The following is a 144,179-nucleotide window of genomic DNA, read 5'->3' on the forward strand; positions in this document are numbered from 1 at the left end:
GTACCCCTTTCCCCCACACTCTTGCAATATGTGTCATTGTCAACATTTAAAAATTTTATCAACTTGGATGAAAAAATGACATCTTGTTGTTTTACTTTGTGATTTCTTTGATTACTCGTGATGACAAATGTCTTTTTTTCATAGACTTATTGACTGATCCCATGGAATTTACATTTTAATTGGGGAGAAAGAAAATAAGCAAGCAAATGGAATAATGAGGTAATTGCAGAGAGGAATAAGTGTTATGAAGAAAATAAAACAGGGTGATGGGTATAGACTTATGGAAGTAAGAGGACAACTTTAGATGGTCAGGAAGGACTTCTCTGAGGAGGTGACATTTGAGCTGACACCTGACGAATGAGAAGGAAACAGCTGTAGGAAGATGCTAAGGCCTTGTGTATAGGAAAAAGGTTAGCCTCGTGTGTTTAAGAGATAGAAAGAAGGTCAGGGGGATAGAGAAGAGTGAGACAAGGGACAAGGACCAACAAGATGAGGAGAGAAGGCAAGCAGGAGCTAGATGATGCTGTCAGGTCAGAATAAGGAATGGATTTCCACTCTAAGCAGAATATAAGAGCACTGGAGAGTTATATTTTAAATATCCTGATTTATATTTGGAAAAATGCAGACTGCCATGTGAAGGGAAGGTTATGGCAGGGGTGTGGGCAGTGGAAGCAGGGAGACCAGTGAAGATGCTCTAGATAAAAGATGTAGGCTTGAGTTGCAAGATAACATGGAAATGGAGAGAAGTGGACAGATGACTTCTGATGAGGTCAGCAGCCTTGGTGATAGATGGGAGGGAAAAAATGAGGAACAGAGATAATCAAAGATAATTGTGGGAAGGATGGTGTTCCATTTCCCTAAATGGAGTTGCCCAAGAAAGGGGCAAGTTTTGAGGGAAATCCAGAGCTGTCAGTGTAAGCTTCATAATCTCTGCAGAGCAGGAACAGATGGGCAAGGTGTCATTGGCTCTGGGGACTTTGCTTCTCTGCTCCTAAGAAAGACAAAGCAGTTGGAGGAACCTGAGCCTGATTTGGGCTCTCAGCTCTAGAGATGGCCTGTCCCTTTTGCAGATTTCACTGGGGCCTCCTGACTGTGTACAGAAGACTCCAAGAGACTCTGTGTAGCCAACCAAGAAAATTAGAAACCAGACTTTCAACTGTCATTTAATCAGGAAGCAAAAATAAATTCTTAATTAGCCTCTGCTGACTGCATAATAATTACAGTTCCATTTAAATGGCTTCCTCCTAAACACAGGGTGATGGGCTGGCTGGGATGGGGAGAAGAGGATAGAAAGAAAAAACTATCTTGTGCTATGTCCTGCATAGGGCATTTCCCTACCATAGCCTAATTTTTATCCCTCCAACAACCTCTTGATCTTGGTACTTGTTCCAGTTTGCTAAAGCCACTGGAATGCAAAATACCAGAAGTGGATTGGCTTTTATAACAGGGATTTATTAGGTTACAAGTTTACAGTTCTAAGGCCATAAACGTGTCCAAACTAAGGCATCAACAACAAGATACCTTCACTGAGGAAAGGCTGATGGCATCTGGAAAACTTCTGTTAGCTGGGAAGGCACATGGCCAGCATTTGCTGGTCCTTTGCTCCCAGGTTGCTTTGCTTTCAGCTTCTGATTCCAGTGGCTTTCTCTTTAAGCATCTGTGGGTTCTCACTTAGCTTCTCTGGAGCAAACTCTGGGCTTCATCTCTGGGCTTCATCTCTTCTCTTAGCAACTCCAAGTGTCTGGTTTCAACGGCTGTCTCCAAAATGTCTCTGGGTGTTTTCTCTCTAAGTATGTCTCTTAGCTTTTCCCAGGGCAAATGCTGGATTACATATCTTAGCTTCTCTCCAAACTGTCTCCCTCAGCTTCTCCAAATGTCTGAATCTGTGTAGGCTCCTGAGCTCTCTTAAGGACTCCAGTAAACTAATGGAGACCCACCTTGAATGGGTGGAGTCCCATCTCCATGGAAATAATCTAATCAAAAGGTCTCACTCACAGTTGGGTGGGTCACATCTCCATGGAAACAACCTATCAGAAGATCCCATCCATAATAAGTCTGCCCCCACAAGATTGCATTAAAGAACATACAGTTTTTCCTGGGGTACATAACAGTTTCAAACCAGCACAGTACTGTTATCCTCATTTCACAGATGAAGAGACTGAGTCTCAGAGAGGTGAAGTGACTTGTTCAAGGTCTCATAGCTTTGTAGACAGCAGGAGCAGGGTGAGAATCCTGCTCTTTTAACCCCAGAACTTTCTGCTTTATTTTGCCCTGCTTGTCATGTACGTGCCATAATATATTCATTTTATTTAAATAAACTTAAATTGAAATCCAAATTCCCATCCTATGCTATAGACCAGAAAATCAGAGTCAATAATTACAGGAGCAGCCAACCCCCTGGTTTAAGTTAAAGGTCAGGAATTCTTGGGCCTTGCCAAAGCCTCCAAGAGGTCCCCTCGTCACTGGGCATCAGTGCCTATTGGTCACCATGGAGACGTTCCCAGCCTTAGCTCCAATGTCCCCTTTAGGCTGTGGAACTGGTGGCTCTGCAATTTCTATGCTACTCTTGGGACCAGAGGAGCTCTGCCAAGGTGGAAAACCTCTCCCACTCCTCTCTTGCCAACCTCAATCAAATTCTCCCTTCTCTTCAATAAAGACTCATTATCATCAAGCAGCTTTTGTTTTCTGCCCTGCCTCAGCTGTCCCTGGAAGTCAGAGAGCACCAAGTCTGCCAACTCATCTGAGATGGGGAAAGAGGAAGAAACACAGGAAGCAGAAAGCTTCCTCAAATTAATATCTCCATCAATTACTTCTTTTCACCTACCTCCAATTGGGCCTGTCTCAGGTTCTGGGTGCAGCGTGTTGAAACACATCAGAGCAGCCCACACTGAGAGCAAGCTGGGGTGGGGGTGGGGGATTTGTTTTTATTTTTTATTTCTTAATGTTTTATTATGGAAACTTCAAACACAGAAGCAGAGAAATAGTGTAATAAGCCCTCAAGAATCTATCACTCTGGTTTCAAAAAGTCCCAGCCAATGTAGACCCAGCATTGTGGGATGGAGAACATCTTCTTGACCAAAAGGGGGATGTGAAAGGAAATGAAATAAGCTTCAGTGGCAGAGAGATTCCAAAAGGAGCCGAGAGGTCACTCTGGTGGGCACTCTTACACACAATTTAGACAACCCTTTTTTAGGTTCTAATGATGGTGGTGGATACCTGAAACTATCAAACTGCAACCCAGAACCCATGAATCTTGAAGACAATTGTATAAAAATGTGGCTTATGAGGGGGGACAGTGGGATTGGGGGGGCCATAGGGATCACACTCCCGTTTGTCTAGTTTGTGGATGGATGAGTGGAAAGGTGGGGGAAGGAAACACACAAACAAACAAACAGACAAGAGCACCCAGTGTTCTTTTTTACTTTAGTTGCTCTTTTCCACTTAAATTATTATTCTTGTTATTTTTGTGTGTGTGCTAATGAAGGTGTCAGGGATTGATTTAGGTGATGAATGTACAACTATGTAATGGTACTGTGAACAATCAAATGTACGATTTGTTTTGTATGACTGCGTGGTATGTGAATATATCTCAGTAAAATGAATTTAAAAAAAAAAAGTCCCAGCCAATCTTGTTTTATCTATTCCTCTACCCCCTCTCCTCCTCCATATTATTTTGAAGCCAATTCACACATCATATATTTTCATCCATAAATATTTCAGTTTGTATCACTAAGAAAAAAGGACAGATAGATGTTTAAAGAAAGAAAAAAACTTCCCACCTGAAAAAAAATAAACTTTGCTTATTTGAAAACGGAAGACTGTGAACCCTCAGCCCAAGATGAGGGATTCCAAGCTGAGCCTGACCCTGCTGCAGGCCAATCAGGTTCCTCCATCTCACATTTCCCTTTCCTCACCAGCAAAATGCAAATGAGAGTGCCCACTTTACAGATGAGAAAACTGAGATCCCGAGAGGGGGCAGGGTTTGCCCAAGGTCACGAGACTTTGTAGTATTACTTAGGCTAGCTGGAAACAAGACTTAGGCAGGCTAATAATTTGAATCCCTTAAAATCAATATTCTCTAAATACTTGGCCAGAATTCATTTAGAGAGAAGTCTGCATCCTGCACTGGGAAAGGTGGAAAAGGGGGGCTCTAGCAGCAGCCTCAGCCCGTTCTCTACTCCAGCAATTCAGTTCTGGTCTCAATTTGCACAACCCACCAGCAAAACCAAAAACCTGCAGTTAACCATCCTGTTCTCCTTCAAAGGCAATTTAGCAACCATCTATTGTTATTCAAGATTGCCTTGGGGGTTCTTGCCCTTTACCCCAAAGCAGATTATTCAGTGACTTCTCCCAACCCCATAGGGTTCTCTCCCTTATAGGAGTTGGGATGAGCCAACCAAGCCATCTAAATTGCAAGAACCCTACTCAACTGTCTTGGCCAAAAGGAAATTTATTGGTTGATGTAAGTCCAACAGATATTACCTCATGATTCATTGGATTGGGAGGATATCTGTGGCTCTCTCACTCCTACCCTTGCTCTCCCAGGCTCTGCCCTTGTCATGGCAAGATGGTGGCCTAGTTCCAGGCTTGCATTCTCTCCTTTTAGCAACCCACCAGAAGGGAGAAATTCTCTTTCTTGACCCTCATTGGCTTATTTTGGGTCATGTGCCTATGCCTGAGCCAATCACCATGGCCAGGGGGTGGGACACTGGCTGGATTAGATCTGGGTCAACTGGGGGCAAGTTAGTCTCACCCAAACCCCATGGAATGAGACTAGGGGAGTTTTGATTCCTCAGAGGAGAATCAGTAGGCTGTTACCAAACAAGAGGTATTGGATGCTGAGCAGGCAAATAACAAGATTCCCATTCTCTCTCTGGTTATATTCACAGGGATATTTATGTATCTCAGAGATTTGTGCCCCAGGCAACTGCCAGCTGCTCTGCCACTTGTTGCAGCCCTGTTACGTCAGAGCTGTAATTAGAACCCAGGACCCCCGGCTCTTAGCCCAGTGCTCTTCATAGCCTTTCCCTCCCTCTTTCTGCAGGTGAGGTCAAAGGGCAGATGGCCCTGTGCTTACCTGTGCAGGCAACTCCCAGCCTCTTAGCCAGAGAATCCAGAATTGGGGAGCTTTTCTACGGGACCTGCCATCTGGTTCTCCTATGACCTTGAGCAGATCAGTTTATATTTTAGGACATGTGTAAAATGGAGCTAAGGGCAGTGTTTGCCTCTCAGGCTGTGAAAGCTTGTGAATTGTAAGTGATTGTGTAAATGGAAAGAGTAACAATACTTTTACTACTGCTACCTGCTTCTTCCTCTGTAGGAAATGTTCTTTCTGGGTCCCTCCCTTCTCTTCCTTTCCCCCAGGGGAGCAGGAACTCATTCAGGGCTTTGATGGAGATGAGTTTTGATGGCTTGGAAGCTTGCAGAGCCGCCCACTCTTCCTCCTCCCACCACGCTGAGCTGACAATTTCACATGACATCAATTCCTCTGACAGCCGTGTAAACAGATGGTGGTCCCTGCTGCCCAGGGTGCTGGGAGCGATACCATGGTAACTTGCTAAACTGTGACAGGTGCCAGGACAGTGGGAAATCCAGGACCTTCAGACACACACGGCACATAGCTCAGGCAACAGGCTCCGGGCTTTGGGTTCATCTCAGACACAGTTGGACCAAGGCTGGCTGGTGTGGCAGCAAGGACATGGGCTTGGATACAAATCCTGTCCATTTCTACCTGTGTGACCATAGCTGGATTGATCCCTCTCTCTGGGCCCATGGGGGTAATCAACCCCACCCCAGAGTAGCCAGGGTTATGGACCTCAAAGAGCCTAGCTCAGAGATGGGTATGTTGCCGGTGGTAAACACATGTTTGTTGAATGAATAAACGAATAGATGGAGGGGACTTGGGAGACCAACTCCTGCAAGCTTGTTGGAAATTGAGCCCCTTACAGATCCTGGTTGGAAGAATGCAGAGTGTGCAATGGGGATTTGAGAGTGCAAGAGGCTGAGATGGCAGGTTCCAAAAGCCACCCCAGCTCCTTCTCTGAATAATTGGGACCTAATGCTTTGCAAGTCTTGGGAGCCTCCATCCCTAAGTCCCTCCTGGGAAGACAGGATAAATTAGCATTCCCAGTGGGGAAACTGGTAAGTGTGCCAGGGAAGCTCTGGGCTCATTGAATTGCAGCTTTCCATAACCCTGCCTACTTGCCTCAATTTCCCAAATTGTCCTCTTATCCCTGCAGGGCTTGGATCTCTGCTTTGAACCATGATCTCTACCAGGCCCAGAGAGGTTCAGTGACTTGACTAAGGCCACACAGCCAGCCATACAAACCACCATAGCATGGGCAGCCTCCTTCTTTCTGCAGCCAGGTCCCCTCTCTTGAAGGGTCCTCCTTGGCCTCCCACAAGTCCTGCAAACCCTGCTGTTTCAGGCTGCTGCCCTAGACCACTTCCCCTCCACACTTTCCTCATTGTCTTCCTCTTGCTGTCTGGCATGCCTTGTGGCTGCATTTGCCCCCTGCACTGAAAGGGAGTACTGCAAAGGAATGAAGCAGAGCTCAAGCTCACTAGCTGTGATCTTGGGCAAGCAACCTTTGGAGGACAGGACAGTGCTTTCATATGTTAAATGGGAAAGCTGATTTGGATGAATTAAATTAGATAATATCTGTAAAGTGCTAGGAAGAGAACCCAGCATGTGGCAAACATTCAATAAATAATAATGATTTTATTATTTTAAAGAAATGGCATCCTACCCCCCCCCCCCACACCCACACACCTGCTTTCCGCAAGTGGGACTGACTTCAAGTAAGATATGGAGTGTGAGAAGCACAGGCTAGGAGGGTAGTGGAACATAGATCAAGCTGTGTGACCTTGGACAAACCACTTAACACCTCTGAGCATCTATAAACTGGGGCTAATAATCCCCATCTTGCAGAGTGAAGATTAATTAAATGGGATACCTAGAGCAGAGTGTGGCAGAGGAGGCCCTCCGTATGTGATACCGTGATGCTGATTATGGTACATCTTCTAGGAGCAAAGGTTATTTAGATATCACTGAATGCCATTAGCATCCGAGGCAGGGATTCCTGATAGCGCATTCCTGGAGGGTGGCTGTTTGGCCTCTGCTTGCAGCTGGACGTCTCTGTTAGAAGCTGATCTTCCATGGAGTTCACGTTTACCTCGTTGTGGGTCTGATTAGGCCCTTGGGGCTATCAGGAACAGATTTACATCTGCTCTCTCGGGGTGGGGCAGCCTGCTCATCTGAACCAACAGGAGCCCAAATGAAGGCTGCAGCCCAAGCAGCTGCCCCCAGGCATCCTCTCCCCCTGCTCCTGAAGAGCTTGCTGACCTTGTTGGCCAGGCTAGACAGTTTCAGAGCTGGCAGGCAGGCATGAGAGATTGTCCTTGGGCAGACTAAGTGGGCCATCTGTCCTGGCTTGAGTCCCAAGCTGGACCCACAGTAAAGGATCAGAACGTGGCTGAGCCTGATATGGAGACTAGAGCGTGGTTTGAATCCAGTTCCCCTCCTTACGGCTGGGTGGGAGAGGCATGATGACAATTCCTGTCTCACTGTGTTCTTCTAATGCCTAGCATGGTTCTCAGAATCTGCTAATAATCCTTTCTTCCTAATCCGTAATCAGTGAATGGGTCATTCTGCTCCAGAGAGAAGCTTTGAACAAGCCAGGCTTTTAAACATTCATTACTCCTTCAGCTTCAAGGTTTTTGTTTTTTTTTTTTTAATTATTTTATGCTTCTTTTAAAATTCATCAGCTTGGGGCAAGCTGGATGCCTTAATAACAGCACTTAGAAAATGTTGATAAAGCTCGGCCAATAACAGATCTTCTCTGGCAGGAAGGTGGCATCAGAACAGTTTCTGGTGACTTCCAATCAGTTTCTACTTTTGGTCTTTGAAAGAGATCAGACACCTCCAGACCCTCTCCCACGGCTGTGGGAGCCACCCTGACATTATTTGGTTTCAACCTTCCCTATGAGAACCAGGGAAAATGAGAGGAGAGCAAGGAAAGACACTGAAGAAAGAGGGGAGCAAACCATATATACACCCTGCTTGTGTTCCAGGTTTCAGGATAAACTTAGGGCTTAGATTGTTTACTTTTCACACTTTTGTCCTCATTTTCATCATGCATTATTATAATCACAGACATTGGAGAAACACCCAAGGGAACAGGTAGCTGAAAGAGGACAGGACTCTCCAAGCCTTCCCTTTCATTCTGGTCCAGAATTGGAAGAGAGTTGAGATTGTTCAACCAAGCTTGCTGCCCAGGAGAAGAATCACCACCGCAGGTGCCCCCTGGGAGGACTGGAGTCCACCAGGAACCCCTGAAAACTTCCTTGGTGGTGGAGTTCCTTGCCATGCAAATGGGCTCAGGATATAGGAAAGGCTGCCAAAGCAAAAGGGAAGAGATATGAGCTCTGGTCCTGCTAAGCTGCTAAGTGGCTACCTGACTTTGGACAAGGTGCTTCCACTCTCTGGGCCTCAGTTTCCCCTTGGGTCAAATCAAGAAGTTGGGCTACTGATAGTAATAATCCAGAAGCTATCATTATTTGGGTGCATTTTATGCACCAGATTCTGAGTTAAATGACCTCATTTACAGCTTCCAATAACTCTGATTCTCTTTGGAGAATCAAGGTGTCAGTAAAGATCATATTAAATCTTACGTTTTCTGGGTATATGAACATTATTCTAGCCACACTTTTACAAGCTTGCAAACCATCAGACTCTTGATAAAGGAAAAAGATTTTTCAGTTAGATACTGTATCAGGATTAGCTTTTGCAGCACAACACCCAAGGGTTTACTTTGTTGCATAAAAGTAACCAGGAAGCCAGCAGTTCAGAGCTGATGCAGTGGCTCCAGGGACGCATCAAGGACTCAGGGTCCTTTTTTCTTTATGCTCTGATGCACAGAACTTCCAATGTCAAGGCCACCACATGGTCCAAGAAGACTCCTGGAGTTCCAACCATGAGAGCCCCACTTGAGGCAGAAGGAAGAGGAAGGACAGAAAGGTGCATGCTTCTGGTTGAGTCAGCTCCTTTTAAGTAGCCTCCCCGGAGTTCTCACAATTTCACCTCCATTTGCACATCACTGGCCAGAACTCAGCCATATGGCCACCCTTAGTTGCAAGGTAATGTAGTTTTTTAGCTGGGCACTCTGCCACCCTGAATGAAAATCTAGGTTCTGCTCCCAAGGTAAAGGAGGTAGGGGTTGCCATCTCCAGTTTTCAGCCAGGTGATTGAGGCTCACAGGAGTGAAGTAACTTGTTCAATGTCACACAGCCAGTACGTGGCAGAAGTAGAGCCACTGGACCAGGTCCTGCCTGAATCCAATGACCACAATTTTTTAAAAATTCAGTTTTACTGAGATATATTCCCATACCATACAATCATCCATGGCATACAATTAACCATTCATAGTACCATCATACAGGTGCACATTCATCACCCCAATCTATTTTTGAACATTTGCCTTACACTAGAAAGAATCAGAATAAGAATAAAAAATAAAAATAAAAAAGAAAACCCAAATAACACCTCCCCAACCCATTCTATTTTTCATTTAGTTTTTGTCCCCATTTTTCTACTCATCCATCCATACACTGGATAAAGGGAGTGCAATCCACAAGGTTGTCACAATCACACTGTCACCCCTTGTAAACTACATTGTTATACAATTGTCTTCAACAGTCAAGGCTACTGGGTTGGAGTTTGGTAGTTTCAGGTATTTACTTCTAGCTATTCCAATACATTAAAACCTAAAAAGTGTTATCCATATAGTGCGTAAGAATGTCCACCAGAGTGACATCTCGACTCCATTTGAAATCTCTCAGCCACTGAAGCTTTATTTCGTTTTATTTTGCATTCCCCTTTTGGTCAAGAAGATGTTCTCAATCCCACGATGCCGGGGCCAGGTTCATCCCCAGGAGTCATATCATGCATTGCCAGGGAGATTTACACCCCTGGGAGTCAGGTCCCACGTAGTGGGGGAGGACAACAAGATCACCTGCCAAGGTGGCATAGTTAGAGAAAGAGAGAGCCACATATGAGCAACAAAGAGGCACTCAGGGCAATGCCCACATTTTTAAGCACCACTTTATACTGAGAGTCATCTTAGATCTAACAGGCTTAGCATTTTGCCTGCCACCAGAGAAAGAGTCACCTCAATCAGTGTTTTCCAAACTGCTGCCTTCAAGAAATTTTTCTCGTGTGTGCTTATATCTGACCAATAATTTACTTAAGATTTTTATTTAGATAAAATCACTTCTTTTATTTTTTGTTGAAGGAAATTCACTATTTTTACCTAAACAATTGCATTAAAAATGGAAAGCAAAACAGTGACATAAATAAAAAGCCTAGAATGGCTTGCCAGAAACCAAAGGTAATCATGAAAATAAATGCAATGAAAATAAAATGTTGTTATTCTCCTTTAGATAGGTGTCATTACCTGATAAAGGTGCTGACCTCAAAGCTTGCTCTAGCTCTGTTAATAAAAGTTACAAAGAGTTAGAAAAATGTTAAGGAGTCACAAGCACCAAGCTGAAGATTGCTCCTTGATGAAATGCAAGAGAATTATAAATATAATGGAAAAGAGTATCACTTTCTTATTATGCAATTCAATGTCATAGAAGACTCCTCCATGCATGCCTAAAATCATCTCATATACCATTCTTTGGGAAACATTTATTTAGATTGAACTCTGTATTGGTGAGCTATTGCCCCATTCCAAGCAACTACATAATCTCAGAGGCATACAATATACACATTCATTCCCACAGACCTGCGGGGCAGCTGGTGCTTGGCTGATCTAGGCTGGAGCTGCTTAGAACAGGGATCAGCCAACTTTTTCCATAAAAGGCCTGAAAGTAAGTATTTCAGGCTCTGTGAACCATATGATCTCTGTTGCAAACTCCTCCTCTCTTTTGTTGCACTGCAGATGTAGCCATTGACAATATGCAAATGATGGAGTGTGGCTGTGTTTCAATAAAACTTTATTGATGGACATTGAAATTTGAATTTCAGATAATTTTCACGTGCTGCAAAATGGTATTCTTCTCTTGATTTTTTTTATCAACCAATTAAAAATGTAAAAAACATTATTAGGGTAGTATATAGGAAAAAACACACCTAATGAAAACTTTGGACTATACTTAACAGTAATATAATATTCCTCCATCAGTTGTAACAAAGGTACCAGACCAATGCTAAGTGTCAATAATGGGAGTAGGGGGTGGTAGAGAGGGAATGACATTTTTCTCTTTGGAACAATGAAAATGTTCTAAAACTGACTGTGGTGATGAAAACACAACTGTGTGATTATACTGGGAGCCATTGATTGTACATGTTGGATGGATTGTATGGTGTATGAATAAAACTGATTTAAAAAAAATTCTTAGTTCCCAGGCCATACCAAAACAGGCGGGACTGAATTTAACCTGAGGGCCATAGCTCCTGGTCTAGAACAAAACTTTCACTGCCTTTGCCAGGTCCCATCCTCATGGATATAAAAGCTGTGCTGTCACCCAGGGTCCCACACTTGACAGGGTCCCACACTTGGTAAAATGTCCTGCTGTAGCTGTCTTGAAATTGTTAATACTTTTTGAATAAGGGGCCTCACATTTTCATTGTGCAGTGGACCCTGAAAATCATGTAGCTGGCCCTGGCCTCTGGTGTGTAGAGAGCTGGAGAATTGCCTCCCAATAGCAATCTCAATGTTGCATGCAAGGTGCAAGGAGGCAAGTGGAAACATCTGGTCTTTTAAGATCCAGTTGAGACAGGCTCACCATCCCTTCTGCCCACATTCTACTGTCTGAAGCAAGTCAGATGGCCAAGTCCAAAGCCAAGGAATTGGGAAATCTACCCCGTCCTTTTCATGCAAGTCACTCCAAAGGCACGTGACAATGGATTTGGATACAGGGTGAGGTTAAGGATAGGGACCAATTATGCAACCTCTCACAAACAGAGTGTGTTAATCATTATGGTTGTTTGAACATCTCCAGAATCAAAGAATGCATTATCTTCTGGGACAGCCCTTGGAGCTCTTGTCTGTAAGCTCTGTTCCATCAGACCAGGGAGAGGCAAGGGCAAAAGGCTTGTGTATGCCCTGAGGTTGGTTTCAGGGGGCACAGATATTCGAGTGGACTTAGAGCCTCCTCTAAGGGAGCAAGGAAAAAGCACATGCTTGATTTCATTTATGCATATGCAAAGGGAATCAAAATAGGTGGCATTTCAAATACGTGAGCCAGCCGGCCAATCTCCCACCAGACTCAGCTGCTCCCTTTCCTGGAAGAAACCTGTTGGGGATTTCAGTACCTTGGATAGCACCTTTCCGCTGCAAAACTGGAGAAGAAAAATGTCAGGCTCATATTCTACTTCTAATTCTTTCTAGGTTTTAAACATATTTGAGTAAACAGAGTGAGTCCACGAATGTATATTTGACTAAATCACTCTCCTGCTTAAAATCATTTCCTACCCCCCTTCCCCCAAGCCAATCCTCGGCTTCACATCATGACTCTAAGACCTGAGCGCAGACTGCCTCTAAGACTATTTCCTGACATAGCCTGCCAGTCACCCATCAGCATGACCATCTCACCCTTTCCTGGACACACTTCCCCCTGTCACAGACCTGTAGGTCACAAATGAAATAACCCAACTCAAATACTTTTAACAAAAAAGAGGAAAATGATTAGCTCATGTGACTGAAATTCCAATGGTGGAGGTGGCTTCAGGTATAAATAATATGCTTTCCTCTACATTAGCTCCATTCTCAGGCAGACCATCCCCTGATGGTGACCACTAGCAGCTCCAGGGAAATGAGAGAGCCTCTTTCCCCAGGGTTCTAGCAAATGTCTCAGAGCAGACCCTCATTGGCCAATTTGGGTCATGTCCATTATTAAATCAATGACTGTGGGGCATAGAGTGTGGTGATTGGCCAGACCTGGATCATACCCTCACCTCTTCATCTAGGAAAGTGGGGTTAGTTCCACTTAAACCACAGGGACCAGAGGAAAATTAAGGTGCAGTTAACAAAAGAAGGGGCAACAGAGGCTGGGAAGTTGAGACAACAGATGTCTCCACCTTCTGGTTCCTCTGTCTGAAATGCCCTCCTCTTCTTTTCTGCCTGGCCAACTCTCACTCATCCTCCTTGCTGCATCTCTGGTGTCACCCCCTCTTTCAGACCCCTCACTCCATCCCAGAGTCAGTCACCCTTTCTCTTTGCATCCTCCTAATTATTCTGCACACTGTGGTGCCAGGTGTCCCTTGCAGCCACCTGCTTCTGGAATATGTTTATGAACTTGGCTAAAATCTTCATTTTCAGAGCCTGGGCCCGTTCTTCACCCGCCCTGATTTCTGCATGCCCCTTACTTTCCTCCCCTATGGCTGTCAACTCCTGCATCCATGTGTGTCATGTGAGGTTGACATCTTGTCTGCTGCTGTACACATGTTGGCTTCCTAACCACCTCCCACCAAAAAGCCATTGCACTTTTGATGTGAGTTCAATAGCTTTTCTGAAGACCAGAGGGTAACAGGCAACACAGCTCGCAGCACAGCCTTCTACCACTGGGCTGGTGCCCTCCACTTCCAAGAATACATTTGCCCCTAGAGTGGCTCCACACTGGGCCCAGCCTTGGGGGAGTGGACATCAGTCCTTGCTCCCTTCTTTGACTCCTCCTGTTGCCTTGTAAGGCGCAGACCTGCCAGGTCAGTATGCATTCAACTGTTGCCCTTCCCTTCTTGCACCCCACCCCAAAGCTCTAATTCTGGTGGATAATTTGCATTATTGCAATTCCAGTGGTCTGTGAAATCTTTCCTCTCAGCAGGTTCTGAGCTCCTTGAAGGCAGGACTGTGGCCTGGTCATCTTCCTGTCTCCACTGCCTCAGACAGGGCATGGCGTGGTGTAGGTGCTCAGTGGATGCTGCAATCAAAACCTCATTGCAACAAAAGGCTGCATTGAAAGAGAAATCAGCAAGAATTTCTTTGGCTCTGTGAGAAGTACAGAAAGTGTGGGTGAGTAATGATTTCAGCAGAAATGCCACAGGACTCATGGGTTCTCTATTATTTATGGGGCTAAGGAGATATGTTCCCAGAGCTGTGCAATATATTCTGAGGATGTCATGACCAAATGCGAGTGGCTTTGTTCCTTAGAATCTCTGCACTCCTACTTGGAGATACTAGGGAGGGGGGTGCTTTTAGCTTCTTTTTGCACAATGGAGGACTGTCTGCTTGGGAGCCTAGTTCTACTGCTGCCTGGTTTTTCCTTCTCATGTGCTGGCAAGGGCAGCCCAATGAGAATAAGACATCTTCTGGAGACAGAGGGGCCCAGGTCCCTGTCTTGCTTTGTTACTCTATGACTCCCCCTCTCTAGGTTGCTCTTTCCTCCTCTGTTAAATGGATATGGCATTACTTCTCTGACAGGGGACCTGAGGGAATTTAGGGAAGGAGTGACATATTGGGCTCACATAGTAGGTGTGCCGCTTTGGATGTATTATGTCCCCCAAAAACACATGTGCTTTGAAGCAATCTTGTGGGGGCAGAGGTATAAGTGTTGATTAGTTGGAACTTTTGGACTGGGTTGTTTCCATGGAGATGTGACACACCCAACTATGGGTAATACCTTTGATTGGATTATTTCCATGGAGGTGTAGCCCCACCCATTTAGGGTGGGTCTTAATTGATTTACTGGAGTACTTTAAAAAGAACCACACAGGCCCAGACACTTACTGCAGCCTAGAGAGACATTTTGGAGATGGCTTTGAAGACAAGAGCAACATTTTGAAGAATGCACAGGAGCTGAGAGAGGAGTTAGAACACAACCTAGGATCAGCAGATGCCAGCCATGTACCTTTCCAGCTCATAGGGGTTTTCTAGATGCCATTGGCCTTCCTCCAGTGAAGGTGCACTTGTGTTCATGCCTTAATTTGGATGTTTTCATGGCCTGAAGACTGCAACTTTGTAACCAAATAAACCCCCTTTATAAAAGCCAATCCATTTCTGGTATTTTGCATAATGGCAGCATTAGCAAACCGGAACAGTAGGTGTTTGCTTGAAGGGTGTCCCCATGCTCTGTCCTGGTGAAGCAAGGTGTGGCCTGACCTTGTGTGACCTTGGGTTCTTGTGTTGCTCATTGGGTGCAGGCTTTCTGGATGGGAATTTAAAAAAAGATTTACAAAGGATTTGCTTTCCACTTGAACCACTAGATAGAGGTTGTAGCATTCTCTGCAAAGGATTTCTTCTTGTTTATGTCAGGAAGAGTCTAAGGGTTTTCAGGAAAGAGTATTAGTGTTTTTCTCAAGAGAAGAGGGTGTGCTTGGTCCCAGGGGTAGAGAATATGTTGGTCTCAGACGGAGGGTGTGCTGTTTCTGAACGACATGTGTAGGTTCTGCAGTCAGACAGTCCTGAACTTCCATCTTGTGCTTAAAGAGCCCAAGAGTGGCTGGGGATGGAACAGCCTCTGGAGCTTCATCCCCATGGTGCTGACCCTGATTTCCACTGTGCTCTCCAATTTGGATGATTCCTATGATGTTCATATGATGATCATAGAGCCATCCCAGGGCCTGGTAGTCCATAGATGCTTCATAAATACTTGTTAAATGACTTATGTGATGAGGAAGTAGCCTTGGACTTGGGGTGAGATGGACCTCAATTCAAATTTTATGCATGTGTGGCTAAATGTCTCATTCCTCCTGAACATCAATTTCTTCACTTGTGAAAATCGGCATAATAACACCTATTTAAGATCTTGAAGATCGAAGCAATAATCCCAGTTGTGGAAGCACTTAGCATATACTTAGCTCTCACCCCATGCTGGTTTCTCCTTCTGAGTGCCCAGCTGCCTTCTCCAAAATTTCAGAAGTCTCCCTTTTACTCTTTATTCTTCCTTAAATAAATAATTTTCTCCTTAAGTACTGCCTTCTAGATAAAGAAAAGTCTCTTATTTAATTCGATTGTTTTCCTCTTTGTTTAATTACTACCATTAAAATGTTAATGCTTTCTTGTATTTTTTTTTCATGGCAAATGTGATATGTTAGCTCCATTTTGGGTTACCGTATTTGTCAAGTTTCCATTGCTGAGAGTATCAGAAACTGTATTCAAATTGGCTTGAGGAAAAGGGGAAATTTATTGCCGTATGTAACCAAATATTCTAGGGATTTCCGTCAGCCAATGACAAGGCCGGATCTGGGCAATCAGAAGGCATCATCAGGATTGAGAGTGTGTTTCTTGGCTCTGGTCTCTCTCTGTGTCACCCCAACTCTTGGGCAGAGCAGCCTTCTGCTCCCATCCTCCCCTCTCAACAGAGCTCTCCCTTCTCATTCTAAAGTCTCCATATTTGGGTCCAAATCCTGCAGCCGAGGGACTGTGACATGCAGGCCAGCTGGGTCCTGTGGTTGCATCTGGAGCTGGGAGAGTGGGGGGTTCAGTCCCATCCAAACCTCATGGACTGAGAGAAAGCAAAGCATGGTTTCCAGAAGGAAATCAAGGTGGGATTCTGCTATCGGAGGCCGAGGAAATGGAAGTAGGGCCTATTGCTATTTTATTATTTATCATCATGATTATTATTTATTATCTATCTTGCAGGTGAAAAAACCAACCTGTGTCTGCCACTGTTCTATTAGAAGTTAACTCAACTGCCACGGATACATTTATGTCCCCAGGAATCCAGGACCTGGGTATCCAATAGTCAATGTCTAAAGTCCTTTGGGAACCAGGTTGCTTGTGTCGACTTCTGGATTTGTTCAGGGCTAACTTCGGGGACCTAACGTTAGAGGCAGAGGAGGTGCTCGAGTGCAAATGGATGGAGGATTACCAAAGAAAGACAAGGCACAGCCCCTGTCATGGCCTTGTCAAGGAGGCCCGTGACAATCTTGTGCAAGTCAAGGCCTCATCCTGGGTCTTTGTCCTCTCATCTGTGAAAGGGAAGCAAATAACTTCATCCTCCTAGAGGTGTACGGACTATTCAACAAGGTGACAGGCACTTAGTAGGTGTTCAGCGAATGCAGAATTGACTCTAACAGCCTGAGCATCTCAGGTCTGTAAAATTGGACTAACAATAACCCAGGCTGGGCATGTAGGAGGCTGGCAGTGAGCATTTGGAGGCTGAGATGGAAGAGGACATTGTCAACTGTAAATATCTAACACATGTCCAGCATTTTCATCAGTGGGATCTCACTGTTATTCTATCAGTTTGCCAGTGCTGCTGTAACAAATTACCACCAACTTGATGGCCTAAAGCAATAGAAATTTATTCTCCCTGAGTTCTGGAGGCTAAAAGTCCAAACTCAAGGTGTTAGCAGGGCCATGCTTCCTCCAAAGGCTCTTGGGGAGAATCCTATCTTGCTTCTCCCAGCCCCTGGTGGTCCCACATGTTCTTTAGCTTGTGGCTGCTTCTCTCCAATCTCTGCCTCCGTCTTCCCAGGCCCCCTCCCCTGTGTCGCTGTGTCTCAAATTTCCCTCTCTTTTCTCATATAAAGACACCAGGAATTGGTTTTAGGGTCCACCCTAAATCCAGCATGAGCTCATCTTGAGACCCTTAATTACATTTGCAAGGATTCCAATTCCAAATAAGGTCCCATTTCCAGGTTAGGACTCAGACATATCTTTTGGGGGGATATGCTATTCAACCCCTGCAGTCACTAAGTCCCCTCCTTTTCAGATAAGGAAACTGAAGCTCAAAGGGGCAAATTACTTCTCCAAAACCACATAGCTAAGGGGCACAGCCGGGCTTTGAGCCCACGTCCTTGACATTGTTCCAGATGCTTCCCCAGGAATTGGGAAGGTGCTTCTGTATATAAACCCCAACCCTCACAGCTTGGCTGAGAGATCACCTCTCAGGAGGTGGGCTCCCCAGACTGGGTTAGGGCCCTCCTCTGTTCTCCTCGAGTCTCTAGGCCCTCCGATACAGTTTCTGCTACCTTTAATTGTCTATTTACTCATCCATCTCCGCCCCACTGGACAAAGCCTGATGGGCCTCGGAGACCCTGGGCCCTGGTATGCTGCTGGGAGCTGAGATGGTACTCAGTAAATAAAGAAACAACAGCATGGTAAAAAGGGGAGTTTCCAGGATCTCCTCTCTTCTCCCTGCTGGACCTTGAGCAGGGTACTGACCCCCCTGGCCTCAGTTTTTCCATCCGTATAATGGGAATAATTCTCAGCTGTGTTGTCATCAGGATTAGAAGCAGTGCATTGTTATTTAAGGACTTAGTTCATTTTCCTCTTCTTACCATCTTTTGAGGCAGACATCTGCATTTCATGGATAAGTGGCTGAGACTGGGAGAGATGAACTGGTTTGCCCAAAGTCACCCAGCTGCCATCCACAGTGTGTACTCAGTATGTGGCATCTGTAATAATTAATAATAAGAATAAAAATGAACACTCTTGGAATAACTGGAAGGGAATGCTGCTGTCACTGTGGGCTCATTTGCCCCCATAAAATACCAAGCTTGGCTGGGCTACACCCCGAGAGCAGGTTACTGAGCTGTGACTGGTTGGAGAGGAGAGCCTGGCTCTTGGCCCCAGGACAGTTGCTGAGGTCTGGGGCAGTTTCTGGAAGGGGGCAGGGTGGTGACTTGGGGCAGGACAGAGGTCATACCCAGCCCTCCCTGAGAAGTGACTGGGCTGGTAATGCTGGATGCTCTGATCTGGAGAAATTGCTGTGTTCCTTTCTCACATCCTAAGTTTTCATCACACCCTCTTCTTGGTAGCTTGAGGAAGGGCTGCAGTAACCCGATCTGTTCCCCCCAGGAGCAGCCCCTAACGCTGCTGGGACATTTACATTGTGCACTCACGTCAAGGAGGGGCTGATGGAGGCGCAGCATGAGTTGGTGGGAGGAGAATGGGCGTGGGTGTCCGGTGGCCTTGGGTTCAAATCCCAGCTTGACCTCCACTGGCTGTGTGACCTTGGCCAAGTCACTTTCCCTCTCTGAAGATGGGAACAGCCACCTCTATCTTGAGGGGATGGAGTAAATGAGGTGTCGGTAGAAGTCCCTGGCACCCAGGAGGTGGTCCGAAATGCCTTCTCCTGCCTTCCCTCCCTCCCTTCCTCTGACATTTACTGAGAGCCTGCTAGGAGCCAGAGGTAGCGGAGGGATCCTAGGTTCTTTGGAAGCCCAAAAGAGCAGGGGGTGTTTGGAGTTGGATATAAGGGTCTAATGTTGATTCTATCATTATCTCCCATCTTTGAGGCTCAGGTTTCTCTGTCTGGGGACAATAATAATTCCCTCTGTGGGGAAACACACTAGCCTGGCCCCTTCCCAGACTGCAGGCCCCTGAGGTGAGTGACCTGTGAGAAACACACATCACCCCATGTGCTACCTCTTCCACCAGGTGCCTCGTGGGTGAGGATCCTTTAGAGCTCAAGGAAAGGAGGAAGTCTGGGTGTGCGGGTGCTTTGACGATCTCCCTGCTCAGGGTTGGCTGAAAGCATGCACTCAGCTGGCGTGCCAGGGAGAACACTGCAGATTCTAGAAACTTGTTTTCTACCCTCAGAGCTGGGTGACCAGGTCAGGGACCTCTCAGGGAACAGCCTGCAGATATTTAGATTAGAGAGAAGGACCTGTGGGAATGTGTGCATGGAGTGGGCAGCCACAGTGAGGGACCAGTAGACTGTCGTGCTGCTTGGTCTGAACTGGGAGTGGTGCTAGAGAGGAAGAAGAGAGGTGAACAGAGCTTCCTACAAGGATAGAGAGGAAGGCCAATTTAGGGGGTAGACCTGGACACGAGATCTAATAAGAAAATGATTTTCCCAGAGAGGTGGTGAGCACCCTGTCTCTGAAGGCATGCAAGTAGATACCGATGACCGTTGGACAGAGAGATGAAAGGGCTGGGGCACTGGGACCCTCAAGGACGCTTCCTGATTCTTTGTATCTGTGTCAGGGGTGGGGGTAGCCAGATGCCCCGACTTTTCCTCTGTTGGGGGCGACCTTGCCCTTGCAGAAACTGGACCCCAGGGTGAGAAGCTTTGCTCCGGTTTGGAGGCCCTGTCAAGATGGGGCACGGCAACCTTTGGCAAACTCCCATTATGCTTCTCTTCCTGATCTCATTTGGCAGCCATTGACTCTCCTGCAGCTTAGCATCTGGTTCTGACAGATCGTGGAAGTTCATGCTCCTAGAACTGCAAGGGACCATAGAACAGATGGGTAGCTCTTTACCTAAGAGGCAAAGGGTTGGGGAAGTCACGGAGGATTGTGAGAAAGTGCCTGGGGCAGGGGTGGGGGGTGGCCACCTCAGAAGGTTGGGATCCTGTGAGAAGCAGTCCAGATAGGGCCAGGCAAAGCTAAGACTGTGGGGAATCCAGGCTGATTTCTTCAGAAAGGTGGCTTTCAGCACAATCTTGAAGGATGGGGAAGATTGTGGAATAGAGCAGAGACATTTTGGTGGCTCCTAAATTTAAGATCAATGCTAGGGCTGGATTTGCCAGGACTCTCCCAGTTGCATTTGCTAGAATCTACATCTCCTCCTTCAAACTGGCTTAAGCCTAAATGGAATTTTGTTTGTTTCTTTACATAACTGAACCCAACCCTTTGCCTCTTAGGTAAAGAGCTACCCATCTGTTCTATGGTTCTTTGCAGTTCCAGGAGCATGAACTTCTGCGTATCTGTCAGAACCAGATGCTAAGCTGCAGGATTAGCTTCAGATATTGGTGGAACCAGCTTCCCAAACAGTGCCATCAGGAGTCTTGTCTCTTTGCATTACTCAATCTTGCTTTCCCAATGTGTCGTCTCAGAGGGGTTCTCCCAAAGATGTTCCCAGCAGCTCTTTCTTCCCCAACAGCTCCAGAATAAGTTCCAAGAAAGGTCTCATTGCTCTGGCTTGGACCATGCCCAGCCTTGATCCAGGAGGATGGAGTGCTCTGATTGGTTACAACTGGGCCATGGGTCAACCCTTGGATTAAAAAGGGGCAGAAGTATCTCAGTAAGGAAAGTTGGGGTGCAGTTACAAGAAGAGGGAGGGTGGATTTAGGGCAAGCAAAAGCAGATATTCATAGGCAGGGCCCTGGCCCTCCCCTGGGGCTCCCCACTGCTGGCTGCTGCATCTCTCTCTGACTTTCAAATGTTGGTTTCCCTGCCATTGTGCTCTGGGCACCTGCACAGATGCCCCTTCTCTTGTTGGAGCACCTGGTGGTGGCTGCTGTGGTAGGCAGAACATTGCCCTCAACCAAGAAGTTTACATTCTAATCCCAGAACCTGTGACTATGTCACCTGATATGGCAAAAGGGACTTTGTTGATGCAATTAAGTTGAGCATCTCAAGATGTGGAACTTCTCCTTAAAAGTGAAAGAGGGAGGGACATAAAGCAGAACCAGACAAGGAGATGTGATGTTGGAAGATTGGTATGATGCAATTGCTTACAGGGAGCCACGAGCCAAGGAATGTGGGCAGCCTCGAGAAGCAGGAAAAAGCAAGGAAGCAAATTTTCCCCTGAGCCTCCAGGAGAAAGGCAGCCTTGCCAACACCTTGATTTTAGCCTAGTGAGACTCATTTTGGACTTCTGACCTCCAGAACTGTAAGAGAATAAATTTGCATTGTTTTGAGCCATGAAGTCTATGGTAATTTGTTACAGCAGCCAGAGGAAGCTAATACACCACCTGATACCTGATATCTCACATTCTGGACCTCCTGTTCCACACTGGCCACCCTCCCATCACCCAAAGGTAGAGCCATCTCCCAGGGACTTACCCCTGAAGGACTGTTAGGATGCAGGTCTTACTCCTCCAACCAGCCCCTTCCCAGCAGGCAGGCAAACCCTGAGGTCTGACACTGCCTGCAACTGACTCTAAACTTTCCTCTTCCATCTGGACCACTCCTGCACATCTTGGTAGGCTTCATGTCCCCTGGGAAGTCTTCCATTTAGCCCATCAACACTTTATATGCCCCCTTTCTGGTACACTCCCAATCAGCCCAAATCACACAGGGTTGTAACTGAATGTCTCTTTGCTCTCTCCATTAGGCTGTGAACTCATGAAGGACATGGACGATGTCTGATTCATTTCTGTATCACTGTTTCCCAATACAGAATAGAGGTTAAGTAATATTTGTTGAATGAATGAATGACAGTGGATGACAGGCATGTTGGGAGAAATCTCCTAAAGATGAGCGTTGGACCTCACTCCTCACTGCAGGCTGTGCACCCCAAATCATTTTCTCTCCCTCCTGCCTCCCCGACTAGTTAAGTGTGGTCATGAACTGAGTTCTGAGTTGTGGTCCATGAAATGTAGGCAAAAGTGATGGATTCCATTTGGGAGTCAACGCTTTTCAAGGAGCAGGTGTGCCCCTCCTTGTCGTCTTCCCTTTCTCAAGCTGGAAGGAGCTGAAAACCAAGCCTGGGGGAGGCAGCGACAAGTGGTGGAAACCTGGACCCGGAATCACCATCAAGAAGGAAGGTTTACTGACTTGTAATCCAGGTTCAGGACTGTCACACAAAGAAGAAACAAAATCCTTGTGTGTTGGTTCCTTATTTATTTTGGATCCATTTATTTCCACAGCTTGCATTGCTCCAATACAGAAATTGGTACCTTGAAGTGAGGGTGTTGCCATGACAACAAACCTAAAATATATGGCGTGGTCCTAGGGATTGAGCAGTAGGTGGAGGGGACTCAGAGATCACTGAAGGAGAGTTGGGGACTCGTGTTAGGCACTTGCAACACATCCAGAGAAATGTTGGACTCAGACAACTTGGAAGGAAGACAAAGGGCCATGGAACTGGTAAAGAGTGTGCATTTTGTTGCCTAGAGCAAGGTATTACAAGACATGAGTTTAGGCAAGAATTGTCCCATTTGCAAGCAGAAATGAGAGGAAATAAAGAGGATTTGGAAATTTGAGGACTCTCTGGTTTGGTTGGATTTTTGTTACTTGTATTATTAAAGAGTGAGCAAGAAATAAAATTCTATTGTGTTTTGAGTTTTCAATATCTTTGAGTCTGTATTTACAGCATCTAGAATTACCTTAACAGATATGGCATCAGGAGGTACCACCTCTGGATGTAACTGGGACTGCTGACATATACTTTGGCTGTCTTTCTTGTGTCCATGCTGAGCCACCTTCTTCCTGGATGGTCATCCCAGATCTGAGGCACAGGTCTTCCAGCAGAAGGCTGGAGATAGAGGACTGCAGGGTTTCCAATAAGCCAGTCTGCAAGATCCAGAAAGAGACAGAAAGGGCTCTGTTTACCCCCAAATTAAAGGTCCTGGACTTCTGCCACTGAAAACAAGAACCAAATCATGGGTCAGCAAAAGCAGAAGCAAAAACAACCACTTGGTAATAATACCTTGCATTTGTTCAATTCTACGACGTACAACATTCTCCCCCATCTGTTATCTCCCTAGATGCTTCCGCCAAGCCTATAGGGAAGGTGTTATTCACATTTTTTCAGATTAAGGAAATGATTAGTGGCTTGTCCAGGGTCATGCTGCTAAGCAGTGAGCAAGCCAACAAAACTTGTTGGTTAATGCTTTGCAAGTGTTGGACCTGAGATGTGGAGGGATCTGTTTTTCACTGAGGCGTTGTGTGAGTGTGTTTGTGTGTAAGAGTGTGTTTTTGAATGTGAGTGTGTTTGCACATGAATGTGTGTGTCTGAATGTACGTATGTGTGTTCAAGAGTGTGTTTGAGTGTGCATGAGTGTGTGAATGTGCACGAGAGTGTGTGTATGGGTCAGTGCGTGTTTGAGGGTGTACATATGCGAGTGTTTGTGTGTGAGTGTGCATGAGTATTTGTGAATGTGTGTGGTGGCAGGTGATAACTGAGTCTTGCAACTCTGTGAGCCTCAGTGACCCCATGTATCAGGCTTCTTTGTAGGTCAATCACTGCTGGACAGAGGGATCTTCGAGGGCAGGTATGTTGGCTCTGAAAAAAAATCCTTACTGATGATTCAGTTGAGGCCCAGAGAAGCCAAGGGCTTACTCAAGGTGGCACAGCAAGTGGCTGACAAGCAGAGATGAAAACCCAGGACTTCTTTTGTCTGCAGAAGGGCCTCTCTCTCCCACTCACAGGCTACCCTGTCTTCCTGAGCCCAGCTTCCTCAGCAGGCTGTCACCCACTCTGAAGGAGCACTCTTGATTTTTCCTCCCCCACCCCCCCTTGCCATGCTCCACCTTGCAGGGCTGGGCCCATGAACCAGAGCGGAGGGGATTATGTGCACGGGGGTCCCAGCCCCAGCTTGCTGTAACGGTATGTGGAGTGAGCCTTTGCTCCCTGCTCCTTCCCTGGGGGGTCTTGTCCCTCCTGCATTGTGTGGGAGCTTTGTCCTGGGGATGTCCATCAGGTGCTTTGTCCTCTTCAGGCCCAGCCAGAAGATGGGGATGTCTCACTCCAGGAATTTGAATCATAGGGAGAGAAGGACATAGGCTATGCCTGGCAGTGTTGGCGACCTGGTAGAGAGTAGAACAGTCCTCTCCATCTGGGTCCCTCTTGAAGGAGCTGCCCTGGCATCTGCTGAGCTCAATCCTCATTTTTGTGAGCCACCTGAGATCCTTTCAATAACATATGTCAGTCTCTGGGGCTTTGCATTCTGACTGATGCAAACAGAAAGCCAAGTGGGTATGTTAGCAGAGCTCCCTTTTGCTGAGAAAAGATGTTAGTGGACCTCTGTTCCAGGCTCACCGTCTTGTAACAAGAAGGAATTCCAGGGTGAGGCAAGTAGTTATAAGGAAGTGAGAAAAGTTCATTGAGAAAAGTGAAAGTACATGCTTTAAGCGGTGAGCACCAGGTGTGCTCAAGAGAGAGATGCACCACACGTGGTTGGGTACAAGGGCTTTTTATTAAATCAAACAAGGTGGGGTTTGAGAGGTTGGTACACTTGGCACATTGTGATTGGTGAGTTACCATTTAAATTAAGTACTGTATTAGGTAATTATTCAAATTAAGAAGGCTATTGTTATTGATCTCTATATATTCTCCTGATTGGTTAATAAACATACAACCCAAGGTTTGTAAGTCAGCTATTGCAATAGGCTGAATAAACATTCAAATCAAGGATTGTTAATGGGTTGTTGTGATTGGTCCACGCCCTGTGGTTGCACAATGTATCTTACTTTGTTCAACCTCCTCGGGTTTCAGAAGCCTGATTGTTCTTACCAGATGACACCCACCCCCTCCGCCCTGTCCCGGCACCAAGACCAAAGGGACTCAGAGCTTGCAAGATGTTTTTCCTACGTCTAACCTGCCTCAGATAATGGGAAAGAAAGTGTTTCCCAATGTCTCCCTCTAAGCAATGCAGTGCACACTAATTGAGCACCAACTGTGTGCCAGTTCCTGTGCTAGGCGCTGGGGCTACAGGGAGATACTAGTCTGTGAGCCGGGGAAGGAGATGACAGAGGCACAAGGGCTGGTGCCCAGCAGCCAGGAATCAGGAAACATGTGGCCTTGGATATAATGAACTCCCTACTGCTAATTCAATTGGCACCCAGAAGGGTTCGCTCCTGCTTCCTCTCATTTCCCCTAAAAAACCAAATTGTTTATAAAAATGTTTTTCATCAATTGTAACAAATGAACCATACTAATGCAAGGTGTTAATAATAGGGTGGTGTATGGGAATTCTGTACTTTACGTATTTTTGTGCATGCTATTTCTGTAAACCTACAACTTCTCTAATAAAAAAAAATTTTTAATCAAATTGTTAATGATGCCTTGAATAGAAACCAAATCAGAGCTTTTCATAACCTTTTTATGGGGTTGACATTTTCAACATCCTCCCCTCCCCTTAAGCTGAAGTCAGGTTAATGTGACCTTGTTGGGAAATCAAACAGTGGGGCTGAGAGAATTGGTTAAAGATGAATTAGCCAATACCCAACCTGTGCTTGGCATTTTACCGTTTCCGGAGAACTCCACAGGCATCACAACCTTGCCTGTGAGAAGACAGTGGCTCAGAGAGGGGAAGGAACTTGCCTAAATTCGCACAGCCAGGAAGGAAGTGCTAGAGGTGGGGTTTGAAACTCCAACTACCCGAACCCACGACTCCGGTTTTCTTATGTTAAACACTGCCGCTGAGTAGCCAGAACTCGGCGAGTTTCCTGATGGGGAAGGGAGAGCCTCACTCCTGCAGACAGAGGGATTTAGGGGAGGGCGGTTACTTCCAAGTGCCGGCTGGAAGGGCATTCGTGGTCCTCCACTGCCCCCTGGTGGACTGCCCATGCCTGGCCTCCCGAGCGTTGGAACATATCCCTGGGAGTTTTCTGGCTCCTCACTGGCAACTGTAGGTGGCTTGGAGCAGCCCCTGCTCTGGACAGTTGAACGTTTAGGCCTTCTAGAACAGACAAAAGATATTTGCTTATTTGTATGGAAAAAAGCGTCCATTCATTAATTCGATCGTTATGCCTCCAAAAGCACAAGTACTCCTCAAGCTCAGAGTCCTGGTTACCCAGAGCCTCCAGGTAGAGTCAGATCCATCGACGGACGCCCTCTTTGCAGGGCGACGTGGCTACCCTGCAGCCGGGCCAGGGCATGGGAGCCCTGGGTGGGGAGTGGGGGGAGGGGCAGGGAACGGCTTCCTGAGGAAAGTAACAGGCGGGGCGATTCTCGCAGAAGAGCTGGGATCGGACGGGTAAAGAGGGAGAAACAATCTGCTGTGAAGCTGAAATATCCAAGGCTCTGGCGCCCTCACTCACACGGCGCATTCAATGTTGCATTCATCAACTTGTATTCTTTTCCTTCAGGAGATCAACCCCAAACTGTGTAAGCTCCAGGGGGCTCCACCAAGCCTGGCTCTGTCCCTGGATGAAGGACAAGGATGCGAGAGAACTTGGAGCAGGCAGAGCCGGACAGGGAGGGTGTGTGTGCTCGGGTAGGCTGGGGGAGCAGCGGAGGGTAAAATTATAGAGGCAAAGAGTGGCAGGTTGTCCTTTGTGTGCTTTGCCCTGAGGGCGATGGGGCATCACGAAAAGGCTTTGAGCAGGGGCGTAGCTAGGCCATCTTTAAGTCGGGGATTCCTATGGAACAAGGGCTTTCCCAGTAGTTCCTTCAGATTAGGGCAAAACGGACTCCTGCTGGTTCCGGTGCTTTAGAAGACCCTGCCCTGGCGCTGCCCCTCGACCGCTTCCCGTGGGGCGGGGAGTCCCCAGCTAGACCACTCCCTATGGGGCGGGGCGTCCTGCAGCCATCCCCCCATGGGGCGGGGCGTCCTCTAGCTAGACCACCCCCTATGGGGCGGGGCGTCCACTAGGTCACGAATTTGTGCCAATCAGGAGCTGACTCCTGGCCCCTTTTAGAACACACCCTGGGGATTAGGACACTAGTACCCCTTGGCTAAATGCTCTTAAAGCCTGATTTCAGGCTCTACGGAGACCTTTGTCCCAAGTCCAGCCTCCAGGCGGCGGACTGTGCTGCCATTGTGCACATGGCTAGGCCCAAGGATGGCTGTTCGCGGGCCGTGGAGAGGGAATCATGGGTGACATGGGGAAATGGAGAGCCCTGAGGCAGCTGTAGGGGCCTCTCTGGCCTCCGTTACTTGACCATCACTCTTTCCACGATTTTTTATGAGAGCCCACATTGTATGCCCATGGGTGCTGGGTTCACCTCATCAACCTGAGCTCATCCCAGGGCCAGGCCCGGCTGCGTTGCTTGCACCAGATGTGCTCGGCAGACCAGGGGGTGGCTTTGCAGAAAGTGCCTGGAATGGGGACCGATGTGGAATCTAGAGGCCAGGGAATCACACTGAAGCTAGACCGGGCCATGCAGGGCCAACCTGAACCAGATATGGGAGGCAGAGCTCCAGGGCCTACTGAGCCTGGTGAAGAAACACGAGGGGGCTGAAAGAGTAAGGGAGAGATCTGGGAGCCCATGGCTCTTGTTTCCTGGGTCTTGGTGGTATAGAGCAGGAAAGGTTTCGGAGACTGGGGCTGGGGCAAAAACCCAAGGGGAGAGGCCACTCTCAGGGCTGGGAGAGCCCCACCTGGGGAGGTCTGTCCTTCCTCTGGTGATCTGGTCTCTGGGACACATGCCAGGCCTCCTGTTCCTGGAGAATGGGGTTCCCACCCCATCTATAGCCCCCGGGAGGTGGCAGGAGGCTCCCAAAGGCGGGGAGGAAGCACTTATCTGACCCAGCCTGGTAATTAGATCCTTCAATTGCAATTACTTTTGCAATTAGCTCAGCTGGTCATGAGAACTGGAGGTGGTAATTTCTGTCCTTCACGGAGGCTTCCTCTGAATCGAGTTTTATTCCTCTGTCCAGTTTGGAGGGTGGTGCTCTGGGGATTGCTGGGTTTTCTTGCAGGAGCAGTAGAAGCCCCAGCTCTGGACTTGGGTCCCACAGAAACATTTGGGTTCTGCTGGAGCCTCTGAGGTGGGGCATTTTGAGTACCGCATGGGGGTGCTTTGTGTTTTGTGGGCTTCATGGGAAAATGCAGGCCTCCCTCAGGATTTGAGGGGCCTGGGAGGACCATATCCCATCTAACCACTTAAAAATTGAAAGTCAAGCGAACTGTGGCAGGCATCCTCTAAGATGGGCTTCAGTAAGCCACTTCTCCTGGCATTCAGGCTTTTGTACAAGCCCGTCCCTTCCAATGGTTAACCTAGTGACTTGCTTCTAATCAGTAGAGCACAGCAAACGTGATAGGGTGTCACTTCCATGATTAAGTTACAAAAGATTGTAACTTTGGTTTTGCTAGCAGACTCTATTGCCTCTTGGGTTGCACTTAAAAAAAAATTTCCTCTTTAAAAAAAAAAAAGGTGGTCAACAATTCAAAGGCTGCAAAACTAGTACCTTTCTGAATACAAACGGATAAACAGGAAAATAGTAAGTTTTTATCCTGCCCTTGATCTCTACTTCCTTAGCCTTCTAACCATCAGTTCCCATCATTTATGTTTCCTACAGGAACTATTCCACATACACATAAACATGTACATTATAATACTCCCTTCATTTTCCCCCACGAATGGCAGCTTGCTTTGTTTGCTTCACAATATGCACTGGAGATGGTTCCTTCTTGGTGCATAAAGATGAGTCCTGTTCTCTGTAATGTTTGCAGAGTCTTCCATTGAATGAGCCAGTGGTATGCTGGTAAACTAGCTCTCCCGGAAAAATAAAAAGCTCTGATTTGTAGCATTTGCCAGTTTTTTAAGGTAATGTTGCTTTTTTCTCCTTCTCCTCCTTATTCTTCTTTTCCTTTTCCTTCTTTTTATACAAACAAACACTCCCATTTCCCTTCTCCCCATCTCCCCAGTAACCTCTAATCTGCTTTCAGTCTCTACAAATTTGATATTTCTTGTCATCTCTGTATGTGGTATCATACAATTTTTTTCCTTGTGTGCCTTGCCAATTTCACTGAGTATAATGTTTTCAAGTTTCTACCATGTTGAAGCATGTCTCATAACTTCATTCTTTCTTATGGCTGAATAATATTCTATTGTGTGCTAGTACCACATTTGGTTTATCCTTCATTTGTTGATGAACATTTGGGTTGATTCCTCCAATCGGCTATTGTGAATAATGCTGCTGTAAACACTGGTGTACAAGTATCTGTTTGAGATCTTGTTTTCACTTTCTTTGGCTTTAAACCCGGAAGTGGAATTGCCAGGTCATATGGTAACACTGTAGTTAAGTTTTTGAGGAATTGTGTGCTGGTTTGAAGCTGTTATATATCCCAGAAAAAGCCACATTCTTTCAATTCATTCCTGTGGGTGTAAACCTATTGTGGGGGTACATTTTCATTAGATTATTTCAATAGAGATGTGACCCACCCCATTCAAAGTGGGTCTTAATCTTCTTGCTGGAGTCCTTTATGAGAGGATAAAAGATAGAGGAAAAAAAACCCCAGAGGAGCTGAGAGAGGAAGCCACAGAAGCCAGAAGCTGAAAGCAACGAAACCTGGGAAAGAAGGAGCAGAAGATGCTGGCTGCGTGCCTTTCCATACGACAGAGGTGTCCCAGATGCCAGAAGCCTATCTTCAGAGTCCAGGTATTGTCCTGTGTCTGCCTTGAGTTGGACATTTTCATGACCTAAGAAAAATAATTTGCAAATTAATAAACCTCCATTGTAAAAGGCAACCCATTTCCGGTATATTACCTTCTGGTAGAATTAGCAAACAGAAACAAACCACTATAATGCTTTTCACAGTGGCTGCACCATTTTACATGCCTACCAACAATGCACTAGATTGCCAACGAATGCCAATTTCTCTGTGTCTTCTCCTATACTTGTTTTCCATTTTCAAAGAGTAGCCATCCTTTTGGGTGTGAAGTGGTATCTCCTTGTTTTGATTTGCATTTCCCTAATGACTTATGATGTTGAGCAGCATTTCATGTGTTACTGGCTACGTGTGTATCTTCTTTGAGGAAATGTCTATTCAAGTCCTTTGCCCATTTTAAAATTGGGTTGTTTGGTTTTTTGTTGTTGCATTGTAAAAGATCTTTATAGATTCTGGATTTTAAACCCTTATTCGATATATGGTTTGAAACTATTTTCTCCCATTCTGTAGATTATTATTTTGGTGTGCTAAGGCTATTTACCAGAAATGGGTTGGCTTCTAACAATGGGGATTTATTAAGTTACAAGTTACAATTTCTAAGGCTCTGAAAATGTCCAAATTAAGGCATCACCAAGAGAATAGCTTCTTGGAGAAAAGGCTGCTGGCATCCAGGTTTCCTCTGTCACATGGGAAGGCACATGGTGACATCTGCTGAACCTTCTTTGCTGGGCTTAGCTTCTGGTTTCTGTGGCTTTCTCTAAAATGTCTCTGGGTTTCTGTCTCTAAGTGTTTCTGAGCTCTCTCAGTTTCATCTGTTTTTTCTCCTCTCATAGAAGATCCTGCAGGGGGATTAAGACCCACCTTGAATGGGCTGGGTCACATCTCCATGAAAACAACCTAATCAAAAGGTCCCACTCAACAATAGGTCTCCCCCCCCCCCCCCAGATTGGATTGAAAAACATAAGCTTTTCTGGGGGTATGGAATAGATTCAAACCAGTCAACTTTTAACTTTCTTGAGAATTTCCTTTGGTGCATAAAAGTTTTTAATTTTGATGAAATTAAATTTATCATTGCTTTTGTTGCTTGTGCTTTCAGTGCCATATTTAAGAAGCCATTGCTGAATTCTAGGTCATGAAGTTTTTCCCGTACTATTTTCTGAGAGTTTTATAGTTTTAACTCTTATGTTAGGTCCTTAATCCACTTTGAGTTGATTTTTTTATATGGTATGAAATAGGGGTCTAACTTCATTCTTTTGCATATGGATATCCAATTTTCCCAACACCATTAGTTGGAGAGACTATTTTCCCAACTGCATGTACTTAGCACCATTGTTGAAAGTCAGTTGACCATAGATGTATGGGTCTATTTCTGCACTTTCAATTCTCTTACATTGATCTATTTGTGTAGCCCTATAACAATACTATGCTGTCTTGATTACTATTGCTTTGTAGTACAATTTGAAATTGAGATGTGTGAGTCTTCCAACTCAGCTATTTTTCAAGATTGTTTTGGCTAATAGGGGCAATTCCTTATGGATTTGAGAATCAGTTTTTTCATTTCTGTAAAAAAAAATGGCTACCGGAAGTTTGCTAGAGATTGCATTGAGTTTGTTTATTGCTTTGGGTAATACTGACACATATTAACAATAGTAACTCTTCCAATTCATGAACATGGGATGGGTGGGATGTCTTGCTGCTATTCTTTAAACAGGGTTTTGTAGTTTTCAACTTACAAGTCTTTGTATCCTTGGTTAAATTTATTCCTAGGATTATTTTTTTTATTTTATAAATGGAATTGTTTTCTTCTCCCATTTCAGATTGTCCATTGCTAGTGTATAGGAACACAATTGATTTTGTGTTTATCTTGTACCCTGCCACTTTACCAAACTCATTTACTAGCTCTAATAGTTTTCTTGTGGATTCTTTTGGATTTTCTAAATATAAGATCATGTCTTCTGCAAACAGAGATAGTTTTACTTCTTCCTTTCCAATTTAGATACCTTTTATTTCTTTTTCTTGTCTAATCGCTCTGATGAGAACTAGTAAAATACTGAACAGGAGTGATGAAAGTAGATATTCTTAATTCATTCATTTAGGGGGAAAGCTTTCAGGCTGTATATTGATGTTAGCTGTGAATTTTCATAAATGGCCTTTATCATGTTGAGAAAGTTCCGTTCTGTGCTGGTTTGGATCTGTTATCTACCCCAGAAAAGTCTATGTCCTTTTAATCTAATCTTGTGGGGACATACCTATTGTGGGTGGGAACTTTTGATAGGTTGTTTTCATGGAGATGTGACTCTGCGTATTCAAGATGGGTCTTAATCCCCTTGCTGGAGTCCTCTGTGAGAGTATAAAAGGCAGAGACATTTTGGAAAAAGTAGAGAGAAGCTAAGAAATTAAACACCCCAGGAGAAGCAAGAAGAACCCACAGAAACTGAGAGAACCATTTTAAGACCAGAATCCAGGAGAAGAAGGGCCAGCAGACATTTCCATGTGCCTTCTCATGTGACAGAGGAACCCTGGATGCCAACAGTCTTTCCTCAGAGAAAGTATCTTCCTCTTGATGCCTTAATTTGAACATTTTAATGGCCTTAGAACTGTGTACTGGTTTGTACATATTATGTCCCCCAGAAAAAGCCATGTTCGTTGATGCAATCTTGTGGGGGCAGACATATTAGTGGGGATTAAGTTGGAACGTTTGGATTAGGTTGTTTCCATGGAAATGTGCCCTGCCCAACTATGGGTGATAACTCTGGATAGTTTCCATGGAGGTGTGGCCCCACCCATTCAGGATGGGTCTTGATTGATTTACTAGAATACTTTAAAAAGAGCCACACAGGCCCAGATGTTTGCTACAGCCAAGAGGGACACTGAAGACTGCACAGAAGCTGAGAGAGTAGCTGCAGTTTATAGAGCCATTTTGAAGACAGCCATTGAAAGCAGACTCTTGCTCCAGAGAAGCTAAGAGAGGACACCCCAAGAGCAACTGAGAGTGACATTCTGAAGAGGAGCTGTGGCCTAGAGAGGAACATCCTGGGAGAAAGCCATTTTGAAACCAGAACTTTGGAGCGGATGCCAGCCATGTGCCCTCCCAGCTAACAGAGGTTTTCCAGACACCACTGGCCATCCTCCAGTGAAGGTACCCGATTGTTGATGACTTACCTTGGACACTTCATGGCCTTAAGACTGTAACTGTGTAACCAAATAAACCCCCTTTAGAAAAGCCAATCCATTTCTGGGGTTTTGCTTTCTGGCAGCATTAACAAACTAGAACAAACTGTAAATTTGTAATTGAATAAATCCCCATTGAAAAAGCCATACATTTCTGGTATATTGCATTCTGGCAGGCTTAGCAAACTGAAACACTTTCTATTACTACTTTTCTGAGTGATTTTAATCAAAATCACTCAGTGTTGGCTTTTTGTTAAATGCCTTTTTTTAAATCTATTGAGATAATTGTGGTTTTTCCCCTTCATTCTATTTATGTAATTTATTTCACTAATTAATTTTTGTATGTTGACCCACCCTTGCATTCCTGGGATAAATCCCACTTGGTCATGGTGTATAATCATTTTGATATGCTGTCAGATTCAGTTTGCTGGTATTTTGTTATGGATTTTTGCATCTGTTTTCAAACAGGAAGTTGGTCTGTAATTAATTTTCTTTTCTTGTGATACCTTTACCAGGTTTTGGTATCAGAGTAATACTGGACTCAGAATGAGTTAGGTAGACATCCCTCCTCTTGCGTTCTTTGGGAAAGTTTGAGAAAGACTAGCGTTAATTCTTCTTTAAATGTGGTAGAATTCACCAGTGAAAACATTTGGTCCCAGACTTCCTTTGGTGGAAGTTTTGTTGATTATTTATTCAATCTCTCTACCTGCTTTTTGTTTGTTGAGATTTTCTGTTTTTTTTTCTTGAGCCAATTTGGTAAATTGTGCATTTCTAGGGATTTTTCCTTCTAGATTATGTACTTTGTTGGCATATAATTGTTCATAATATTCTCTTATAATCCTTTTTATTTCTATAAGGTCAGTAGTGATATCACCATTTTCCTTTCTGATTTTAGTTATTTGCACCTTTTCTCTTTTTGTCATTCTTGCTTACAATTAATCATTTTATTGATATATTCAAAAAACTTTTTGTTTTGTTTATTCTCTCAGTTTTTTTTTCTCATCTCCATTTCATTTATCTCTGCCCTGATCATAATTATTTCCTTTCTTTTGCTTGGGTGTACTTTGCTCTTCTTTTTCTAGTTCCTCAAGACATAATGTTAAGTTATTAATTTGAGATCTTTCTTCTTTTTAAATTTATATGTTCATAGCCATAAATTTTCCTCTGAACCCTGCCTTTGCTGCTTTTTATTCATCTCTAAGTGTTTTCTGATTTTCCTTGTAATTTCTTCTTTAACCCATTGGTTGTTTAAGAGGGTAGTTTAATTTCCACATATTGTAAATTTTCCAGTTTTCCTCCTGTTACAGATTTCTAGCTTCATTCCATTGTGGCCAGAGAAGTTACTTTGTATGATTTCAATATTTTTAAATTTATTGAGGCTTCTTTTATACTCTAACATATGACCTATCCTAGGGAATGATCGATGTGCACGTGAAAAGAATGTGTATTCTGCTGTTGTTGGGTGAAGTATTTTATATATGGTTGTTAGATCTAGTTGGTTTATAGTGTTGTTCAGGTCATCTATTTCCTTACTGATCTTCTGTTTAGATGTTATATCCAGTATTGAAACATGTTATATCCAGTATTGAAATCTCCAACTATTATTGTAGAACTGTATTTCCCCCTTCATTTCTGTCAATATTTTCTTCATATATTTTGGTGCCCCATTGTTAGGTGCATATATGCTTATAATTGTTAAATCTTCTTGTTGAATTGAGCCTTTTATTGATATATAATGTCCTTCTTGGCCTCTTGTAACATTTTTTTTTTTTTTTTTTTACTTCAAGTCTATTTCATCTAATACTAATATAGCCACCCCAGCTCTCTTTCGGTTTCTAGTTGCATGAAGTATTTTTTTCTGTCCTTTCACTCTCAACCAGAATGCTGCCCAGAGGGCCAAAACTCAGGCCATCTTCCATGTCGGTCCCTCAAGATCCCCCAGACCAATCTTGACCCTCAACAGCAACTTTCAGAGAAGGTTTCCTATGCCAGCTCTGGCCCAAGCTGGCCACTCTTAGAATCCAGGCAGTGTTGAGGAACAGGGGCTGGTCACTGGTTCATGCTTTCACTTACAAAATCTGAACTCTCAGCAGCCTCTCCCTTCCTCTGAGCCTCCTGAAGTTGTTCTAGATGTCCATTCTCGTTCCAAGGTAACCAATTTAGCTAAGTCCAATCTCTTTTTCCAGATCATTCATTTTTCTCGTGGAGTGGGTGATTTGTAAAACTCTTGACTTCACCACTTTGTGCCTGCACTCTCTTTGCTTGTACATTTTGGTGAAGCAACCTGCCATGTGGGAGAGCCCCACATGGCAATGAACTGAGGGAGGCCTTTCTCCAAGGGCCAGTGAGGAAATTAGGTCATCAGTCCAACAGCCTGTGAGGAAAAGAATGCTGCTAAAAGCCATGAATGAGCACCCCGCACTCCCCTACAAACCCTCTGCCAAACCCCCACACCCCTCACACCCTCCCCACCCTCACCTCCCTGCACCCACCATACCCGCCACACGAAGGCCAGATGAGCCCAATGCTTTCTGCACAGAGTTTATTTTTAAACCAAAGTTGCTTTGATCAAAGGTGCCTTTTAGCAGGAGATTCAAAATCACATGTTTCTGCCCTAGGGGTGAAGGAGGCTGGAGAATGTATCTACATTGGGCAGGAGTGCTTGACAATAGAGGAAGCTAGTAAAAAGCAGAGAGGGTGTGCACTAGATTGACAGCTGCCTGCCATGGCAATAAATATATGAACTAACAAGTGTAGCAGAAGTAAATTCAACCATTTCGACTGAGCAATGCACAAAAAGGAAACATTTACTTTTTTCTTAAAACCCATATCAACTTTGTTTTTAGAGACTACTGGTTTAGAGGAAGAAGGATGGATCTGATCTTACTAAATAAAAGACTTTCAATCCCTTCCAATTTTTTAGAAGTCACATTCTATTTAAATTTTGGGTAAATATTGAAGCAACCCCAAATAAAGCACTTGGCAGTTGTTGCAGTTTACAACCTGTAGCACAGGATTTCTTCCCCTTTGTCACTGGTTTGTCACCCTCCACTCCTCTAGCTTTTGTCTCTGTGCTACAAAAAGGAGGAGAAAGGGAGGAGGAGGTGGAGGGGGAGAGGAGGAAAAGGAGAGAAAGAAGAAGTTGCTTCTAGAATATTAAAAGAAAAGTACAAAATTAAAACTATTAAATGTTTGTATTTGAACATTTTCTACAAGCAGCAATATTATGCCAGCTGGCGAACTGCAATTGAAACAGAGGCATTTAAGGCAAGATCTGGAAACATTTTAATATGATGATAAAATGTGAAGTAAGTCCTCCTTTCATCAAACACCAAACTACAGGATTTTTTAACTGGAAAAGTTTTACTATCTTTAATTGGTGAAATGTAAAATAGTCATTGATTTTAAAATAAAGAAAATATTTATAAAATAAATATGTAAAATATGTAAAATATCGTAAAGTATTTATTAGGTACCTGTATTAGTCAGGGTTCTCCAGAGAAACAGAACTGACAGGATATATATTGAGATGTATTTTAGGAATTGGCTTACACGACCATAGGGATTGGCAAGTCCAAATTCCATAGAGCAGGCTGCAAGTTGGGAATTCCCCAGGAGATGCTGGCTGGCTGAAGTAGAGATAGAAATTCTTCTTTCTGATGGATGAAATCATCAGTGCTCCATTTAAGGCCTTCAACAGATTGGATGAGACTTCTCTCATTGCTAAAGGCAACCTCCTGTGTTGATTGTAGATGCAATCAGCCATAGATGCAATCAACTGACTGATAACTTGAATCCACAAAATACCCTCACAGTAAAAATCAAGCTAGTGCTTGCTTGACCAAACAACCGGACACCATACCCTGGCCAAGTGGACATGTGAACTTAACCATCACAGTATCTAAAAGGAGCTGAGCACATTGTCTCATTCAATACTGACTTGATCCTTATGAATACATACTAATAGTCACCCCTATTTTACAGATGAGGAAATGAGATAGAAATGAATATGTAACAGGCTCCAAGGTCTCCTTTAGTAAATTACAGAACCAGAACTCAGATCTCAGGGGTTTGAGGTGGAGAGAGGAGTGAAAGTCTCCTTAGTAAAAGCTTTGAGGCTGACAGTTTGCACATTTCCACTCTCCTCTTATTGGCTATGTAAACAATCATATGCAGGGCATATCAGTTTCAAAGGAGGGCAGGTACCTTAATCTTCACCCCACAGCCATAAAAATGATTTTGGTCTGATTCAGAATTTCTTTTGGTTGAGGCACGTAATGCTCTGTTATACTTAGGTTGCCGCCCATGGTTACAACAAATTGATATGTCTAGATTACCAAGATCAAAATTAAGATCTTTAAAAAAAATAATTTGTGAACACGTAGACATGGAGATATGGAATCCCTGTTGAGAGCTCTTCTTTCTCCCTGGGGGTTACCATGGTTACCGACTGTGAAGACAGCTCAAACCTAGCTCATAAGAGAGCTCATTGTTTAGCTCCTCCATATTTCTTAGTGCCAGGTCCTCACAGCCTACAGCCATGACACCAAACTGGTTAGAGGCTGTTGTCACCAGGGCGATAGAAGGTTGACTCCTACTAGCACATTTCCCCATAAAGTTTGGTGGGCTGCGTGGAAGGGGAGACGTGTCTCTTGTTTGGCAGCTGATGAATGTCAAGACTCTGGCCCATCCTGTTGCTCTCGAAGCCTGGGTAAGGGACCACAGAGAGAGGGCTTCATGTCTTGGTGACATAAGAACTCAGGAGAGGGTATGAATCATATTCACCTTCCCCCACCAGATCCTAGGGGACAAAGTTGGGCTGGGCAGGTGGACCTGGGTCTCTGTAGCTTAGAACATCTCATCTCGGAGATATGGAAGGTGGGGCTGGCTGGCTTCCCCAAGTGTATTAGCTAAGGTTCTCCAGGGAAACAGAACCAACAGGAGATATCTGTAAATATGAGATTTTATAAATGTCGCATGCAACTGTGGGATGCACGAGTACGAATTCCATAGGGCAGGCAGTGAACTGGCAACTCCGATGAAGGTGTTCAATGAACTCCTCAGGAAATGCTTCGCTGGCTAGCCGAAGAAGAAGTGAAGGTCCTCTATCTTTCTTGCTTAAAAGTCTTCAGCTGATTGGATGAAATCCAGCTGATTGAATTCTTTCATTGCAGAAGACATGCCCTTCATTGATGTAATCAGTCACAGCTGCAGTCAGTTGACTGATGATTTAATAAACCAGCCTTCTGGTTTATTAACCAGCCACAAATGTCCTTGCAGTAACAGTTAGTCCAGTGTTTGCTTGACCAGACACCTGGACACCATCACCTGCCCAAGTGGACACATGAACCTAACCATCACACCAAGGACATGCCTCACCATGCATTATTATCATTTCCATTTTACATTTGGTGAAACGGATGAACAGAATGTGCCTTCCCCTTTTGTCCTGAGGGATCCCTGATCTCAGAAGTTGTGGCACTGAGAATATCCCATATTAAAAACAATTTTTATAATATCATATGAGTTGAGCTGAACTATGGTTGACAAGTTACACTTTACAGACATTGAAAATACTGTAGTGTGTTGATATTTAACTAAGAATTTACCCATTTATAAATTTGCATTTTTCTTTTTGTTATTTTGGAGGTTCTCAATGTTTTTTTTTTCAGGTCCCAAATATCTCTGTCGGTCTCTGTTTATAGTGTCTAATGGATGAAATGGCCCTGCCAGCAAGGGGCATCCCTGCCCACGGGCCTTGGTTAGAAACCCAAGACTTTGTCAAAGCATAATTTCCAAAAAAATTAAAAACATGACTCATACAAGTGTACAGTCAATACATGACAAAGATTAATTTAACTCATTAATGAGGGAATAAGAAGGGTGGCTGTAGTGGTTTGGAGCTAGGTACCCCAGAAAAATATGTTCTTAACCTTAATTCATTCCTGTGGGTATGAAAGTTTATAAAAAAGACCTTTTTGATGAAGTTATTTCAGATAAGGTGTGGCCCAGAATGGGTGTTAATCCTATTACTGAAGGCCTTATTGGGTCACAGAGGGAGAAAAAGAGAAAAAGAGAGGCAGCAGCCAGAAGCAGAAAGTCAGCGGAACCCAGAAGAGAAGGAAGAGGCCAGGAGAGGCCGCCATATGCATCACCATGTGACAAAGAAGCCCATGACCAAGGATCACCGGCAGCCAGCCCCAGAATGCTGGTCTTTGGGAAGAAAGCATAGCTTTGATGATGCCTTGATTTGGACTTCTCCTAGCCTCAAAACCATAAGTCAATAAATTTCCATTGTTTAAGCTAACCCATTGCATGGTATTTGCTTTAACAATGAGGAAACCAAAACAGTGGTAGAATTGGTTCAGAGAAGTATCTGAAGGAAAAGGAAAAAAATGTTGGAATAAGATTGCTAAATTAGAGTAAAAAACTGGTCCGAGTCCTATGGATTTATCTTTTCTACTGGACAGAATCACTTGCATTTTTACTGGGCCAAAAAAAAAAAAAAAAAAAAAATCATTTGCAATTTATCAATCTTCTACAAGTTAAAATGTAACTTTGCAGTCTGGGCCTTAATCGATAGTAAATAGTAAGTCAAACAAAGACTCTGGAGAATCAGATAATCCCTGGGTGTGCCTGCCAGATATGCCCCACTATGACCCTAAAAGGGCATGCCCTCATTTTTGAACTTTATTTCGAAGTTTTGGATAAATTTTCTGAACAATGGAAAGAAGGAGAAAGGGTTTTCTGGAGTAAGTCCTTGCTGGGGTCAGAGCTGGACCTAGACATGCGGGTGCCACAGGCCAAATAATTTGACTCCCCTTCTGATCTATGTCTTTTCATCTCTGTTCAACAATTATTTAGCAGGGTCAGGGGGTACCTAATATTCTGTTACAAAGTCTCTTTCATGGTCATGGAGAAGTCAGTGTTCTGAAAATATTCAGCAAAACATTCCTTCCCACACACACGCTTTTTTGTGTGTGTGGTTCTTGTCCCTTTAGTTTTTCTTTGGAGGATTAGCGAAATGAAATAATTTATTGGGAGTTGTAGTGAAGAGTTTTAATTTTAGATAATGAATTATTTTTTATAGGTAAATAGCACAATGGCATGAATTATGGTGTTTCTGAATTTCAGCAGGTAACACTGTAAACTCCAGGTTTGCTCTGACTGCACATGTGTGTTGCAAAATGTCCAGACTAAGAAAATCCACAGAGAGAGAAAGTTGGTTAGTTGTTGCCAGGGCCTGGAGCGAGGGGAGAATGGGAGGTGATTGCTCGTGGTTACAGGTTTATTTGGGGAGGGGGGGGTTGGTGATGAAAATTTTCTGGAATTAGATAGTGGTGATGGTTACAGAATCTTATGACTATACTAAAAACCACTGAATTGTACACCTTTAGAGAGTGAATTTTATGGTATGTAAATTATATCTCAATAAAATAATAATAATAATAATAATAATAATAATCCAGAGACCAGCAAGGGCTGTTTTTTAAAATTCCCATAAGAGGGCGCCATCTACTTTGTTGCAAGTGTAGGGCTCAATGAACATTTTGCCAGTTGTGGAAGAAAAATGGCCCTGGAAACCTGATTAACATATTTTTGGTTCAATTCCATGCTTTATCAGGGTGTCCTACTCTGCCTGGCTGATCCAAATCATACCTCAGCTTGGGCTGGGCCTATGCTTAATGATATGTTTCAGCGGAGACTTAGGCTTCAAGAGCTGAGAGGAACCTCCCCACTCCAGTGTCATAAGTAATATGAGTTTAAACTGTTTCATACCACTGGAAATACCTGCTTAGACTGACCCAGTGCTTTAGCATTTTATGCTGCATGAGCCCTGGATCTTCCCATTGGAAACTTCTATCATGCTGTTTCTGTCATGGTGAGGCAGCTGTTTTCTGGAGGACAGAACCGTGAAGAAACTCCACCTCAAATAATTGTTGTCACCAACGTTCATTAAGGGCTTACCATGTGTCCATCAGGTGCTTTGCTCATCATCTCTTGTAGTTCTCCACAACCTACAAGGTAGGTTTATCAATCCTGTGTAAACAAAATGTCATCTATGGCCTCCCAAGCCCTTGAGAGCTGGACAAGGTTAGTGTGATCCCCCCCGTCTGCTGACTTTTTGGAAGTCCACAGCCTTCCTCATGATTCTGGCAACTCCCCAAAGAGCTCAGCTTCTTACTTTTTCATAGTTTCTTCTGCCTCTGGGCCCCTGCCTCCTCTAAGGTTCCTTTCTCTTGTGTTCTACATGGATCCAGATGTGAAACTCTACCTTCCTCCCAGATGACTCCAAAAAGCCACTCATACCAAGCATACGTGAGTGTAGGGGACTCTCCTGGAGATATTTTTGTAGATGGAGAGATGGGTTTCCATTACATCAATATACATGACTATAGAGTGAACATTAGAAATTCCCTGTTCCTCAAAGTGTCATTTTGAGCTGTGCATGCTGTCCCACTCTTGATGGATTTTCTCTCTTTCTTCTTTGCCCAACCCTCCTCCTCACTACCTACCACCCCAGACTGTACCTCAGGAACTCCAAATTCTCCCATTCTTATGTAGATAACTGCATTTCCGGATTCATCCAGGTGCTCAACAGAATAAAGGGGCCTCCAGTTAAAAATAAAGGGTCCTCTTAAAAAGGTAGTTTTGGTTATATATAGCATAAAGAATGTCCCCAATGCCACTGTTGCATGGATGAGAAAAATCAGGTTCAGAGGGGACTGTGTCTGTCTTCTCTGGCTCAGCCCTTAGATTAGACACATGCTGGGTCCCCAGGAGAGGGGCCTAGAGAAAGCATGAGCAGCGTTTTAAATTTCTACAAGATACTAGGCGTCTAGAGCAGCCCTCACCTGCCATTCATAGCCTGGACTGGGGGCAGTTTGGAATTTCCTCAGCTTTGGAGAAAGGGCAGCCTGCAAGGCCTTGGCACTTGGAAGGCTCAGAACTGAAAAGACAAGAAAGTACAGTCATTTGGAGTAGAGTGTGTACTTCTGGCTGGAATCAGCATCCAGCATGAAGGGATAATATGGCCTAGATCAGGCAGAGCTGTGAATGCCAAACCAAGGAGCTTGGATTATATGCACGGGGTATGGGAGCCACAAATGGTTTAAGCAGAAGAGTGGCAGGTTTTATTGCATTTTAGGAATAAAAATGGTTGACATTTACAGAGCATCTACTATTGTCTGAGTTCTACTATTGCATTGTTCTAAGTACTTGATAGGCATGATCCTATTTAATCCTTCCAACAACTCTATGAGTTACTGTTATTATTCCCCATTGTATGGATGAGGAAACTGATGTGCAAGGTGGTTAAGTGACTTGTTCACAACCAGAATTGAGACTCAGTCAGACACCACAAACCACTTACTGCGGGATGCTTCTGAGAGCAGTAAGATGGTCATCAATTAACCAAGGATGTAAGGACTGGGTGCATGGAAAACTAAAACCATTGCTGAAAGAAATTAAAGAAGGCCTAAATAAATGGAAAGATATCCCATGTTCATAGATTGGTAGACTTAATATCATTTAGATGTCAATGCTACCCAAAGTGATTTACAGATTTAATGCAATCCTGATAGAAATTCCAGCTGTCTTCTTTGCAGAAATAGAAAAGCCAATCACCAAATCCATACGGAAGGGCAAGGGACCCTCAATAGACAAAAATATCCTGAAAAAGAACAAAATTGGAGGATGTACACTCCCTGACTTCAAAACTTATTACAAAGCTTATATCAAAAGTGTGGTACTGACACAAGAACAGACATATAGGGCAATGGAATAGAATTGAGAACTCAAAATAAACCTATACATCTATGGCAATTGATTTTTGACAAGGGTGAAAAGTCTACTCAATGGGGAAAGAATAGTCTCTTCAACAAATGGTGCTGATAAAATTCGATATCCACATGCAAAAGAATGAAGTTGGATCCCTACTTCACACCATATACAAAAATCAATTCAAAATGGATCAACAACCTAAATACAAGCACTAAAACCGTAAAACTCTTAGAAGAAAGCATAGGGGAATAACTTTAGGATATTGTATTGCACAATGGATTCTTAAGACTTTACATCAAAAGCGTGAGAAATGGAAAAACAAATAGATAAAATGGACTTTGTTAAAATTAAAACTCGTGCATTGAAGGACATTATCAAGAAAGTGAAAACAGAATAGGAGAAAAATAGTTGGAAACCATATATTTGATAACATCCAGAATATATGAAGAACTTTTACAACTCAATAACAAAAGACAACCCAATTAAAAATGGGCAAAGGACTTGAATAGAAATTTCTTCAAAGAAAATACACAAATGGCCAATAAGCACATGAAAAAAATGCTCAACATAATGTGCCATTAGGGAAATGCAAATCAAAACCACAATGAGATGCCACTTTACACCCACTAAAATGGTTATCATTAAAAGTGGAAATAAGTGTCAGTGAAAATATGAAGAACTAGAACTTTTGTACATTGTTGCTGGGAACGTAAAATGGTACAGCTGCTGTGGAAAACGGTTTTGCAGTTCCTCAGAAAGTTAGGTATGGAGTTACCATATAACCCAGCTATCCCATTTCTCAGGATAGTACCCAAAAGAATTGAAAGCAGGGACTTGAACAGATATTTATATATCAAGGTTCATATGTGCATTATTCACAAAAACTGAAAGATGGAGGCAACCCAAGCGTCCATCAAGAGATGAACGGATAAACAAAATCTGATATAAACACACAATGGAATATTCTTCAGTCATAAAAAGAAATGAAGTTCTGACACATGCTGCAGCAAGGATGAACCTTGAAGATATCATGTTGAGTGAAACAAACCTAACATGAAAGGACAGATATTGTATGATTTCACTTATATAAAATAACTAGGATATGCAAATTCATAGGGACACAAAGTAGAGTGTAGGTTACCAAGGGAAGTGGGAGGGGAAATAGGTAGTTAAAACTTAATGGGTGCAGAGTTTCTGCTTGGGGTGTTGGAAAAGTTTTATTAATGGATGGTGGTGATGAAAGCTCAAATGGTGAATGTAATGAACACCTCTGAATTATGTAACTAAAAGAGGTTAAAATGGGAAATTTTATGTTGTATGTATATTACCACAATAAAAATTAGAAAAACAAAACACCTTTCGCTGGTGTCCTTGGGATTTCTTGAGCATAATCATGAATTTTCTCTTGACCTTGTTTCTCGTTTGCACCTCACCCACCTACTCTCTACTGTGGGCTCCCTCCATTGGCAAATTTTTCTCCCACTTCACAAAAGCATCTCTGAGCCTGAGATCTTCAGAAATAATCCATCCCATTATCAGTAACCAAGTACCTTCTAAAAGCTGCCTCTACCACGTGAGCAGGTCAAAGGTTTGGTTCTTCTCATCAGCCCTTCTTTCGTTTCTAAGGTGGAGTTTTAAGATGAAATCCAGCTTTCTGAGAACTTCTTTTTTCCTTAAACACAATTTTCAACTTGGCCTTCACCCCAGCATTTTATCCTGACTCTTTCTAAATCAAGACATCGTATGATGAAGTCTGGCGAGTGTTTCCTCCCCAGGAAGTTAAAAAATAAAACCAGGAGGCAGCATCTGCTTTCATAGCTTTATTGGAACATGAAGGTAACACAGAACATTAATTGGATGCCCCACCCCCCGCATATGCTCCTCCTCTGGGCAGCAGGTACCTCACTTCTGCAGCCAGCAGAGGCCCCAGGAGCTCTCTAGAAGGGTGGGGTCCACTCAGAGGCAGACCTGAAGGAGACCCTGTCATGGCAGCTGCTGTGTGGGCCTTGGGTGGGAGCTCTGACCAGCAGAGACTGGGATGAGCCAGGCCAGTCTGCAAAGTCTTATGCCTCCAATGACCCAACCATGACTTGGAGACCCACCTGCCTCAGACTCCTGGAAGATGTCCAATTGAGAGAATTCTGGGGCTTCCATCACCAGAATCCAGCCAAGGGGGCTAAGCATCTCTAGGATCATCAGGGTAAATGATGCCTCTGGGTTTATCAGCAGACAAGCTGCTTAAAGTATCCATGCTCTCCACCCTCTGGACTCTTTGTTTTCTTTTCTCATTCATCCAACAAACATCTATTAAGCTCCTACTATGTACCAAGTATTAGTCTAGGGAGCAGACATACAATGGTCCACAGAAACAGGCAGGACCCATAACCTCATGAATGGGAGAGAGACTGTAAAGAAAGCCCACAAGTGACCATAGCATTACAGCCATGATAGTGGCTTCCAAGGAAAGTTCCCAGGGTGTGTGGTGGCAGGGGTGGGTCAGGGAGGACTTCCTCAAGGGAGTGACATTTTAGCTGAGATCTTATGGAGATAGCTAGCTATGAAGAAAGGAAGAGCAGTTCAAGCCCTTGAAAAAGCAGGGTTTGGCAGCTGGAGTGAGCAAAACAAACAAAAATGGAAAAGCCAGTAGACCTGGAGGGGAAAGGAGGGGAGTATGGTGCAGAAGGAGCTGAGGGGCAGGCAGGGGCTGAGCACACAGGGCTCACAATGGTTTTATCCATATGTGTGATGTGGTCAGTTCTGCATTTTGGAAAACTCACTCTGGCTGTTGGGTGGAGAGTGAACTGGGAGGTGGGGCAAGTGGGGAATGTGGAAACGGGTCGAGAGGCTGTTTCAATTGTCCTGTTGGAGATGGTAGCAGTTGGGCCAAGGTGATGATGGTGCAGATGGAGCAAAGTAAACAGCTGGCAGATGTATGCGGAAGCTAGGACATGAGAGGTTTGACTCCGAAGCATGAGAAAAACGGAGGTGCAAAGGATGCTCCCCAGGCCAGGAGCAGAGAGACGGTCTTGAGTGTAATTATGGACACACAACATTGGAGGTGCCTTTGCAAATACCCAGGTGGAGCTGTCATGTAGGCAGTGGGAGGTCTAGAGCTCCCAGAAGGAGCCTGGGCTGCAGTTATAAATCTGTGAGTAATGTCCTTATGCTTCATAACTGAAGTCATGTATATGGATGAGGTCCCAGAGGGAGAGAGGATGGATCTAGAAGAGAAGGTGGCTCAGGGCCAAGCCTTCAGGAACAGCCACATCTAATGGCCAACAGAGTACAGGTGAGGTGCAAAGGGAACTGCTAAGGCGTGTTTAGATGGAGAGAAAGAAAACCAGGAGAGGATCTTGGAAGCCAAAGGGAGAGTGGGTCTCCAGAAGGGGCAGCAGCCAGCAAGAAAAGGTGACGCTGAGAAGCCCTAGTGGCAGCGATGTCCTTTGGCAACCTCAGCTCTCTGGGGGCTGGGTCTTTTCAACAATCCTGTATACAGGAAAGAGAAGCTTGCCCCCTTGGACAGTGGACGAAAGAGCTGCTCAGGGGGATCAGGTCATCTGCCCAAGGTCATGAAGCCAGGGGAGAGCGCTGCTGGGACAATGCCCCCATTCACACCCCTTGCATTCTCCAACCTCTACCCCGCCCTCCTTGCCATCCCACTCACAGACACACTTTCCCGAGCACGTCCGTGCCGTACCACTCCTTGTTGATGAAAAGCACCAGAGGGATTCAGTACCATAGCATGATGGGATCCCCAGCCTCCAGGAGACCAAGCCTTGCTAGGAGAAAGGTAAGTATCTTGACCTCCGTCTCAAGAGGCCATGTAGTGTAGTATCAAGACCACGGGCTTAAGGTCCAGCTTTTCACCCATCTTCCCATTCATTCATATCTGTTCATTCATTCATTCATTCCACAAATATTGTTTGAGTGCCAAGCACACTTTCTAGCTGAGCTGCTTTGAGCAGGCTCTGAACTTCTCTGAGCCTCAGTTTCCATCTCTGTAAAGATGGGTCAGTGACCCTTGACACACATGCTTATGAGGATTACATGGAGGTGTAAGTTGTCTGGCACATAGTAGGTGTTCATTAAAGGCTAATTCCCTTCCCTTCTCTTCCTTTCCATTGCTTTCCCTTCCCTTCCCTTCTCTTCCTTCCCCTTCCTTTCCTTTCCCTTCTCTTCCCTTCCTTTCCCTTCCTTCCCCTTCCCTTCCTTTTCCTTCTCTTCCCTGCCCTCCATCTGCAGAACTCATGAAGGAGTGAGAAACTAAGGCCTTATAGCAACACCTTCTGTCTTTCTCAGAGGACATGCACGCTCCTCCATGCACACATCCATGCACACACGTGCACATGTCCCCAGATTACCCGCTGTCTCTACTCATGATTCCTAGGGCCAGCACCAACGTGAGCTTGGAACCCATTGGACCCAGCACATCTGGGCTGAGAACAGTCCTGAAAGCCATCTGGGAATCCTAAGCACAGAACAGGCCCAGAACTGAGGACCCCAGCCTCCCCTGTATGGTCTGGGAGTCCCCAGACTCAAGCTGGGGTGTGTCCTCAGTGACTTTGAAGCTGGGTTCTTAGTGGCTCCAGGAGTCAAATCCTTGGTGACCAGAATTTTGGTATCTTCAGTGTCCTGGGGCTGCACCCTCCATGCTCTGGGCCCAGTCTAAGGCGCCTCAGAGATCAGCGTCCTCACTGATTCCTGGGTCGGTGGTGTCAGTGGACCCTCTGATGGCAGCTCCCCTGACTGCTCCTCCAAGGGGGGTCCCATGTGTCTCTGAAGGAACTTAAGCCCCCACAGGCTCTTGCAGCAGCTTAGGAGGTTGCTGGAACACACAGAACAGGGCAGTGCTGGCTTCCTGGGGAGACACAAACACAGGTTAGGGCTGAGGTGGCCACTGAGCAAGAACAGTGGGGCCAGGGTCTAACTCTCACCTTTGCTTCTTCTAAGTCAGATTGTGAAGGCGGTTGGGGGGAGGTGGAGGAGGACCTCTCTCTGCCTTACAGAGAAGTCCACGTGCAACGGGACTTATTCCCTCAACCCCCATGGTGGAGCACCCAGGAGACTTGTTTTCCAATCTCAATTCTGCTTCTAACATGCTATGTGCCCTTGGTCAAGTCACTTAACCTCTCTGAAACTCAAATGGAGGAAAAAAAAATTCACCTTCCTAATCCTTGAAAGGATGAACCATTAGGCAATATGTATAAAAGTATCCCACACATTGTCTGGCACATAGTAAGAGCCCAATTAATGTTTGCTATTTCTGAATCCTAAGGAAGTGATTTCTGAGTATCTACAGTGTGCCTCGTAGGAGATGGGGGGAAGTTGTGAAGATTTATTCTGCCTTGCATTAGCCATCAGTTATGAATCTATCTGTCTCCCCATTAGAATGTGTCCTCCTCGAGGTAAGGTGTTTGCTATTCAGCCCCTGCAAGTATGGCCACCACCCAGTAGGAACTCAGTTAGTGTTTGTTGGTTCCATCTGATGGAAAGAAGGATAGGTCAGTGAAGGTGAGTTTGCTAAACCCTTTGGTAGGACAGTTTTTTTTAAACATTTTTTGAAAATTCAGTTTTATTGAGATCTATTCACATACCATACAATCATCCACAGTGTATAATCAATTGTTCACAGTACCATCATATAGTTGTGCATTCATCACCACAATCAATTTTTGAACAGTCATTACTCCAAAAATAAAATAAAATAAAATAAAAATAAGAATAAAAATACAAGTAAAAAAGAACACCCCAAACATCCCATCTCCCCTTATTATTCATTTAATTTTTGGATAGGACAGTTTTTAACAAAGTATTCAGCATATAATTCAGAAGGGAAAGACTCAATTTGGAGCCCCTGCGTATCCAACCCCTCTCTGCCACCTGCTGATCTCCTTTTTTAACAGAGAGTGCAGGGGGTAGGCTCAGAGCTTTTAGCAGGCAATAGCATTGAGCTAGACTTTGAAGACATTGTCTGTTCTATTGTCTCTGTTAATGAGTACCTTCTGTTTCCCCCAAGTAATATTGGTTTTCCCTATATGGTGATGATATAGTTTCTTATAAAATAAATTGATTGCAGTGAAAACAGTGACTGGGTTTAAGAGAGTTAAGGCCACATGGTGGGACATGAAGGGGATTTGCAGTTTGGGAAATGCCTTAGACTACAAATCACTGGCACAGCTCGCCTTTGGTTCAAACTCAGGAAGAGCCAAGCATTGCATGGTGTCCCAAGAAGTTTGGTCTGGGAGATCTGTAGCTCAAGGGCAGCCCAAAATCTGGGTTCACCTCTGTTCAGGGCCACAAAGTTCCCTGCCAGGCTCTGGGGATCATCTGTTAAGGGAGGTCTGGCCACCAAGGGAACCAAACTCCATGCTCTTTCTCCCGTTCTCTCTGAGACTCCCCCCAGGGTCTCTCAAATGGTAGCGATGGAAGCTGTGGGTTTGGAGGCCTGACTTTATAAGGCTTGGTGAGCACAGACATAGCCAGCACCTAATTTTCTTTCAGTGAGTGGGTGTGTTCCAGCTTCACTGGTCCAAGACACCCTATAGGTTTGGCCGGCTCCAGTCTCCCCAGGGAACACCTGACCTTCACCTGGACCTCAAGGTCATACCCTTGGGCACTTCAGAGGCACTGGGTGTCCTTTTCCTTGTTAGCACTACACATATTTGGTCAAGCAGGGAGGTAGCTGCTTTTTGATTAACATTCCAGACGGAGCCCACTGCTCTGATAAAGTGACTTTTGCTGACATTATCAAAGAAAAGGTAGCTCTAGACTAGGAAATAATGATCTCCCTTCTCAAAGGGGCCTTAAAAGCCCTTAAATAATATTACTATGGAAATATTACATGTTCATAGGAAAAAACTCAGAACAGATTACCGAAAAGAAGACAAGAAGCATCTCATGTGAGCCAATACAGTCCATGAAAATTAAGCCTGCACTTTTTGTTGGAATGGTAGGCATGCAACATACTTTTTCACTGGGGCTGCTGAGATAGTAAGATGTAAGCTTTGTGCTGCTGGTGGCCACAAGGGGAGAATCTGACTGTGCACGTGGAAAGCAAGAGTTGAAAGCTGGAGAAAGACAAATGTCTGATGACACTATTTGTTCATTTGGATCAGGCCATGCGTGAAGCTACTCTTGGGCTTTTCAGCAACATGAGCCAATCAACTACCCGCACCAACCCCAGCCTATTTTAATGAGATTTCTGCTACTTGCAGGCAACAGTGTCCTGACTAATAGATGGCTAAATAAATGTTATCTGAATCTGATTCTCGTCTTTTCCACACTGAGGGTGTTATAATACGTTCTACCACCAGAGGTCAGGTGCCAGTTTCAGTGATACTGTCTGCTGGAGAAAGAAGCCTTACTTGGGGCCCTCTCTGACCCTCAGTTTTCTTATCTGTGAAATAAGTTAATAATAGTAGCCTCTTATCTACATACAATGGAATACTATTCAGCTATAAAAAAGAATGAAGTTCTGATACATACTATAACATGGATCAACCTTGAAAACATTATGCTGAGTGAAATAAGCCAGGCATAAGGACAACTATTATATGATTTTGCTTAGATGAAATAATTAGAATAAGCAAATTCATAGAGACAGAAAGTAGATTAGAAGTTACTATGGTCCAGGGTGGTGGGGAATGGGGAGTTACTGCTTAAAGGATTAAAGGGCACAGAGTTTCTGTTTAGGTGATGAAAAAGTTTTGATAATGGGTGGTGGTAAAGGTAGCACAACATCATTAATGGAATTAATTCCACTGAATTGTACACTTAAAAATGGCAAAGATGGCAAATTATTTGTTATACATATGTTACCACAATAAAAAAAAAGTATTTAAAGAATTAGGCGCCAATGGGGGGGGGTTCTAAATTGACTACTGCTTCCCATGTACTAGGGATTATAATATAGAGGAATCCTATAGCAAATCCTATTGCAAAACAAAGAATGCTTTTGGAAAGCTAAAATAATAACAATTATAGCAATCTCACAGGGCTGTCGTAAGCACTGAGATGCTGAATCTCGGAGCCCCTTTCCACCATGCTCCCCTGCTTCCAGCACTCAGTATCGGCAGGATCACCCCACATGCCTTGGCACATGCTGTTCCCATTACATGGAATTCCTTTATCTCCCCTTTTCTGGTCAACTTCAGCTCCTGTTGCAAGACTGCTCAGGCATCACCTCCTGTGGGAAGCTGTCTCTGAGGCCTCCCAGGGTTCTTGATTTTCTCCTCCAGCTTCTCCAGCCCCCTCTGCTGAGGCACTTATATCCCTGGGTTACCCATCACTTTACCTGTCTCCCAGATTAAATCAGGGGGGCCTGAAAGGCCGGTCGTTCACCTTTTGTCTTCGATCTTCAACCCCATTGTCCAAGTTTACAGTAGGCATTCAATCATGCGCTCTTAACCAATGAATGAAACGCCCAATGGAGCTCAGCTTGAATGACGATCCTCCAAAGCGGCTTCTGACTTCCTGAATTCACAGAACTTCAGAAGCAGTTGAGCTGGCTGTCTCCAGCAGCCCTGACTCCTATATGCTGTCCCTCGTGCTGGCTTTATTTCTCTTTCTACCTTCTCACCGATCCTACCCTGTAAGGGTATCATGGACACGAACCCCAGGAGGGATTCATCTCAGCAATCACCTTCTGAGCATCAGCCACATGAGCCACATCTCATACTTTATTGGAGAGAAAGTATGAGATTGGAAAGCAGGAGTCCTGCATTCAGTTTGAGCCTTCCTCCTTCCCCTGCTGTTGGGTCTCTGGCAATTCTAGCTCCCTTCCCAAGCCCCTCTCCTTATCTGTAAATTGAAGCCATGAGATGAGATGGGAGAAATGAAATGTTTTGAAAGTTCTCCTCTTCGTCATCCTTTGTTTCTGGAGATGGGCAGGATCTCTAGGTGCTTCTCCCAAGAGGTTCACCAAGAGCTGATGGTTGAAGCACTGTGTGCTAAGGGTCTGGAGCTCTTCTCCATTCTCAGATCCTTATCCTGTAGCCAACAATGTGGGAAGGACCCCCAGACCCAGGAGGTCAGTTTCCCCTGCGTTCTGGGAACTGTGTCACAAAGAACTTTCCTTTATGAGAAAATGGAAATGGAGCTGATTAGAAAGTGGAAGTGACCCCAGAGCCAGCTACAGCCCACCAGATGCCTTTTCCAAGGCCTTAAGCTTTGGATGCCATTGGGGGTGACCCTCTTCTCCAGACTGGGCCCAAGTTTTCATTAAAACAGCCTTGGGAGGGAAATTTTAGGACCCCAGGTTACCCAGAGACCAATCGGAGTGTTATCTTCCTGCCCTTTTATTTTCCACCATAAACCAATATTACCCGATAAATAAAAGTCACCAAAATTCAGGCCTCTGCTCATGAAAGGAAGTATTTTTTCATGGCCCTCTCGTCATTCTCTGGAAGTGAACACAGAAAGTTTGTCTGCCTGAGGGTCAGATATGATTGGCAGGGATGACACCCAATTTCAAGTCTATAGGGGTGGGCAGCTCGCTCTTTGTCCTTCAGTAGCAAATGTTAAGAGCAAGCTGGTAAGAACCTGGGCAGATTTCCTGCAGGAGCTTTGCAGATGCTCTGGGTTCATTTATGTGCCAGATAAGGTGACACGTATCCAAGGAAGCCACCTCTAGAATTCCCTGGGACTTACTTGAGATCCACAGGTAGCAGTCACAAACCATTAACTCCTTTTGTATTTTTTCCTATGACAAGGGAAATGTATAGTGAGGGTTGGCCTTAGGCCCCTAAAGGGGATTTCATTAGCGATCTCCCAGGGTGCACATCTTTAAACACTGGAACCAACCTAGGAGCTTGTCAAAGGAGGGGTTGGTTTTCACTGGTGCTCCCCGTGGTGAAGCACGGACCAGGCATCCATGAATTGCACTAGTGAATGAATAAATGACTGGCTAGCATCTACTGAGCACTCATATGCTTGCACCCCTTTTCCTACTTAACCCTCACAATGGATCCATAAGGTAAGTACAGGTGACCCCGTTTCACAGACCAGGAAATCAAGGCTGCAGGAGGGTGAGTGATGCTCCAGGTCACTCATGTACTCGAATCCACAGCTGTAGGACTCCAAAGCTTATTCCTTCCCACCACACCAAGCTGCTTCCTGTAGAGCAACTAAATGCATTGGATGGAACATTCTGGAGCAATCACCGCATATCAGATACCATGGGGGAGGCCACCAGCCTCAAAAAACTTATAGATGATGACACACACAGGTCCATCGCTGCCATGGAAAATCCCAAACTGCACGTGTATGTGTGTGCATGTGAGTCTCTGTGTGAGCCAGTGTGAGTGGTTGGGCACACGTGTACACAATAGAGTGTGTGCAGGTGAGGGTTCATGGTTGTGTGAGTGCATTCATGTGTAAGGCCATGAGTGTGAGCATGCATGCAAGCAAAAGTGTGTGTGCAGGGGTGCCTGAGTGTGCACACACATGTGCATCGTGTGTGTGTGTGATGTGAGTGTGATTATGTGGCATAGAAGCCGTCTCTGGCTTTAGGCATCAGGGTGACTCAGGGAGCAGGGAGCCTCTGAGTGGGGCCTGCAGCAATGAGGGGAAATGGGACAGGGGTGCTTGGGAAAGTGGGGAACGTGCTCCAGGCCAAGGGAACAGCCTGAGCTGTGGTCTGTGCTCTGAGGACAGGGAATGATCTAGTTCAGCTGGAGAAAGAGGAGCATGAGGAGGCACTGGGAGAGGAGAGGAGAGAAGGATTCAGTAGCCAGAATATGATGGTGTTGATTGAGGAGTTTGTATATGATCCGGCAGGCACTGGAAAGCTAGTGAAAGCTCTGGAGCAGGAAAGTGTCAGGAACTGACTGAACAGTGGCCTCCGCCTGTGATCTGAGCTGGCCTTTCTCCGAGACTTTACGATGGCATGGGTCAGTGAGATTGTACCTACCCCTTGGGCGAGTGTCCAAGGGGAGGATGGGGGAGGGATATTCACCCACCACAGGGAGAACCGGGGCTGCAGGTGAGTGGGTCTGGGCAATTTCCATGGGAGTCCTCTTTCAGGCCCTCAGGTGCAACATGTGGTTAACTCACATTGGACACTTCATGTATGCTTGCCCTGTGACCCTCCCAGCAGTCCTGCCAGAAGGGTAAACTGACCTGACCAAGGTCACACAGCTGGTGGGTAAGGACCAGGGCTCTGCGCCGAGTCTGCTGGGTCCAAAGCCCAATCAAATGAGAGCCAAAGCATCTCACGTTCCATCAGTTCAGTTCATCCTCACACCAACCCCAGGCAGGGAGGGAGGGAATACCATTATTCTTCCTATTTTATGGAGCAGCAAACTAAGGCCCAGAGAGGTTAGGTAACTTGCCCGAGGTCATACAGCCAGTAGGTAGCACTGGATATATGTTGCAGCACCTTGGGCACATTGCGTGATGGAGAAGTCAAGGTATGGGGAGCCCTACTTCCCTCTCAACCCATCCCCGGCCTCCACACCATTCACTTCCTGCTGCTGAAGTAGGATTGAAGAACAATAAAATGCTGAGAGTGTTTGTTTAATTTTCACAACATATATAGAGATCCATAGTCTTGTCTCTAACAGATGAGGAAACTGAGGCCAAAAGAATGTCTTGTGCAAGGATCCCCCCGCAAATAAGTGGTGGAGCCTGATGAGAATCTTCATCTGTCCATCTGCAAAGCTGGGGAGCCCCCTGCCCTGCCCTCCTCATACAACGGGCAGAGCAGCACTTAGAGGGTCCCGGAGGCATCAGTGCCTCTCTCATCTCCTGAATCCCAGCCTTGCATTCAGCCTGCCCGGCTGCTCGAACCCACCAATTATGGCCATTTGGGACTGGCTGGCTTGACCAATCTTCTCCTTGAAACTGTGGCAAGCTTTTTAAGATGGAAAGAAATGGCCAAACCTCTGGCAGGTGCTTACAAAAAAAGGACCTGCAGTGCACGAGGCTGTTCTCAAAGTCATTTCCCATTGCTCATCACATCCCATTCCTGAGAGGCAGGCAAAGTGTCACACTCATTTCATAGATGGGGAAACTGAGCTTGGAGAGGCCTGCCATTTGCCCCAAGGTCACCCAGCAGTGAACGGCAGAGCTGGGAATCAACTGAGACCTGTAGGATGCTACATGCTGGGCATAAGCTCTCTGCTTCACCAAGCAGGTTTTTTCAGTTTGAGGCTCTTATTTCCTCTCCAGTTTCTGAAAGGCTCAGGCCTTGGAGGAGGGGTGGGGTCCCCCTCTGAGATGGTTCCTCCTTGGCTTCTGTGATCGTTTGCAGCTGTATGTGCCCCCAGAAAAGCAGGCTCTTAAAGCTATACCTGTGGGTGTAGACCTATTGTGAGTGGGACCTTTTGATGAGGTTATTTCATGTATGCCCTGAGTGGGTCTAATCCTTTTACTGGAATCCTTCATAAGACAAGAAAAATAGAGAGACACAGACAGAAACTGTCAGAAAAAAAGATAAAGAAGCTAAAAGCCATGGAGAAGCAGAGAGTAAAACAAGCCAGAGAATGAGACTAGGCCTCCCTATAGTTGTGCCTAAGAGCCTCCTCCCAAATGCCTCTTTGTTGCTCAGCTGTGGCCCTCTCTCTCTAGCTAAGCCAACTTGGCAGGTGAAATCACTGCCCTCCCCACTACGTGGGATCAGACACCCAGGGGAGTGAATCTCCCTGGCAACGTGGAATATGACTCCCGGGGAGGAATCTAGACCCGGCATCGTGGGATGGAGAACATCTTCTTGACCAAAAGGGGGATGTGAAAGGAAATGAAATAAGCTTCAGTGGCTGAGAGATTCCAAAAGGAGCCACGAGGTCACTCTGGTGGGCACTCTTACGCACAATTTAGACAACCCTTTTTAGGTTCTAGTGAATTGGAGTAGCTGGTGGTGGATACCTGAAACTATCAAACTACAACCCAGAACCCATGAATCTCGAAGACAATTGTATAAGAATGTAGCTTAGGAGGGGTGACAATGTGATTGGGAAAGCCATATGGACCACACTCCCCTTTGTCTAGTTTATGGATGGATGAGTAGAAAAATAGGGGAAGGAAACAAACAAACAAACAAAGGCACCCAGTATTCTTTTTTACTTTAATTGCTCTTCTTCACTTTAATTACTATTCTTGTTATTTTTGTGTGTGTGGTAATGAAGGTGTCAGGGATTGATTTTGGTGATGAATGCACAACTATGTAATGGTACTGTGAACAATTGAATGTACGCTTTGTTTTGTATGACTGCGTGGTATGTAAATATATCTCAAGAAAATGAATTAAAAAAAAAAAAAAAGCCAGAGAAGCTTCAAGAGAAGGACACACAGAAGCAAAGAGAAACAGAAGCTAAAAGAGAGAAACACAGAAGCTCAGAGAGGAAGCCACAGAAGCCAGAAGCTGGAAGCAACGAAACCCGGGAGAGAAGGGAGAAACCAGCAGATGCACCTTCCCATGTGATGGAGGAGCTGAGGATGCCAGCAGCCTGTCTTCAGAGTCCAGGTATCGCCTGTTGATGCCTTGATTTGGACATTTTCACAGCCTCAGAATAGTAAACTCATAAGTTAATAAATCTCCATTGTAAAAGGCAACCCACTTCTGGTATATTGCACTTCATCAGCTTTAGCAAACAGAAACAGCCCCCGTCAAACACTTCTCTCCCTTCTTTTCCAAGCCCTCTGCCCATCCTTTAAATGCCAGCAACCCCTTCTCTTTACAGTGAACACCCTCTCCTCTAGCCAGCCACCCAGTCACTTCCAGCACCCACCGCTGACAGGGCTTCAAGGATGTGACACCCTCAGAGGTGACCTGAAGCAAGGACGCTCATATGGCCCGTCTAGAAAGCAGAAGGCAAAGTGTAACAAAAGGCTTAAAATATCCCTCCTCTTTGGCCAGTAATTCTGTTTCCGGAAATTCAATTTCCAAGGAAATAATGTTAAAGAAACAAAATGTTCTATGCATGAAGATGTTCATCACGAGATTGCTTATGGTGGTTTAAAAAAAAGGGAGGGGGGAGAACAATGGCAGGGTACAAAAATAGGAAAACATTTCAGTCAATTGTGGGGCTCCTCCAGGCCCCCCAACTCCCACACTAGCAAACTGCCATGAGCCTGCATGTATGAGGTCTCAGTAAGTGTCAGACACTATTCTAGGGGCTTCATATTCATTCTCTGCTTTAATCCTTACAACAGCCTCAAAAGGCTTCAAAAAGTGGATACTGGTAATATCCCCATTTTACAGATGAAGCAACTAAGAAAGGCAAAGAGAGGTTAAGTAACATGCCCAAGGTTGACTAGCTAGTAGATGGCAGAGCAGGGAATTGAACCCAGGCAGTCTGACTCAATCCAGCAGGCTCAACCAAGGTCAGAGAAGTAGTGGTTACTAGTTATTATTACTGGGGTAGTCACTGAATGTGGGTTACTGTGCCAGGTGGCATGTGGGAGCTTCTCAGGTGGAGTGGGATGCTATTTTGAGATATTGAGGGTTTGCCATTGCTCCCCCCCTTGCTCAGAAGCCTCACCATCGCTGTCCTCTGCCTCTCAGGCTGCAGCTGCAGGGGAGGCCATAGACCATTTTTTAAGCCCCTAACAAAAGCGGTGGTTAGAGACTCAACATGCATTTGGTTTTCAAGAGCCTGTAAGAGAAGTTTCCCACCACCTAGGAGGAGGTGGGAAACACTTGGGGCCTGGGACAGGAAGCTGAGAGTAGATGTTAGCATGGGCCTGGCCCCTGCCCCTTCCTTTGGGGTTAAAACCCTGATTGGAGGTGAGGTGGGGTGACTGCAAGAGGAGTTTGTGGGGGCTGAAAGCGCAGGGGCTTGTGCCCTACTTCCTGTTGGGAACCCCAGGAAGCCTGCAGGAGAAATGGCAGTGAAGAGGCCTCCTGTAGCTCCTGTACCCTAATTTCTCTGTCCCCATAGGGTATGCAGGTGATCCCTAAAATCCCCATGGATCTAGAGGGAGCCCCAGAAATGGATGCATCTGCTGGATATGTCCCATGGGGGCCAGGGGACCGCAGCAGAGGTTGAGGCCCACTGAGGATGTGGCTATATCTCAGCAGTGCCAGGGAGATCCCAGGAGCAGGCCAAGTGTGTCAGTGTGTCCCTGAGCCCAGACATCTTCAGAGATGCCACAGATAGAGAAGCTGACACGACAGACCTAGAGCACTCCCAGGGAGGGAGAAAGGGCCAGACAACCTCAGGGGACTTAGATTATCCTGGAGACATGGGAAGGCGGGGGGTGTAGACAGAATCTTGAATTAACTGGGCTCAACTTCCAAAGTCATGAAAGTCCAGGCAACGGATGATGATGGCTTGGACTAAGATGGTGGTGGCTGCACAGTTCAATGCTGGAAATGACTGAGCTGCCCTGACATGGCAAATTTAAGTCCTTCCACCATCTGTGACTCGGTGGCCTGGGAGCTACCTGAGCAGAAGGGAAACAAAGAAGTCTCACATCTAGGCATACTCAAGTCTGCACTCTAAACACACACACACGCACCCACCCCCAGCACCTGCAATAACCCAGCTGATCCCTTCCCCAACCTTGGAGGGATTTGCTGTAATCATCAGCCCCACTTTTCAGCTGAGGACACAGAGTTTTAAGAGAGGAGAAGTAATTTGCCCAAGGTCCCTTGGTCAGCAAACCAGGGACGTCTACCTTCAGGGCTCTCAGCAGACAGGGACACTAAAGAGCTTCCTTGAGGGTCCCTTCCCCAGGGCCTTTGCACATGCTGTTCCTTTGCCTAGAATGACACGGCCAAACCTCTGCTCTTAGCTCGGAAAACTCCTACTTGTCCTTTGAGATTCAGTGGAGACATCAGCCCCTTGAGGAGGCTTCCCCTGGTCTCCCAGGCTGAGGCTGGGGCCCTCTTGGCCCCGCAGCCCCCTCTGGATCACCTCTTTCTGAGCACCCTTCCAACACGTTTGTACCGGTTGCCCTGCTCGTCCTGCTTCTCCACTAAGCCCCACACCTTTTTTGGACAGTGTGCTTGGTGAGTGATGATTGAATGCATGAAGAAATGGAAGCTAGCTAGCAGCCACTGAAAATGAGGGACACAGGCTGCTTAGGAAGTAACACGAAATTCAGAGCTGCGACTACCGGGATTGGGTAAAGTGGCAACAAGAGATGGGGTTTCTTTTTGACTTTCAGTTTCACGTTCTGTTTCAATACTAATTAACTCTTTGTAATCATTCTGTGTCCCTTGAGTTAGTTTGGGAAGGGCAAGTTCCTTGAGTCCCCTGGGCATCGGGGATTGCCCTGCCACCCACTCTGGAGGGTCTATCCCTGGATGACCAACTTGTGATAGCCCATCCTACGTCATGCAACTTTCCTGCACTCATCAGATACAGGAAAAGCAGACGCCATCAATGGTTTTCTATCGGCACCATCTGCCAACTTTCTGGCAGTTGGCTCAATGGCCTCTTTCCCATCTCCTCCACCCCAAAAGAGCCTCAGGGGCTGCATATAACCCGCAATGACTGCAGGGCTGCACGCCCAGTAAGTTTCGGGCACACCCCATCCCTGCTCCCTGATGCTGTGGGTTTAATAAGCACCAGATTCACCCCAAAGCAGAAAGCCCTGGGGCTCATTTCTGTTTCTTCAGTGGCAGTGACAGCTGCCAGAAGTCTTCCCTCCCTTTTACAGATGAGGAAATTGGGGCTTAGAGAGGGACAGGATCTCCTCGAGGTCACACAGCTTCAGTGACAGAAGCAGTGGAGAAACCCAGTTCCCTGGCCTGCCAGGTGGGAGCTCTGTCATCAGAACTTCCTTGGCCCTGCCTGCCCCCGGCCCCATCTGCCCCTGGCTCCTGCACTGGCAGCTTCGAGGCGTGACAAGTACACATTTTACCGAATTTGCCTCCACAAGTCGAAGCGATTCATTATTATGGAAAACACATTCCTTGCTGCCCTTGCCAGAAGATTCTTGACACAAACACAGTTGGGTGTTTGGCATAATTTCTCTCCCTTGTTAAGCATTCATGTTTGTATAGGAATGGTCCCTGGAGACTGAGCCAAGCTTCCCATTTGCAGGTGAGGGACTCAGAGCCTGCCCCGAGCCATTCAGTGACACAGCTGAAGCACGAATCCACAGAGCCTGTCCTGACCATTGCAGAGGGGTTGGGGAAAAAATAAAAGCTACCACTTGCTAAATGCTAACTCTGTAAACTGTTGCTAAACCTCATCACAACCCTCATGAGGAGGTGTTTTTATCCCCATTTCGCAGATGAGCAAGCCAAGCCTCAGAGAGGGCAAGCCACCTGCCCAAGGTCACAGAGCTGCAAGTGCGGTGGCTGCAACTGGAACCCATTTCTTTCCTTTCCACCAGGGGATGGCCCATTTTTGTTGAAATGGGCAGAAAAAGAAAAACTAAAAAGAATAACATTTTGTGACTGGTGAAAATGATAGGAAATTCAAATTCCAGTGTCCATAACTAAAGTTTTATTAGAACACAGTCCCCTCCATTCATTTACATCTGCTGTACAGCTGCTTTTGCAGTCTAATGGCAGAGTTAGACTGCATGTCTGCAAAGCCTCAGATATTTACTGTATGGTCTTTGGCAGAAAATGTTTGCTGAACTCTGCCCTACACCATGCCATCTCCCATGGCAGGCAGGGCCTCCCCATATGGTTCCTGAACAAGGGAACCAGGCACAGAGGGTGACGCGGTTGGGGGGGGGGGGTCCCAGCCTCCCTCTGCTTGCCCTGGGACTTGCAATGTGTCCTGGGGCTGGGTCCCTGGAAGAAGGGCATTTTCCTGATTCACTCGTCTAGATATGCACCTTTTTCTTACAGGTGAAAAGGTCCAAGCAGTGGAACTGAGGGTACAGCTCCCCTTCCCTCCCTGTCATAGCCCCTTGGAAGGCGGCACCTCATCCTGCCCCAGCAGGACCTGGGTCAGATGGAACCAGAAGGTGCAGACCAAGGAAAGGGCAAGAGGCAGCAGCATGGCCTGAGGGAAGAAGGAAAATCACCCAGCGGGGGCTTCCAGCTGGCCTCAAAGACACAACCACCAGACATAAATAAATGAGAAATTCTGGACCTTTCGAATGACTCCTGGGGTGGAAAGGGGCGGGGCACGGTTTATTCCCTCCAACTTTTGACGCTGTGATGGGTTTCCCACTTCCTGTCCCTCTGCTCTCCTTCACCTGACTTCCTCTGAAGAGATGGAAGATGGAAAGGATCAGCTCCTCGGGGTCACCCTTCTGCTGTGCTAAGTTGCTGCACAGAAGTGCCTGAGTGTGGATATTCTGTGTCCATTCGGGCGGGCGGGCAGAAGTCAGGCCACTGGGACAGCCTGAGTCTCAGGGTTCTCCACCCACGGTCTGAACCTGTCCAAGAGCTGCCACGGAGTCCAAGCACTTGGTGAAGGAGCAACGGAGCCTCAGGTGGAAGGAAGGGGAGGAAAGAAGAAGAAAGAGAACATAAAAAAGGAATGGAAGAAAAGGCCAAAAAGAAAGATAGAACCTTGCAAACATTATGCTACGTGAAAGAAGCCAGGTACAAAAGACCATGTATTAAATGAAATGTCCAGACCGGGCAAATCTACAGAGACAGAAAGTAGATTAGTGGTTGCCTGGAGCTGGGAGAGATGAGGGATTGGGGAGGTGGGTAGGGGTGTGATGATGGCCAAAAGGTTCAGGGGTTTCTTTTTGGGGGTGATGAAAATGTTCTAAAATTGATTGTGGTGACGGTTGCCCAATTCTGTGACTATACTAAAAGCCACTGAACAGTACACGTTTAATGGGTGAACTATACATACGGTATACCTCAATAAAGATGTTACACCGAAGAAGGAAAATGAAAGAAAAGAGACAAAAGGAGAGGACACAGAGAGAGATGGAAAACGAAGAAAGAAAACTCCCATTTGTTGAATAAAGTCAACTTGTCACATGCTGAGAGCCTGGGGCTTCTATTTCATTTTATTCTGGCGATACCTCTGCAAAGTCAGTCTAATAATTATCACCGTTTTGTAAGTAAGGAGACTGAAGCTCAGGGAGTCAGTGACCGGCTTAACCCCAATCAGTTAGGGACTCAGACCCGGCTACCTAACCTCAACTCTTGGTCCAAAAGCCTCGAGAAGCCACAGGCAGCCCCTACTCAAGAGGGCCAACATGGAAAATGCACACACAAGGCAGCCAGCGGTGGGAGTAGCATGGGGGTTGCTTTTAGGGGGACGGGCTGCCCTGTGGGGCTTAGCAGATGTCCCTCATAAAGGCTGTCGGGAAATGCTGACACAACTGTGCAGAAAAAGTCAGACCCATCTAGAACCCTAAACGACAGATGTAACCAGGATTGGGCACCTCAAGGGTTGAGTTCTCCAAAATTTCACTTCCAAGCAGCAGTTCCTTCTCCAGAAGGGCCAGTTGCACACTTAGAAACGTAAGTGTGCACCAGAAACAGGTTCTTTCACTCCTGCTGAGGTCACAGCTTCCTGGAAGGACTTGGCAGTTAGGGGGTGGGGGAGAGATACAGGGTGAGCCAGACCTGGAGCCCCCCCATCCTGTGGTGAGGCGGCAGACATGGTCCAGGCTGTTGAGAACTCTGGATTCTAATCCCAACTCCCTTGCACAAGTTGCTTCGCTTTCTGGGCTCGTCTGTGATGTAGCCAAGGGGGAGGAGCTGGGTTATCACTCAGGGCCTCTTTCCCGCTCCAAGACTCTGACTCAGACAGAGCTGGCACTGGGCTCTGCTGCAATTCCTGCCCCCGAGGCCACTATTTGGAGTAAAGGGCACTGGGATGGCCAAGCTAGAAAGGGGAAATGATTTTCTGGGCTCCCTCTAGGCTCCTGGAACTTCCCCTCTTTGAGATGCTCTTTCCTTGTCTCTAAAATTAGGTTGGTATTGCTCACTTCTCAGGGCCCTTGGGGACCTAGAAGGAGACATGCACCCCTTCATTCATTCATTCATTCATTTGACAAATAGTATTGGGCCTGTACTAGCCAGGCACTGTGGACACAGCAGTGAACAGACATTGTGGAGGAGGAGCTGACGTTAAATGAACAGATCATATCATGACAAGATGGTTTAAGTGCTAGGGAGGCAATCCAGAGAGAAGGTCAGGAAAAGGGCTGGGAAGGGAAAATGGGAGTGAAGAGAAGTGAGGCAGGCAGAGAGGGATAAGAAGAGGGTCGTGGGCTGAGGAAAGGGCTGATGGGGTTGGGACATCCCGTGGCTCAGGGGGTTGGGGAGGGTGGGAGAGGGGGCTGGGGCAGTGGCAGGAGCCAGGGTCCATACAGGGCCTCTGGAGGCCTTGATAAGGATTTTATTCCAAGAGAACAGACTGTGAGCCATGGGTCCTGGAGGCTCCCAGCCCGTCCCGAGGCTCCATTTGTACCTCTTCTTCCCATTTGCACCTCTTCTTTCCGAGTCTTTCCAGTGCTCCTTGGGACTCTGACCTCCAGGCGCCTGGGAGTATGGTTACCAGGCCCAGGGGCTCTGGGAGGAAGGAGGAAGTGCCACTCCCTAAAATAGACTGCTGATATACCAGGGATTTAGGAATGTTATCTCCCCACCTCGGGAGAGTACAGGAGCAAATGAATGGGCGGGAAAAGACTCCAAAGAGCCCTGGGTGGGGTGCAGGGGAAGGGAGTTTTACCCCAGCCCTTCCCTAGCTTGCTGGGTTTCTCAGACAGGTCACTTGCCTCTCTGGACCTCAATTTCCCCACCTGGTATCTGTGAGACTAACCGTGAGATGATGGCCAAACAGAGGGCAAACAAGTCCAGGCAGCATCGTGGTTTTGGTTTTGGAGTCAGACAGGCTCGGGCTTGAATCCTGGCTCTGTCACACGCGAGCCCGTGCAGCCTTAAGTCGGCCACTTTCTTTCTGGAAGCACGCTGCTGGTCTGGGGAACATTCTGAGAATCTCGGTCCCAGCATATAATTCCTAGGAGATGGTGGCCTCAGTCTGGCTCACTGCTCCACCCCAAGCAGTGCAGGGTCAATGCTGTTGAATGAATGAAATGCACATGGTTGATTTTGGCTGGGGCAGAGCGTGGCCAGGAATCAACTCACGCAGGCCCTTTTGTGCCAGGCTAAGGGGCTGGGGCTGTGGTCAGCAGGTAGGATAGGAAGCAGTGGAGGCGACTGGGTGAGAGTCAGGCTTTAGAAAACGCACTGGAGATCAAAGCGGTAGGACTGCGCGGAGGAGAGATGGCGAGGTTGCTGAATGAAAGTGGAGCAGGAGGGGTCAAGGAAGAGGCAGCCAGAGTCTCACTGAGGGGACAGATTCTGAGAATGTGGTCCCTGGTTGGCTGCAGGGAAGGGAGGCTTGGCCAGCTGGGCCTCTCTCTCTCCTGGGGTATCCCTTGGCTGACTGTGTTCCCCCCCGCCTCCCTTGGTGGTGATCAGGACACTGGGCCAGCACTGGTTCTTGTCCCCAGACAGAGAGGAGCAAGGAAATGCTATTGGTCAGCTGGACGGCTGGAGACAACCTTGTTGTGACACCCACGCGGTAGCCCAGTGGCCCTGGCAGTCTCAGTGGGAAGTGATCCTCTGGCTTTCTCTTGGCTCCTGTAGCCCCCGTACCCACAGCCATGGTGTGAAGACATCCCATTGGCTTCCCCTCATTCTCAGCTGCCAAGTTGCACTGCAGCAATGGATGAGAAGAGCACTGCTCCGGGGCTGCCTCGAAGTGTGGCCTGGGCAAACCTTCATTTCGTCACTGCCCCCCATCCAGGGTCTCCATGAGGACCTGAAGAGATGATGGGTCCTTCCCCCTTCCCCCACCCCACCATAGTATTGTTGCTTTTTCACTAGCTTGTGTCACCAGGGGCAATTTCCTTAACTTCTCCCAGCCTCAGTTTCCCCATCTGCAAAGTGAGGGTTAAAAGAGTACCCACTGCACAGGGTTGGGCTGAGAATGAAACGAGGCCGTGCATCTCCAGGGCCCTCAGCAGCGCCCTTGGCAGACGAGCCTTTCCAGCCTGCATTTGGGGCTCAGCTCAGAGGTCTGCTTTCTGGGCTTGGCTCCCTGAGCCATGCACAGGCCTCTTCTGGGTTGAGATCTGTGCACTTGCTGCACAGAACCATCCTGTGGACAGGTGGTGAGAGCAGCTGTGCATGGTGGGAGCTCTGCACTCAGTCTCTGACACATGCCTCGCAGAATGATTCCTACATATAAATGAGGTCAAACATGTGAAACCGGCAGATAATAGGTACTCCGTGAATGCCAGCTACTGTGATCGCAGTTGTTTCTTGTGGCTAAGTGCTTACTGAATGAAGGAGTTTCCCGAAGGCCTGGGGTTCACAGGCCACTTATTAATCCAGGGGTAAACCAGGTTAAGAGCTGTACAAAGCCACAGCTCGGTAAGCAACACACATAACTAAACTGAAGTCTGACAAACACTTTCTTGTACTCAGTCGTGCCCCATGGTTTTCTCTTTTTATACTTACTGAACTAAATTAGCTGGACACTCGAGACTGTTTCCTGAAGGGGGGAGTGTGGAGGGACATGGGTGGATGGGCGATTTATCTGTCATGAATGGAAGCAGAAGTCTCCTGAGCTGCATTTTGGAAAGTCACCTTTGGGCAGCCTGGAGGATGGTTCTGAGAGGGAGCGTCTAGAGCTGGAGGCTGTGAGGGAGGCTGAGGCAGCAGTGCAGGTGCAGAAGCAAAAGGCTTATTCCAGAGGGAGAGTATGGAAGGGAAGAGTAGCCAGGACCCAAGTCTATGGAGGTAAGGAGGGACACTTGACACCCCTGTAGTGCGGTGGGGGTGGCAGCTATAAGAGCCAGAAGGGGACATGGGTCTCAGTGGGGCAGTGGGGCAGTTTTGCACCCGCCACACTCCACAGAGACCAGAACCCAGAGCCAGAGGGAGCCCATCTGTGGGTATGTCCAAGTTTTTTGGCTCTGGGGGGTGAGCAGCAGAGACCGCTTGAGGATAGACCTGACACTCTGTGAGATGAGGAAACTGAGGCCCAGAGAGGGGCAGGGACCTACTCAAGCCACAGAATGAGTGAGGGCAAGGCTGAGACCAAGGCTAGGCAGCTGGCTTTCCATAACTGTTCATCATCATAAACACACATACAAAATGCCGTTTCTACATCCCGGTTGCTCAGCATGGTTCTTGGCATGTATGGACATTTGATCAATGCTTGGTGAATGAATGGATGAATAAATGGATGGATGGATGGATGGATGGATGGATCGACATATGGATGGAAGGATGGGTGGGTGAGGTGGGTAGGTAGATGGATGGGGTGATGGGTGGATGGATGGATGGATGAACAGACAGATGAATAGATGGAGGGATGGACCGATGAATGGATGGATGGAAGGATGGAAGGAATCAGTCCCACAGACCAGCATTCTGTGGGGTGAAGGTATTGTCTGCGGGAAGAGAAAGGAAAGTAACATTTATTGAGCAACTTCCATGTGCCCGGTGTTCTATGCGCATTCTTCAACTTATTCCTCTCAACATCTTGGGCTCAGACAGGTACAACTGTTTTTTAACAGAGTCAGTTTCCTAAACTTAACTCAAATATGCAGTGTGGTTTCCCAGACATCTTTACACTTTCCTTAGAACCCTGCATTGGCTTTGTCACCAGTGACTTGATTTAATCTCATTTTGGTCCTGCTTATCTTTTCAGCCTGGACACCTCTTGGAGATGGAATCCTGGAGCTTCCTCTTCTCTTGTATCTCCTGTACCCTGCACATCCAATAGGTCTTCCCACTCTTCTATTTTTATTATTATTTTTTAGTGCCTTCTAGATCTTGCTCTCTTCTTTCTCCTTGCTAATGGACTAGTTCCGCAGCCCCCTCACTAGGGGCTGCAGTCTCACCCTTCTGGTCCCAACCAGAGCCCTCCTTCCAAAGCCCAAACCTGCCTATGTTACCCCACTCTTGCTTATAGGCCTTTACTGTTTCCCTAAGATCTATGATATAATGCCCAAATTCTTAGCCTGGCAATTCAAGGCCCTGCCTGAGGCTGCCCTGGTGGTTCCCACAGGACTTGCCCTCCCTCAAGGGAAGAGCTGATGCCTAGTAGGTGCTCAATAAATGCCGAACCCAACTGGGTCTCTCATTTAGTCCCCACAAGAATTAGGAGATGGCTAGTTGAGGGCTGTCCCGGAGGGTTTTGGTGAACGCTATGGCCGAGCAGGGCTCCAACTCAGGACTGCTGATTGTAAGGATGACTAGCTAGAAAAAAAAAAAAAAAAGGCCCAGAAGTCCTGGAATCAGGAGACTTCCTCCTGGTCCCCTCTATGTGACCTTGGCCAAGTTACTAAAGCATTCTGAGATTTAATGTGCTCCTTTTTAAACACAGGTCAAAAGTTCTATCCCGGGGGCTGTTATGAGTATAAAGGAGGTGATGTTTGCAAACTGCTCCTGAAGAACTCCCAGCATGGAAATCAGTAACACAGAAACCAGCAACATGGGAAAACAGCCCCCACCCCACCTCCCATCCTGGGACCGCCCACGCAGACTTCTAGGGTCATTACCTGTCTGTGGCCCCCTGCAGGGTGGTGACTTCTGTCCCACTCCGCACCTTTAGCCTCAGGGGCTTCTCTTCTGGTTTCCTGGCATCTCTGCTTTGGCTCCTGGACAGCTGAGAGTGGGAGCAACCAAGAGAAGTCTCCTGGGCGTCGCAGCCAACAGATCCGCAGCAGAAGAGCTGCTGGTAGGCAGTCCGGAAGTCCCTGTTCAGTGCAGCGTACAGGATGGGGTTCAAGGCCGAGTTGGCATAGCCCAGCCACAGGACCACGGCTTCGAAGACCTCGTTGATGACGTCGTCCCCTCTCAGGCCACGGTAAACAAACACGGTGAAGTAGGGGAACCAGCAGACGATGAAGGCGCCCATCACCGCGGCCAGCGTCACTGTGGCCTTGTGCTCCTTGATGGTGACGGCCTTCCAGGAGCCGATGTGATTGATCCTCTTGGCCTGGTCACGGGCGATCTTGAAGATACGGTAGTAGGTGACACACATGATCAGCAGGGGCAGGTAGAAGGTGACCAGTCCATCCACCAGGCCGTAGGCTTCATTGACCTGGACTTTGCACTTTAGGGTGGGGTGATTGTCCCAGTTGGTCTCGTTCCTGCTGTTCCACCCCAGATGGATAGACAAAAAGGACAGGGTGATGGAGATGACCCAAATCAAGACCAGGGAGATAGCAACCCGCATGGGGGTGACCAGCACAGGGTAGCGCAGGGGGTCTGTGACCGCACAGTACCTGTCCAGGCTGATCATGAAGAGGTTGAGGATGGAGGCGGTACAGAGCATCACATCCAGGCTGGTGTAGATATTGCAGAAGATGCTGCCGAAGCTCCACGTGCAGGAGAGCTGGTAGATGGCGGAGAAGGGGAGCACCAGGAGGCCAAGGAGCAGGTCGGTGATGGCCAGGGACACGATGAAGCAGTTGGTGAGACTGCGGAGCCGGCGGTTCAAGCCCACGGCCAGGCAAACCACCACGTTGCCAGCGATAGTGATGAGGATGAGGGCGGCCAAGGTCATGCTGACAGTGACCTTGAGAACGGAGGAGTTTAGGCAAAGGGAAGAGGCTGTGTCATTGGACACCATCTTGGAACCCTACAGTGCTTCTTCCCTTGACCACAGCCAAGGGCCAATTTTGCAGACCACTGGGCTCCAGGTTCTCAACAGACCCTAAAGAAAGAAGCCAGGTTTCTGGTTCAAACTCCAGTCCTCAGCCTGCCCCATGAAGAGCCAGCTTCCCCCAGGGCCTGGGGTGGGTCTTCACTCTCCATGGTTTGCATAGACATGGAGGGGCTGGGACATGCGTCTGAAGGTGGCTTCGGTTTTATGCGGGAAGAGTCATATGGAGACATGGCTGTATCCTTGTTCTTAGCTGGCACCTGCTCCCATCAATGGACAGCTTGACTCCCCCTCTGGGGCCGCTGGAGAGCTGGAGCTGAAAATGCAAAGGTCGGACGTTGAGCCCTTGAAACCTGACCAAGAGCAATTCAAGAGTAGTCTTTCTAGACTTTGACCTGGTGCCTCCTTGCAGGACATCCAGAGGTCCTGGGGCCACTCTGGGTACCTTAGGAGGGACTGAGGCAATTGGGAGATATGACAAAGGAAGGCAGGTTGGATGCAAAGGGCTTGGACATTGCATCTCATGTACAACATTTGGAGGGGCTAGGAATGGTTATGCCCAAAAAAGAAAAATGTAGACACAGAGTCCAAGCTCCATGAGAACCAGAGCCGTGTCTGCTTGTTCACTGCTGGTTTCCACGGCTTGGCTCAGCAGGTAGGTATGCATTTGACAAATAAATGATAAAACAATTGAATGGATAAATAAACATAATGAATTTGTTCTTGTAAAAAAACTTAAAGCAATATCTGGCCCTGTCAATTCACAAAACATCATCCTACTCTAAACCAGGGGTCAGCAGACTTTGACGACTTTGTCAGAACAGGGTCATAGAGTCAATGTTTTCTGCTTTGCAGAAATGGTCACCCCTGCAGCCGTTCAACTGGGCTGAAGTAGCCTGAAAGCAGACACAGACAATACTCAAATGAATGGGTGTGGCTGTGTGCCAACGGCTTTATTAATTTGAATCTCGTGTAATTATCATAGGTCATAAAATACGATTCTCCTTTTGATTCTCTCCCCCACCAACCATTTAAAAATGTAGACACTATTCTTAGCTCATGGGCTGTACAAAAACTAGGCAGAGGGCCAGATTTGGCGCGTGAATGCTAGTTTGCTAAACCCCTTCCCTCACCTCTGACTGGAATTCATTTCTGAATCTCCTTTTTCTTAGTTAGCAGCACACTGGGGCACCCCAGCCAGATCAGCCGGGATACAGCTCACTTTTTCTAATGATCGTGCAACAGTCCTGGGACCGCTGGCCACGGTTTATTCCATTATGTTGTTATTGGAGGCATTCAGGGGGAGAGAGGGGGGAAGGAGGGGGTGGGGGGAAGGAAGGAAGGAAGGAAAGCGAAGGATGTGGGAAGCTTCATTTTATCTCTCTCCCTCCCTTCTTTTCTTCCTTCCTCTCCCTTCCTTCTTTCTCTTCTCCCCCATTTCCTTCTTTCCTTCCATCCTTTCCCCTTCCTTTCTTCTTCTTACCCCCCTCCCTCCTTCCTTCATTCCTCCCTCCCTCCCTTTCTCCATCTCGTCTCCGTCCCTCCCTCCCTTCCTACCGCAAACACAACTTCAACAGACTAGCTACACACACAATGACTCCTGGTCAAATAAGAACTCCTCATCACCAAATAATCTCAAAGACTCCCTCCTAGTGGTGGCATTCCATGATTCTAACCGATGAAAACCAAGCTGAGACCTCTTCCATTCTTGGACCCTTTTGCCAGAGCGGATCCTGATTTTCCGGAGAGCAACCAGCAGGCAATCTCCTGAGGTCTGGGAATGTGCAGAAATCGAGTCGACAGCGGAACCCCTCTCAGAAGCAAGCTAATCTCCACGTGACATAAATTAAGCCTCTCCCCGGCCCTTGCCTGGAGCGGTTTTGCAACCTGCATATGAGAAGCTTCATTTAATCATAGTGTATTGATGAAGGGGTCACAGTGTGGAGTGGCTTCTGCTGTCTCAGCTGGCTCTGCAGCCAGGCCCAGGGAGCTGGGCCTCTGGATATTATTTTTAGAAGATCTTTTCATTCCATAAATAGCCCAAACAGCATGAGTCTGGCAGCCACACTTAATTAGCTTGGGAGGTGGTAGCAGCAAGGGTGATCACTTTAAGAATCACTATTTCTGCTCAGAATTTTCTCTGAGTTTCCCTAGCAGCCCTGTATAGGTATTTTGGCATCAGGCTGCCTTTTTAGCTAATGTTTGGGGTTGTCAAATCTGAATGAACCAGGCTTTTACATGATGAGAAATTCCCTTCTCCCTTTCTACCTCCCTCTCTCCCTCTTCCCCTCCCTCCATCCTTCTCTTCCTTCCTTCTCTTTTCCCCTTTCCCCTCTCTGTTCTATTCAACAAATACTCCCTGAGAACCTACAATTGCCAAATGTGTTTCTAGGTGCTGGGGGTTTCCACGATGAGCAAAAAAGCTGTGATTCCTTTCTTCATGGAGTTTTCAGAGAAGAAACATTTCTGTTGTACTTTCATTTTAAAGCCCAGCTTCCGGAAATTCAAAGTGACCTTTTGTGAAGAAAGGGGCTTTTGCTGGACCTCATTCCACCCCATATACTGTGGGTGGAACGATTGCCCTCTAGTGCCGTTTTACCCCCCTATGGACAAACTTTCCATGGTTCCTCTTTGCCTACGAGAGAATCTTCCTCTTTGTCACTATCATTGTCATCATCATAGCTAAGATACAAAACACCTTCTTAAACTTTCCTTTCAAACTTCCAAAACAATAACATGCTCATTACAATTAACCAAATACTACCAAGTATCTTAGTTTGTCAGGACTTGACAAATACCACACATGGGTTGGCTTAACAACAGGAATTAATTGTATTATGGTTTGAGAGACTGCAAGTCCCATCTCTCTCTCTCTCTGTTTCTCTCTCTCCTCTCTCTCCTCTCTCTTTCTCTCTCTCTCTCTCCTCCCCCATTGTGTCTACTCCTCTAGTTTCTGCTGACTTCTAGCTTCTACCAAGTGACAGACTGTGTCTGAATTTCCCCTGATTATGAGGACTTCAGTCACTTTGGATGAAGCCCCGCTGTGTTCAATTTGGCTACACCATGACTAATAACAGCACTTTCAAAGATCCTGTCTACAAATGGGTTCACGCTCACAGGACCGGGTTAAGGACTTGAACACATCTTTGTGGGGGATTTGACTCAATCACCAATACTAGCGTATACAGAAAAAGCCAATCATCTGGGCCATGGCAAACCCCAAGCCCTTGTGCCCGGGAAGTGACAACTGCCGACGGCTGGGTGTGATGGGGCTCCCCCATGCCTTCTCTATACCCACATGTATGCACAGGTGCACGCAGGGCAGTTTCATACACATGCTATACATTACTCAGCAACTTCCTTTCCTCAACTTCTGTTAAAAGTCCCAATATATAATGGGTGCCCATCTAGGTCACTTGGATCTAACTCATTCTTTGGGGACTCTAGCCTATAGCAATACAACCACTATCATGAGAAGATAAGGATGTCTGTGTCAGCAGGTCTGGATATAGCAAAAAATGGGAAACCACCTGAGCATCCACCAACATGGGGATGGTTGAACAAATTATGGGTACAATAGGAGAGCCCTAGGCAAAGTGATATTAGGCATAATATATAAAATATCATTCAATCCTTTCAACAACCCATGAGTGGAGGAAATAATCATCATCATTTGACAGATGAGAGAGAGGCTTAGCACAAAGTTGACATCACAGTAACAGAGCCGGGATTCAAGTCTGGTTCAAAATCCTTCAGCCTGCCTTCCATGCCCTATTTTTTTTTTTTAATTTAAAAATTTTTTTTCTTTATTAGAGATGTTATTGGTTTACAGAACGGTCACGCATAAAATACAGGATTCCCATACACCACCCCACCACCAACAGCTTGCATTTGTGTAGAACATTTGTCACAATTGATAAAAGCACATTTTTAGAATTGTACTATTAACTATAGTCCATGGTTTAACTTAAGGTTCACTGTTTGTCTAATGCAGTTCCATGGATTTTTCAAAATTTTTATTCTGTTACCACAACCTATTTCCCCTTCTAATGACATTCAGATAGATATTTCCGTGCTGTTAGTTACATTCACGACATTGTACTACCATCACCACCATCCATTACCAAAACATTTCTGTCTTTCCAAACAGGAATGCTGTACATTTTAAGTCTTAACTTCTCATTCCCTAACCCCACCCTGTCCCCTGCTAACCTGTTGTTCTGGTTTGCTGATGCTGCCTTATGCAAAATACCAGAAATGGACTGGTTTTTATAAAGGGGCATTATTTGGTTATAAAGTTACAGTCTTAAGGCCATAAAATGTCCAAGGTAAGTCATCAACAATTGGGTACCTTCACTGGAGGATGGCCGATGACGTCCGGAAAACCTCTGTTAGCTGGGAAGGCACATGGCTGGTGTCTGCTTTCAATGGCTGTCTTCAAAATGTCTCTCTAAATTGCAGCTCGTCTCTCAGCTCCTGTGTGTTCTTCAAAGTGTCCTTCTTGGTTGTAGCTCCTCTTCAAAACGTCACTCTCAGTTGTTCTTCAAAATGTCCCTCTCAGCTGCACTGAGTTCCTTCTGTTTGTCAGCTCATCTATATGACTCCAGTGATTTAATTTAGACTCACCCTGAATGGGTGGGGTAACACCTCCATGGAAATTATCCAATTAGAGTCATCACCCACAGTTGGGTGGGTCATATCTCCATGGAAACATCCAATCAAAAGGTCACACCCTAATCAAAAAGATTAATCAATCTGCTCCAAAAGATTGCATCAAAGGTAATGGCATTTTGAGGGCCACAATACATCCAAATTGGCATACCTATATTCTAGATTCTCACTCTATGAGTTTGCTTATCCTAATTAATTCATATAAGCGAGATGATCCAATATTTCTCCTTTTGTGTCTGGCTTATTTCATGCCCTATCTGTAATCAGACTCCAACCAGTATTTCCCAATGAGTCTCATCAAGCACTTTAAATTTGCCCCCTAGCTTCACTAATTAAGGCAACTGAGTGTTTCTCCAAATGCAGTGTGTCTTTTCACTTCTGCCTTTGCCCTTGACATCTTCTTCACCCGGTGTTACATCCTTCCTTAGATTCACCTCAGCTACTCTCAATTCAAGGTCCAGCTAAAGTACATCCACTTCCTTGAAGCCTTCAGGTCTGGAGGAAGGAGTGATTTCCCCCACTGGGATTCCTCTGCACTTTGTACGAGTTATATTTTGCAGTACCTACTGCCTTGTATTGTTAATATAGCTCTGTGTTTTACCCCCAGCTAGACTGGGAACCAGTTAGGGCAGGGACTGGTTCTTGTTTACCTCTCTCCACCCCCCCATCCTTCCATCCATCCATCCATCCATCCATTCATCCATCCATTCCTCCAACTATCCATCCACTCATCCCTCCATCCATCCTTGCATCCATTCAACCATCCATCCATCTGTTCCTCCAACTATCCACCCACCCATCCCTTCATCCATCCTTCCATCCATCCATCCATCCATTCCTCCAACTATCCATCCACCCATCCCTTCATCCATCCTTCCATCCATCCATCCATCCATCTATCCATCCATCCATCCATCCATGTGTGCTTGCACCCATGTACATGGTGTCTCTACCTTGACAGCCTAAGATGTTCTCACCTTGGGGTTCAATGTGTCTGGTGGGAATGTTTGAATGGAAATTTGAGAAGGGGTCTATTTTCCCCAACATTTTATGATGAAAAACTTCAAACACATGCAGAAAGCTGAAAAAACAATATAAAGAACATTCTGTCCACTCATACTAAATAACTGCTCTACCTTTCATTCATTCTCTCTCTCTCTCCCACCCCCTCTATGTGTATGTGTATGAAAATTATATGAAATTCATTTTTAAAAGGCCCCAATCACTCCTCTCCCTCTTGCAGACTGACCATGGCTGTTTCATTTGTGCACTTGGCGCTCCTTCCTCTTGCATCTTCTCCTCTTTGCCTTAACAGCATTTGACAAGACACTTTCTGGAGAATTTGCTCACGGGGAGCAGTTACTTCCCACCTAGTCCACTCCCCCACCCCTTATGCCTTTCACTTCCAATCATCACCAGGCAACTGCCACCATAACAAGGAGCAGCCACCAGCTAAGTCACCTTATCTTGTGCCTCTCGGAAGCTGCATGCGGCCAATTAGCCCTCCAGAGTGGTTTCAGTTGAGGCCCTAATGCACTGGGCAGACACTGATTAAACCCATCTTTGTGCACAGTATGGGAAACCTGTCCCAGTCATTCCCTACTGCTGGCCTTGGTTGTCTCTAATACAGGTCTTTGGCCTGGCATTGAAAGCTCTTTTTGACTCAGTCCTGTCTTCCCTCTTTGGCGTCGGCTGCTGCCCGCCAAGTGCCCCTTTAGTATCTGTTATGGGTTGAACTGTGTCCCTCAAAAAGATATATTCAAGCCCTAACCCCCAGTACCAGTGAGTGGGTCTCTGCAGATGTCATCAAGTTGAGATGAGGTCACACTGAACTAGGGTGGGCTCTAATCCAATATGACTGGTTATCTTTATAAGAAGAAGAGAAGAGATAGAGACCCAGATGCAGAGAAGAAGGGCATGTGAAGACAGACGCAGAGATTGGTGTGATGCAGCCACAAGGCAAGGGACACTAGAGCCACCAGAAGCTGGAAGAGGCCAGGAAAGATTCTTCCCTGGAATCTTTGGAGGGAGCAGGGCCCTCCTGATACCTTGGGTTCAGATGTCTGACTTCCAGAACCATGAGGAAATAAATTTCTATTGTTTTAAGCCACACAGTTTGTGGTCCTCTGTTATGACAGTGTCCTGGGACAGTACTTTGAGAAACAAAGCTCTAGTGACATTTAATTCCTCCTTGTTCCAAAAAGTGTCAGGTTATTCCCGATTCTGTGCCTTTGCATATACTGCTCCCACTGCCTGGAATGCCCTTCCTCCCTTCCATGCCTGGTGAGCTCTTATTCTTCCTTCAAGCCCTGCCCTCCTCTGTCACCTCCTCTGGAAAGTCCTCCAGAGGTAGCTGCTCCATCCTCTCTCATTTCTACCTCCCACTCACATCCACCTCTGGCAGAGGCCTTCTGGGGTGGACAGGAAAGATGGGTTCTTGAACCCCACTGGATAGAGTTCTGAGTTTTGGGGGACTTGGAGAACTGTCCTGTCAGTGGGTCCTTGGTGTTTCATCATCAGAATGCATCTCCCCTATAATTCTGTCGTGGTGAGATCTGGAATACCATATCCCTTCACTATCCTTCCACCTGGCAGCAAAGAAAGCAGGGGCTCAAAGAGGTGAGGGACCCCTCACTGGCTGCTAAAGCACATTGCAATGGGTTGGCATAAACAATGAGAATCTATTGGCTCTTGGTTTTGAGGTTAAGAGAAGTCCAAAATCAAGGCGTCATCAAGAGAATGCTTTGTCCCAGAAGACTCTGGCATTCTGGGGCTGGCTGCTGGCGCTCCTTGGTCTTTGGCTTTTCTGTCACATGACAATGCACATGGTGGCCTCTCTTAGCTTTTCTGGGTTCTGGTGACTTCTGTTTTTTTTCCCATGGCTTTCTCTCTGTGTGTCTGAATTTCCGTAATAGGATTAAGACCCATCCTGGACCAAGGACCAAGGACCAAACCTTAACTGAAGTAACCTCATCAAAAGATCCTATTTACAAGGGTCCACAAGAATGGATTATGTTTAAGACGATGTTTTTCTGGGTATGTAGCGCCAGGCCACCACATCCATGAAGTCTCACAAGAAATGCTGCTTGTGGTATATTTTCTTTTCCAACCACTTTCATTTTGCTAAGCTCCAAGATGGTTCTCCAGAGGCACGAGGCCATCTAGAAAAGGAAACAGTCTGGAGTCTGGGGTCACATCCCTCCCAGTTTTATCAAATTGGAGTCCAACCCTTTCTTTTCCCTTTTTAGTGGGAAGTGAAATGACATTTCCTTTTTGCCTAAGACCACAACCATTTGGGGAACTGCCAGGTGCACAAGCTGCCAGAAATTTGGGGAATCAGTTAAAGCTAGTTTGATTAGGTTTCTCATGCTGCCCGAAAGACGAATCTGATGTTTCCTCGGCATTAGAAAAGAAAACGTCATTTACTGAGCAACCACTATGTGCTACGCATCTTTCAGGTGAGCCACAGTACAATGAAGTAGGAGATTTGATCCTTATTCTACAAAAATCGAAACTCAGAGCAGTAAAAGGAGCTCTGAGGGTTGAAAGCAAGGACTCTGACATTGGACAGACCTGGATTCTAGGTTAAGTACTGACATTTAATAGCTTTGTGACCTTGGGCAAGTTACTTGACCTCTCTGAGCCTCCACTTTCTCACTTACTGAAGTGGGGACGCTAATACCTCCTCCTTCTCTTGGTTGATACAAAGATGAAGAGAGTAAAGTCTTTGGAAGATGCTTAGCCCAATGCCGAGCAATCACAGGATCTCACCAAATGATCTTTTTATTATTCCCTAAAGCCACGTGGCCAAGAAACAGCATTCATGCACACAACATCTATTTCACTAGCACCTCCAGGTGCAGACACTGTGCTGGGTTCTGGGCATAGAGTGGAGAGCAAGACAGACACTGCCACACCCTCTCGAAGCTGCTATTACAGCGAAGGAGGCAAGCATGAAGCAATTTACTGTACAGTTGCTTATTTAATTTCAGTTGTGCTGTGAGTTACATAAAGGGGAAGCTCAGGGAGCTGCAAGAGTATATATTGGGGGGCCCTGCCTTAGCCTGGGGGATTCAGAGTCTTCTCCAAGGAGGTGATACATGAGATCCACACAGTTTAGTAGGAAGTAAGTGAGTGAGAATAGGAGGCAGGCAGGTTCCAGACAAAGAGAACAGCTCCTGCAAAGGCTAGCAGGTGGGAGATGGTGATTTTAACCTAAGGGCTATGGGAAGCCTCTGGGGGCTTTGAGCAGAGGGCTGAGTGATGGGAACACAGGCTGGGGGCTCCAGCACCTCTGCTTTTCTACTGTACATTAGAAGGTGGGGTCTATAGTGGCTGGAGGTTGGAGTGAGCAAGCTGGCTGCCCGCCCTTGATGAAAGCCCCCCTTTATTACTGTAGTCTTGAGATGTGGTGCCACTGGGCTCACGGGAGGAAAGTTCCTCATTTTCAGGATCCACACATTTGCAGGACATTTTTTCCCTACAACTGGACACTTTGGATGTTCTGGGTCGTTAGTGTTGAGGGCATAAGAAAGTGGCCACATCATGAGTCCCCAGGGAACTCCTGGTCCGGCCAGGGGCCCAAAATGGGCCAGAGAAGTGGGGATACTGACATATGCGTAGACATAGGCAGAGGGTGGGAACTGAATCACCCCGTGCTTCCCAGGGAGGCCTTTCTCCCCATATCGCAGATGTGGAGACTGAGGTGCAGGGCTATTTAAGGAACACTGGTGGCCCGTTATGTGCTAGGAGCTTTGGCTATAGCCTGTCCTCCCAACCTTTTGAATAGCTCTGTTATTCCATTTTGTAGGTGCAAATACAGAAGCCCCTTTTTCAGGAGCCTGGGGCAGGCAGGCTCTGGGGCACAGGCTGGGGACACAAGCAAAAATGACATGGCAGATCCCAGCTCCCCTCCTCCCAGGCAGTTGGGGCACAGCCAAGTGATGGGGTGACAACTGCAGTGGGTGGGAGGAAGCAAGGAGTTGCGGGGAGGAATGAGGTTTGACTCAGTGTCGTGTCAGGCGCCAGCTGTGTGTGTGCGCGCACGTGCATGGGCACATGGTGTGCAGAAATCAACCCTTCATCGGGCCTGGAAAAACCCACTGACATTAAAAGCACCCAGACTACTGACCCAGCAGTTGCATTTCTACGAATTTATGTTATGATTCCCGGCAGTGATTCATACTACAGCCTTTGTCTATAGTAGCAAAGGTTGGAAACAATGTTAAAGCACACAGGAGAGAAAAAAAAAAGTGCCATCAGAAAGACTGACAGATCTGTCTGGGTGGATATGGGATAGTCTCCAGAAGTGTGCAGTGTGACATTAAAAAGTGGGAATATATGTGTGCGTGTGCATATGCATTTAGACAGGTTTCCAGATCTGGCTCAGGAAACCCAGTGGCCACATAAATAGTTTGACAGATGGAGAAGAGAAGGGGAAGAGGGGCTGGGCAGAGGGGATGATATGCAAAGGAATGGAAGCTGGACAATCAGGTCAAGTTTAGGAGCGGGACATAGCTGCATGGTTGGCAAAGTCTCTAAGCTAGGGCTGGCTCTTGGTCCACTCAGGTCAGGGGGCCGTTTAGAAGAAATCCTCCACTCCCAGGGACTCCCTCCATCTGCAGCATATGATAAAAATGTGCCTGGGTTTTGGAGTCACTCAGTCTTGTCATGCCCCTCCAAAGATCCCCCTGTTGTTAGAATAAAGATGACAATGTTTGCCATGCCTTGTGTGGTCTGGCCTCTATCACCCTCTCCAGCTGATTCTCAGGAAGAAGATACAGCTGGAGATGGAGTGGTAAGGAGTTTGGACTTAGTTCTGAAGGTCATAGGGAGCCATTGAAGGTTCAAGTGCCAGGTCCAAGGTTGATCAGAGAACTAGAAAGTGGGAGTCCAGATCACTTAATCCCAGTCAGCTAATAGTCGATAAGGCAACCATTATTGCTAATTAGCATACACAGAATACTTACAGCACACCAGGGCTGGGGATCTATACACCTGGTCTCACAACACTGTGATGCAAGCGATTTTTGTTTCCCCCATTTTACAAATGCAGGAATTGAGCCTCAGAACCATTCAGGAACTTGCCCCAAGTCTCGTCGCCAGGAAACGGAAAACTCAGGATTTGATCCCAGGTCTGGCTGACTCTGGAGTCCCTGTTTTTGGTTGCTAGACATTTGACTTTTCACATAGAGAAAGAATTCATCCTTTGGGCTTTCAAAAGAGATGCCTGATTTTCTGTGCACTTGCACATCAGAACATTTTCTCCATCGCAATCACATTTAAGCGTGACTTTCATTTTGGTTGCTGCAGATCTCTAACTTCTTCCCCGCAGTGGGCTGGGCATCTGGTAGAAGCCCCAGGCAGCGGGAAAAGGCTTCCTGTTGACGTTTCAGTCCATTAGAGAGAAAAGTCCTGGCCTCCCCGCAGGTCCACAGGTTCCAACTTTGGTTCCTCCCTTGCATTTCTGCTGAGGCTCGAGGGACCCAAAGCCAGAGCTGTGTTTGCTTCTGTCCTCAAGTACATCTTGTTCCAAGCGGTGCAGCTCTGGGGGGTGGGGGGTGGGGGAAGGGGGTTGGTGGTTGGTAGCGCCCTTTGCACAGCCTTGAAGGTGACCAGATCCTAATGTCTAGAATTTGGGGGCAGTTTCTATAATTGCTTCTGTGGGCAGAGTTCGGGAACAGCCTCACCCAACCCCTGGGTGGACATCCACAGCGAGTGGGAGGGGCGGGCCTGGCCAGAAGCCTCTTCCATTTATTGAGTGCCTACTGTATGCCAGCCACCTTACCAACTTTGCAAGGCAGAGATTATTATTATTACAGGCATACTTAGGAGATATTGTAGGCTCCATCCCAGGCAACCTCAATAATGCGAGTCACATGTATTTTCTGGTTTCCTAGTGCATATAAAAGTTATGTTTACACTATACTGTAGTCTATTAAGTATACAATAGCATTGTGTCTAAAAAAAAACAAAAAACAACGTACATTCCTTGATTAACAAATACTTGATTGCTAAAAAATGCTAACCACCATGTGAGCCTTTGGCAAGTTGTCATCTTTTTGCTGATGGAGGGTCTTGTCTTGAGGTTGATGGCTGCTGACTGACTAGGGTGGTGGTCGCTGAAGATTGGGGTGGCTGTAGCAATTTTTGAAAATAAGACAACAATGAAACCGGCCACATCAATTAACTTTTCTTTTCACGAAACACTTCTCTGTAGCACGCAATGGTGTTTGATAGCATTTTACTCACAGTAGAACTTCTTTCAAAATCAGAGTCAGGTCTCTTGAACCCTTCTGCTGTTTTGATGTAAGATTCTAAATCCTTTGTTGTCATTTCAACAATGTTCACAGCATTTTCACCAGGCATAGATTACGTCTCAAGAAACCACTTTCTTTGCTCATCCATAAGAAGCAACTCCTCATCCATTAAAGCTTTATCATGAGATTGTAGCAATTAAGTCACTATCTTCAGTCTCCACTTCTAACACTAGCTAGTTCTCTTGGTATTTCCACCACATCGGCAATTACTTCCTCCACTGAAGTCTTGAACTCCTCAAAGTCATCCAGGAGGGTTGGAATCAACTTCTCCCAAACTCCTGTTCATGTTGATACTTTGACCTCCTCTCATGAATCACAAATGTTCTCAAAGGCATCTAGAATGGTGAATCCTCTCCAGAAGGTTTTCAACTGACTTTGCCCAGATCCATCAGAGGAATCACTATCTACGGCAGTTACAGCCTTAACAAGTGTATTTCTTAAATAAGACTTGAAAGTCAAAACAATTCCTTGATCCATGGGCTGCAGAATGGATGTTGTGTTAGCAGGCATGAAAACAACATTCATCTCATGGAACATCTCCATCTGCAGAGCTCTTGGGTGACCAGGTGTGTTGTCAATAAGCAGTAATATTTGGAAAGGAATCTTTTTTTTTTCTGAGCAGTAGGTCTCCACAGTGGGCTTAAAATATACACTAAACCATGTTGTAAACAGATGCACTGTCATCCAGGTTTTGTTTTGTTGTTGTTCCATTTATAGAGCACAGGCAGAGTAAATGTAGCATAGTTCTTAAGGGCCTTAGCATTTTCACAATGGTAAATGAGCACTGGCTTCAACTTCAGGTCACCAGCTGTATTAGTCCCTAACAAGTCAGCCTGTCCTTTGTAGCTTTGAAGCCAGGCAGTGACTTCTCTCTAGCTAGGAAAGTCCTAGATGACATCTGCTTCCAATAGAAGCATCTATAATGAAAGTATGTTGTTTAGTTAACCACCTTCATCTTAACTAGATCTTCTGGGTAACTTGCTGCAGCTTCTATATCAGCACTTGCTGCTTCACCTTGCGCTTTTATGTTATGGAGACAGCTTCTCTCCTTAAATCTCATGAGCCAACCTCTGCTAGCTTCAAACTATTCTCCTGCAGTTTCCTCGCCTCTCTCAGCCTTCATGGAATTGAAGTGAGTTACGGCCTTATTATGGATTGGCTTAAAGGAATGTTGTGGTTGGTTTGATCTTCCATCCAGGCCACTAAAACTTTCTCCTTATCAGCAATCAGTCTGTTTTGTTTTCTTATCATTGGTGTGTTCATTGGAGTATCACCTCTAATTTCCTTCAAGAACTTTTCCCTTGCTTTCACAACTTGGCTACTGTCTGGCATTTTTGGCCTATCTCAGCTTTCTACATGCCTTCCTCACTAAGCTTAGGTATGTCTAGCTTTTGATTTAAAGTGAGAAACGTGTACCTTTTCCTGTCACTTGAACACTCAGAGGCCATTGTTGGGTTCCTAATTGGCATAATGTCAATATTGTTGTGTCTCTGGAATAGGGAGGCCTGAAGAGTGGGAGAGAGATGGGGGAATGGCCAGTTGGTGGAGCAGTCAAAACACACACAACATTTATCAATTAAATTTGCCATCTCTTATGGGTGCTGTTGGTGGCATCAAAGATCACTGATCACAGATCATCATAACAGATACAATAGTGAAAAAGTTTGAAATACTGTAAGAATTACCAAAACATGACATGCAGATGCAAAATGAGCACATGTTGATGGAAAAATGGCACAAAGAGACTTGTTAGATGCAGGGTTGCTACAAATCTTCATTTTGTAAAAAATGCACTATCTGTGAAGCACAATAAAACATGCTATGTCAGTATTCCCATTTGACTAAATGATGAAACTGGGGTTCAGAGAGGTTAAGCCACTTGTCTAAGGCCACAGAGCATTCCAGAGCCACTGCTTCCCCGGAAGATTGGATCTAGTCCAGCTCAGTCGCCAGCTACTTGGATGACTGGTTCTCGCTGAGCTGTTTTGTCATCAGCAAGACCCCACGCTCTTTGCTGTAGGTTGGTGTGGGAACTGGAATTCCTTGTAGGCACAAATCAGGAAACGTGGGACTGGGTGTGTGTGTGTGTGTGTTCTTGATTCCCCTTTTTGCCATGCACCTCCCCCAGCTCTCAGCCATCTAGTCACTCAGGCTAAACACTCAGCATCATCTTTGATTCCTTTCTTTCCTTCATCCCCAACATCCAATCCATCAGCAAGCCCTGAGGATTCTGCCTCTGAAATATACATATCTTGAATGCATCCACTTTCTTTTACAGCTGCCACCTTCCTAGTTTAAGCCATCACCATCTCTCGCCTGGATGTTTTGACAGCTCCTGACTGGCCTCCCTCCTGCTGTTTCTTTTAATACAATAAATAACATGATCCTCCCGCTTCTACCTCACCAGTGCTGTCCCATCACACTTTTCCCTTGGTTCACAAGGCCCCATGGCATCTGGTTCCCCACACCTCTCTGTTCTCCTGTTTCATCTCCCTCTGCTGATGTTGGAATGCTTCTCCATGCGGACCTTGTTTCAGCGTGGAATATCCTTGGCTATGCCATGCCCATTCCTCCTTGGAATTCTGCATGCAATCTGCCCTGCTCTGGACATTCAGGTTTCTGCATAAACATCACCCCTGCAGAAGGCTCTTCTTTGACCTTCAAAGGTGGCTCCCTTCACCTTCCAGCATCTCCTTTTTCATTTGGTCTTCCCTGTAGCACATTTTTCCTGGTATTTGTCTTGTTTCTCTATTTGTTCTCCATTTTTCTCTCCCCACCAGAATGCAAGCTGCAGGAAGTTCACAGTCCACTCTGCCTTGTTCCCTAACAGGCACTTACGGGGACTCATGAATATTTATTGGATTAGCTAAATAACTATTGAAAATAGCCATGATAACAATATAATAATCTCATTTACAGGGCACTTGGAAAGTGCCAGGAAATGTTCTAAGTACTTTACCTACATTATCCCATTTAATCTCCTCAATAACCCCTTCATGTGGACACCATTATTTATCTCCACTTTATAGATGAGGAAATTGAGGTTTCGTTCCTTTCTGCGTGTTTTGTGACTTGTGGCCAAAGTCCACCTCCAGCAGAGAGCTGGCAAGTGTAAGGAAGGCCTGTGGTTTGTCTGGGACAGCTGGGAATTCCGCAGTGGTTCTTCTGGAGAAGTTGAGACCCTGGCTTGCAAATGTTTGCCAGGAGGCACAAATCTTTGACATCCAGGGGCAAAGTAAAGGCATGGAGCTGGGAATTTGGACCTGGAGTTTGAGTCTCTAGTATGACTCTGATTTGCTGTGTTATTTCTAGCAAGTTTCAAACCCTCTTTGCACCTCCTCTCCTCAGCAGTAAGATGAAGAGAAAGCGTAGAATTAGAAACTCAGAGGTTTCTTCCAGCAGCTAAATATGTGGGGTAAGGGCGGGGAGGGCTCTGGGTAGAAAAGAACCACAGTGGCCACCAGTATTCAAGAACCCTCACTGTACCATCCTGGAGAGCCAGTCACCTGACTTTTCCTTGCATACCTCCAGCGATGGGGAACTCATGATCTTACACATTATTTGCCAATCAGTCATGACCATTTTAAGGCCTTTATAGGGCCCTACACAATCTTTCTTTTGGAGACCATACCCCACTGCATAACAAACACATTGCAATATATGCACATTCCACGTAAACATAATTTGTGTATAACTTGTTAATATAATGAGCTGACCTCGACTAGAGGCTATAATGTTACATTTGTAGAGATTCAATGAAACGTTTATTACTTGAAATTGTATGGTTTTCTTTTTGTATTTTGGATCTAATATTTTTCTATGTTATGTGTCAGTTTGCAGACATTTTTGTAGGTCCCTGAAAGGCTCTAAGAAAAGTCTAAGTCACTTTTTCCAGGCAGCCCTTTAGCGCTTCTTGTCCTCCTGAGTCTTCACTTCTCTACACTAAATGCCCCTCGGCCCCCAGATGGAATCATCACCACCATCCTCCTTGCCATCACCAAGGCCAGCATCACCACCACTGTAATTCTTGCCATCATCACCATTATCACCACCACCACTATCACCACGGCCATCCTCATTGCCATTGTCACCACCTTGACCAACATCATCATCACCACCACTTCTACCGCTATCTCCTGCACCAGCAATAGCCAAGTGAATTGGACCCTAGAGCTGCTCTCCCCAGCATCGTCTCTTCCTCCCTCCCTGTTCTCCTTTCCCCCAATTCTCTTTCCATGATGAAGGTTTTGCCCTTCTACCATGGTACAGTTTGCTCTTACAGGCAAATGTCCTGCAGCCTGCCAGGTCACCTTAAAGATAGCAGCAGCAAACAGCTAACACTTGCCAGGAACATTTATTTACATGCACGGGTTACCTTTTAATCCTCTCTGCCCCACCCCACTTTCCAGGGCCCCTACGTAGGCCCGTGACCTCATTTCTAGTCCAGTCTGAGAGCTCTGTGAAGCAGCCAGGGCAAAGACACTATTTCCTAATTTTGCAAATGTGGCACAGAAAGGCCAAGCGCCCAGGCTAAGGACACACAGCTGGTCAAAAGATGAGTTGGGAAGATTCCAGCTGGCTTCCAACACCCTACAGTTTACCTTGTCCTGCTCTGCCTATGTTTCCCAAACCTCATCCCTTCATGTACCACCTCCATGATTTTTGTCAAATCCACATAAAACCAGATCTATGATTTTTTAAATTATGATTGAGTTTATTGCAAAAAGAATTGTTTTATCACTATGGTAAATGGAATACCAGGATCACATTCCCTCAGATAGGCCACTTAAGAATAAATGCAGTGAAAACAAAAAATGGAGTTAAATTCTACGTAACTAGTGCTGCCTGAAAAGCCCAGCCTAACCCTCTTTTTGTTAAAACTTTTTATTTTGAAATAATTTCAAATTTTCTGGAAAGTTGCAAATATAATAGAGACAATACAGAGAACCAGATTTATTAAATATCAGCATTTTACCACATTTGTTATATCAGTCTATCATCTGTGTATCTAATCTATCTAATCTTCTAAACATTTGAGAGTAGGCTGCATACATCATTTCCTCTAATACCTGACACTTCCATGTACATTTCCCGAGAACAAGGACACTTACTTACGTAACCACTTTAAGTACGAGTTCAAGAAATTTAACATTGATATAAAGCATTCAGTCCACATTCCAATTTTTTTCAATTGCCCCCAGTAATGCCCTTTTGGGCATTTACTCCTCCATTATTAGATCCAGTCCTGGATCATGTATTGCATTTAATTGTCTCTTTGGTCTTTCTCTCTCTTTTTCAAATTGTGGAAACATATATACAACACAAACTTTCCCACCGCAACCCCTCTCAAGCAGACCATTTGGTGGCACTAATCACATTTCTAATGTTGCGCTGACCTCACCAACATTCATTACCAAAACTTTTCCTCCACCTCAAGCAGAAACCCTGCTTTTTTTGTTAGAGAAGAATACTGGCCTGGGTTAGAGAGCTGTGAAAGCTGTTAGCGTCACGCTGATGCTTTCTCTCTGACATACAGCGGAAGCTGTGAAGGGGGTCTGAAAAAGGAAACTTCTTGCCATTTGTTGATATCTGTCTCTTTGTCCACCCAAGTCCACCCGATGACCCCAGGGCTGCCTGTCCCAACTTGAGGAAACACTTTGCTCATCCCAGGGAGCCAATCCTGTGGAAAGAAAGGGAACCAGGCAGAGCTCGGTTTGGACGGTGGTTTGGCAATTCCTTCACTTTACTGTGTGGCCAAGTATCAGACTTCCTTGAGGCTGTTTCACATCTGTATACATCAGGTAGTGCTGGGGAAGATGGAATGTGACAGTCAAGGGATCATGCTAGAGGCATGGTGCTTCCTCAATAAATGTTGCTTTTCTCCCCACAGCCAGTCTCTGGACTTTTCTTGGAAACTCTGGTCTCAAATCCCGCCTCTGCTGCAAGAGAAGGCACCCAAGTCTGGCCGGGTGGGCAGAAGCAACGAGAGCTCCGAGTAAACATGCCACTCCCTTTGGAATGCTCTGCATGCGGGAGCATGGCTCATTGTAAGCTCTGGATGGCCTGCAAGGCCCGAGGGGATCATGTTTGGGTTTGGGGGGGGCAGAGGAATGGAAAGAAAGCGAGGGTGTGGCCAGGGATGGGAGATGCCAGGGTATTTACAGAATTGGAACCCGATCCTGGAAACCGGACACCCCCACACTTTCAAAGAAGACTGTATGGAGGGTTCTGCAAAGAAAACAGGAGATGCCCTGTGATTACATGCAGAGTGACCTTTTCTCAACACTTCCCTGCATAAACCCCGGCCCCTTCCCAATGCCTTCTCTGGTCCACAAGCATCCGGCTGATCTGTCCACTGGTGATATATCTAGAATTAACCCCAAACTTCTCTCTCTCATGCAGAGGCTTCTGGCCATACCAACCTTCTTCCCTTTCCCCAAAGTATCATCATACTCCCCACCAGCCTTCTCAAAAAAAGCCAGACCCTGGTTATTCATTCTTGTCACCTCCTGCAGTTCCTGCGTGGTATTTTTATACTTGTAATTAAACGCCATCAGTGCTGTTCCTTGTTTCTCTGTCTGCCCCTGCCAGGGAGCGTAAGCTCCAGCGGGGCAGGGCCCATGTCTGTTTGCTCACCCTTGCACACAGATGAGGTTCCACCACCGTTTGTTACAGGCTCAAGTCCAAGCATGGCTTGGCAAAGTGAGTCATGGCTGCTGGCCCACACAGCTGTCTTCTTGGAAGGGATTTTTGCCCTCAGTGATGTTGCTGGGGGGCAGTTAAACCTGCAATCAATCGTGGAGACTCTTCAAAGGGTCCCTGATGGGCTCAAGGGTCTGAGAGGTTTTGCTGCTGGCAGGTGGCTGCATTTGAAGTCTGACTGTTGTAATGTTCTCAGGTTCACTATTGGTCATAGGGATGTGTGTGTGTGTGTGTGTGTCGTGGGGAGGAGTTGCTGGGTCTCTAAATCATATACCAGAGTAGGGCGAATGGCAGGAAATAACCCAGTGGTGCAGTCATGACAGAAAGTGCAAGAATCCCTATCCACATCCAAGATGGATGACCAGGCTGCCTCTACTTGATAACCTCCAAAGATGGGGAGGTCATTCCTTTTCCTTGTGACCACAATGAGAAGCAAGAACTCTCATGATGAGGAGGGACTTCCGTGATCTATACCCATAGGATTATCAGAAACTGTCTTGGTGCCTTGTTTTCTTATTTGGGAAATGGAGATCATAAAAGCTTGCTCCTAAGATTGTTGGGAGGACTTAATGAGAAAGTGCTCAGGGAGGCAGTCAAGTCTAGCCTTTTTCTGATATCTCCAGGGCAGGGGAAGAGCTGCCCCTTGCATCGCAGGCAGCTCTGTTAGTAATGCTCCCTCAAACTGCGCGTGAGCCCACAAGACACCTCCTGGTGGCTCAGCTCAGCCTACAGGGGTCACACTGGGCTAGTGGGCTCCCTTGGTCCACTCTTCTCCACTCCCAAGACCCCCAGTTCCACCTGCTGATTATTTGTTCAGTGAGCATTTGATGACAGCCTCCATCTGGCCTGGGAAGTTCAGAAAGACCTTTAGTGTTCAGTGATCCATGGGGACCCAGCAAGGCCTTTGGCTTTAAGTCATGTAAAACCTTGCTCTCCTTTACCATCGTGTGCCGACCTGTGGGTTGCCAAATTGCAGGCTACAGGTGTGTGTGTGCATCTGTAAGCATGTGAGTGTGTAGGAGGCAATGGCACTGTTATAACTGAGGATGCAAATCCCTGTGTAAAGACCATGTCAATGATCTGAATCTTACCCATTTTTTCAAATGTGTGTACAGCAAAGATGAAACAGTGGCCATGGATGCTGGCGAGTGTTATTTGGTTCAAACCATGTTTATGAAAACAAAACAAAACAAAAACCAACTTTCAAAAAATTAGGACACTTTCTGCAAAAATCCAGATTTTCAGCTTCTCTTGGAAAACGGCTTTGGCCCATGTTCCCACCTGCCCCCTTTGGGACATTGTCAAGTTTCCCCTGATTACCTCAAAATCCTTTCCATCACAATGGTACAGTTCAAATCGGGATTTGAAGAAGGTCCACAGGTCACATTTGGACATGACATCTCTGTAAGAGCCTCTTTTTTTTTTTTTTTTTTAATCTTCATTTTATTGAGATATATTCACATACCACGCAGTCATACAGAACAAATCGCACTTTCGATTGTTTACAGTACCATTACATAGTGGTACATTCATCACCCAACTCAATCCCTGACACCTTCATTAGCACACACACAAAAATAACAAGAATAATAATTAGAGTGAAAAAGAGGAATTGAAGTAAAAAAGAACATTGGGTACCTTTGTCTGTTTGTTTCCTTCCCCTATTTTTCTACTCATCCATCCATAAACTAGACAAAGGGGAGTGTGGTCCTTACGGCTTTCCCAATCCCATTGTCACCCCTCATAAGCTACATTTTTATACAATTGTCTTCGAGATTCATGGGTTCTGGGTTGTAGTTTGATAGTTTCAGGTATCCACCACCAGCTACCCCAATTCTTTAGAACCTAAAAAGGGTTGTCTAAAGTGTGCGTAAGAGTGCCCACCAGAGTGACCTCTCGGCTCCTTTTGGATTCTCTCTGCCACTGAAGCTTATTTCATTTCCTTTCACATCCCCCTTTTGGTCAAGAAGATGTTCTCCGTCCCACGATGCCAGGTGTACATTCCTCCCCGGGCGTCGTATTCCACGTTGCCAGGGAGATTCACTCCCCTGGGTGTCTGATCCCACGTAGGGGGGAGGGCAGTGATTTCACCTTTCAAGTTGGCTTAGCTAGAGAGAGAGGGCCACATCTGAGCAACAAAGAGGCATTCGGGAGGAGGCTCTTAGGCACAACCATAGGGAGGCCTAGCCTCTCCTTTGCAGCAACCGTGTAAGAGCCTCTTTTAAAGCTTTTTTTTTTTTTTAAAAAAAAAGAATAATAATAAAGCATTATAACTGCACTAAAGGAATTTTGCCTTTTTCACTCACGGACTAAGCAGAACCTGGAAGATGAGATGTTTCAGCACCTTGATATTGCTTTTCTAGGGCACCTGGATTTTGTTAAAGCACAGGCACAGCAACCTCAGCATGGCAAGCACCAAGGCCTCAGATGCCAGGCTGGTGGAAAGCCAGACTGCCTGGTTTACATTCTGGCCCTATTGCTTGCTTCTCTCTGCAGCCCCAGTAAAGGCTTAGGGTCTCTTGGCCTCTGATTCTTCAGCTGCAGGACAGAAAGTAACAACAGTCCCTATGTTACGTGGTCGTTTTGAGGAGTAAATAGGACAAATATGTGCACAGCTCCAGCACTCAGTAGGTGCTCAATAAATGCTCATGCTGAATGTAATGCAATAGCACTTGGCCCAATGCCTGGCCAGGCCAGTTCCCTGCCTTCCTCCAGCTCCTTGTTTGCCTCTCCCCTGCTCTGCCCCTTCTCTTTGCAGGTCCCCATCTGTGTCCTCTCCCTCAGATACAATCTCGGCAGCCTCTCCCTGTCCCTGGCCACACCTGTCTTACCCTCCCCAGCCCTGCAGGAAAAAACCGTGGGCTTTTCAGCTACCAGCCCACATGCCAGCTGGAGCAGCTGGAGCTGCTCAACCAGCCCACTTCCAAACACGTAAAAAAAAACTGTAGGTTAAATTATATTCTTTTTAATAGTCTAATATAGCAAATCACCTTTATATGTTCAAAAATAGAACAGTTGATTAAATCATGTCATGATGGAATTTACATAGGTATTGCTATCATACTTTTTTTAATGATGAAATAACAAGGAAAAGGCTTATATTTAAGTTTAAAAAAACAGGATTGAAATTGCATATAGAGAATGATTATAACTGTGAACTCCTACCTTATTAACCTACAGAGAGGGAATAATTCTAAAATTTATGCCTAGAAGGAATACCTGAATGGAAATGGCAGTTTTTATTTGGATGGTGGCACAGAGAGTGGTTCTTTTCTTCTTTCCACATTTCTTTGTTCAAAATGTTCTACCTTGAAAATTAATTCTACAGTGAATAAAATATAGCATGCAAAGTATGGAATAGTACATATAATGTGCTCCCCTTTGTGTCAAAAATAAGAATATGTGGATATATATTTGTGTTTTTTGTTGCATTTGCAAAAAGAAAATCTGGAAGGATATGCAACAAGTTAACAAAAGTGGTTCAAGCTGGAGAGAGAGGAAGGACTGGAAAACCTGATTTGAAGTGAAATCTCCTGACTTTAAAGTGAAATATCCTGGGAATTATTGCTTAATGGGTACAGTGATTCTGTTTAGGGTGATGGAAAGTTTTGGTAATGGATGGTGGTGATGGTAACACAACATTGTGAATGTAATTCATGCCACTGAATTGTATATTTGAAAGTGGTTAAAATGGGAAATTTTATGCTGCATATATGCTACCACAATAAAAAAATGTTTTTAAGAAAAAAAGATTTTTAAAAATGTCCTAACTTTTCAGTGAAATCTTCTCATTTTAGAATGTTGGCTCATTTTTTTTTTTTTAAACATCTTATGGGTCCTGCAAATGTCCCTGTCAGCTGGCAGTGGATGATCTTGGCATGCTCTTGGCACCCTCAGAGAGCCCAGTTGGCATCCAGGTCTTATTTCTTCCCTTGCTAACCACTCACCCTCCCCTTTCATAATCCCCTGGAGAATTCTACCCCAGACTGGCATCAAACTCATCGGCCAACTGCTTGGGGGAGCACACCCTCCTCCTGCTTGAAAATCAGGCTGGCACTCACCATCTCTGGTGCAGCATGGTCAGGGACTGAGGAGAGAGCTGTCTGACCCTAGCCATGGACTTCCACATGGGTAGTGAGCACTTCGCGGCTGGAAATGACCATGGTAGAGCAGCCAGGGACCTCTGCTCTGGGCCCTAATGGTCATCCCCCAGAGCCAAGCATCTTTGCCCCTCCCATCCTCTCCAGCCTCAGTTTCCCCACCCCTCCTCCCATCATACCCTCTGTGTTCCAGCCACTCAGAGAGCCTCACCCTTTCTTTAACTCTCCATATTCTCGCCCCTCTGTGCCTTTGCACATACTGATCCCCTGGACTGGACCTCCCTCTCCTGCTGCTTCTGGCCCCTCCATCACCCTCCCCAGCTACCTGGAAAATACCACCTTCAAACACCAGCTCCTTGCGTCTCCTGCATGGTAGAAGAGACCCCAGGAGGCTGACATGAGCCGTTCTCCAGTCATTCATTCTCAGACTCCTCTCTCTCTCCTCCAACGCATACCCGCTTTGGGTGATTTTACCTCCTTAACAGCTTTTAAATCTGTTCCTTTCTCTCCAGTCACAATGCCCAGCCTTCATCACTGCTCTCTTGGACAAGAACAGTGACTTCCTGACTCCTGCTCCCTCCCCTCAGCTCCACCTGCCTCCGAGCTGTCTGGAGAAAGAACATTTTTGAAAATGCAAACCTGATTGCCTCTATCCTCAGCCTCAAATCCTTGTGTGGCTCCTGCTGCCAGCAGGACAAAAAATTCCAAACTCTTGGCAAGGAGGGTTTTTCAAGATATGGGCCCCGCCATTTCCTCTGTTACCTCCTTCCTCTGCTCCTGGAGTCTGGGGCAAAACCAAATAGCTCCAAATGCTGTGAGCAGCTCTGGGACTCTGCACATGCTCTCCAGATGGAGAACATCTGGAATACCCAGAAACTCTTTGTCCATCTGCTGCACTCCCTTGCAAAACCTTCCCTGATTCCCCAGGGGCAGTTGGTGGTACTTGATTCTCTGCGGTTTACACTTGGCTAAGGGTTGCATGGGTCCCACTGTGGTATCATTTAGACCCCGAATCCTCAGCCAGGGTCATTTTATCCATCTTTGTGCCTTCAACGAACTGCTGAGGACAGGGCACCAGCTGGACGCTGGGAAGTGTTTGTTGAATGACTGAACGAGTGAACGAATGGTTCTGAGGTTAGCAGTTTATTCTCCCAGGGAAGGTGGGCAATTCTGGAACTGAATGTGGCCAAGATGAGGGAGTCTTTGCTGGGGCTGGAGGAATTTATGTTCTTCCAGGCTGCTTCTGGAGGTTAGTGCCAGGTCAAATCTGCCGTCTGCTCCTGAAGACTGTCTCCTGGGGCTGGCAATAATCAGCCATGCTACCTGCTCTAATCTGTGACTAACTTGGCTCCCGCTGCCCTTTTCTCTCTGTGACGGCACCTGCCGGGCCTGTCCTCCTGGCAGCTCTGTGACACAGGGGCTCAAAGAAGAGCAGAGTCGGAAAGCCCCCTGGGATCAGCCAATCACACCCACTCTTTTTTTAAATGGGAAAATATCAATCACTTATTTTATTATCATTAATGTATTCATTTGATGTCAAAGAAAAATTAACTTCATTTTACAAACTCAGAACGTTTGCAACTACATGAAATTTCCATTTTTACTGTGAGGTTTTATATAACACCAGCTCAAATGCATTTCTCTACAACTACTCAAACATTGCTCCTTTGTAATGTGACTTTACCAAAGAGCTTGAATAGAAACAAACAAACAAAATTTCAAGTGATGCCCTTTTAGATGAGTGAGATAAGAATTAAAGTCATCAGCTGATGACTGGGGATGTTAATCTCCAACAAGACACTTTGTGGAAATCTTTCTCGTTATAAGTTAGAGCCTCAAAGAACAAGGGCAGAACAAGAATATAATAAAAGAAGCTTCTGCAGCTTAAGCCTCCCACAGCCCTAAGCCTCTGACAGATGCCACATGAAGCATCTTTCTTGCAAACGAAATTGGTCTCCAGTATTTCCAACTAGTTGAGCATTCAGAAGTAAAGGCCCAAGACATATTATTATATATTCCCTATCTTGGCTTCGGTTGCATTATGTCTGAAGAGTTTAATACCCATCCAAGTCCCAAGATGGTAATCCTCTAGAGCAGAATGTAAAAGCACCAGCTGGTTGTGCTACTGCAGCCTCATGAGAAGTTTTCTCCGATAGAGGCTGAATAGAACCATCCTGTCAAAGAGACCAATGGAATAAGAAACAGCCAAAGCCAAAAGAAACAGAACATTCCTCTGCCCCCCCCCCCAATTATTACCTGCCACCTGACTTTCTAAAAGGTATACAGCTTTAACAGAATTTAATTACCCTGCATTGCTTTTAAAATAAAGATTAAGTGCCGCTCTGTTTCTTCTTGCTTCTTATTTTGATGTGTCATCCCAGCTCCCTGTGGTATCATTTTAGGAAAGCCGTCCATGATTGGATATGCTATTCTTAACTCTTCATCAATCAGTTCATTCGTCAATGCTTCACCTGGGAGCAGCTTTTTGGAGCGCGGGAAAACCAGGAACCCCAGCGGCACCAGGTCCAGGGCGCGGGGCGCCTCCTCCGCGCTCGCGTTCCCATCCGCCAAGCGCTGCGGCCCCCGACGCGTGCAGCCACCTACGGGAGACCGCGGGGGATGGCGCGCGTGTCCCCGCATCGCGGAGGCGAGCCTGCCGCCCTCGGGCAGCCCCGGCCCCCTTCTGGTTTTCAGATGGGGTGGCTGAGGCTCAGAGAGGGACAGTGGCTTGTCCAGGGTCACACAGCAAGTGGAAGGGGTGGCCATGCCTGGTGGTCAGTTCTTCAATCAAGACTTATAGGACTGTAATGATGCTCAAAGGAAACCTTGAGATATGCTAGTGAAGGCCTGGGGGCCAGGCTGGAGAAGGCTTCTCTGAGGCTGACCACCAGGCTGCTGCAAAAATGGATATTCAGGCCGAGGAACCCAACAAGCCCAAAGGACTGGAGAGTGGGCGAGTTTGCTGCTTTTGAGGCCAAGCGTGGTTGGAGTAGAGAGAAACTGGAATGGAGAGGCAGGGCCCCATCGCCCTGAGGCTGGCAGACTTTATGGGGAGTTTGCATTTCAGTCTAAATAAGGAAATGGCACAATTAAAGAGGACTCTGATCAGACAGACATTTCTCCAAAGAAGATAATAAAAGCAGCCAACAAGCACAAGAAAAAATGCACAACACCAGTAGCCACCAGAGAAATACAAATCAAACCACAAGATACCATTTCACACCCACTAAGAGGGCTATATCTAAAAAGACAGACAAGAAAAAACATTGGTGAGGATGTGGACAAATTGGAACCCTCCTGCACCACTGGTGAGAATGTGAAATGGTGCAGCCGCTGTGGGAAAACAGTCTGGCAGTTCTACAAAAGGTTAAACATAGAGTTACCATACAGCCCAGCAATTCTACTCCTAGGTATATTATCCAAGGGAAATGAAAACATATTTCCATAAAAAGCTGGCACACAAATATTCATAGCAGCATTCTTCACAACAGCTGCCCAAAATGGAAATAACCCAAATGTCCATCAACTGATGAATGGATAAATAAAATGTGTTAAATCCATATAATGGAATATTAATCGGCAATAAAAGGAAATGTTCTCATAAATACTGCAACATGGATGACCTTGAAAACATTCTGCCGAGTGAAAGAAGCCAGACACAAAAGTCTATATTTTGTGTGATTTCATTTATCTGAAATGTTCAGAATAGGAGGAGGAAGGGGTAGCTGGGAGGAAATGGGGAGTGATAGCTAATGGGTGCGAGGTTTGTCTTTCAGGGTGATGCAAATGTTATTAAAGATAGTGGTGATGGTTGCACAGCTCTGAGTTTACTAAAATTCATAGGATTGTATGCTTTGAATGGGTGATTTTATGATATGTAAATTATAATCTCAACCAAGCTGTTATAGTAAACTTTTTTAAAAAGGCCCCCACAGATCTGACACCCAGGGGTGTAAATCTCCCTGTCAATGTGGAATATGACTCCCGGGAAGGAATCTAGACCCGGCATCGTGGGATGGAGAACATCTTCTTGACCAAAAGGGGGATGTGAAATGAAATAAGTTTCAATGGCTGAGAGATTTCAAAAGGAGCTGAGAGGTCACTATGGTGGGCACTCTTATGCACAATATAGACAACGCTTTTTAGGTTCTAATGCATTGGAGTAGCTAGCAGTAAACACCTGAAACTATCAAACTACAACCCAGAACCCTTGAATCTTGAAGACGATTGTATAACAATGTAGCTTATGAGGGGTGACAATGTGATTGGGAAAGCCATGTGGACCACACTCCCCTTTGTCCAGTGTATGGATGGATGAATAGGAAAAAGGGGGCAAAACAAAACAAAACAAAAAACTAAAGGAAGAATGGAAGGGGAGACAATTTGGGTGTTCTGTTTTTACTCTTTTTTTTATTCTTGCGTTCACTTTTTCTGGTACAAGAAAAATGCTAAAAAAATTTGATCAGTGTGACGAAATGAAACAACTATATGATGATAAGGTGGATCAATGGATTATATACTTTGGTTGATTGTATGGTATGTGAATAAATCTTAATTAAAAAACGATATTTAAAAAAAAGGCCCCCACAGGTTGCTGCTTGGGGAAGCAGGAAGGTTGGGAGGCTAGTAAGGTGATCATGGCTTCAAAGTGCCCAGCACAAAGAACACACTCAGCAAATACTTGTGGATGCCTTTGTGTCTTGTACATGCTGATTCCTGCTCAGAAATACCCTTCTTTTTTAATCCAGGGTTTTCCATCTCGATAGTATTGACGCTTTGGGGCAGATCGTTTGTTGTAGGGGACTGTCTTGTGTGTTATGGGAGGTTTAGCAGCATCCCTAGTTTCCACTCACTAGATGCCAGCCACCCCCCACCTCCTCCCACCCCAACAGTCACAACCAAAAATATCTCCAGACATTGCCAGATGCCCCCTGGGGAGGGGAGGGGTGGGCAAAATTGTCCACAGTTCAGAACCATGACGCTGACACCACTTGTTCACCCGGTAAACTTCCTACTTATCCTTCCCAAAGCACAGCAAATGTCACCTCTTCTGGGTGGCCTTTACTCTGCGTCATCTTAGATCCCTCCATTTCTTGGACAATCCCTGCCGCCCCCCTCCCCCCATCAAAACCCTGAGGTCAGTTTGCACACCACTCTCCCCACTGTGAGCTCCCTGTCCTGACAGCACCTTATACACCTTTGGGTCCCTGGCACCCAGCACAAAGTCTAGCACCTAGGAGGCCTCATGGTTAAGCTATTTCTTCACTTGTAACGTGCAGCGAAGCATGGATTCTCACTGGGTTTCTGTGACAGGTGCTTAAATGTTGGCTGATTCAAGCTGTCTCCAGTTAGGAGTGTAGGCTCTGAATTTATTTACTTAAATGCCATTCATTCATTCATTCATTCATTCTTTTGGATTTCAATAGCCTGGGTTTGAATCCCGAGTGATGCTGGGCAGGTGACTCTCGGTTTCCTCTCTGTAGAATGGGGATATTAATCTTACCTACTTCAGCACGTAATAAGAACACAACAAAATGCCAGCTATTATTGGCATTAATAATTTTGTGTTCTCTCTTTCCCCTAAGGGGCCTGCCAAGCCTTAATACAGAGGTGCCCTTTTTATACCCAGGTTTGCATGTGCCAGCCCTGGGTGCTGGGGAGGAGGTGGGGGGGGGGGTGGTTACATTGTCTATATGTCTACATTTTCAAGGAGCCTTAGGGCAGGAACAGCCTGTAGATGTTGGGGCTCCCAGAAGATCCGGTTTGTATGAAATCTTGAAGAATGAGGAGGAAGGAGGTTGTCAAGCAAAGGAGTACATTGCAAGTGAGAGAAACTGCATGTGCGGTGGCTGAATGGTGGGAAAGTACATGGTTGACGCAGCCAGCTGGGTGTAGATGGCTGCAGCTAGACAGCAGAGGGTGGGGTGGGTGGGGTGGGTAGCTGGAAGTGATGAGCAGCAACTAGACCATGAAGAACCATGAATACCAGTCTAAGGACTTTGGAGTTGATCCCATTGGGAATGGGGAGCCATTGAATATTTTAGAGCAGGGGAGCAATATTCTGAGATCTGGGTTCTTCATCTGGGATGAAGGATGTATTTGAATTGGAGGGGATGAGATGGGAGACAAAAGGATGGTAAAAATACTGCAGGGCCCTTTCCAGGATAATTCAATCTCCACCATGGGCCTGGAGGTCCTTAGAAATGGGTCACCAATTTTACAGAAGCATACAGAGCCTTCTTGCAACCAGGCATCCCCTCCCTATTCTCAGCAAGACCATGACACTAAAAGCCAGGCAGTTCTACATCGCTTCTTATTAAAGTATATGCTCATTGATTAAAATCTGGAAGGTTCAAAAAATAAGACTTGGGGAACAAATCTCCCATAATCCTACCCATCCACAGGCAAACATTGTTAACTTTCTTTGGATCATTTCCTTCCAGTCTTTTCTCTAAGTTTTTCTCCCAAATTTGCTGTGATTATATATGTATTTCACATACATACAAACACATATAGATATATAATTTTAGCATAAGCTTGACCCCCTTCATTAAAAACTTGTTTTGTAATAGCTGCATAGCTGTGCATAATTTACTTAATTGATCCCCTATTGTTGGATATTTAGGTTCCTTCTGATTGTTGCAATGGATAGAGGCTTTGTTTATATCCTCGTCATTTCATTTGGATGAACTCCTTGTCCTCTTTTAAAACACTCTTGGCAAAGGAACTTCCCTAGCCTGCTGGAACAACCATTTTCCCACCATCAGGGATTTCCTCCCCGAGGATGATTTAAATCCTTGGGACTGTAACTTATTCCTGTTCCCCTTCTTTGGAGTGTTGGAGGTGATGGACTACAGCTGGCCTTGGCCTTGTTTTCCCTCAGACATACCAGCTGGGAGGGTTGGCTCAATCAGCCATCAGGTGAGAATGGAGAACGGAAAGTGCCTGTGAACCCAGGAGAACTGGCAAGGCCAAGGTTAATGGGATAAGGTTAACCGGGTCAATGTGGTGAAAGAGAAAAGAAACTGGTGGATGGGGAGTGAGTCAGCCCAGTATCTGCTTCCTATGTGGTGGTGGTGAACACCTTCCTTCCTTCCTTCTAGACCTCTAGAAAGAATCCCTAAACCACTGCCAACCTTCACTTTCTGCACTGATTATGTAGCAGCTCTTCCTACCAAACGTAGAACAAAAAACCCAATGCTGAGTGCCAGCCCCTGTGCTAAGTGCCTTACACAGTCAAACCCTGGAGACCGCCTGGTACCCATGGGAACCTCTTGGAGGCAGACAGACCTGGGTTCTATCCCAGCTCAGGCACTTCCTACAGGTGTGACCGTGTGGAAATCACTTTACCTCTTTGAGGTTTCCTTATCCGTAAACTGGGATTTGATGGCACCAGTTTTCCAGGGTGGTGTGACGACTAAAACCAACACTGGCCTATGCATGGTAGGTGCTTGAGGGTCATCAATTCTCCTTATATCTCAGGGTCAGAAATGTCAATAAATATAATCTATCCAATTGTCTTTGATAATGTCCAGTGACAGTGAGCTCATTACCTGCCACTTAGATAGAAATTCCTAAGTTCATATTACACATAAGGAAACCGAGGCTCATAGAGGTTAAGCCAGAATCTTTACAGGACATGATGCCATCTGTGAGATGTCATGTCTTAGACAACCATTAGCTGCAGGGCTCCTGCCCTGCACCCCCCTCCCCACCCCAATCCCCTGGGCCCTGCTTCATACCTAGCAGGGCCACCACCCAGCTCCACCCACTGACCATCTCTGGCAAAGGAGACCGAGAGGACCTGGTGCACACAACTGGGCTCTAAGGGGGCAATTAGCAGTAGGCCACCAGAGTTAGGGTATGACAGATACCTTTGGGGACACCACAGTGCTAGCACTGTCCTGCCCCACCTCCATATGTTCACAACCACCTCAAAGGGGGGCATTAACATTTTCCTTTTCAGAGGGGAGGAAACTGAGGCTCACATATACTCAAGGTCACAGCGCTGCTTAAGTAGCCAAACTGGGATTCAGAGCCCAGCCGGGGCCGCCTGCTGCAAATGCTCGCTGCCGGCAGAGAGCTTTTCCATCTTTGCTCCTAGGCATCAGACAGCAGTCGTGGAGGACGAAGGCCGGGAGTCCCAGTTCCCTGAGGAGCTAGAGCCCCCCATCCCTGGCGTCCCCCCACCTCCTCCGGTGCAGCTTTTCTTAAGCAGAGAAAGTCGCTCCGTGCCCCGACGGTCACATCTCCCCGAGAAAATGCCACCGTGCAGACTGGAGGACTTTTTCAGGACCAGTGGACTTTCCAAATGCACCCCCAAGCGGGCAGAAGCGAGGTAAACCCGACTCTGCGCCCCAGCACCGCAGCGGACGAGGGCTGCATCCCATCTTCGCGACGCCCCGTTGGGGCGGCCGCGACCCCCGCAGGTCACAGAGGAGAAAACCGAGGCTTCGAGGCCGAGGGACTTGCCCAAGGTCAGGCGCAGCCCGCGAGCGGCGCACCCGGGGCTCGAACTCGGCGGTTGGAGCCACGACGGCCGCCGGGAGTTGTGGAGCAGTCGCCCCCAGCGCCCCCCGCCGGCTTCTGCCCGGACCCCACCCAGAACCGAGGCCCCGCGGGGAGGCGGCGTCCGCGTTACCTGGTGCAGCTGCCGCCGGGTGTGGCTCCGCGCCGGGTTCGCCTCGGGCTCCCGCGCCCGCGCCGGCTCCGCTCGCGGCAGGGATGGAGCGGGCGGCGCGCACAGCCACGGCTCCGCGCCTCGCACCCACTTCCTCGTCTCCGCCCCAGCGCGCTCCCACCCCCTTCCTCCTTTCGCTCTCAACCCCTCCTTCCCTTCCCTCCCTTCCCACTCCAAATCTCTCCCTCTCTCCCTCTCTCATGCGCAGCGCGCGCGCCCTCACGTTTTCCTCTCCCTTTGCTTTTTCCTCTGTTTCCCTCTCCCACACTCTCACTTCACTTTCTCTTTTCTTTTCCTTTCTCCTACACCTTCTGTCCTCCTCCTTCTGACTCCGACACTAATCCCCTCCCTCTTTATCTCGGTCTTACATCTGAATCGAAGGGGAGGCCCAGCTGTGACCCAGCCCTGGCCTCTGGCCCCACGGGGTCTTGACCCACGGAATCAGCTGGAATTCTTCACCTTGGGCATCCAGGCTCTAACCACCAGGGCTTAAAAAAAGGGGGGGAGGAGGGACTAGTTTGGAGGGGAAAGCCTGGATAACTCAGGAATCTGAAATCTAGAAACACAGAGAGCCTGAGGCTAAAGTGTCCATAGATATCAATTAGTCCAGGGAACTAATATAGTTCAGGGACAAATAGATAAATAAATAAATCAGTGGAACTGCAGAAAACTCTGGAGTGGGTTTGTTCTGGTTGAAGGAGGGGCTGGAGAGAGAGAGAGAAGAAGTGGGGAAGAGTGCCTTGGGAAAAGGGAATTTTCTCTCCAAAGGCTTTTTAGGTAGGAAACATAATGCCCACCTTCCAGATGAGAAAATTGAGGCTCCGATGGGAGAATTCATCTCGGAAATATCAGGGGTGCTGTGCTAAAACTGGCCTCAGTGCTTTGGGTGGGAGGGAGCATGGGGCAACCAGCCCAGGGAGAGGTAGGTGGTCCTTGGCTGCTCCTGCTTGTACCAGGAACCTAATACCTGGAGAGGGTTTCTGTCAGAAGCTTGGCTAAGGAGGGCAAAGGGGAGTGGGTTTAGCTGAGCATGAATTTCAGACATGTGCTAATAGGAATTGACACACCACCCTAAGCCAGCCTGGGAAGACTGCTCTATCGCTGTGTGCCCGGCCTGATGCTGGCTGCTGTGATGCAGAGAGGAGCTGGACACAGTCCCTGAGCTCACATTTTCTGCAGGACACTATTGTAGCATCCTGCATCCAAGCCGCCATCATCTCAGAAGGACGGCAAGAACCTCTAAGCTCACTCTTCTGGACTCCACTCTTGTTCAACATAAACAAACCAAGAAGCAGCCCAGGCAATTACTAAGAAGTGTAAATCATGTCATTCTATCCCCCCCCCCCCCCCCCCCCCCCCCCCCGCCCCTTGCTTAAAAATCCTCCCATGACTTCCTGGTGTAAATTAGAATAAAATCCAAACTCCTTATCACTGCTGGGAGGCCCTAACATTATCTGGCCACTGCCAGCCTCTCTGATCGCATATCTTCTGGATCTCCACCTCTCTCAGTATGCCTCAGCTGCAGGGGTCTCCTCTCTGTTTCCAGAACCAGCCAAGCTGGACCACAGACCTTCTGTTCTAGCTGGGAAGGCTCTGCTCTCACATTTTCCCACGGCTCTCTCTTCGTTATTCAGGTCCCAGCTCCCTGAACGTCTTATCTAAAGCCGTCACCTCCTTTCCACAGGGTGCTTCTCACCCTCCCTTTTTACATAATTCAAACACTTACTGCCTTCTAAAATTACTATTCATCTGTCTATATGCTTATGGTCAGTTTTGCCTCACCAGAATGTGCCCTCCAGGGGAGAGGGATCTTATCTGTGTTCTTTTCCTCTGTCTCTCCAGAGCCTAAAACAGCACCTGACATGTACTAGGTGCTCCATACGTGTTTGTATGAGTCAATGAATAGATGCTATCATAAAGTAGTTTAGCAAAAGGAGAAGTTGATTGATCCTGCTGGGGGGGAAAAGGCATTGTCTCCAGAGAGGAGGTTGCTTAAGATCCAAACTTTATAAGAAAAGTCAGATTTCACAAGGTGGAGCAGAGGAAGCAGTGTGGAGTAAAGCCGGGAGACACGAAGTGGCCTCAGCATTCAGGAAATGTCTAGCAGTTTGGCAGGACTGTACCCTAAGGTGTGGGAGCAGAGAGCGTGAATAGATGAGGTTGGAGAGGCCAGCAGGAATGAGACGGTGGAGGGCTCTGAGGACACAGATGAGAGTTTGGACTGGCTCCGGTGAGCAATGGGGCCAGAAGCAGGCTTTTAAGCCGGGGGCCTCTGAAGAAGGTGGGACGCGAGTCCTGGAAAAGGGAAAGCTCCGATGGCCTTTGCCTTTCTGGAGGGCTCTCGGGACAGAGGGAGCAGATGAGAGAGCAGCACTTGGATCAAAGGTAGAAAAGAAGGAGGCCAATTTTAGCTCAGTAAATGATGTGTTTTTCAGAGGCGCTGAAGAGTGAAATAGGCTTCGTGATGAGTGGGATTGCTGTCCATCCATATTCCACACCCCTACTGGAGGGAGGATTATATATCTGTGACTTGTTTGACTACTGACGTGTTGATGGAAATGATTTGTGTTGCTTCTGAGCAGAGGCTTTAGGGCCAGCATGTGTTTGACACGTCCCTTACCCCTCGGCCACAAGACGTGCTGTTGAGTAAAGTCTCAGAACCACAGCTGAACCACATGGTCATGTCACGGGAGTGTGAAATAAATTTGGTTGTAAGTCATTCAGGTTTTTGGTCATCTGCTATCACTAGATAATCACGTTTCCCTTGGTTGTCATTGCTGATTCAGTTTCAATCAGAGCTGGTTTCAACACTTCCAGCCATGAAGGGCTTTCCACGATGGCCACGACACACCAGCCCAGGTGGCTTTGCGATGTGACAGCTTCTCCCATCAAGAGGTGGAGTCTGTTTCCCTTCCTTTGAAGCTGGGCCAGCTTTGTGACTTGCTTTGACAAATGGGAAGGGGTCAAAGTGATGGTGTGCAGCTTCCAAGGCTAGCCCTTCACAGGCCTTGCAGCTTCAGGTTTTACCCTCTTGGAATGATGCCTGAGGCCACCATATCGAGAAGATGTCTGGGCTGAAGGATTACGTGGAGAAGGATGCCCAGTCATCCCAGTCCAGCTCTTGGCAGGTTGAACTCATTCAAGCCGCTGGATGACTGCAGGCACGTGAGTGAGCTCACTGAGACCAGTGGCAGAACCATGCAGCCACTCCACAGAATCAGAGAAATGAGAATCCCTATTGTTTAGGCTACTGAATTTTGGGGTGGTTTGTCAGGGCCCTTGGGTGAGTCAGCTCCTGTCTCAGCCCACTTCCTTGACTATAAAATGAGTACAGGAGTAACGTCTACCTTAAAGAGTTTTGATGAGGCTCAGATTAAAAAAAAAAAAAAAAGATGAAGGATTTAAGATTCATTCATTCACTCAACAAAATGTTTATTGAGAGCCTATTGTGTGTCAGGGATACAGTGATGAACATGATAGATAAAAATTGGATAGGCTAGAGGTTGGAGAAAGGCTATGAAGAATTCAGATCATTTCAGCTAAAGGTATTCGCTATGAAGAAAGCAAACAGGATATGATCAAGAGTGACCACTTGGCATGGTGCTTTAAGATAGTCAGAAAAGGTTTTTCTGAGCATGTGACATTAAGCTGAGTCAGGCACATGAAGATTACTGGAAGCAGAGTTCCACATGAAGGGAGATGACCATGCAAATGCCCTGTAGTTAGCCTCTCATGGAACGAAGAGAAGGTCAGCTTGGCTGAGTGTAGTGAGGGAGAGCTACAATGATTGGAGATGGGGCTGGTTGCGGGGACTCAGGTCATGTGGATTTCATCCTAAATGCAATGGGGAGCCACTGAAGGGTTTTCATAGGGAAGTGCATCCTTCATACACTGCAGAGTGAGCTATTACTGGAAGCGATTCACAGTTGGCCACCCAGTTGATCAGGAGGGCATTTGCAACCCTTTCCAGCTCTAAAAGCATATACTTCTGTACCAGATATGAAAACCTTTAAAGCTCTTAAGCACTTTCATCATATAAAGAGTCATCATGATTTCCTAATATACAGAATTTAGCCTCCCCACTCCCCACTCCCAGCCCTTGCAAGAGGACTGAGGAGTTTGGAATCTGATGGCCCACAATACCTCACTTCTCTGAATATGCGATTAGAGTCACCTTTCAAAGGAAGCCGGAAGAAGCTTCTCATTCTAAGGAAACCCAAACCACAATTTGACCAGAATAGAAAATTATGCTTTTCTTTGGAATGAGTAATCTCTGCTGAGCCTGACAGCTTAAAATTAGGAGACAGAGAGAGAAAAAAGCAACAGTTAAGATCATGAATGACATGGCATGGTGATAACATTTACCAAAGTGCGGAAAATTCCAATGAAAAACCACTGGTTCTTGTCATCGTTATTTCTCACCTCTGTCCTGGGTGCTGGTGGTGGCTCTGGCTCTGAGAAGCACCTGAGGATTGCGAGATGTACAGGATGCAAAATTTCCATGTTATCACATGCTCTGAGTCTCGAGAGTGGTTCTGAAAGGCAGGAGTTTCTCAGAGGGAGGCAACTGGTTCCTGCCCCACCAACTTGGCTCAGGAGAGTCCAGACTTGGGCAACGTCCCCACTTTCTGAGATTGCCCAAAGCTTCACTTCTGGATCACGAGACAGGAAGGAACCCAGTTTGCTAACTACCTGCTATATACTGCTCACTGTGTGGGAGCCTTTACATACAATCATCCCAAATAATTCTCACCACAGCCCTGAGAGGTGGTACATTGCAATTCAATTCTGACACCAGCTGCAAAGGACATTGATAGTTTCTGTCACCAACGATTATACAATTCTGACTCTTAACTACCTGGAGTCAGGTCAGACTCCATGGGTTAAGGGCAATCTTCTACAAGACAGCCCTTCAGACTCCTGGGTTTGGAGGCTGTGGTGGTTTGGAGCTGTATGTACCCCCAGAAAAACATGTTCTTAAACTTAATCCATTCCTGTCTGTGGGAACCCATTATCAGTAAGACCTTTTGATGAGGTTACTTCAGTTAAGGTGTGACCTGGCCCAATCAGGATGGGTCTTAATCCTATTACTGGAGCTCTTTATAAGCAGAATGAAATTCAGTCAGACAAAGAGAAAGCCACAGAGGGAGCAGCCAGAAGCTGAACATCAGCGGAACCTGGAAGAGAAGGGAGAGACCAGGACAAGGTCCCCACATGCTTTGCCACGTGACAAGCTAAGAGCCAAGGATTATAGACAGTCAGCCCTGGAACGCTACAGTCTCTGGACAGAAAGCATCTGATGATGCCTTGATTTGGATTTTCTCTTAGCCTCAAAACCGTAAGGTAATAAATGCCCATTATTTAAGCGTACCCATTGCATGGCATTTTCTTGAGCAGCCTAGGAAACTAAAACAGGGACCCAGATCACTTGAACTTCTGATCAACTGGCTACAACCCTGGGGCTCCCCACCATCCCAATCAGGGCACAACTCGTAGAACTCAGGGAAGTGCTAAACTTACAATTATAGTCTTGTTTTAATGAAAAAGGATACAAATCAAAAGAAAACAATAGAAGAAAAGCATAGGGAGACATCTGGGAGGGTCTCCAAGGCTCTATGGTCTTTGCACATGACATCAGAAAGTGTCACCCTCCTGGTGCATCAGTGGCTATTATCCACTACAGAAGAACTCTGGAGCTTCAGAGCCCAAGAGCTTTTACTGGGGTTTTATGATGTCAGCAGGATCGATAGACTCAACACTCATGAAACGGAACTCAATGTGCAGCCCCCACCCCCCTCCCAGGAGGTCAGGGAGGTGAGCTGCTATAACTGATAATGACCCAAAGCCCCAACCCTGAGTCGTCTCGTTAGCATAAACTCTTCAGGTTTGCTTTGGAGTTCATCACTCCTATCATGGGAATTTCCAAAGATCTATCTCCCAGGAACCTGAGATAAAGACCAGCCAGGTTCTTTATTATACTGCAGGAAAATGCAATCATTATTTCCCCCGGGTACCAGATGAGAAACAAACTCAGGAAGTTAAAGATTTCTCCAAACTCCCAACAGCTAGCTGGGGGGATTCACTCGACCAGCTCCGGTGCCCCTGCTTTGAACCACTTTGTTCTCCGGGCTCATGCCACTAGCAAAATAAACACTGTTGTATGAGAACCCGGAGGAGGGAATGATGCATTCTGCCCAGGGCGGAGAGGGAGCCAGGAGAGGGCTTCGGTGTTGGGTCTGGAAGCATAAGTGGGGCTTTGTTCGTGGGTAGCAAGGCTGAGGAAAATTCCAAGCAGAGATGAGGCACAGAAGGATCATAGTGTGAGGTGTGGCCAGGGAAGAAAGTAGTTTGGTGGGACTGGAGTGAGAAGGGGCAGTGGTATTGCCAAGCAATGGGATGAGAGGTGGGGTGGGTAATTAACAGCACTGAATTATACATTTTCATGTGGTTGAAAGGGGAAATTTTCAGTAATATATATGTTACTAGAATAAAAACTAAATAATTTTTTAAAAAACCTATTGAATTGTACAACACAAACAAGGATCCTTAATGTAAGCCAAGGACTGTGGTGAATAGCACAATTATTATAATCTTTCATTAGTAACAAATGTACCACACTAATGCAAGGTCTTAATAAAGAGGGTATGTGGGAACTCTATTTTCTGCATGATTTTTCTGTAAACACACAACTTCCCTCATAAGAGAGAGAGAGAGAGAGGCAATAGAAGGACTTGAACATTGTGCTAAGGATCCAAGACTGCATTTTGGCAACAAAGTGAAAGTGGTCAATGAGAAAGGTGATGTGCATTTGAGAGCTGGAAAGTGGTGGAAGTTCAGGATCTGGTGACTGATGGGGCTGTAGGGGGTGGGGATGGAGACCCTTAGAGATTTTCTGATTACGAGGAACAGAAATGCCCCAAACTGACTCAAATGCACAGGGTTTTTATTGAAATGAAACTGGGGGAGCCCATGGAACAAATTATAGGGCATACAGCTTGGTCTCATGGGCTCTGGAAGATCTTCAGACAACTTTTCTTTCTCTTCTCCTTTTTGCCCACCTGATCATCTCCTTTCTTTTCTTAGGAAGACTCGTGGCCCTAGTTTCTCATCCCCCATGATTTTAGCTTCCGTGGTATTTCTGGCAAGGCTCTTCTTGCGTTTCAAAGCACAAAGGTCAAATGTGGATTCTATCATCCCCATTTTACAGGGGAGAAAAGGAGGGGCTCAGGGGAGAGGTAGAAGAATGTCTGGCTCAACTGCCTGGACTCTCAACCCCTTTGGTATCCTGCCCAAGGGAAACTATGAGAGATGAGGGGAGAGATTTGCTAAACATCTAGGAGAAAATGAAGGAAGGGAAGTACCACTTTTTGAATACTTACTATGAGCCAGGCAGCCCTACATAACTTCTCAGTTAGCCTCACAATAATCTCATGGGCGAGGATTCTGTTACCCCATTTTCCAGGCTCAGAGAGGGGGAGTAACTTGTCCAGGGTCAAACAGCAAGGATGTAGCTGAGTAGGAACCCACTTCCCATCTAAAGCAAGAATGGGAGAGAATGTTTAGAGCCACTGAGGGACGTGTTGATAGACCCAGGTGGCTCAGAACCGGGGACTCAAAGTAAAAGAATGACAGCACAAAGCCAACTTGAAAGGTGAAATCGCTGCCCACCCCGCTACGTGGGATCAGACACCCAGGGTAGAGGAATGTAGACCCAGCATCGTGGGACGGAGAACATCTTCTTGACCAAAAGGGGGATGTGAAAGGAAATGAAATAAGCTTCAGTGGCAGAGAGATTCCAAAAGGAGCTGAGAGGTCACTCTGGTGGGCACTCTTATGCACAATATAGACAACCCTTTTTAGGTTCTAATGAATTGGGGTAGCTGGTGGTGGATACCTGAAACTATCAAACTACAACCCAGAACCCATGAATCTTGAAGACAACTGTATAAAAATGTGGCTTATGAGGGGGGACACTGGGATTGGGGGGGCCATGGGGATCACACTCTCCTTTGTCTAGTTTGTGGATAGGTGAGTGGAAAGGTGGGGGAAGGAAACAAACAAACAGACAGACAGACAGACAAGGGCGCCCAGTGTTCTTTTTTACTTTAGTTGCTCTTTTGCACTTTAATTATTATTCTGGTTATTTTTGTGTGTGTGGTAATGAGGGTGTCGGGGATTGATTTTGGTGATGAATGTACAACTATGTAATGGTACTGTGAACAATCGAATGTATGATTTGTTTTGTATGACTGCGTGGTATGTGAATATATCTCAATAAAATGAATATTAAAAAAAAAAAAAGAATGATAGCACAGAAAAAAGGAGAAGCCAGCTCCAGGCATCCTTCTGGGCTGAGCCCCTGGGAGTCCGGCTGAGGCAAAGAGCTTGGAGGTGAGGATCAGCTGAGGGAGACTGGCAGGTGTGGTGAGCTCTTCTATTGTCCACTGTGGTAGGTTGAATTATATACCCCCAACAAGTCCTGTTCTTAATCTTAATCAGCATTCCTGTGGGTGGGAACTCATGTGTAAATAGGACCTTATTTTTAGTTAAGGTGTGACCCAACTGAATCAGGGTGGGTCTTAATCCATATCAACAGAGGCCTTACAAAGAGAAGAAACCAGAAGCCAGAAGTCAGAGCAAGCCCCAGGGAGGAGCCAGCAGTCAGAAGTCAGTGGAAACTGGAAGAGCAGACACATGGAGAGAGAGATGGGCATGTGATGGGAGGTAGAGATGCAAACTAAGGAACTCCAAGGATGGCTGCTAGCCAGCACCAGAACACTACAGATTTGGGGGAAAAAGCATGGCCTTGCTGATGCCTTGACTTGGGACTTCTAGGCTTCCAAACCTTGAGCTAATAAATTCCTGTTGTTAAGCTAACCCATCGTATGGTGTTTGTCATAGCAGCCCAGCAAACTAAGGCATCCACCTGCAATGATTTCCAACCCCCTTTGCTCTTTCCCTTTACACACTCCAAAAGCTGGAAAGTCAGTACTTGCTTTCCCAGCCTCCCTTGCTGCTGGGGACTGTCATGTGATCCAGTTCGGCCACTGAGACAAAGGGGAAGTCTTTTGTTGGTTGAGGTGGGAAATTTCCCTCCTATAACAGGAAAGAGGGACACGATACACACTCTTTCCTGCTGCTCTTCTTTGATCCTGCGGTTGATGCAGCCATGTTGTGACCTTGAGGGAAAGACCAAGAGAACTTTGGGTTCTAGAGTCAGAACCCATACACTGTGGGGCTCCTGTACCAACCTTGGAAACACTTACTTCCCAATTTTTTTGCTTGTGAGATAACGAAACATCGTATGGTTAAGTCACTATGACTCAACTGAACACATCCTGATTCAAGGAGGAAATGAATGTGCAGAAAATATGATCCCACCCCCATTTTTCTGCCCTCTAAGAGTAGGGTGACCAATGTTTCTCTGTTGGGATATTCTTCCCCTCCATCTGCTTCCCTGCCAAGCTTCCATGGAAGGTCAACTTCAAGTTCCCAGGCTGATCACAAACCTTAGCCCTGTGTGTATTCACCTTCACAGCATGCGATGCAAGGTCTTCAAATGGCCTCTTCCTACAAAACAGGTGCTCTCTGAGGGCAGAAAGAAATGGGGCAGGAGTGGGAGCCAGCTGTCCTCTTCAGTAGACTTCCACTTACCTGTCATTGGCCAGAACTACCCCAAAGCCACCTCTGGCTGCAAGGGTGGCTTACAAAATGAAAAATCTCTTACCTCTAATTTCTGCAATGGAAGGCAAGCAAGGGAGAAGAGGGCTGGAAATGGAAGTGTGGGATAGGCATCGGCCCCAGGTGATGAAATATTTCTGTAAGTTATTTGATGTTTTAACCATATTATTTTTATTTTTCTCTAAATGGAAATATTTTATTTTTCTCTGATTCAAAGAGCAACAAAGCTTGTTGTAAAAATTAAAACCATACGGATCACAAAGTCAGTTTCCTGAAATCTTATTCCCTTAGAGAAAACCTTATAAACAATTTGAACCATGTATCATTCCAGACTTTTATCCATGCATAAAAACACTGTTGGATGCTTATTTGTAAAAATGGGACCTTATCACAATATGATTTCGTCATCTACTTTTTTGTTACATAAGAATGGCATGGACATTTCCTCGTATTTATACAAATAGATGTAACAACTCTTTTATCAGTGACATAATTTTGGTCTTAGTTATCTATTAGAGGCTTAAAACAACACAGGTTATTATCTTGCAGTTTCTGTGGGTCCGTATTCTGCTTCAGGGGCTTTTACTAGATTGCAAACAACGTTGGGTTCCCTTTTAAAGGCTCAATCAGGGAAGGATATGCTTCCAAGCTCACTTACATAGTTGTCAACAGAATTCAGTTCTTTTCGGGCTGTTGGACTGAGGGTCTCAGTGGCTTAATAGTTCTCGGCCAGACACTTCTTTCAGTTCCTTGCTGGGTGGGCTTTTCCAACATGGTGACTCGCTTTGCCAAAGCCATCAAGGGGGAGAATCTGCTAGCAAGGGGGAAGTTGGTATCTCTGATACCCTAATCACGGAAGTACTATCCAGTCAATGTTGAGGCATTCTATTGGTTAGAAGTGAGGTACAGACCCTTCCCACACTCCAGGGGAGGACACTATACAGTGGTGTAACTATTGGGAGGCAGGGGTCCTGGGGCCATCTTAGAGTCTGTCAACCACATTGTCCCACTTACTTAATGATTCTCCTACTGATGAACACCTAGCTTTTCCTCTAGTTTAAACAATGTCATCATTCTTGAACTCAATGTCTTCCTGAATGTTCTGGTTTGCTAATGCTGCCAATTATGCAAAATACCATAAATGGATTAGCTTTTTTAAAGGGGGTTTATTTGATAACAAATTTACAGTCTGAAGTCCATGAAAATGTTCAAATTAAGGCATCAACAGAAGTATACCTTCACTGGAGAAAGGCTGATGGCATCCAGAAAACCTCTGTTAGCTGGAAAGGCGTGTGGCTGGCATCTGTTGATATCGGGTTGTGTTCCAGCTTCCCTCTCAGCTCCTGTGTGTTCTTCAAAATGTTGCTCTTGGGACGTTTTGTCCTCTCTTAGCTTCTCTGGAGCAAACTCTGGGCTAGCTTCAGTAGAAGTCTGCTTTCAATGACCGTCTCCAAAATGTCTCTCTAAGCTGCAGCAGTGAGCTCCTTCTGTCTGAGCACTATAAGAGCTCTATAAACTAATCAAGACCCACCCACACCGAATGGGTGGGGCCACACCTCCATGTAAATAATCTAATCAAAGGAATTACCCACAGTTGGGTGGGTCACATCTCCATGGAAACAACCTAATCCAAAGATTTCAACCTAATCAACATTAATATGTCTGCCTGCACAAGATTGCATTAAAGAACATGGTGTTTTGGGAGACATAAGTCATCCAAAACGGCACAGCAAACTTGTCCAAGAATTTTCTTTGAAAAATTCTTCAAAGTGAAATTTCTAGATCCAAGGGCAAAAATAGATTTATAGATAAGAGCACTCCCAAACTCTTGACCAAATGTATATGTTCAACAGCAGAGTGTGATTGTTGACCATTCTCCACATCCCTCACTAACACTGAGCATTTAACAACCTGTTAAATATGTTTCACTTTGCTAAAGCTGCTGGAATACAGTATACCAGAAATGAGTTGGCTTTTACAATGGGGATTTATAGCTTACAAATTTGCAGTTCTAAGGCCATGAAAATGTCCAGTTAAGACATCAAGAGGAAGATACCTTCTCTGAAGAAAGGCTGCTGGTATCTGGTGTTCCTCTGTCAGATAGCAAGGCACATGGCAAGCCTCTGCTTGTCCTTTGCTCCCGGGATTCATTACTTTCACCTCTTGGTTACAGTGGCCTCTTCTGTGGGTCCTCTCTTAGCTTCTCTGGGGCTTTTCTCTGTAAGTTCTCCAGGCTTTTCCTGTCTTTTATCCTCTCATAAATGATTCCAGTAAAAGGATTGAGATCCACCTTGAATGGGGTGGGTCACATCTCAATTGAAATAACTGAATCAAAGTTCTCATCTGCAATAGGTCTCCCCCACAGGAATGGATTAAAAGACATGGCATTTTCTGTGGTACATAACATCTTCAAACCAGCACAAATATGATAGGTGAAAATGGATAGCCCTGTGTTTTAGTTTACAATTTTCTGTTGCTTGGTAAGTTTGAGTATATTTTCATATGTTATCAGCTACTTGTTTTGATCAGGACTTTTGGTCACCAGGAACAAAACCTCATTTGAACTAATGCAAACTCACAAAAAAGAAAAAAAAAAAAGGGAGATGGTATTTTTTGTTAGAACATAAAGTGACTCTGTAAAACATCACTGCCTGGCCTTATGGAAAGCAGAATGCTGTCCATCTCAATTCCCAGCAGTTATTCCTTTCATGGACTCCTCCTGGGGACCCAGGATGCCTTGCCATTGCCTCTCTCATCCCATTTCTTCCCTTTCCTTCTCCCTCCATCCTGATTAGCTGCTCTGTTCACTAAGAGGTATAAGTGTCCTTGGAGATTTCTTTTACTTTCCAAAGCAAAACATATCATGTAGAAGTATATGAAATATATGAAGTAGAAGTATAAGAAGTAATGTGAAAGTGTAATCCCTATCCTGGTTGACAGAGATATGGACAATTAACAATTCATTGTGTATCCTTCTAAGTTTTTTGCCTTACGAATGATGATGATGATGATGATGTTTCATATGTTCCTGGCATTGTTCTAAGAGTATTACATGTTCTCAAACTCCTTAAAACATTTGAGGAAGATACAATCATTTCTCATTTTAGAGATGAAGAAACTGGGGCATCGAGGAGTTACATAATGTACCAAAATTTGCTGACATCATCAGAGCCAGGATTCAAACCCAGGCAATTTGAATCTTATACACACACACACACACACACACACACACACACACACACACGTACTCCATGACTATAAATTTCCAAAAATATGGTTTTCTAGAAAACAAAAGATACTGTCACACTGCTAATTTTCTGCATTTTTTCTGTATGTAAAGATTTGCCCCATTCTTCTAATTGCCATATGGTATTCATTCCATCATATCGATGAACTATACTTTTTTTTAGCCAGTCTCCTATTGATGGACATTTAATTGTTTCCAATTTGTCATTTCACCACATCCCTCATAATTCTGTCTGGCTTGAGGCTTTGGTGTGATAGCACTGACTCTGGCCTTGTACTGAAATGACCTTTTACTTCAACTCCCTACCAACTGACCATAAAGCTCAGTGACTCATCTCTTCAATTCAGGTTTTCACGGAAGAGGAGCTATGGTTCCTAGGCCACCAAATGAGGTTTATGGCTGCGCCTTCCAGAGGTTGGAGGGAAGGCAGGTTCTCCAGAAGGGGCAGTGGGTGGGGCAAGCAGCTTGTGCAGCACCTTCTTTGAGCTCTCCTTTCAGAACTGCCTGTTCACATCCTTCACTATGTAGCCATTAGGGTGCCCTTCTTCTCCTACCTGACTTACAAAGCAAGCTTTTTATGTCATATATTTTGGCAAATGTATTTTCTCAGCTCATCCCTTGCTTCAATGCTTTGTACTAGAAAGAAGTTTTGCAAGTCAATGTGGTTATATTTATGGATCTTTTTCCTTATCATTACTGACCGTCAAGTCATTCTGAGAAAAGCTTTTCTCAATTCAAGATTAAACATTTTTATGGGTTTTGTTTTATATTCATATATCAAATCCATTCCAGATTTGTTTTTAACATCAAGCTAATTATTTCTCAAGTAATTATACACAACGGATTGACTAAGTCCATCCTTTTGCCTTTACGTCCCAGCATATCACTGAATGCAGAGGTTACAAGAAGGCACATTGGAGTTGGGCAGACTTGGATTCTGGGCCTGCTCTGTGACTTGCTGGCTGTGTGATCTCCAGCAGATAACTTAATGTCTCTGGGCTTATGTTTCCTCCTTTGAAAATGGAGATCATCAAGGTTCCTGATTCGCAGGGCTGCTGTGGGGTGAAATGACACAGCACATGTGATGCACCCCATAAACATCCTTGTTGAATTCTCTTTCCTAAACTCCCCCTCAATTTCAAGAGCCTACATCTGGGCTCTCACTGCTTCCCTCTGTCTGCTTCTGTCCTAGAATTGCATCATTTATACCACGTAGTTTTGTAGCATGCTTTGGTTTGCTAAAGCTGCCAGAATGCAATGTGCCAGAAATAGGTTGGCTTTTTTCCAATGGGATTTATTAGTTTACAAATTTGCAATTCTAAGGCCATGAAAATGTCCAAATTAAAGCATCAAGAGGTAGGTACCTTCTCTGAGGAAAGGCTGCTGGCATCTGGGATCCCTCTGTCTCATGAGAAGGTGTGCCAGTTTGAATGCACTATGTCTGCCAGATAAAGCCATATTCTTTGATGCAATCTTGTGGGGCAGATGTTTTAGTGCTGATTAGATTGGAATCCTTTGAGTGTTTCCACGGAGATGTGACCCACCCAACTGTAGGTGATAACTCAGATGAGATAATTTCCATGGAGGTGTGGCCCCACTCATTCAGTGTGGGCCTTGATTACTGGAGCACTATATAAGCTCAGACAGAAGGAGCAAGCTTGCTACAGCCAACAGGGACACTTTGAAGAATGCACTGGAACTGAGAGAAGAGCTTCAGCTTACAGAGACATTTTGGAGACGGTCTTTGAAAGCAGACTTTTGCTCCGGAGAAGCTAAGAGAGGACAAACGCCCCAAGAGAAACTGAGAGTGACATTTTTGAGGAGCTGAAGCCTAGAGAGGAACGTCCTGGGAGAAAGCCATTTTGAAACCAGAACTTGGAGCAGATGCCAGCCATGTGCCTTCCCAGCTAACAGGTTTTCCGGATGCCATTGGCCATCCTCCAGTGAAGGTACCTGATTGTTAATGCGTTACCTTGGACACTTTATGGCCTTAAGACTTTAACTGTGTGACCAAATAAATCCCCTTTCATAAAAGCCAGTCCATCTCTGGTGTTTTGCATTCTGGCAGCATTAGCAAACTAGAAAAGAAGGCCCATGGCAACGTCTGCTGGTCCTTCTCTCCTGGGTTCTGGTTTCAATGACTCGCTCTGTGTTTCTGCCTTCCTCATAAAGGGCTCCAGTAAAGGATTAAGACCCACCTTCAATTGGGTGGGTCACATGTCAAATTGAAACAACATAACCAAAAGTTCCCACCCACAGTAGGTCTTCACCCACAAGAATGGATTACAAGAACATGGCCTTTTCTGGGGTACATATCAGCTTCATACTACCACATAGCACATATTAGCTTCCACTACACCATAAGCTTTATGAGGACAGGGATTGTGTCTGTTATCCTCAGCACCTGACACATAGTAGGTGCTCAATAAATGTCTACTGGAAAAATGAATGAGTAACATCAGCTCCCCTCCTTATTCTATTTCTTGAACACATTCTTATTGACCCTTGAGCATTCTTTCCTTCCAAATTAATTCCAAGTAATTTGTCAAGATCTTCTCCCGAGTAGTAATGGGATTTTTATTGGCATTGCAACAAATTAATGGAGCAATTTGAGGAAAATCAACTTTACAACCCCAGGAACATGATCTGAGCTCTATTTACTTAGCCCTTCATGGATATGCTTTGCAAAGCTGCATCATTTTCTTGTTATAGGCTTTGCCTCTTTGCTTCTAAATTTATTCCTGGGTGTCTTGCTGTTTTTCTTGCTCTTTTTTTTTATTCTTAAGAGTTTTATTTTGAAATAGTTTCAAACTTACAGGATAGTTACAAAAATAATACAAAACCCACACAGAGAATGCCAAAATAACCCCCACCCCAAATACCCACATACACCAAATTTAACATTTTGCCTCATTTGTCATCTCATTCTATCTATCCACTTATCCATCTGTTTTGGTTTGCTAAAGCTGATGAAATGTAATATACCAGAAATGGACTGACTTTTAACAATGGGGATTTATTAGCGCATAAGTTTACAGTTCTAAGCCCATGAAAATGTCCAAATTAAGGCATCAACAGAATGATACCTTCTCCGTGAAGACTGCTACTGGTGATTCTCAGCACTCTCTCACATGGCTAGGCACATGTCAACATCTGTTGACATGTTGCTTCCAGCTTTTGGCTTAAGAGTCTTCCTCTTTGTTTTCAATGTATCCTCTCTTCCAGCTTCTTTCTCTCTTAGCTTTTCTGGGCCCTTTTTTCTGTGTCTTCTCTCTGTCTTTTATCCTCTTATAAAGGACTCCAGTAAGAGGATTAAGACCCTCTTTGAATGAAGTGGGTCAGATCTCAGCTGAAACAACCTGATCAAAATATCCCACCCACAATAGGTCTACAACTATAGGAATTAACTTAAAAACATACTTTTCTGGGGTCCATAAAGCCTCCAAACCATCACACCATCTATCCATCCATCCATCCCTCTCTCTCTCTAACACCTCTCTATCTCTACTATCTATCTTCTATCTACCTACCTTTCTATCTGCCTCTATTTTCCAAATGTTTGCCAGTAGGTTGTATATATCATGCCCTTGAACATAACACTTTCATGTGCATTTCCAAAGAGCAAGGATATTCACTTATGTAACCACTTTAAGTACACTTATCATGTTCAAGAAATTGACTATGGATATCAAGCTTACAGTCTGTATTCTAAAGTTTTCATGTCTCAGTAACATCCTTTGGATGTTATTAAATCCAGACCAGAATCATCTATTGCATTTAATTGTCATTGTCTCTTTAGTTGCTCTCTCTTTTTTTAAATCATGGAAACCTATATACAACATAATCTTTTCCATCTCAACCTCTCCCAAGCAAATAATTCAGTGGGTTTAATCACACTCACAACGTCGTGCTCCCTCCCCACCATCCATTTCCAGAAACTTCCCATCCCCCAAAATTTCTTGCTCTTTTGAAAGGTGTGTACATTTAGGATCTTTGTTTGGACTCCCTCCTGCTGGCTTCAGGAGCTGAGAGCAGTGGGTTTGGAGTTCAGCAGATCTGGGTGTGACTCCACATAATAAATACGTAATCCTGAGAAATCACCTAAGAACCCCAAGTCTCATTTTCCTTATCTCTGACCAAGAGGAATTATCATCGGCTCCAAAGGTTTGTTGCAAACATTAAATAAAAGGTCACAGATAAAGCTTGTAGAGTGGTGCCTGGTACGGTGTAACTGTGCAGTAAATGTCTGCTGTTATGACTACTTAGTAATATTACTGACATAAATATTTTATAGCTCTAAGCAATGTACAAATACATGCTGGCTGTTTTTTATAAAGACTTAACAAAAAATACTTCTAACTCCCCCCACTCCTGTGGTAGCCAGGAAACCTTACTCTTTGCTAAGCACAGATATTGTACACAGGCTATTGGCTCTTCAGGTTTCTGAGGGCAAGGATGATGTTGGGTGTGAAGATGCTAGAAGACAGTGAAATTGCTATTCCTGAGATCAGATGGATATGGGGTGGGGAGAAGGAAATTTTAGAAATGAAGAGGGGGTTTACTGGTTTGAATCTGTTATGTACCCCATAAAAGACTATGTGCTTTTAATCCAATCTTGTGCGGGCAGACCAGTTGTGGGTGGGACCTTTTGATTAGATTATTTCCAAGGAGATGTGACCCCACCCATTCAAGGTGGGTCTTAATTAGTTTACTGGAGTCTTTAAGAGAGCTCAGGGAGCGAGAAAGAGAGCTCAGCGCCAACATAGACTCAGATGTCTGGAGATGCAGACAGAAAGACATTTGGAAATGAAGCCCAGAGTTTGCCCCCAAAGAAGCTAAGATATGTAATCCAGAGTTTGCCCTTGGGAAAAGCAAGCAAGGACCCACAGGAGCCGAGACAGAAGCCCAGAGACATTTTGGAGAAAGCCACTGAACCCAGAAGCTAAACACGTGCAAGAAGGTTCAGCAGAGCCAGCCATGTGCCTTCCCAAGTGACAGAGGAACCCCAGATGCCATCGGCCTTTCCTCAGAGAAGGTATCTACCGCTAGATACCTTAATTAGGACATTTTCAAGGCCTTAGAACTGCAATTTGCAAACTAATAAATCCCCATTGAAAAAGCCAATCCATTTCTGGTATACTGAATTCTGGCAGCTTTTGCAAACAAACAGGGGAGTATATGGGGATGGGGTAAGGGATTCTTAGATGGAAAGAGGGGTGGGAGGGGAAGAAGGAGAGATAGGGAGGAAGTGAGACCAGGTAATGGAGAGGAGAAAGGAGAAATGACAGATGAGATGGGGGATTTGGGAAGGAAATCCCTAACCTCTCCCACCTCCTCCAGTCCTACTCTGCTCACTTTCATTGCCAAGCAAGAAAGCTCTGAGCCCCCTATCCCCACCCCCCCATCCAGACCTCTGCCTGGGCCTCTTCATGGGGCCCTTGATACTCAAAGCAGAGCCGCTGAGCTGACCACTGTACAGCAGCTGCCTGGAATATGCCTGTGGAGGCGGTGGGTCCCCTGTGGGCCCCCAGCTCCCAGGTGCTGCAGAGTTCTGAGGCCACTAGGAAGTGACATGCCTCCTTCCACTCCTGGGGGAGGCTGGAGAAGGGGATGGGGGACTGGCTCACAGGTGCTGGAACCCGGTCTGGTCCCAGGGTCCCTACAGCTGCGTCACAGTGTGGATACGGGGAGGGAGGAATGAGATGGACCCCAGCCCCACAGCTTGCTGCTGTCTTCCTCCCCATCCAATTCCCTGACTCTTGTGGGTCTACCTAGGGCTGGGAGAGTTTAAACAGCCGGCTCTGAAATTCAGCATTGCATTTCCTAACACCTCCTGTTAATGAATTTATTCGCTCATCGTTGGCCACCAAATGAGTTTTCTGGCCCAGCGCCCGCAGGGTCAGAGAAGATTCTGGAAGGAAACAGATGCACATTCAGTTTGGGTCATTTGAGGGGAGGATCATACAGGATATCATGCAGAAGGGAAGCCAGGAAGGACAGAGCAAGGCCTTCGGATCCATAGTTGGGCACCCTTACCCTTAGGGCCGAAGGGGCAAGGGGAGCGAGCAGGTGACATCGCCCAGGCACAGAGAGGGTGGAGTGGAAACATCAGGCAGACAGGAGCTGTGCCCTTCAGTGGAGCAAGGCAGCCAACCCCAGGGAGCCTCAGTGGAGAAGCAGGGGCCACAGACCCCAACCCTGCCTTCCCAGCCCTCCTGGCAGTGCCACATTGCCTGACCATGACAGGAAGCCAGAGAGCAGGGGAGCTCTTAGATACAGTTGGCCTTTGGGGTGGGGCAAGGATCTGGAGAGACAGATGGCAGCCAGCTACCACGGCATGGTAGGAAAGCCACATCATGCATCATGTCAGTCTTCAGGGGGATTGCTGAGTGTATGCCAGGCCCTGTCCTAAGACTTTACTCATATTAACTTATTTCATCCCCACCATTATGCTATGAGGTATCATCAGCTTCTCCACAAGGAAACTAAAGCCCAGAGAGGTTAAGCACTTGCCCCAGGTCACCCAGCTACTGGGAAGCTGGGAAGTAGAGTCTCCTGGCCCCAAGTCTGAGGTCCAAACCCCTGTCCTGCACCACCTCTCCCAACTAGGGATGGCAGGGGGTACTTGCCTCCTGCAAAGCCATCCTGGCAGCTGGCTTCCACTGAGCTTCTGTCTTGCAAAATGCACCATGGTTGGGACTGACCCAAACAGTGAGGCAAGACCCCTATTAGGAGAGGGTCACACTCAAGCACTTTATTTGGGGGTGAGCTCATGGAGAAAGTGTCCAGTCAGCAGCAAATGCATGGAATAATCGAGCTGCCTGCATCAGTGATGGCGGTCACCTTGTGAGCATGTTGAAATCCACGTTTTGGCTCCCAAGTCCCATAGAGGGTCCTGGAGTCCAGCCAGCAGCTGTGGGGTCATCCTGTATCCAGGGTGTGAATCCCAGCTCTGTCACTCACCAGCTGGGCAACCTTGGACAGTTACCTCCCTTTCCTCATCTGTAAGTGGTGACAATAATAGCTTCCAGCTCACAGGACTGTTGTGAGGCTTGAGCTTCTCAACCCTGGCTGTCCATTAGAAGCCACCTGAAATGTTTTAAATAATACCCAGGTCTGAACCCCACCGCAGACAATTCAACCAGAACCTCGGGTGATGGGGCCAGGCAAGGGTTAAGAGACGGCTCTCTCTATAAACCCCAAAGAGTTAAAAGCAGCGACTTGAACAGCTATTAGTACCCCGATGTTCACAGTGGCATTATTCATGACAGCCCAAAGGTGGAAGCAGCCCACGTGTCCATCAACAGAGGAATGAATGGACAAACAAAATGTGGTCTATATACACAGTGGAATATTATGCAGCTATAAAAAGGAATGAAGTTCTGATACATGCCACAATATGGGTGAAACCTGGTGACATCATGTTAAGCAAAAAAAGCCAGACACGAAAGGAAAACATTTTATGATTTCACTTACATGCAATACTTAGAGTAAGCAAATTCATAGAGCCAGGAAGTAGATTATGGGGGGGAAGGGTGAGTGGGGAGTTATTGCTTAATGGGGCTGTAGTTTCTGTTTGCAGTGGTGCAGATAGTTCAGCGATGGGTGGTGGTGATGCACAAGATTGAGACTGTAATTAACACCATTGAACCGTACGTGTGAAAGTGGTAAAATGGGAAATTTTGAGTTGTGCATATGTTACCACAATTAAAAGTTTTTGAGAGAGAGAGAGATGGTTCTGGCCCTCCAGCAGTTTAAATTGAGCAAGGAAGACAAAACTAATACACACATAATGGTCGAGAAATTTAAAACTCACCTGTGATCACAACCCAAGGAAGCAAGGGCTGGTTTCTTCGTTTAGAATGGTAAGGAGCATTGAAAGCAAGAATAAATTTCCCAAGTGGAAGGGGAATGAATATGAGAAGGTCTGTGTGATGGTTTGGAGGCTTTATGGGCCTCAAAGATTATGTTCTTAAAGCTAATCCATTCCTGTAGGTGTAGACCTATTGTGTGTGGGACCTTTTGATTAGGTTATTTCAGTTGAACTGTGCCCCAGGTGAGTCTTAATCCTCTTAACCAAGTCCTGTATAAGAGGATGGAGTTCAGAGAAAAAGACACAGAAGACAGAGAAAGACACAGAAGCTGAGAGAGAAAGCCTCAGAAACAGAGAGGAAGCCCCTGAAGCCAGAAGCTGGAAATAATGAAACCCAGAATTGAAGGGAGAGACCAGCAGACGCAGCCATGTGTCTGCCCATGTGGCAGACGAGTCCAGGATCGCAGGCAGCTGGTCTTAGGAGGAAGGTAGCGTCTTGATGATGCCTAGATTTGGACATTTTCACGGCCTCAGAACTGTAAGCTTATAGACTAAAAAATCCCTGTTGTAAAAGCCAACCCATTTTATGGTATCTGCAGTTCAGCAACTTTTGCAAACTAAAATAGTCTGGGAACTAGTTTTGGAGGAGGGAAAGGAGGTGGGAAACCATGGGCAGAACAAAACCAGGAAAGCTGGTCACCCATGTCATGCACAAGGACCTCTGCCTCGGGTAGGGCTTGGCGCATAGTAGGTGCTCAGTAAAAGCTTGTTTAATGAAAGAATGAATGAATAAGCATGTGTCCTTTAAAACTTGTAATTCTGAGATTTCTGTGGGCTCTGTCATTCTAGCCACCTTCACAGCCCAGACATTTATTCACTCCCTCCATGCCTTTATTGAGCACCTACTGTGTACTGTGCCCTGGGCGCTGGAAATGCAAAGACATTGAGGACTAGTCCCCTGGCCTCACGTGGCTCACAGCCTAGAGAGGCAAACCCAGAAATAGGCACCAAGAGGGAAGGGACTGGTTCCAGTTTGGCAGCATTATGTCCCCCTAAAAGCCATATTCCTTAATGCAATCTTGCGGGGGCAAATGTATTAGTGTTGATTAGGTTGGAATCTTTTGGTTGAGTGTTTCCAAGGAGATGTGACTCAACCAACCATGAGTGAAACGTTTGATTAAACTATTTCCTTGGAGATATGGGCCCCACCCATTCAGGGTAGGTCTTGATTTAATCACTGGAGTCCTATAAAATAGCTCATAAGGAGAAGGAGCTCAGAGCAGCTGAGAGAAACATTTTGGAGAGAAGCTAAAGAGCTGATACTGACACTGATGCTTAGAGATACTTGGAGATGCAGACAGAAGGAAGCTTAGCTATGAGATGAAACCCAAGTTTGCCCTGGGATATGCTAAGGTAGGACTCCCAGATGATTAGAGAGAAACATCCTGGGAGAAAGAACCAAGAATGCACAGGAGCTGAGAGAAGAGCTGGAACACAACCCAGGATCAACAGACGCCAGCTATGTGCTTTCCTAGCTAACAGGCTTTCTGGACACCACTGATCATCCTTCAGTGAAGATATCATCTGTTGATGACTTAGTTTGGACACTTTTCTGGCCTTAGAACTGTAAATTTGTAACTTAATAAATCACCTTTATAAAAGGCAATCCACTTCTCGTATTTTGCATAATGGCAGCATTCGCAAACCTGAACCGGACCCAAGGGGTGGAAGGCAAGGGAGAGGGTGGGGGAAAGTGTATGTGTAGAGGGGTGCTGAGAACAGGTCTGGCTGTTCTTGGGGCCCTGTTGTAGAACCTGAATAAAAAAACCCTTGATGAATCTGTTTGCATTTATTAGCCAAGTTCACAGGCTTCAAGTTCCCCAGGCATTTGGGAGGTGCCCTCATTTTTCATAGAAAAACAGGGATTTAAAATGTAATAGACTTCCAAACACATGCCAGACTGATTCTCCTGAGGAATTCTTTTAAAATTCCCTTAGAATCTGAATCTGGCATCCAAGTTTCTCAAAATCAATCTCTCTCTCTCTGTCTCTCTCTCTCTAGCATTCTAATTCAGGCTCATGTCTTGCTTATAGAAAAGCATGAGTTTCCCTGTCAGATTCTGCCCCATCCCAGTTTCAAAGAGCTGCATCTTCTCTTCTAATCATTAACCTAAATTCTCCCAGCAAAAGGAATGGCTCCCTCTCCCCCAAGAGGGCCCTCATATTCAGCAGGAGTCCTCAAAAAAGCCACTGGGAAAAAATGTCATATTTTGAATATATACTGTTTGCCCAACATTGTGCTAAGCACATTATTTATATAAGTAGGTTCACTTCACCCACCCAGGTACAGAGGTTAAAAGAAACTGGAGCTAAGCCTCTCTAAGGAGAAGGCGTTGCTCATCGTCACATACCAGGGAGTCGCCTACAGCTGCTCAGGCTGTGCACTGCACAACTCCAGGCAGTAGTATCTCTATACTATTTGAATTAGCTGGCATGAGCTAGGGCCAGGATTAGAACTGAGGTCTTTCCAGTTCCACAGCCTATGCCCTTAACCACTATGCTACATGCCATCTTGACAGAGTAGAGCTGTGGGGAACCTTAGAGAACATCTTGCCCAGAGGCTGCAAATGGGGTAGATGGGGTGGGGTAGGGGTAAAATCCAGTTTTTTTTGTTGTTGGGCATATCGGAGTCAATATTTATGAATTATAAGATTCACTTGAAAGTCCAGATTTCTGTCTTCTGACACCTGGTACACTGCTACATTCTAACATGGCAGCCTTTGGCTGGAACTGAGTAGCATCATCCCTTTAGAGAGGGCTGAATTCTCGACCTCGCTGAGGTGCCCACACCTCCCTTCAGTCTCATATACCTCACTCATGTACATCACATCCCAGGCCCCTATATGTGTTGGACTATGTTACTCTTGCTGCAAATATCCAACATACATGTGTGAATACTTGACTTCAAGACACTTACCAAAAAAAACATGACTCCAAGCCATTGCTCACACTGGTTCATCCACCTGGAAGGCCCTTCTCCTTTTCTTGAACTGAGAAACTCCTACCCATCCTACTCATTGGCTGTCAAACATTTGCGAAGCCTTCCACGAGCACATCTGATTGTCCCTCATCCAAGCATGGTGATGAGTTATTTACATGGTGATGAGTTATCACCGGATGATAGATTTCTTGAGGACGACAGGGAATGTGCTTTCTTCTCTGTATCCCCAATGCCCAGCATGGTGCCTGGCTCAGAACTGATGCTAAACCATATTTGTTCCTTCCTTTTCCCCCTTCCCTGTCCTCCCTCTACATGGAGAAACTGAGGCTCAGAGAAGAAAGTGACTCATCCCAGAACACACAGCACAAACCATTCGTCAATCAGAAAGAGCCGCTGGCCACCATGCATGCCCACCCCTCATTTTACAGAACGGCTGGCCGAGGGGAGAAGGAGCTGGCTCAAGGACCCACAGTTGGTCTTCTAACTTCTTATCAAATGCTCTTTCTTGCCCAACTCCACACGATGTAAAGCCGCTGGTGACATTCTTCTTGTGTTCTATTTCCCAGCAGAGCCAGGGAGTTTCCCTCCGTTTCCAGAATGTCTAATAATGTGATGCAAGCAATGGAAGTGGGAACCCCATGACTTCCCTTGATTCTCTTCTCTCCCTGAGCTCAAAGACGGATTTCTGGCTCAGTCTATTTTAGAGGTGCTGACAGGAGGGTAGAGGAAAAGCCCAGGCTCAGATTGGGTGTTGCCCGTGGCCAACCACACTGCTGCCCTTATTAACCTATGTTGCTTCTGGTCCCAGGACCTCAAGGCACAGCTGAGGACTATTCATAGACCCTGAGAAGTCCTGGCTTGCAGGCAGCCAGCCAAGGTTCATGTTGCTCACTCCCTTCTTAGACGGTCTGCAGCTTCCTTCCATAACCTGACATCTTTGACTTTTCCTATGATCAGGAAGTGCTCCAGACGGCAACTTTCACTCTTCTCATTGTTTTGTTTCCTTTGGTGACAAACAAGTTTTCTGGTCCCCATCCCATTTGCTTAACCATGGAACTGAGCATTTCTCTGTGACAGGCTTTAGACTTGGGCTTAGAGTCCAGTGGGGAAGACAGAAAATTGGCAAACTGTTAGAATAAAACAAATAAAAAATATAAATAACTACAATAAAGTAAAATGTTTACAAAATGTGTTGAGAAACTATGATAAGGGGACATACGACAGGGAAAACATTGGGAAAAAATGGAAGTGACATAAATGTTGCTACCGAAACTAGGCAAAGCTGTGCAACTAATACAAAGAGTGTCAATGTCTCCAGTGACTGCTCAGGAAAGATGCTTAAGATGTGCTCTCATCAAAGGCCACCAACCAAAGGTCACTGGAAACATGTCTGTAATCCAAAGCGGGGTTTATTTGGTTTGCTGAAGCAAGAAGGGGATGAACTTCAGGGAATCGTTAGAATGTGCCAGTAAGGAGGACTGGAAGAGTTTCTTAGAGGATTTAGGCTTGACTTGGGTGAGTTTATGGAGGGATAAATGAAGCAGTTTCTGGATTGGAGGTTGTCAAGGAAAGGGGGCAGTTTGGTGATGGGGTATCTTAAGGCATTTTATCTTGGAGGTAGAGAAAAGGCAACAATCATTCATGTTAGAGGAGGTATTTTATGTTTCGTTATATTGGTTTTTTTGTGTGTGTGTGGCTACAGAATGGCCTTGTCTCTGACTCATCCAGAACAGATGCAGAAGGGCCTTGTCTGAGCTCCATATCACTGGGACTCAGTTTACATTCTGTGAACAATGCTTATGTTCAGATGGGAACACCACAGTCTGGCTGCCAGCAAATCTGTTTTTCCATTTTTTACTTTCTCATTGATAATAAGAAAGAAATTTGGTCTCAAATTTTAGGAAGAGCAGAAAGATAGAAGCAAATTTGGGGATATATATATAGATATATACTTTTATATATATACACAATACTTTTCCTTATATATTTAATTTCATGTATAGTTTTATATGTAAAGCTATAAATATATAAAAGTGTAAAATATAATGTAAATATATAATACAAAAATATTTCCATATATATATCTATTTATCTCCATGGTGTAGAAAATGAAATGAATAATTTATGAATAGTGTTTTTTTTTGCGTGGTTGATGGGATTTGGCCCTTGTGACATTTTTAAGATCTGGAAATAAGGATTTCTGGATTTCTACTGAAAAATTGAAATATTTGGCAACGTTGGACCAATATCTGATTAGAGCTGAGGATTGTTTCTCCTTCAGATACTCGGTCACAATCCCTGCCCGATGAGCTTCACTCATGGAGGTTACCTTCCAGACTCTGAAGGTGTTTAAATTTGCAACCCCTCTCTTAGTGGCTTGAAGCCCCTTGTTATGCAAAGCTCTTGGGGGAGGTTAAACCAATATTTTTCTTCTATAAATAAAATATACCAGGACCATCTGGGAAAGAAGGTATTGAAACCCCCCAGGTCGCTGCTCCCTGATGTTTAGAATTTGTAAATCTTATTGGGATGTCCCTGACCTGGATCTGCTAGTAATCCCCAAAGAAGAGTTCATGAGTCTGGAAAGGGGAGTCTTAGTTCATGGGGAGAACTGAGTTCATGTGTGTGTGAGGCTGGAAGTTGCTCTGGACCCAACTGATCTGGCTTGGGGAAGTGCTCCAGAAAGAACTGAGTATAAGCATGTGGCCTGAGAGAGCCATGGTACTGCTGGATCATGATCTGATCAAGCAGAGTGCATTACTGGAGAGGACAGGTGTCCATAGGACTGTGCAAGACCAGTGTTCAACAGCGCCACCTTGTGGCAGTAACAGAAGCAACAGCACTGGTGATGATTAGATCCTCCATTTCTCTCTTCCCCTGGTGTTAAAAAGCTCCACTTTGACTCCCTTTTGGACTAAGAAAGCCTTCAGAGTCTTTGGACAACTCAAGGGGTGAGAAAAGGACTCTAACAGCAAGCTGGGGGTCATGGGCATAGGGGAAAAATAAAAAAGAGAAGTCCCAAGTTGGTGAAATAAGTAGTGCCAGGTGTAATAACAGAAAAGGGTAGACCAGAAGTCCAGACAGCTTTCAGCAAGCAGACCCCATGAAGACTCTAAGCAGGTAGACCAGGGTCTCAGGCCTTGCAGATTCCTCTCCTGCCCCTGCAAGTGGGTGACTCACCTAGGCCTATGACAAGTGCACTTTTCTCTGGCCTCTTTCCCAAATGAGCATGGCCCTATGTGAGCCAGCCTGTCCCTACCCCTCTGACTTCATCTAATGGCACTTGGCTTCTTCCTTTCTCTGCTCCAGCCACACCAGTCTTCTTGCTGTTTAACAAACATGTGAAGCCTAATCCTACCACAGGGCCCTTGCACTGGCTGCTCTCTTGGCCTGAAATGCTCTTCCCAGAGCTCTTTATATGGCTGGATCCTTCTCATCATTTAGGCCTTCCCAGACCATCCTCCAAATGAGTAGCTCCTATGCCCACTGGTCACTCTCTATCCATTTACCCTGTTCTATTTTCTTCACAGCATACACCATTGTGAAATGATCTTGTTTAATATTTATTGCCCATTTATTGTCTCTCTCTTTCCCTTAGAATGCAAGCTCCATATTTGTCTGTCTCTTATGAGCTCAATAACTATCAGTTGATTCAATAGTGATAGCTTCAGCCCTTCCACTGAAGGCCAGTCCACAGTTGCCTATGACCCGGAGAGACCTGGGGGGTGGGGGAGGCAGCTGTGTTGTGCAAGGTGCAGCAGTGAACTTGGAGTCCATTCCAACTCTGCCATTTTTTTTTAGCTGGTTTCCTCTTCTCTAACAGGTGTGTACTAAGCTAACCATACAGGATGTTGGGGGCAGGGGAAGTCCATTGCTTGTGTGTTTGTGAAATCTGGAGGGGTAGGGTGCAACAGAGGGAGATAAAAAACAAAAAAAAAAAAAAAAAAAAAAAAGCATTCCTTGTTACCTCTACGGGCACAAAACTAAGAGGCCATCCTGGGCTGGCCCCTACATTCCTGGAGGACTGGGGTGGGCTTGTTGCCCATGGAAACCTCCGGGAACAGTGGGAGGACCCAGCCTTGGAGGTCCCTGAAGAGGAGAAGTGGGGAAGGCCACCGAGTGTGGGGCAAGCCGGTGAGCTGGGCCACGTCTGGAAGGTTGGGAGCTGGAAACAGGAACAGCCTGGGCTGGAGGCCTGGGTCAAAACATCCTGGGAGGGTGGGAGTGAGGCCATTCAGAAAACTTAGGTCCCCCAATTCTCATTTCCTGCTTCTGTTCTGGGAATCCTTGCTTAACTCCCTTTGGCAGAATCAGCTGCTCCTTTGCCAGTACTCCCATCGAATATGACCCAAACCTCAGTGTGAGCAATTATCAGATTGCTTGGAATTGTTTATGCACATGGGTGGTGGTTTGGAAGCTGTTACGTACCCCAGAAAAGGCCATGTTCTTTTAATCCATTCCTGTGGGTGCAAACCTATTGTGGTTGGGACCTTTTGATTAGGTTGTTTCCATGGAGATGTGACCCCACCCCATGCAAGGTAGATCTTAATTCCCTGACTGGAATCCTTTATAAGAGGATAAAGGACACACAGAAACAGCCCAGAAAGCTCACAGAAGCTAAGAGATGAAATTAAGAGAAGCTCAGAGAGAAAAGCTCTGGAGAAGCTGACAGAGGACCCACAAAAGAGCAGTGACGAAGCCACTGTAGCCAGAAGCTGAAAGCAACGAAACCCAGGAAAGAAGGACCAGCAGACACCGGCCATATGCCCTTCCATGTGACACAGATGTCCCGGATGCTGGCAGCTTGTCTTCAGAATCTATGTATCATCCTGCTGATGCCCTGAATTGGACATTTTCATGGCCTAAGAACTGCAAATTGTAAGTTAATAAATCCCTGTTATAAAAGCCAACCCATTTCTGTTATATTGCATTCTGGCAGCTTTAGCAAACCAAAAAACGTGGGTGCTTCTTTTTTGCCTTGGAGGCCAGGGGTCATGTATTTTCACCTTTGAGTCCCCAGTTCTTAGCATCTAGAATGGACTGAATAATAGTTTGCCAAATCATAAATTAAAAATAAAGATTGCCTGGTGGAATTCCTGTTCGGACGTGCATCCTATGGATAGACACACAATTATCTCTCTGCCAGTGAAACCTCCCTCTATAAACTTATATTAGGACTAGCAATGGATGTGGGCTCTGCCTGCTTCGAAGAACTTATTTCCTTTCTTTCAGGCAACAAGAGTCGATCAACAGAAGGATGATAGGGGGAGAGTAACACCTACTGAGCTCTTAATTTGCATATATTAGCTCATTTAATCCTCACAATGATCATTTCTATGATTGACAGAGAAAGCAACTAAAGCTCTAAGGGGTGGAGGAGCCAGGATTTGAACCCAGGTTTAGAAAGGGCCAAAGCTCAGACCACTTTTTTTTTAAATTCAATTCAATTTTATTGATATATTCACATACCATACACTCATCCATGGTGTACAATCAACTGTTCACAGTACCATCATATAGTTGTGCATTCATCATCCCAATCTATTTTTGAACATTTTCCTTATACCAGAATGAATAAGAATAAAAAATAAAAATAAAAACACCCAAATTATCCCCCCATCCCACCCTATTTTTCATTTAGTTTTTGTCCCTATTTTTCTATTCATCCATTCATACACTAGATGAAGGGAGTGTGATCCACATGGTTTTCTCAATCACACTGTCACCCCTTGTAATCTGCATTGTTATACAGTCATCTTCAAGAGTCAAGGCTACTGGGTTGGAGTTTGGTAGTTTCAGGTATTTACTTCTAGCTATTCCAGTGCATTAAAACCTAAAATGGTTTATCTGTATAGTGCATAAGCATGTCTACCAGAGTGACCTCTCAACTCCATTTGGAATCTCTGAGTCAGTGAAACTTTATTTTGTTTCATTTCGCATCCCCCCTTTGGTAAAGAAGATGTTCTCAATCCCACGATGCCGGGTCCAGATTCATCCCCAGGAGTCATAGCCTGCGTTGCCGGGGAGATTTACACCCTTGGGAGTCAGCTCCCACACAGAGGGGAGAGCAGTGAGTTCACCTGCTGAGCTGAGCCCAGACAACTTTTAAATGCCTTAGTCCACCTGAAGGGCAAATAATAAGACTCATCCCCAGGATTGTGGTAGGATCAAATTCAGTGACAGCAGGTTCAAATGGTCTTCTCCCCTCTTCCAATGTATGTGTGGAAAGAGAACCTTTCCAAGTGTTTAGCTGGAAGCCTAACCAGATACAAGATTCAGAAGGTGAAGGTGGGGTGGTGGAATGGTGGAATGGTTAATTTCACGTGTTAACTTGGCCAAGTTATGGTGTCCAGTTGCTTGGTCAAGCAAGCACTGGCCTCATTGTTACTGTGAGGGTATTTCGTGGATTTAAATCATCCATCAGTTGAGTGCATCTATGGCTGATTGCATCTACAATCAACACAGGAGATTGCCTTCAGCAATGAGAGAGGTCTCATCCAATCAGTTGGATGAGAACTAATGATTTCAGCAGTCAAAAAGGAAAACTCTAGCTCTCCTTCAGCCAGTCAGCTTCTCCTGGGGAATTCAGCAAAACCTTCATCTGAGTTCTCAGTCTGCAGCATGCCCCATAGAATTTGGACTTGCCCATCCCCATGGTCAGCGGAGCCAATTCCTATAACAAATCTCATCTATCTACAAATATATATCATATTGGTTCTGTTTCTCTGGAGAGCCTTGATGAATACTGGCGATGTTTAGGCAGACTTGTGGGCCATCCACCCACTGAAGGAAGCTGCTGGGTGCAGCTTCCAGAGGCCCCTGCATTCGGGGAATGATTGGTGGAGCTGCAGGTCTCCCTGTGAGCTGGTCTTATCTGCCTGTAGGAAAGCACCAGCCACACCAGGTATGCTGGTTTGAATGTATTATGTCCCCCAGAAGAAGCCATATTCTTTGATGCAATCTTGTGGGGCAGACATTTTAGTGCTGATTAGATTGGAATCCTTTGACTGTTTCCATGGACATGTGCCCCACCCAACTCTGACTGGATAATTTCCATGGAGGTGTTACCCCACCCATTCAGGGTGGGTCTGAATTAAATCACTGCAGCCATATAAATGAGCTGACAAACAGAGGGAACTCAGTGCAGCTGTGAATGACAGTCTGAAGAGGAGCTATAGCCAAGAGGGACACTTTGAAGAATGCATAGAAGCTGAGAGAGTAGCTGCAGATGAGAGACAGTTTGAAGATGGCTGTTGAAAGCAGACTCTTGCTACGGAGAAGCTAACAGAGGGCAAACACCCCAAGAGCAACTAAGAGTGACATTCTTGAGGAACTGCACCCTAGAGAGGAACGTCCTGGGAGAAAGCCATTTTGAAACCAGAACTTTGTAGCAGATGCCAGCCACGTGCCATCCAAGCTAACAGAGGTTTTCCAGATGCCATTGGCCATCCTCCAGTGAAGGTACCCAATTGTTGATGCCTTACCTTGGACACTTTATGGCCTTAAGACTGTAACTGTGTAACCAAATAAACCCCCTTTATAAAAGCCAATCCTTCTCTGGTGTTTTGCATTCCGGCAGCATGAGCAAACTAGAACACCAGGGCACTCCCTCCGGGACACATGCAAAATGCAGTCTTAGGAGGCCTGAGAAGGAACTCCCAGTGCTGTCCCTTGACTGCCCTGACCTTGACAGCAAGTCCTCTTATCACCTCCCAGCCGTGCCCCCACCCAGTGTCTGTGGTCACAGCATATCTGCACTGTTCCCAGCCCCAGCCCCTCCACCACAGCCTTTCTATTTGTCATGGGGTGGGAGGTAGTTCCTAAAGCTCAGTTTAATCTGGTTTGTCGCCTGTTAAAGCCGGTCCAAAGTCTTTAAGCATTTTGTTAGGACTTTGCTACAAGTTGAATTGTGGCCCCCCAAAAAGATATGTGCAAGTCCTAACCCTTCGTACCTATGAATGTCACTTTATAACAAGGGGAAAAAGGACACAGGAGAAGGCCATGCAACAACAGAGACAAAGGTTCAAGGGCTGCAGCTGCAAACCAAGGAACACCAAGGATCACCAGCAAAAACTGAAAGCTAGGAGAGGCAAGGAAGGGTTTTTCCCATGGTTTCGGAGGGAGCACGGCCCTGCCAATACTTTCATTGTGGAATTCCATCCTCCAGAACTGTGAGACAATACACTTCTATTATTTTAAAGACACCCAGTTTGTGGTACTTTGCTATAGCAGTCCTGGGAAACTAAGTCACAGTCCTCTCCCACGACCTGCCTCCTTCCTCTTCTCTAAACCCGCCAGATGTGAACTTTTGGCAATGGCGTGGGCTGAGTACCCTGTCATTGCCGATAGTCACGCACAGGCTGGGGGTGGGGGGTGGAGTGGGAGGATCCTTTTGGTTCTCTGGGGTCTGCAGTTCTAGGACTCGCCTTCTTTCTGACACCAGTGAGCTCTGCAGAGGGATCAGCATGTGTCCTAGAGTCCACCTGCCTTCGTTTGGAAGCTGTGTGACCAGACAGGGACAAGCTGTTCCCTCTCTGTACCATGGGGATGTAGACACCCATCTCACAGGATTCTTTGAGAATAAAAGGAGAGGAGGTTTCAGAACCCCTGACACAATGCCAGATACATACACTGCAGTTGTTCCTCTGTCACTTGAACCAAAAGTAGATCTGCCACCTTGGAAGGAGCCCCGGGCATCAACATGAATGGAAATACTTGACCATGGGCTGGAGGCCTGTTGTCCTTCTGGGAGGGCAACTCAAGCACCAGCCCCTTTCTTTCCATATTTCCAGGTTCCTAACATTTGGATTTGTTGTTCCCCAAACACTCCCTACCTCCTAGCCTTTGCTTAGTCTGTTCCATCCACCCAGCACATCCTTTCCTCCATATTTATTCACACACTCATTTAACATTATTCATCACTTTTCTGGACCCCAATTGTGTGTTGGGCACTGTTCCAGATGCTGGGGATACAACTGTGGATAAAACAAACTGTTGATGTCATGGAGCTTGCATTTAAATTGGGAGAGAAGTAAACAAATTAAAACGAGTTGACTTGAATCCTGTGAAACATTCTGAAGAATGTAAAGCATGGTGACTGGATAGAGTCACAGGTGAGTTGGATGTTGCTTTGGAGAGGGAGGGGATGAGTGACAGCAAACCACAGAAACCAGCTCTGGTTAATGCACACTGAACAGGAGTTGAGAGGAGGCCGCTGGGCAGCTTGCTGGATCTACCAGGATGGAGAACAAGACTCAAAAAAAGAGCAGGACCCAAAGGATGCTCAGGAGAGACACAGGGTAACCTGCAAAGGAAGCTGTCACTGGTTCTCCTGCCCACTACCCTGGCTGCTGTCCTGCTGGACTCTGAATTCGATTGCTGTCACCACTGAGAACAATTTCTGACTCTTCCATCAGAGTGGCTGAGGCTAGGTCACAGACGTGCTCCACAATTCCCAGGGGTCAGGAGAAAGAAGATAGCTACGCTTCTTTGGCACCCAAAGAGTAGCCAAGAAATGGTAAGTGTCTGAGGCATTATCATCTGATTTGAGGTCTAAATGATGAGGAGCTAGTCATGCAAAAACTAGAGGGAAAAGCATTCCAGGCAAAGGGGAACAGCAAGTGCAAAGGCCCTGGGGTAGGACTGAGCTTGAGAAATTCCAGAAGCAGTAAGAAGGCCCCGTGGGGGAAGCACCGTGAGCAAGGAGAGCTGGGCAGGGGCAGCTGCCTTGCTTTGCAACACTGCTCGCTGCCACAAAGCCCCTCACCCTCACTTCTTAAATTCAGAAGGGACCTTTTGGTTCTGAATTCCCTCTGCATCTGAGTTGCTCTCTCTCACAACACCACACACTTTCTGTATGATCTGGCAGTTATTTATGGGCACACTCAATTCCGAGCCCCCAGGGGGCAAGGACGGGGTTATATTTTCATTTCTGTGTCCTAGTGCCCAGAGACAGCTTGGCACAGGAGCAGTCTCAGGAGTGGCTGAACGAGTTGAGAAGCTGCTTACAGCAGGAGCAGAGCATGTTAATGAAGCTGGGACTAGCGTCATGGAGTCGTCACTTCTCTGGATCTTACATAAATAGCATACCACATATGCAATCAGTGCAATAGGTTGGGTGTGGCTTACTGGAAAGCTCTGAGTATTACTCTGGTTGCTCAAAGTCTGGTTGTCCCCTGATGTCAGAAATTTCAGGTCAGTAGAAGACATTGTGGGTTGCCCACAGCCATTGCCCTTTCTTCCTTGCTAGCAAAGTCTCGTTATAGGCAACTGGCAGCCCCTATAGCCCCAGGGGATAAAGGATGGTTGGTTCTAAGCGGATCCTGTGTCCTGGTTATCTGCTTCTGGGTAAAAAATTATCCCAAAATTTGGTGGCTTGAAGCAACAACAATCATTTTATTATCCCTCCTGGGTTCTGCAGGTCAGGAATTTAGGAAGGGCTCAATGGGGCTGCTCGGACAGTTGCATACAGACGTGTCTAGAGCTGGAGCAGCTGGGAGGCTGGAACACTAGGGCTGGCCAGGGAGGTCTCTCCACATGGACTCTTGGCGGGGTTTATTCAGACCTTCTCAGAACATGGTAGCCTAAGGATCCAATGAACCAGGTGGAAGCTGCATCTCCTTTTACGGCCTAGCTTTGGAAATCAGTGTTGTCACTTTCGCCATGTTCTACCAGCCAGTGAGCCCCTAAAGTTGGCTCAAATTCAAGAAGAGTCTAGACCCCACCTCTCAATGGGAAGAGTGATGACAAGAATTTGTGGCTATGCTTCAAAACTGACACATCATGTCAATCCATTGCCTGTTGCCATTGATTGGTCTTGAGTTGGTCACATGACCTATTTCTGGTCAATGAGACATAAAGAAAGGTCTACTAGAGGTTTCTGAGGAAATTTTCCCTCCATAATAAGAGAGGATACTCCTTTTGCGCTGTCCCATGTCTTTCTTTCTTTGGATAAATTCATGATGCTTGGAGCCATGGCAGCCACATTGCAAACATGAGACAAGACACCACTGACAGAATGAAAGGGGCAGAGGGGGAGACTGGGAAGCATATGGGTCCTTGATGACATGGATGAGCTGCTGCATCTACTCTGGAATCATTTATTCCAGGCTTAATGCTATGTGAGAATAATAAACCCTGCTGTAAAAGCACCTTCCACTGGAGTTTCTGCTACATGCAGCTGAATGTATCCCAATGAATTCTGGTGAGTATGGTGATTGAAAACACCGACTTTGGAATCACACCTTTAGGAGTTTAAATTCTAGCTCTATGTGTAGTCTCTGTGTGATCCTGGGCAAGTCTCTTCACTGCTCTGGGCCTCAGATTCTTTACTAAAAGATGAAGGTAATGACAATTGATAACTAATTCACTGGATGTTACGATTAACAAGCTCATCTATAGAAAGCATTTAGCATAGAATCTGGCATGTATTTGTGCCCAATAAATTATACAGCTAAGGATATGTAATGATTTAACCTCAGGTGGCTGGAGCTGTCCCTTCCATCATCTCAACAATTCCATGTGATGGATGCTTATATCCCTGTTTCAGAGTCAGGGAAAATGAGGGTCAGGAAGGTAAAGTTACCTGCTCAAGGTGCCCAAGTTAGGGAGTGGGGCCAGGGTTTCCAGGTCTGGCTGAGTCCGAGGCCTGAGATTTTCCACAATGGACTCCTGTGATGACTCTTACTAAGCCTTCTGTTTCTCTAGAGAACTTGCCTGTAGCTTTTACCACAAGCCACACTTCCCGATTCAATCCTTTCACATCCACCCACTCCTGTCAATTCTACCCTCCAAAATTCCACCCAAAGCTCAGCTTCTCCCCATGCCCACAGCCACTTCCCACTCTGGGCCACCATCATCTCCTCTGGGCCACTGCAGTGTCGAGTGAGTGGCCTTCCCGTGTCCACTGAGGCTCTTCCTAAAACATACATCAGCTCATATCCCTCCGATGGCTTCTCGGAGCTTTTGGAATAAAATGTGTGTCCCAGGCCCTGCACCCCCTGACCCCTGCTGACCTCCATGACCCCCTCTCCCTCAGTCAAAGCCCTGCCCCATGCTCCCCTCTGCCTGGAGCTGTGCCCCGTTCTCTCTGCAGGCCAGCATCTTGCTGGTCCTTCAGTGTCACTTCCACACAGTGAACTTTGTTGACTCCCCTTGTCTCTGGGCCTCTCTAACTTTCTGCCACAGAACATTTCTGTGGGAAACTGTATTTATTTTTTGAGTAGTTTTTAAACCATGTTCCCCTACCTTGGCTGCAAGGTCCTCGTGGGCAGAAAGGCTATTAAAAGGATGGTTTTGGACCCAGGCTAAGCTCACATCCCCATTCACTGCTAACTGGGTGCTCTTGCGATGCTGTCACCAAGTACCAAAAACAAGGGACTTAAAACAACCGAAACATTCTCTCCCAGTTCGGAAAGCTGGAAGCCTGAGCTCTGTATGGGGAGAGTCCTTCTTTGCCTCTTCCTGTCTTCTGGCAGCAACTGGCAATCCTTGGGGCTTCAGTCTATACCTCTGTTATCACATCGCCTTCTCCCCTTGTCTGTCTGTGTTTGTGCCCAAATTTCCTCTTCTTATTAGGACAGGAGTCATACTGGATTAAGGGCCAACCATGCTCTACTATGACCTCATTTTAACTTGCCGAATTCCATCCAGAATGACCTCGTTTCCAAACAAGGTCCCATTTTAAGGAACTGGGGGTGAGGACTTCAACATATCCTTTTTGGGGAGACATAGTTTAACCCGTGACATTATCCGTGGACGAGTTGCGTAGCTTTTTTCTGCCTTATTTTCCTGACCTACCAAAAGGGGGTGATGAGAGGACCTACTTTACTGGGTTGCTATGAAAATGGAACGAAGCAAATCCATGTGATGTTAGAGCAGCGCCTGGGTTGTCTGAGGAATTTCTCTTGTTCTGCTCACTGCACCCACCCCCTCACCCAGCACCCGGTACCCTCCTGCGTTGGTTGCTTGGTGAACGCTTGCTGAATGGGGGATGAACACGTCATCTCTTGTCATTCACTATTGCCCTGTGAATGGGAAGGAGGGATTCTTTTCCTCACTTTGCTGAGGAAGAACCAGAGGCCCAGAGAGGGGTTGCACACGACAAGAGAGAGGCAGAAGCAGAAGTCAAGTTCAGGCTCTTGACTCCCAGCTGGAGCTCCGTCCACCATTTGGGGATGGGAGAGGTCCTGGGGGAAACTCCCCAACCAGTGAGCAGCAGGGCCGGAGGTTCCTGCCTCCAGAAATCAGCGGTGGAGACTTTAAGGCTTATCAAGATGTCCCTTTCCACCCGTCCTCCTTGGGCATGAGCCAGTTTGGTGACTAGGAGGCATCTGGCCCTGCCTGGACAGAGACCAGGAAGGGGAGGGCAGGACCCAGGCAGACCTGGGCCACCAGGTGATTTTACCTGAGTATTGACTGTGTGCCCAGCTCCGCTGAGAGTACCTGCAGAGGCGGTGGCACCAGCTCCTCTCTGGTCTCAAATTCCTGCCATAGGGTGACTTCTAAAATACAGATCTAACCTCATCTCTCCTCTGCCTACAACCCTCCATGGCTCTCCTTCTCCCCAAGTCCCTGGGCCTGGCATTCAAGGCCCTTCTTGTTCTCCATAACTTATCATTCTGAAGCTCTCTTATTGATTTGCTTGCTTGCCTAATTATTTATTCCCTCTCTCCCTCCTCCACACTTTAAGCTCTGTGTCTTATTCATGGATAAACTGTCCATACCTAACGTGGTGCCTGGGATTTTTGGTGCCCATAGATGTTTGCTGAATGAATGAATAAATGAATGTATGAACAAAATTGACCCTTGGTTACTCTCCAGTCTCTTTCCTAGCAATGTCCTGCCTCACCCCCATCTTGGATTTTACTTTCCAACAATACCAAGATCCTTGCAGTTCCCAAAGATGCCCTTCCCTGCCTCCACGTTTTTGCAAGTGCTATTTTCTGCCTTGAACTTCCTCCCTTTCTTGCCTTCTATTTGTCTATCAAGTTTCAGCTCTTTCCTGACATTTTCTCGTTCTGGTCCCAACTTCCAGGTTCCTCCCCCTATGTTCTCCTGGCCTCTATCATCCTGCTTTGGGAATTAACAGTCTGAGGATTTCACAGACAATCAGTATATTAGCCAGTGTTCTCCGGAAAAACAGAATTGACAGAAGATAGAGATATAATGACAGGATGTCTCCCAGATTGAAAACAGGAAGTTCAGGGCCTGGAAATCCAATCAAGGCCTTGAGGAAGGAGAAGGGATGGTTCAGGAGAGGTAAATAGAGACAAAAGAACCATCCACCTGGAGGAAGAGTTTGACAAAAGGGTGTGTGCAAGGAGCCAGGAAAAGGGATTCAGGGTGTCTGTGCCCCTGCTGAGAGATGCCAGGATCTGCTTCTTTGATGGGTTTTCCTTGCGTTGGCTATGGGAAGGTCTTGTGATAGGTTGAAGGACTCCAGCTATGGGGCCATCCAATCACTCATTCCTTGTGCTTTCCTTATAAGATCATCACCATCCTCACCAACCTCACCATCACCACCATCATCATGATCACCATCATCACCATCTCCATCACCATCATCATCACCATCATCACCATCAACATCACTTCCATTGCCACTGCCTTCACCATCATCACTGCCATCATCACCACCATTGCTGTCTCTACCATCACCATCACCATCACCACCATCTCCATCACCATCACCACCATCACCATCATCACTACCACCATTGTCACCATCACCATCACTGCCATCACCACCATCACCATCACCACTACATCACCACCATCACAATTATCACTACTGCTGTCAACACCATCATAATCACCATCACCACCATCACCACCCTCACTGTCACCACCATCATAATCATCACCATCTCCATCACCACCACCACCACTGCCACCATCCACCACCATTGCTGTCACCACCATCAGCACCATCACCATCATTAACACTGAGCCTGTGCTTACCATGTGCCAAATCCTCTGCCAAATGTTTGCCAAGCATCATTTCGTTCAGTCCCCACATCATAGCCCAGTAAGGTAGAAACAAAAATCATCCCTATTTTACAGATGAGGAACTCGAGGGCCAGAAAAGTGAATTGACTTCTCTGGTAAATGCAGGGGGGGGGTCTGCAAAGATCTAAAGCCCAGGACACCTCACTTAGAGCCTGTACTCTTGGGCACTGTGCCATGAACTGCTGTGTAGAAGTCATCATGCCTCCCCTTACCCAATTCCAGGCCAACATGGTGAAGGACAGGGGATGGGGAAGGGTTTGCCATTTACTGAACACCTACCATATGCCAAAGGCTGACTCATCCATTAAGGGACATGTGCACAGTGCCAAGGGTCCACAATACTTTTAAGGATCCATGAAAATATTGGAATTTCTTTTAAAAATCATGAGATAAAAAAATGAAATTTTAGGGTCAAAGAAAATGTTTTAATTTTTTTTCCTATAAAAAAAATGAAACATCCAGGGTCCAGAAAAATCTCTCATGGTGAGAGGGACCCATGCAGCCCTGTGAGCTCCTGGCCCAGGCTAGGTGCTTTATATCATAGGTCAGCAATCTACAGCTCATGGGCCAAAGCCAGCCTGTTGTCTGTTTTTGCAAGTATATACTGTCTATGGCTGCTTTTGCACTACAGAGGCAGAGCTGAAGAGATGCAACAAAGAATGTATGGCCCACAAAGCTGGAAACATTTATTATCTGGCCCTTTGCAGAAAAAAGTTGCTAACCCTCGCTTTATATCCATGAGTTGAATTAATGCATGCCCCGTGAGGCTGGGAATTTTACCCTCCTTTTTGCCAGATAAGGAAACTGAGGCCAAGCAAGGCTAAATGACTTGCTGAAGATCCCACAGGTTTCTAAAGAGGGATCTTTGATTCCATATAAAGTCCGTGTTCTTTCTACTACAGCCGCCACCAGCCGGGATGTCTGGTCTGCTTCCTTCCTGAAATTTCCCTCTGTTTTCCCTAAACACACTGAATGGGTCTGCAACATTTAAGTAACCTGTTGCCACAATTCCAATTTCCAATTTCAATTCCACCCATGTTTTCTGGACTGTGTCTTTTCTGTCCTGGTGCCATAGACATAAAGATGCATGACACATCCTTTGAGTCATAGTGTAATATGACTAAAGGCACAGGCTCCCAAGTCAGACAGTCGTATTGGTTTGAGCCCTGGCTGGAGTGACCCTGAGCGGGTGATTTCACCTCTCTGTGTCTCAGTTTGCTTTTCTAATAATGGTACTGGCATGGTAAAAAGAGTGAGTGCTTTGCAGACAGCAGATCTGAGTCTGAATTCTGGCATGTAACTCAACCTCTCTGTCTGTGCCCTTGTCTCTAAAATTGGGATGCTAATCGCTCCTCCCTTAGAGGGTTATGAGATACAAAAGAGCTAAAGAAGAAAATGCCTCAGAACACTGCCTGGCACATAGTGAAAGATTAAAGATTATTAGCTATTGCTGTTGTTGCAATTATGATGATGATGAAGAAGATACACTAGAATGGCTCAGATTAGTGGACTTATTAGAGAGCCTCACATTGGGATCTGCAGAGACTCGGGATCTAGGGTCAACTGGTTCTGACTTGCTATGTGATCTTAGACAAGAGCATTCTTCTCCCTGGGCCTCAGTATCCCCAGCTGAGCTCCAGGGCTCTACCCAGCGTTAACTGTCCCTCTTTCTGAAGCTTTCTCCCTGCTCTCTCCTTTATGCATGCCACTTGTGAATGCCACTCTGCCTGCCAAAGGCTCCAGTAGGGAGGTCCTGGGAAAGGTCAGAGTCCAGCGCAGGGCCTACCATGGCCTAAAAAGGTAAATAAGGAAGTTAGTGAGAAGAAGTTGCTGCTTGCATGGCACCAAGGTGTGTCCTTTTGCCCAGAGCATCCAGACAGACCCTAAAGGACAAAACTTGAGACCTCTCCTAGTTCAGAGATTAACCCTTCACTTGATACAGGCACACAGCACTCTACAGTTTACAAAGCACACTCACAGACAGGAGTATTTCTTCTCTTTCATGTCACTCCCTTGCCCAAACCCTTTGTGCTGGTTTGAATCTATTATGTCCCCCCAAAAAGCTATGTTATTTAATGCAATCTTGTGGAGTCAGACATTGTGGGTGGGACCTTTTGATTAGATCATCTCCATGGAGGTGTGGCTCTGACCATTCAGGGTGGGTCTTGATTAATTCACTGGACTACTTAAGAGAGCTCAAGAGCCAACAAAGACCCAGACACTTGGAATCACTTAGAGATGCAGACAGAAGGACATTTGGAGATGCTAAGCTAAGAGAGGAAGCCCAGAGTTTGCCCCAGAGAAGCTAAGCAAGGACCCCCAGACACTTAGAAAGAAACACCCAGGGAGAACAAAGATGCACAGGAGCTGAGAGAGAGAGAAGCTAGGAGAGGCAGAAGTCCAGAGACATTTTGGAGAAAGCCATTTTGAAGCCCAACCTGGGAGCAAAGGACCAGCAGATGCCAGCCACGTGCCTTCCCAGCTGACAGAGGTGTTCTGGACGCCATCGGCCATTCTTCAGTGAAGGCATCCTCTTGTTGATGCCTTAGTGAGAATGCTTTTAAGGCTTTAGAACGTTAAATTTGTAACCTAATAACCCCCCTTTATAAAAGCCAATCCATTTCAGGTATTTTGTGTAACAGCAGCATTAGCAAAACAGATCACTCTCCAAAACCAATATCCAAATTCCACCATCTGGCCTCATGGCCTGCTTCCTACCTCCCTCTCCCTCCTATCTCCTACTGCTTCAACCTCTGGAACACTGGCCTCCTGTTTTACCCAGACACCAAGTTTATTCCTACCAGTCTGGCCATTACTTCTGCCTGGAATATTCTCTCTGCTTTTTTTTTTTTATGACTGACTCCTTTTTATTCTCTAATTCTCAGCTAGAATGTCACCTTCTCTGGATCCCTTCCTTGGCCAGCTGCCCCATCTAAAGAAGCCCTCCACAGGTGCCCTTGACCTTGTTTCATAGCCTTTGGAGCATGTTTTTACTATCTGGAAGTATCCCATTTGTTTATATGTTCATTGTCTTTTAACCCCTAATCCCTACCCCACCTGACCCCCATCTCACCCCCCACCCCCACCACTAGTGTAAACTCCAACAGGCCAGGGGCCTTGTCGTTTTGGTCACCCCTGCATCAGCAGTGCCCAGAACAGCGCCTGGAGCAAAGGAGGTGCTCAGGAATGTTTGTTGAATGACTGAATGAGTGATATGCACAGCCATCTTGGAACTGGATCTCTCATTTTCTATGTGAGGGGGCTTGTTCCGGTTTGCTAATGCTGCCATTACGCAAAATACCAGAAATGGATTGGCTTTCATAAAGGGTTATTTGGTTACAAATTTACAGTCTGAAGGCCATGCAAATGTCCAAATTAAGGCATCAACACAAGTATACCTTCACTGAAGGAAGGCCAATGGCATCTGGAAAAATCTGTTAGCTGGGAAGGCATGTGGCTGGCGTCTGCTGATCCCGGGTTGTGTTCTAGCCCCTCTCAGCTTCTGTGCATTCTTTAAAATGTTGCTCTTGGGACATTTTGTCCTCTCTTACCTTTTCAGGAGCAAAGTGTCAGCAAAAGTCTGCTTTCAATGGCTGTCTCTAAAATGTCTCTCTTGCCTGTAGCATTGAGCTCTTTTTGTCTGCGCACTTATAGGGCTCTAGTGATTTAATTAAGACCCATGCTGAATGGGTGGGGCTACGTCTCCATGTAAATAATCCAATCAGTTATTCCCTACATTGGGTGGATCACATCTCCATGGAAACAACTTAATCCAATGATTCCAACCTAATCAACACTAATATGACTGACCCCACAAAACTGCATTAAAGAACATGGTGTTTTGGGGGACATAATACATCCAAACCAGCACAGGGCTGAAGTCTGGAAGGAGAAATGATGTCAATAAGGGCTTTTTCTGAGACAGCATGACTAAATCTCCACTTTAGATTGCTGAAAGGTTGAGGAAAGGGGGCAGGCTTTGGAGACAGGTGCCTGGATCTGAGGAGCTCCCTCCATCCTTTCCTAGCTGTGTGACCTTGGGTAAGTGTCTTAACCTCTCTGATCTTCTCCATTATCTGTAAGATTCTTGCCCAAAGTTCTGGAAGGATAGAATCTCATGAGGCTAGTGTGCATGCTCTGCCCACAGATGAGGGTGCTGGTGATGGGGGGTACTCTTCTTGTTTGCCTTGGCCCTGTGCTGGCTTCCAAGGGCTGAGCCAAAAGGCCATCAGACAGAAAACAACTTACAGCCAGAGCTGCCACCTCCCCTAAGGGTGCATTTGAGTCTTCTTTGAGTTTGCAGTCCTGTGCCTTCCAAGGAAACAAAGAACTCTGGGCTATTTTAAAAGCCAAAGAAACACAAGAAAACAGGTTATCTTACTGTGGCTGGGAAGCCTCTGACCCAGAGGTCCAGAGCCGAGAGCTTGGGGGACTGGGAGACCGTAGGGGACCTAGAGGGATTATCTCCTGGGAACTGGGGTAGCTGCTACCTGCGGAGGTGCAGTTTGTGGGTGGGGCGATACAAGATGGGCGGTGAGCATCCTTTCCAGGACTTCGTTGCATTCTCATTTAAGGCACCCCAGCTTTTTTATCAGTAAAACGTACCTACCACATGGGTTCACTGTGAGGATTCAATGAGAAAGGATGGAAGATGCCTGGAATTTCATACACCTGACGTCTGAAGGCTGTCGGGGTTGCTGTTGTTGGCCTGGGTAGCCTCGAGTTGGGCGGGGGTAGGTACGGACCCTTACGGATACCGCGCAGGCCCAATCCTTGCAAGCAGGCGCTTCCACGGAAGTGCAGCCAAATCCCAGAAGGAATAAAAAGGGAATTTTAAACTCAACTATAGAAAACATTAAAGAGGATCCAGCTCATAACCCATTGGGCATGTTTTCATCCCCATTTCCCCTCCATTCTATCCCACACTGCTCCAGGGCCTCCCCCTCACCAATCCTCACCCCAACTTACCCATGAGCCGCAGTCTCAAGTTCACGCATGCTCACTTCACTCTCCCAGCTCTGCTCCTTCTAAAAGAGATGAGCTTTTCTCTCCTCCCTTCTCTCTGATATGGGCTTTTCTTTGCTGTTTCTCCTGAGCCTGCAGCACAAAAGCCCAAGAACCAGCTCGGATGAGGCTCTCCAGAGAGGGTCGTGGGAACAGTGGGTGGGAGTAGCTGAGAAGGTAAAACCAACACGGTGCAAAAGTCAGGGTGAGAGGTGAAAAAAGTCCAAGTTAATCATTTCTTTAAAAATCCATCCACACAACATGAATGAACCTTGAAAACATGATATGAAGTGAAAGAAGCCAGGCAAAAGGATCACAAATTGCAAATTGTATGATTTACTTAGAGGAACTGTCCAGAACTGTCAAATCCATAGAGAGAGAAAGTAGATTCGTGCTTGCCTGGGGCTAAGGGGTAAGGGGGTGTCTTCTTTTTTTTTTTTTTTTCAGTAGGGTTTCTTTGTTGGGTGATCAAAATGTTCTAAATGGTTGCACAACACTGAATACGCTAAAAACCATCAAATTGTACACTTTAAAGGGGCACACCACTAGGTACATAAATTATACCTTGATAAAGCTGTTTCAGGAAATC

The 144,179-nt window shown here is 46.0% G+C and overlaps 1 protein-coding gene across 4 annotated transcripts; it reads right to left on the minus strand.

Annotated features, from left to right (window-relative positions):
* Positions 1–44,658: 44,658 nt before the first annotated feature.
* On the minus strand, positions 44,659–104,417 carry HRH2 (histamine receptor H2). 4 transcript variants are annotated; one of them, XR_005214809.1, is made up of 4 exons: positions 104,259–104,417; positions 67,256–68,680; positions 63,499–66,142; positions 47,573–47,711 (listed from the first exon to the last, which is right to left on the minus strand). XR_005214809.1 is itself a non-coding variant. In XM_037823032.1 (3 exons), the coding sequence occupies exons 2-3, from the start codon at positions 68,329–68,331 to the stop codon at positions 47,519–47,521; spliced, it is 1,269 nt and encodes a 422-aa protein (XP_037678960.1). In that variant the 5' UTR covers positions 68,332–68,680; positions 99,798–99,944; the 3' UTR covers positions 44,659–47,518. The 4 variants fall into 4 exon arrangements, 1 of the variants encoding a protein (XP_037678960.1); XR_005214808.1 differs by lacking the exon at positions 104,259–104,417 and adding an exon at positions 99,798–99,945; XR_005214810.1 differs by lacking the exon at positions 104,259–104,417 and adding an exon at positions 99,798–99,944 and having other exon boundaries at positions 63,499–63,756.
* Positions 104,418–144,179: the final 39,762 nt, after the last annotated feature.

The sequence above is a fragment of the Choloepus didactylus genome, assembly GCF_015220235.1.
Source record: "Choloepus didactylus isolate mChoDid1 chromosome 11 unlocalized genomic scaffold, mChoDid1.pri SUPER_11_unloc1, whole genome shotgun sequence".
Taxonomy (NCBI): Eukaryota; Metazoa; Chordata; class Mammalia; order Pilosa; family Megalonychidae; genus Choloepus; species Choloepus didactylus.

Bases quoted from the DNA above. Each gene is read 5' to 3' on its own strand.
- HRH2 (XM_037823032.1), bottom strand. From the start codon at position 68,331: ATGGTGTCCAATGACACAGCCTCTTCCCTTTGCCTAAACTCCTCCGTT. The intron at 47,712-67,255 runs GTAATGACCCTA...GTGTCTCCCCAG, and splicing joins CTGCAGGGGGCCACAGACAG to GAAGCCAGCACTGCCCTGTT.